General features: G+C 49.0%; 3 protein-coding genes and 1 pseudogene across 4 annotated transcripts in view; all 4 read left to right on the top strand.

Moving 5' to 3' along the window:
• LOC142302587 (uncharacterized) overlaps positions 1-25,878 on the top strand; it is a 40,207-nt gene extending 14,329 nt beyond the window's left edge. Inside the window, exon 3 of one of the 2 annotated variants that reach the window (XM_075343691.1) lies at positions 24,528-25,878. In XM_075343691.1, coding sequence (XP_075199806.1) covers positions 24,528-24,560 — 33 coding nt within the window. In that variant the 3' untranslated portion in view covers positions 24,561-25,878. The remainder of the gene's footprint in view (positions 1-24,527) is intronic. The other variant, XM_075343690.1, reaches the window with a different exon arrangement.
• A 10,163-nt stretch (positions 25,879-36,041) lies between these two features.
• LOC142302211 (E3 ubiquitin-protein ligase TRIM7-like) lies at positions 36,042-99,447 on the top strand. Its single transcript, XM_075343303.1, is given in 7 exon segments — positions 36,042-36,169; positions 36,508-36,593; positions 90,207-90,359; positions 90,362-90,868; positions 90,871-91,110; positions 91,248-91,963; positions 99,310-99,447. Coding segments are annotated over 7 exon segments (1,968 nt in total).
• Positions 99,448-105,302: 5,855 nt separating this feature from the next.
• Positions 105,303-107,584, top strand: LOC142302581 (E3 ubiquitin/ISG15 ligase TRIM25-like). The gene has a single exon (XM_075343683.1). It carries the CDS (start codon positions 105,310-105,312, stop codon positions 107,203-107,205), a length of 1,896 nt encoding a protein of 631 aa, XP_075199798.1. The 5' UTR covers positions 105,303-105,309; the 3' UTR covers positions 107,206-107,584.
• A 4,313-nt stretch (positions 107,585-111,897) lies between these two features.
• The window catches only part of LOC142302210 (E3 ubiquitin/ISG15 ligase TRIM25-like), a 26,812-nt pseudogene continuing 13,709 nt past the window's right edge, over positions 111,898-125,000 (top strand).

The following is a 125,000-nucleotide window of genomic DNA, read 5'->3' as shown; positions in this document are numbered from 1 at the left end:
GGACGAACTAGTTATGGGCATGGAAGACTCAGTAGATGAGGGAGAGCTTGATCACATTTCTGTTGTGCGAGGTTGGGGAGAGAGGGCAGAGGAAGGAGGCATGATTCTCACCTCTCCGCCACCAACACAGCAAGGACTTGGTCCTCCTTGATGCGTGTGAGGTAAATCCGGAGATATGACGATAAATCATGATATTCAAGTTATGTCAGGAAGCCCTCTCCTGGTGTCACCCCCCCTTTCCTTCACACAACTTGTTTAGCAACACATCCCATGGCCATCTCCTGTGATATGGAAATTAGGTGATGTGGGAACAAAGGACACAGGATGACTCCCTGCCGTGACCCTGTGGTAGGGGCTGCTAGCTAATTAGCAAGGCTATGGAACTAGCCAGACAGAACGACTCCAGTAAAAAAATGGTTCATATCTCGCAAGCCATATTTCCGATAAATATGGCAACCATAAAAATGGTGTCTCCGCATGCGGACGATGCTGGCACACCTTTTTTATGGGAGCGGGAGCTTGGGAAATACCCCAGGCGTGATATCAGCCAATGGGGAACTAGTAGACAAGTCATGAGTCCTCTCGTTCTGTAGCTAAATTCATAACTGTCACAATGAGAGCGTTGGCGTCCGTCTACGACGCTCCCAGGCAAAGTTATGGCCAAAATCCCCTTTCTGGGATATTACTCTGACTCCATGCAGGGGGTGGAGCAGTGCTCCCTGTGAGGTCACTAAGGTAGGAGGGGACCTGGATTTGCCCAGGTTGATAACCCTACTTCGGCCATTTTCCAGGGTTCTTTCGCTGGGGGTCACGTGTAGGAAACATCTGTGGGAAGGATCCTAGAAACCTGGTCTACAGCGCCCCCCTGTGGCCAGACGCACAAGGTAACTGCTGGAACTGTGTATGCCTGTTTGTAACCCATGCTTTGATTGTAACTGTACTCTGACATATGTATATTCTGTAGATTCCCTATTGTATATATTGTAGTTTCTAGTGTGCTTTAGGCTGATTAAATTATATAATTAATCTTGGGCTGTTCTGTTATCTCGATCTTGAATCCCACGTCTGTGTGTTCGGCTAATAGTTACCGTAAATCGGTTGGTGGCAGCGAGTTGTGCCAAGGATTATTGTGGGGAGGCCAGTGAGATTCGGGAAGATATTATATATTCCGCCCGCGGAGGTCGGGGGAATATATACCCTACTCTCACCGGGGACCCTTCAATAATCGGCATAAGTAGTATAGCGGCCTCCTTGCTTATTGTCGGGCAATTCCATAATTGGCCTGACTATAAGAGGGGCGCTAGAGAGCGCGTCACGTGCTCTGTCTGTCGGTCGGGAGGTATAAAGGAGGGGTGACCCCCACTTGTTACCCCCCGATTGTGACGTACTGGTAGCCAGCGCGGGGGATTTCTGAGTGACCCCCCCGGTGGTTCGTGACATATTGGTGGCAAGCGGTGGGATCGAGATAATAGTGTGTGTGAGTGTGAGACCCATACTCCCAGACACTAAAGACTGCCTGCAGCAGCTGTGGCTGCTGGGGTCTTCAGACCAGCTCAACACTAGAGTGTCAGAGTGAAGATACTGTAAGGTGTGTGGAGGCATCAGGTGTCAGTTCTGTGTCAGTGACCAAAAGTCTGCAAGAATGGCTGATGGCACCAGGAGCAGAGCTATGCAACTGGCCAATGCTAAGGCAGGAGCCGAAGAGAGGGAGGACGGTGCTGTGGACAGTAATGAGGAGGTTGCCCACGAGTCCTCCAGGAGCTCGACGCCAGAGAACAGCTCTGCAGAGGACATTGCACAACCTGGCACTGCTGGACAAGATGAGGAGGAGCTCGCCCAAGGGTCCTCAACGAGCCAGATGCCAGTCCTCCGCTCTGAAATGGACAGTGAATCACCAGGCTCCGCAGCGGGCCGCAGATCACCACGTGCCATTCCACCGAGCCTGGGAGGCTCGGATAGCCTTCTTCAAATGGCTATGGCCCTTCTCCAGGCTGGAGACCAGAAGGGCTACAAGGAACTCCTGGCAGAGCGCAGGGCAGAGCGGCAGGCAGCGCGTGATGCTGAGGCTGCGGAGCGGCAAGCAGCGCGTGAAGAGCGCCAGGCAGAGCGTGAGGCTGCGGAGCGACAGGCAGACCGTGACTACCAGCTGCATCTAGCCAAGCTCCAGCCCTCATCAGCCACACGTGACCTTCAAGACACCAAACTTCCAAAGGTCCGTGTTGAGGACTTCCCAGTGCTGGAGAAGGATGGAGACTTGGACTCTTTCTTGACTGCTTTTGAACGGACTTGCTTGCAGCACCATCTGGACAAGGACCAGTGGGCCAAATACCTGACCCCCCGTTTAAGGGGTAAGGCCCTGGAAATCCTTGGGGACTTGCCTGCTGAGGCAGATCAGGGCTACGACACCATCAAGCGGGCCCTGATCCAACAGTACAACCTCACTCCGGAGTCCTACCGCAAGAAGTTCCGGACCCTGCAAAAGGGACCAAAGGACTCCTGGGCTGACCACCGGCGGGCACTTGCCCGAGCTGCCGACCACTGGACCCAAGGCCTGCAGCTTTCCACCGGGCCAGAGATCCTGGACTTGGTCGTCACGGAGCAACTCTTGTGGAACTGCCCTGAGGATCTCCGCCAGTTCATCCGAGACCAGAAGCCAAAGGGGTCCACGGCTACAGCTGCCCTGGCCGATGACTACACCAACAATCGGGCTCCTGAAGCCAGGAGAGCAGCCACCAGCAGCACCTGGAGAGGGGGTAAGATGAACTCTGCGACTGCCCCACCTGCCCCTAGACTGCAGGGGGTGTCCCCCTCAACTCCCCTCTCCAGGCCCGTGGCAGAACCAAGACGGTGCCACCAGTGCAACCTACCTGGACACTTCAAGGCCATGTGCCCTCAGCGTCCCAAGGCCCCGGCTCCGTCCCCGTCCCAAGGGCCGCCCAAGGTGTATTGTGTGGGTGGGGGTGGTGGTAGGTCCCTGGACAGCTTCCAACCTGTCACCGTCGGCCGGTCTGTGACCATAGGACTGCGAGACAGCGCCTCGGAGGTGACTCTGGTGCGGCCTGAGATGGTGTCCCCCCAAGACTTGATCCCTGGAAAAACCCTCGCTGTCTCCGGGATTGGAGGCACTGACCCGGCGCTGCCTGTTGCTGACATTTATGTGGACTGGGGCGCAGGGCGAGGGGTGAGGGAGGTGGGGGTAACTGATCGGATTCCCGCAAACGTGCTACTTGGGACAGATTTGGGGCAGATAACCTCCCAGTTTGGGCCCCCCCCAAGGGCTGAACCTTCAGCCAGTACTGACGTGCCTCCGGACAATGTTAATGTGTTATCTATGAATGATGTAAGGGAGGAGGGAGTGAACTCTGATATTTCTGCTTGCACAGACACCATAGACACACACACAGCTGCAGCTGTGACAGGGGAGGGGGTCAGAGAACGGTGTGACAATGCCTCTACAAGTAATCAGCCTGTGAGCTGGGATCTGTTGCCCTCTGCAGGGATAAGCAGAGAGCAGGGTGCTGCAGGGGGAGGACCAGTGTGTGGGGTGGGGGCTACCACAGCAAATGTGGGGTCCCCAGAGATTTCACAGCGGGGTTCTGTTGCTGCAGGAGGGGAACAGGCAGGTGAGATTGGGGCCGGTCCAGGAGCGGAAGTGCTCCCAGGTAAGATCTCGGTGCAGGGTTCCCCCACAACCGGGGTGTCAGGAAGCCAGGTAGGTCTGCCTGAACCGGCGACTTGGTCAGGGACGGAGGAGGAGCAGGCACGACCCACGGTCGCAGCGGCTGTGGCCGCTGTCACCCGCAGTGGGAGTGCTGGAAGCCAAGGGGCCTCCCGGAGGTCCGATAGCTCTTCCCCTTCTGACCAAGTGGCAGCCGAGTCAGGTGGAGGCCAGGACACAGGTCCCGGCGTACTGACCGAAGATGTGACAGTCTCGTCGATTCTGGCCACATCTAGTCAGGGGTTTCAGGCAGCGTTAGAAGCTGACGACAGCCTGAAAGCTCTTAAGGAGCAGGCGGCACAGCCTCCCTCGGACTCGGACCCGGAGCGAGTGGTCTGGGACCAAGGACGGCTGTACCGGGCCACGGTCCAGCAGGGTTCACCGGAGGCGTGGCCCAGGGACCGACAGTTGGTGGTACCCTATCCGTTCCGGACGGAGTTGTTGCGGATCGCACATGAGATTCCGATGGCCGGACACCTAGGGATCGCTAAGACCAAGGCCAGGTTAAACCAGCATTTCTACTGGCCAAAAATGGGGGCCGATGTGGCTGCCTACTGCCGTTCGTGTGAAACCTGTCAGAGAGTGGGGAAGGCGGGGCCACACCCCAAAGCCCCACTGGTATCTCTGCCAATCATCGATGAGCCTTTCAGGAGGGTGGCTGTGGATCTGGTCGGCCCGCTGGCCATCCCCAGCAGCTCCGGGAAACGCTTCATACTGACGGTAGTGGACTATGCCACCCGGTACCCAGAAGCAGTGGCCTTGTCGTCCATTCGGGCTGACAAGGTGGCCACCGCATTGCTGGAGATTTTCTCCCGAGTTGGTTTTCCCCAGGAAATGCTCACTGACCGGGGGACCCAATTCATGTCCCAGCTGATGGAGGCCCTCTGTAAGCAAGTCCAGGTGCGACATCTGGTGGCCAGCCCGTACCATCCACAGACTAATGGCCTGTGCGAGCGGTTTAATGGCACCTTAAAGCAGATGCTTAAGATGTTGGTCGACTCCCATGGGCGTGACTGGGAGCGGTATCTCCCACACCTGTTATTTGCTTACCGGGAGGTTCCACAGGCCTCAACAGGATTCTCACCGTTTGAGCTCCTGTACGGGCGACGTGTGCGGGGCCCCCTGGCTCTGGTGAAAGAGGCTTGGGAAGGGGATTTGGCCACCCCTGGAGTGTCGGTTATCGAGTATGTCATGCGCTTCCGGGACAAAATGCAGGCCTTGACGCAACTGGTACACGACAATATGGCTCAAGCCCAGGCCGATCAGAAGCGTTGGTACGACCAGAACGCTTGTGAGAGGACCTACCAAGTGGGTCAAAAGGTGTGGGTACTGGTCCCCGTACCACAGGACAAGCTTCAGGCAGCCTGGGAAGGCCCATACCTCGTGTACCAGCAGCTCAACCCTGTAACGTACCTGGTCACCCTGGACCCTGCCCGTGGAAGGCGGAAGCCCTTCCATGTGAACATGATGAAGGCACATCATGAGCGGGAGGCATGTGCACTCCCTGTGTGCAACCTGCCCGAGGAGGGAGAAGCGGAAACCCTCTTGGATATGCTAGCCCAGGTCAGGGCAGGCGGATCCATTGAGGATGTGGAGGTTGGCCACCAGCTCTTGGAGGACCAACGGTCCCAGCTGTGGGCCACCCTACACCCCTTCCGGGGGTTGTTTACCAACCAGCCCGGAAGGACTGACTTGGCTGTCCATCACGTGGACACTGGGGATCATCCCCCGATCCGGCGTTCAGCATATCGGGTCTCCCTGGAGGTGCAGCAACACATGCGCCAGGAGATTGACGAGATGCTGAAGCTGGGGGTGATCCAGGCATCCAACAGCGCTTGGGCCTCGCCTGTAGTCCTCGTCCCTAAGAAGGACCGAACCACTCGGTTCTGCGTGGACTACAGGGGGCTCAATGCGGTCACGGTCGCCGATGCGTACCCAATGCCACGCATCGATGACCTGCTCGATCAGTTGGCCGGGGCTCAGTACCTGACCATCATGGACCTGAGCCGGGGATATTGGCAGATCCCCCTGACTCGCAAGGCCAGGGAACGCTCTGCCTTTATTACCCCATTTGGACTGTACGAGTCCACGGTGATGCCATTCGGGATGAGGAATGCCCCTGCCACTTTCCAGCGGATGGTCAACACCCTGCTCAAGGGACTTGAAGGGTACGCGGCCGCGTACCTGGATGACATTGCCGTCTTCAGTCCCACCTGGGAGGACCACCTAGAGCATCTAGCACAGGTGCTCAGGCGGATCCACCGGGCAGGTTTGACCATCAAGCCGGGCAAGTGTCAGCTGGCCATGAGCGAGGTCCAGTACCTCGGTCACCGGGTAGGCGGGGGAACACTGAAGCCCGAGCCTGAGAAAGTGGAGGCCATCGCATCCTGGCCCACCCCCAGGACCAAGAAGCAGGTGATGCCCTTCTTGGGGACCGCTGGGTACTATAGGAGGTTTGTTCCATGCTATAGTAGCCTGGCAAAGCCCTTGACGGACCTCACCAAGAAGAAGCTGCCCTCTGCAGTCGATTGGACAATGGACTGCGAGACAGCCTTCCGGGCCCTAAAGGACGCCCTGTCCAGCCCGCCCATGCTACAGGCAGCCGACTTCACGCGGCCGTTTGTAGTACAGACCGACGCCAGTGACTTCGGCCTCGGTGCGGTGCTCAGCCAGGTGGACTCTGCGAGCCAAGAGCACCCAGTCTTGTACCTGAGCAGGAAGCTGTTACCGAGGGAAGTGGCCTATTCCACAATGGAGAAGGAGTGCCTGGCCATAGTGTGGGCCCTGCAGCGTCTGCAACCCTATCTATACGGGCGCCACTTCATCGTGGAGACGGACCACAATCCCCTCAGCTGGTTGCACACCGTCTCTGGGACGAATGGGCGATTGTTGCGATGGAGCCTTGCGCTCCAGCAATACAACTTCACCATTCGCCACAAAAGGGGCCGTGACCACGGTAACGCAGACGGGCTGTCCCGACAAGGAGAGGTCGCGGACGGGCGCACGGGGGAACACCGGAGTGTGCTGCCCCCTAGCGCCCTCAAAAGGGGGGAGGTGTGAGGTAAATCCGGAGATATGACGATAAATCATGATATTCAAGTTATGTCAGGAAGCCCTCTCCTGGTGTCACCCCCCCTTTCCTTCACACAACTTGTTTAGCAACACATCCCATGGCCATCTCCTGTGATATGGAAATTAGGTGATGTGGGAACAAAGGACACAGGATGACTCCCTGCCGTGACCCTGTGGTAGGGGCTGCTAGCTAATTAGCAAGGCTATGGAACTAGCCAGACAGAACGACTCCAGTAAAAAAATGGTTCATATCTCGCAAGCCATATTTCCGATAAATATGGCAACCATAAAAATGGTGTCTCCGCATGCGGACGATGCTGGCACACCTTTTTTATGGGAGCGGGAGCTTGGGAAATACCCCAGGCGTGATATCAGCCAATGGGGAACTAGTAGACAAGTCATGAGTCCTCTCGTTCTGTAGCTAAATTCATAACTGTCACAATGAGAGCGTTGGCGTCCGTCTACGACGCTCCCAGGCAAAGTTATGGCCAAAATCCCCTTTCTGGGATATTACTCTGACTCCATGCAGGGGGTGGAGCAGTGCTCCCTGTGAGGTCACTAAGGTAGGAGGGGACCTGGATTTGCCCAGGTTGATAACCCTACTTCGGCCATTTTCCAGGGTTCTTTCGCTGGGGGTCACGTGTAGGAAACATCTGTGGGAAGGATCCTAGAAACCTGGTCTACAGCGCCCCCCTGTGGCCAGACGCACAAGGTAACTGCTGGAACTGTGTATGCCTGTTTGTAACCCATGCTTTGATTGTAACTGTACTCTGACATATGTATATTCTGTAGATTCCCTATTGTATATATTGTAGTTTCTAGTGTGCTTTAGGCTGATTAAATTATATAATTAATCTTGGGCTGTTCTGTTATCTCGATCTTGAATCCCACGTCTGTGTGTTCGGCTAATAGTTACCGTAAATCGGTTGGTGGCAGCGAGTTGTGCCAAGGATTATTGTGGGGAGGCCAGTGAGATTCGGGAAGATATTATATATTCCGCCCGCGGAGGTCGGGGGAATATATACCCTACTCTCACCGGGGACCCTTCAATAATCGGCATAAGTAGTATAGCGGCCTCCTTGCTTATTGTCGGGCAATTCCATAATTGGCCTGACTATAAGAGGGGCGCTAGAGAGCGCGTCACGTGCTCTGTCTGTCGGTCGGGAGGTATAAAGGAGGGGTGACCCCCACTTGTTACCCCCCGATTGTGACGTACTGGTAGCCAGCGCGGGGGATTTCTGAGTGACCCCCCCGGTGGTTCGTGACATATTGGTGGCAAGCGGTGGGATCGAGATAATAGTGTGTGTGAGTGTGAGACCCATACTCCCAGACACTAAAGACTGCCTGCAGCAGCTGTGGCTGCTGGGGTCTTCAGACCAGCTCAACACTAGAGTGTCAGAGTGAAGATACTGTAAGGTGTGTGGAGGCATCAGGTGTCAGTTCTGTGTCAGTGACCAAAAGTCTGCAAGAATGGCTGATGGCACCAGGAGCAGAGCTATGCAACTGGCCAATGCTAAGGCAGGAGCCGAAGAGAGGGAGGACGGTGCTGTGGACAGTAATGAGGAGGTTGCCCACGAGTCCTCCAGGAGCTCGACGCCAGAGAACAGCTCTGCAGAGGACATTGCACAACCTGGCACTGCTGGACAAGATGAGGAGGAGCTCGCCCAAGGGTCCTCAACGAGCCAGATGCCAGTCCTCCGCTCTGAAATGGACAGTGAATCACCAGGCTCCGCAGCGGGCCGCAGATCACCACGTGCCATTCCACCGAGCCTGGGAGGCTCGGATAGCCTTCTTCAAATGGCTATGGCCCTTCTCCAGGCTGGAGACCAGAAGGGCTACAAGGAACTCCTGGCAGAGCGCAGGGCAGAGCGGCAGGCAGCGCGTGATGCTGAGGCTGCGGAGCGGCAAGCAGCGCGTGAAGAGCGCCAGGCAGAGCGTGAGGCTGCGGAGCGACAGGCAGACCGTGACTACCAGCTGCATCTAGCCAAGCTCCAGCCCTCATCAGCCACACGTGACCTTCAAGACACCAAACTTCCAAAGGTCCGTGTTGAGGACTTCCCAGTGCTGGAGAAGGATGGAGACTTGGACTCTTTCTTGACTGCTTTTGAACGGACTTGCTTGCAGCACCATCTGGACAAGGACCAGTGGGCCAAATACCTGACCCCCCGTTTAAGGGGTAAGGCCCTGGAAATCCTTGGGGACTTGCCTGCTGAGGCAGATCAGGGCTACGACACCATCAAGCGGGCCCTGATCCAACAGTACAACCTCACTCCGGAGTCCTACCGCAAGAAGTTCCGGACCCTGCAAAAGGGACCAAAGGACTCCTGGGCTGACCACCGGCGGGCACTTGCCCGAGCTGCCGACCACTGGACCCAAGGCCTGCAGCTTTCCACCGGGCCAGAGATCCTGGACTTGGTCGTCACGGAGCAACTCTTGTGGAACTGCCCTGAGGATCTCCGCCAGTTCATCCGAGACCAGAAGCCAAAGGGGTCCACGGCTACAGCTGCCCTGGCCGATGACTACACCAACAATCGGGCTCCTGAAGCCAGGAGAGCAGCCACCAGCAGCACCTGGAGAGGGGGTAAGATGAACTCTGCGACTGCCCCACCTGCCCCTAGACTGCAGGGGGTGTCCCCCTCAACTCCCCTCTCCAGGCCCGTGGCAGAACCAAGACGGTGCCACCAGTGCAACCTACCTGGACACTTCAAGGCCATGTGCCCTCAGCGTCCCAAGGCCCCGGCTCCGTCCCCGTCCCAAGGGCCGCCCAAGGTGTATTGTGTGGGTGGGGGTGGTGGTAGGTCCCTGGACAGCTTCCAACCTGTCACCGTCGGCCGGTCTGTGACCATAGGACTGCGAGACAGCGCCTCGGAGGTGACTCTGGTGCGGCCTGAGATGGTGTCCCCCCAAGACTTGATCCCTGGAAAAACCCTCGCTGTCTCCGGGATTGGAGGCACTGACCCGGCGCTGCCTGTTGCTGACATTTATGTGGACTGGGGCGCAGGGCGAGGGGTGAGGGAGGTGGGGGTAACTGATCGGATTCCCGCAAACGTGCTACTTGGGACAGATTTGGGGCAGATAACCTCCCAGTTTGGGCCCCCCCCAAGGGCTGAACCTTCAGCCAGTACTGACGTGCCTCCGGACAATGTTAATGTGTTATCTATGAATGATGTAAGGGAGGAGGGAGTGAACTCTGATATTTCTGCTTGCACAGACACCATAGACACACACACAGCTGCAGCTGTGACAGGGGAGGGGGTCAGAGAACGGTGTGACAATGCCTCTACAAGTAATCAGCCTGTGAGCTGGGATCTGTTGCCCTCTGCAGGGATAAGCAGAGAGCAGGGTGCTGCAGGGGGAGGACCAGTGTGTGGGGTGGGGGCTACCACAGCAAATGTGGGGTCCCCAGAGATTTCACAGCGGGGTTCTGTTGCTGCAGGAGGGGAACAGGCAGGTGAGATTGGGGCCGGTCCAGGAGCGGAAGTGCTCCCAGGTAAGATCTCGGTGCAGGGTTCCCCCACAACCGGGGTGTCAGGAAGCCAGGTAGGTCTGCCTGAACCGGCGACTTGGTCAGGGACGGAGGAGGAGCAGGCACGACCCACGGTCGCAGCGGCTGTGGCCGCTGTCACCCGCAGTGGGAGTGCTGGAAGCCAAGGGGCCTCCCGGAGGTCCGATAGCTCTTCCCCTTCTGACCAAGTGGCAGCCGAGTCAGGTGGAGGCCAGGACACAGGTCCCGGCGTACTGACCGAAGATGTGACAGTCTCGTCGATTCTGGCCACATCTAGTCAGGGGTTTCAGGCAGCGTTAGAAGCTGACGACAGCCTGAAAGCTCTTAAGGAGCAGGCGGCACAGCCTCCCTCGGACTCGGACCCGGAGCGAGTGGTCTGGGACCAAGGACGGCTGTACCGGGCCACGGTCCAGCAGGGTTCACCGGAGGCGTGGCCCAGGGACCGACAGTTGGTGGTACCCTATCCGTTCCGGACGGAGTTGTTGCGGATCGCACATGAGATTCCGATGGCCGGACACCTAGGGATCGCTAAGACCAAGGCCAGGTTAAACCAGCATTTCTACTGGCCAAAAATGGGGGCCGATGTGGCTGCCTACTGCCGTTCGTGTGAAACCTGTCAGAGAGTGGGGAAGGCGGGGCCACACCCCAAAGCCCCACTGGTATCTCTGCCAATCATCGATGAGCCTTTCAGGAGGGTGGCTGTGGATCTGGTCGGCCCGCTGGCCATCCCCAGCAGCTCCGGGAAACGCTTCATACTGACGGTAGTGGACTATGCCACCCGGTACCCAGAAGCAGTGGCCTTGTCGTCCATTCGGGCTGACAAGGTGGCCACCGCATTGCTGGAGATTTTCTCCCGAGTTGGTTTTCCCCAGGAAATGCTCACTGACCGGGGGACCCAATTCATGTCCCAGCTGATGGAGGCCCTCTGTAAGCAAGTCCAGGTGCGACATCTGGTGGCCAGCCCGTACCATCCACAGACTAATGGCCTGTGCGAGCGGTTTAATGGCACCTTAAAGCAGATGCTTAAGATGTTGGTCGACTCCCATGGGCGTGACTGGGAGCGGTATCTCCCACACCTGTTATTTGCTTACCGGGAGGTTCCACAGGCCTCAACAGGATTCTCACCGTTTGAGCTCCTGTACGGGCGACGTGTGCGGGGCCCCCTGGCTCTGGTGAAAGAGGCTTGGGAAGGGGATTTGGCCACCCCTGGAGTGTCGGTTATCGAGTATGTCATGCGCTTCCGGGACAAAATGCAGGCCTTGACGCAACTGGTACACGACAATATGGCTCAAGCCCAGGCCGATCAGAAGCGTTGGTACGACCAGAACGCTTGTGAGAGGACCTACCAAGTGGGTCAAAAGGTGTGGGTACTGGTCCCCGTACCACAGGACAAGCTTCAGGCAGCCTGGGAAGGCCCATACCTCGTGTACCAGCAGCTCAACCCTGTAACGTACCTGGTCACCCTGGACCCTGCCCGTGGAAGGCGGAAGCCCTTCCATGTGAACATGATGAAGGCACATCATGAGCGGGAGGCATGTGCACTCCCTGTGTGCAACCTGCCCGAGGAGGGAGAAGCGGAAACCCTCTTGGATATGCTAGCCCAGGTCAGGGCAGGCGGATCCATTGAGGATGTGGAGGTTGGCCACCAGCTCTTGGAGGACCAACGGTCCCAGCTGTGGGCCACCCTACACCCCTTCCGGGGGTTGTTTACCAACCAGCCCGGAAGGACTGACTTGGCTGTCCATCACGTGGACACTGGGGATCATCCCCCGATCCGGCGTTCAGCATATCGGGTCTCCCTGGAGGTGCAGCAACACATGCGCCAGGAGATTGACGAGATGCTGAAGCTGGGGGTGATCCAGGCATCCAACAGCGCTTGGGCCTCGCCTGTAGTCCTCGTCCCTAAGAAGGACCGAACCACTCGGTTCTGCGTGGACTACAGGGGGCTCAATGCGGTCACGGTCGCCGATGCGTACCCAATGCCACGCATCGATGACCTGCTCGATCAGTTGGCCGGGGCTCAGTACCTGACCATCATGGACCTGAGCCGGGGATATTGGCAGATCCCCCTGACTCGCAAGGCCAGGGAACGCTCTGCCTTTATTACCCCATTTGGACTGTACGAGTCCACGGTGATGCCATTCGGGATGAGGAATGCCCCTGCCACTTTCCAGCGGATGGTCAACACCCTGCTCAAGGGACTTGAAGGGTACGCGGCCGCGTACCTGGATGACATTGCCGTCTTCAGTCCCACCTGGGAGGACCACCTAGAGCATCTAGCACAGGTGCTCAGGCGGATCCACCGGGCAGGTTTGACCATCAAGCCGGGCAAGTGTCAGCTGGCCATGAGCGAGGTCCAGTACCTCGGTCACCGGGTAGGCGGGGGAACACTGAAGCCCGAGCCTGAGAAAGTGGAGGCCATCGCATCCTGGCCCACCCCCAGGACCAAGAAGCAGGTGATGCCCTTCTTGGGGACCGCTGGGTACTATAGGAGGTTTGTTCCATGCTATAGTAGCCTGGCAAAGCCCTTGACGGACCTCACCAAGAAGAAGCTGCCCTCTGCAGTCGATTGGACAATGGACTGCGAGACAGCCTTCCGGGCCCTAAAGGACGCCCTGTCCAGCCCGCCCATGCTACAGGCAGCCGACTTCACGCGGCCGTTTGTAGTACAGACCGACGCCAGTGACTTCGGCCTCGGTGCGGTGCTCAGCCAGGTGGACTCTGCGAGCCAAGAGCACCCAGTCTTGTACCTGAGCAGGAAGCTGTTACCGAGGGAAGTGGCCTATTCCACAATGGAGAAGGAGTGCCTGGCCATAGTGTGGGCCCTGCAGCGTCTGCAACCCTATCTATACGGGCGCCACTTCATCGTGGAGACGGACCACAATCCCCTCAGCTGGTTGCACACCGTCTCTGGGACGAATGGGCGATTGTTGCGATGGAGCCTTGCGCTCCAGCAATACAACTTCACCATTCGCCACAAAAGGGGCCGTGACCACGGTAACGCAGACGGGCTGTCCCGACAAGGAGAGGTCGCGGACGGGCGCACGGGGGAACACCGGAGTGTGCTGCCCCCTAGCGCCCTCAAAAGGGGGGAGGTGTGAGGTAAATCCGGAGATATGACGATAAATCATGATATTCAAGTTATGTCAGGAAGCCCTCTCCTGGTGTCACCCCCCCTTTCCTTCACACAACTTGTTTAGCAACACATCCCATGGCCATCTCCTGTGATATGGAAATTAGGTGATGTGGGAACAAAGGACACAGGATGACTCCCTGCCGTGACCCTGTGGTAGGGGCTGCTAGCTAATTAGCAAGGCTATGGAACTAGCCAGACAGAACGACTCCAGTAAAAAAATGGTTCATATCTCGCAAGCCATATTTCCGATAAATATGGCAACCATAAAAATGGTGTCTCCGCATGCGGACGATGCTGGCACACCTTTTTTATGGGAGCGGGAGCTTGGGAAATACCCCAGGCGTGATATCAGCCAATGGGGAACTAGTAGACAAGTCATGAGTCCTCTCGTTCTGTAGCTAAATTCATAACTGTCACAATGAGAGCGTTGGCGTCCGTCTACGACGCTCCCAGGCAAAGTTATGGCCAAAATCCCCTTTCTGGGATATTACTCTGACTCCATGCAGGGGGTGGAGCAGTGCTCCCTGTGAGGTCACTAAGGTAGGAGGGGACCTGGATTTGCCCAGGTTGATAACCCTACTTCGGCCATTTTCCAGGGTTCTTTCGCTGGGGGTCACGTGTAGGAAACATCTGTGGGAAGGATCCTAGAAACCTGGTCTACAGCGCCCCCCTGTGGCCAGACGCACAAGGTAACTGCTGGAACTGTGTATGCCTGTTTGTAACCCATGCTTTGATTGTAACTGTACTCTGACATATGTATATTCTGTAGATTCCCTATTGTATATATTGTAGTTTCTAGTGTGCTTTAGGCTGATTAAATTATATAATTAATCTTGGGCTGTTCTGTTATCTCGATCTTGAATCCCACGTCTGTGTGTTCGGCTAATAGTTACCGTAAATCGGTTGGTGGCAGCGAGTTGTGCCAAGGATTATTGTGGGGAGGCCAGTGAGATTCGGGAAGATATTATATATTCCGCCCGCGGAGGTCGGGGGAATATATACCCTACTCTCACCGGGGACCCTTCAATAATCGGCATAAGTAGTATAGCGGCCTCCTTGCTTATTGTCGGGCAATTCCATAATTGGCCTGACTATAAGAGGGGCGCTAGAGAGCGCGTCACGTGCTCTGTCTGTCGGTCGGGAGGTATAAAGGAGGGGTGACCCCCACTTGTTACCCCCCGATTGTGACGTACTGGTAGCCAGCGCGGGGGATTTCTGAGTGACCCCCCCGGTGGTTCGTGACAATGCGCAAGACACATGAGCGCCTTCTTGCTGCACTATCTACAACACGACCCTCTGATTGTCCAAATTCGAAGTAATGCTGACTACTGGGTTGCCACACTGTTAGATCCCCGGTACAAGACAAAATTTGGTGAAATAAGTCCTGCCATAGAAAGGGACGGACGTATGCAGGTGTATCAGCAGAAGCTGGTACGCAATCTTAGATCAGCTTTTCCACTAAACACCTGTGCTGCACAGAGTGAATCTCAACGCTTTGTCATGGCTAGGAGGAAATGGTCTTTTACTTGTCCACATCTGAGGGACCGAGGGCTGGCTGCTGTGCTGAGACGGCGTTGAGTAGGGTGTCCCTGCAGAGTTGCAAATTTGGTCATATACAAAATGAGTAGAAAAGGGCCATATGCTGGTGGAAAGGGGAACAGGTGTGTTAGAAAGGGGAAAAAAGTTTTTGTCCGTGGGTTTGGTGGTTAAGCAACAGTAACATCTGCTGAAGAAACACTATCTGTTACGGTGGGGACTGGCAGATTAGGATAAGGTGGTATATATCCCAATCACCAGTCAGTGTCCACCGTGCTCCTAGATGGAAAAGGAGATGCTGGCAACAGGAAGGTTAGGCGGAGGATGCAGAGCTGGGTGGCTCTGAAACTAATATTAGCCTGAACCGAGTTAGCCGACAATCGGATCTGGAGACTGGGAACCCTGTTATTGTCACAGGGTCCACACACCCACCCAGCCCAGGAACTTCCTGTTAATAACACAGGGGCCATTGGGTACGCTGTCCATGTGCGTAGGGGGCATACCTGTGGACAGCAGGTGCAGCAGCAGCCCAGTTAATGCCACTGTGCTGCACTAGCTGGACTGGTAGGACAGGAGCTGGTCGTAACTTCTGCGTCACCAAGTGTGGTGGCATCCTGCACCGACGCCCTATCCCTGCCTACCTTTGCACTAAAGCCACAATGGGTTCAACACATGTAGGTGTGCTCTGTCTGAGCATAATAGAAGACTGCGCACCTCCTTGTTGTCTCCAACCCCTTTTCTAACCTGGGTCCGCCCCAACCCCGGGTGGACCACAATGCCCCTCCATGAGCCAAAAGCAGAGTGCCACGTCATCAGTGACATAACCAGCGGCCTATCCGTAACCGCCACTTCAATGATGACCTCATGGCAGCCACGCCCCAAACACCTCACCAATCATCGTCTGACGAACAATGATGAGGTGCCAAATCATAGGGGCGGGCCTCTGCGAGCCAGTCCGGAGTGGCCACATCATCAGGACACCTGATGCCCTCTGGACTATCATGGACTGCCACCTCAAGGACATGGACAGTGAGTTCCTTAATGGACCTAGCCTCTGATGCACTAAGTACCTGAGCATACTCATTTGCCTGAAAACAATCTCCGAAAACAGGCTTCTGCATGCTCTGTAGGCCCAACACAGGACTAAGGGGCACTTTGCACACTACAACATCGCAGGTGCTATGTCGGTGCGGTCATGTCGAAAGTGACGCACTTCCGGCGTTGCTCTCGACATCGTAGTGTGTAAATCCTAGATGATACGATTAACGAGCGCAAAAGCGTCGTAATCGTATCATCGGTGTAGTGTCGGGGAATTCCATAATTACGCTGCTGCGACGGTACGATGTTGTTCCTCGCTCCTGCGGCAGCACACATCGCTGTGTGTGAAGCCGTAGGAGCGAGGAACATCACCTTACCTGCTTCCCGCAGCTCACGCCGACTAAGCGGAAGGAAGGAGGTGGGCGGGATGTTTACGTCCCGCTCAGCTCCGCCCCTCCGTTGCTATTGGCCGCTTGCTGTGTGATGTCGCAGTGACGCCACACGACCCGCCCCCTTAGGAAGGAGGCGGGCCACCGGCCATAGCGACGTCGCAGGGCAGGTGAGTGCATGTGAAGCTGCCGTATCGATAATGTTCGCTACGGCAGCTATCACTAGATATCGCGCCTGCGACGGGGGCGGGGACTATCGCACTCGGCACCGCAAGCATCGGCTTGCGATGTCCTAGTGTGCAAAGTGCCCCTTAGACATGGCCCGGAGTCCAAGTACCTGTGCAAAGAGGCTTTTCTCACTAAGTGTGGGAGCATGCTCAGTAGCACAAACTAAGGACTTAGCCTCAGGAATGACACAGTCATGCTGAGCATGCTCACTAGGCAAAACACTGTACTGAGGCTGTGTCTAGGGTAAATCGGCACACGCATGCGCACTAGCCGTCTCTCCACACTTAGACATGGATGAGGAAGCAGCCAGCTGGACAACCCGTGGTACGGCCAAAATTGGCAGCTGAAGCATGGGCGCAACTGGAACCGCAGCAGGCTGCTTGCGTCTACGGCGGCACCGATTCGTAACACCAACTACCAGCCAAAATAAGAGGTGTACTTCTTCCCGTGGATAATCTGATATGATCCCTTTTTTCAGGGACACGACCATCGCTACCAAATGTAGATAAGGCACCAAAAGAGCAGGTGCTTCAATGGATCTCAAGTGCTCCATCAAGTGGCCTCTCCTCCACCTCAACTTCAATATCCCAAATACCTTTCCTCTGTGATGTCAACCCAATCGCACTTGCTTCCTAACAGCTCTCAAGTTTCCACTAGCCCTGCTGAGTATGGGGTAACGGAGATGGTTGAGTTTGCAGAGCTGTTCAGTCACGCTATAGCCTGGGAATCAAGGCCCCGTCACACACAGAGATAAATCTTTGGCAGATCTGTGGTTGCAGTGAAATCCTGGACATATTGTTCCATTTGTACACAGCCACAAACCTGGCACTGATTCTCCACAATTTCACTGCAACCATAGATCTACCACAGATTTATCTCTGTGTGTGACAGGGCCTTCAGAGATCTGCTCTAAAGCTGCAGTGAGTCCAGACAAGGTAATGATCTGCACTGATGCCCAGAAGCTTTGTGAGTCAGATCCAGGCCCCGATGAAGAAGGTGCTGAGCATAATGTACACCCTCATTCCCAAACTGTAAATCCTCCTGGTGGAGACAATGGGGAAATGCTGATGAGACTCAGATACCTGATTGGAACGACAACTTTACTATTCGGTCAGGGCAGGAAGAGGTTGGCTCGGAGGAGTCAGGACGAGGGGAGTGAAAACACACAGGGTGATGATGAGGTTGGAGACCCCACTTACTGTCAAACCAAAGTGATATAGAAGGGTTAAATAGTTTCTCTATTTCTTTATTAAAGATATTTTATTTCATTAGTAAGTAGTTCATAGTCATAGAGCCTTCGGAATAAGAGACAAGCTCAAGGATTATTATTGTCTCTAAATGTTCTTCTTATCTTCTTCTTATCTCATATGCATGACTCTACATTTTTGTTTTGCTAAAACTTAAAGGTCATATGAGCAACTTGTAAAATCCAGCTAGAAGCCTTATTTGCAAAATCACATTGATCTGTAAATGGTATAAATAAACTGTACCTTAGCTAAATAAGCAGGAAAATTGATCATGCTCACATGGATGCAGGTCTTTTTCTCCGAGCGCTCGATCTTGATTAGGTCTGAAGAGGCCTAATTCAGAGGACCTCACTGGTGATCCCATAAGCTGACTTGTGACAAAACAGAACAGCTACAACAGTTTTTGGCGCCCAACGTGGGGCCGTGGCCAACCAGCCTATTCGGAAGAAGTTTTGGGGACTCTTGAGACTGTGAAATTTCAGCTGCAGCAAGGTGAGAAGCTTTATTCTTACACTTTGTTTCACTCTCTCTGATTTCCCGAATATTCTGGGTAAGGCTGTACACACGGTTCAAGAACTCTGGCATCACCAGTGAGTATTGTTTTTTTTCTCATGCATGTCTGAATGAGAGTTGAAATATAGAGTAATAAGATAATCTGTTGTCCGTCCATTAACTGATTGCACAGATTGCATAGCATGGAATTTGGGACAGTCTCTGTATAATTGCATTTGCTGTGTTGCTGTGTTTTATGTTTTGCTTTGGCCATCTTTGCATCTTTGATGGGCAATACACTGGTCTAGGGATATGTGTTCATAAGTGGTTTCATACTAATGCCTAGATAAAGTAGGCAGGCAATAGGTTGTTGTATATTGATGAGAAGCCTCTGAATAACAAAGTGACAAGTAATTGAGATAAGAGACTTGGTGAAATAATATGTATGTATAAGTCTAATGGTTATAGGTCATACTGTGGACTGTGAAAAGATATTCTGGTTGTGAAATGTCACAGGGCACAGCCATATAGAGTATTTTAGTGGATACCTGACATATGTATTTTTTCCCATCAGTGTCAAGAGCGGTTTAGATTTATTTACATGTGAGGTTAACTGATCCTTGGAAGGTGTATTGTTACATATGTTTCTAGAATCAAGTGCTGTGAAGGTATATAAGTAGTCTCAATTTCTGCTGGGATTGTGTATTATACCAGTGGGTATTAGGGATGTTTTGGAAAAGCTGAATCTGGACGAAGAATTCTTTTTGAGATAACACTCTTGCTAAACACACTGTGCGCTGCCATTCTGTTGGGAGGGGTCAAGTGAACAGCTGCGCGATTTTCTGCCCTCTGTGAGAAGTCAGCACTGAGGATTGTTTTGGTTTAACTCTAGTTTACGTTCGTTGCTGGAATACTTTGTAAAGGACCAGCATGGACTACCCAACTGCACATCAGGTTTGAAGTGGGTTAGAGAGCATTGTGGCCTTCCCACTTACATGGAGGTGGTCTAGCAGGTGAGAGGACTATCACACCTGGTCCTTCCTGCTTTAGTCATCTGGTCTATTGGGTGAGAGGTGTTTTTTAACCCTTCCCAATACGCCCTACAAGTGTAGCAGGTGAGAGTGAATGCTGATTTAGCCTTCCAGCTACCACTTGAGAGCCCATTCTGACTTGCCAGGAGACGTGTGACCTGTTAACAAGGTTCAGGGACACTGAGAGGGCATTTGCAGAAAGGTGGGCTGTATGGGAATAAGTTGAAGCCATGGGCAACTTGTTCAGTGTGCAGTGTGGGGCTCCAGCGGGATCCAAAACAGCCAAACAGATAGTGCAAGAAAGGAAAGTCAAGGAAGCAGTGAAAAATATCAGACCAATACTCAGAAAGGCAGACATGCCAGAGTGTGGGTGTTTGGATGTTGAGAAATGGCACAGATTCAAGGAAGAGGTGCAGCATTGTGGATGTAAAGAAATAACAGTGGGATGTATTATTATATTATTGTTATGTAAAGTGTATTATAAATGTTTTAATGCACCAAGAGCAAAAACTGTGACTGCTACCGCCCCACCTTCACATGATCAGTAACCCAGACCAGATCAAATCAATCAAATCTTTATTTTTTATATAGCGCTAACATATTCCGCAGCGCTTTACATACATCAGGAACGCTGTCCCCATTGGGGCTCACAATCTAGAGTCCCTATCTGTATGTCTTTTGGAGTGTGGGAGGAAACCGGAGAACCCGGAGGAAACCCACGCAAACACGGGGAGAACATACAAACTCCTTGCAGATGTTGTCCTTGGTGGGATTTGAACCCAGGACCCCAGCGCTGCAAGACTGCAGTGCTAACCACTAAGCCACCGTGCCGCCCTGAATGGACTTGTAAACATTGTAGTCAGAAAAACCCAGACTGGAGAAGTACTTGTGCTACGTGTAATGTTACTCGCCCTAAGCAGATTGCACTAAATCCTGTTCGAACCAGATCACATGTGATGACAGAGGACGCTGACACTGAGACAGAGGTAGTGAAGGAACTGAGTTTTGGGGAGGAAGCTGGACATTACTCTGATGGTGAGGAAAGAAAACAGTTATCTGACCCTGAAGACCAACCTTTCCCTCTTTCCCTGACTGACGTAATACAGCAGGAAGGGGAGAGTATAGAGACGTACTTTTGGAGGTTACAGCTGAAGTGGGCAGACGTGGGGTACAAAGTCAGAACCTCCCTTAATGACAAAATACTGATGAGTATATTCGTTAATGGTATGAATAAGGTTTTACGAGAAGCAGTACAGACAGCCAGACCTGAGTGGAGAAACATGGACCCAACAGACCTTCTGCAAGTAGCTAAGGGGGTTGAACTGACAAAATGCAAGCGACCAGTTATGTATGCTAGAGCACAAGGAAAACAGTGGAAGCAGAGAGGGAGGGCACCAGGTGACCTAGCGACCGTACAGTGCTGGAATTGTGGACAGCATTTACATTACGCCAGACAGTGCAAAAACCCCAAATAGGAGAGGGAGCAGACTGACTCTCCTCCTTCCTTCCCTCCTCCTTTGCCTCTGGCCTAGGAAACTGGTGACCATGAAGGGACTGGAGGGATTGGTGTTTGAAATTCCCTTGATAAAACAGTATCCCTTACGCCCAGCCAAATCAATGGCCCTGACCAGAGAATATGTGCAAGCAGGGGCTCTAGTACAAAGGTCCTCCCCCTGTAACACTCCCTTGTATCCAATCAAGAGAAAAAGGGCCCAAAGGTTCCCCTGATACATACAGAATGGTGCATGATTTGAGAGCTGTCAATGCTGTCACTGAGAGTGGAACATCTATTGTTCCAAACCCACATACCTTACTGTCACAAATCCCAGGGACCTCCAAATGTTTTACAGTAATTGACTGGGCAAATGCATTTTTCTCTGTGCCTCTACACCCTGACTGTCAGCATCTTTTTGCCTTCACACATGAGGGGAAACAGTACATGTGGACAGTCCTCCCGCAAGGAGGAATTAATTCACCTACCATTTATTCTACAGCGATGGCAGGAATTCTGGAGCGGTGGCAACCGCCTCATCCACAGGTTACGCTATTGCAGTACGTGGATGACCTTTTGCTCTGCTGTCCAGACCAGACGTCCTGCAAGGAAGCCACAATTTCTTTGCTGTGTTTTCTGGCAGAGAATGGTTGCAAAGTTTCACGTGAAAAATTACAGTACTGTAAGCAAAAGGTAACCTTTTTGGGTCACTGTATCTCTGAAGGTACAATACACCTGACTGAGGAGAGAAAACAAGCAGTCCAAAATCTCTCCCTACCCAGGTCCCACCGGCAACTGCGCACCTTTTTGGGCTTATTGTCATACTGCAGGCCTTGGATAAAGTCTGCCTCGCAAATGATGCAACCCCTCTATGATTGTCTGTCATCTGACCCCTTTGACCTCACTCAGGAAGCTATTGATCCCTTTCATTCCTTTAGGGTACCTTCACACTTTAGCGATGCAGCAGCGATCCGACCAGCGATCTGACCTGGTCAGGATCGCTGCTGCATCGTTACATGGTCGCTGGTGAGCTGTCAAACAGGCAGATCTCACCAGCGACCAGTGACCAGCCCCCAGCCAGCAGCGACGTGCAAGCGACGCTGCGCTTGCACGGAGCCGGCGTCTGGAAGCTGCGGACACTGGTAACTAAGGTAAACATCGGGTATGGTTACCCGATGTTTACATTAGTTACCAGCGCACACCGCTTAGCTTAGCGCTGGCTCCTTGCTCTCCTAGCTACAGTACACATCGGGTTAATTAACCCGATGTGTACAGCAGCTACATGTGCAGAGAGCCGGAGCCGGCAGCACAGGCAGCGTGAGAGCTGCGGAGGCTGGTAACTAAGGTAAATATCGGGTAACCACCTTGGTTACCCGATGTTTATCTTGGTTACAGCTTACCGCAGCTGCCAGACGCCGGCTCCTGCTCCCCTGCTCGCTTCATTTGTCGCTCTCTCGCTGTCACACACAGCGATCTGTGTGTCACAGTGGGAGAGCGCCTTTGAAGAAAACGAACCAGGGCTGTGTGTAACGAGCAGCGATATCGCAGCAGGGGCCAGATCGCTGCTCAGTGTCACACACAGCGAGATCGCTAATGAGGTCACTGCTGCGTCACAAAAAGCGTGACTCAGCAGCGATCTCAGCAGCGAGCTCGCTGTGTGTGAAGCACCCCTTAAACTACTCATTGTATCTGCCCCAGCCCTGGGTATTCCAAATTACGATCAACCATTTTTCTTGTTTTGCACAGAACAGGGAGGGCATGCGACAGCCGTCCTCACACAGCAACATGGTGACAAACAAAGACCAATAGCTTACTACTCAGCGCGATTGGACCCAGTTGTCAGAGGGTCACCCACGTGTGTCCGTGCTGGAGCGGCTGCTGCAGTACTGCTAGGGAAAGCTTGCGAGATCACATTGACATTTCCCTTAACAATTTACTCCCCGCATGACATTCATGCTATACTTGTGCAAGTCCAACTGAAACACCTGTCTATGGCCAGACAGCTCAGACTTGAATGTGCCCTTCTGATTCCTGAGTATGTCACCCTCAAGAGGTGTAATGTTCTGAATCCAGCCACCCTTTTGCCAGTAGATTCAGAAAAGGGGGAATTGGTGACAATGGTAGCAAGTGAGGATGAATACTTTGACATGACGCACGAGCATGGCTGCATAGAGCTGATGAGTCAGGAGACAGCAGGTTTTCCACATGTCTATGATACACCTATTACTAATGCAGATTTTGAGTTTTTTGTAGATGGCTCCAGATACCACCTGGATGGGAGATTCTACACTGGATATGCAGTAGTATCCTCACATGAGGTAATCCGAGCTGAACCACTCCCGCCGCACATGTCCGCGCAGGAGGCGGAGCTAACAGCGCTCATTGAGGCGTGTAGAGCGGGATCAGGTAGGAAAATTAATGTTTATTCAGACTCAAATTATGGATTTGGGATCTGTCATGATTTTGGCCCTATCTGGAGAAGTAGAGCTTTTCTTACGTCAGCTGGTAAGCCTATTAAAAAAAATGCAGAATTGGTAAAACGGTTAATGGAGGCACTAATGTTACCAGTCCAGGTTGGCATCATTAAGGTGAAAGCACACACAAAAGGTGACTCACTGGAGGTAGCGGGCAATAGAAGGGCGGATGCAGCTGCGAAAGCAGCGGCAAAGAGGCCTAGGGATCAAAGGATAGTGGCAGGGAGCCAGCAAGTCCCAGCCACAGTAAGTCTGGATGTCCTGAAATCCCTCCAGCATCAGGCTGCCCAAACAGAGAAGGAACACTGGGGAAAAAGGGAGCTGGGCTGAACTCGAATGGAGTATGGGAAAGTAATGATAGGTTGTGTTTACCAAGGTCCCTGTTCCCTATGATGGCACAAGCAACACATGGCCCCACTCACGCCTCAAAAAGTCACATGTGTAACCAGGTGAATGCCTTCTGGATCGCTCCTGGCTTCAGTTACGTAGCCTCCAAACACGTACAATCCTGCATTATCTGCGCACAACACAACCCAGGTAAAACAGTAAAAGTCCCTAAGAAAGCAACACCCAGACCGCTCTACCCGTTTCAACGACTGCAAATAGACTACATACAACTACCCAAGGTAGGAGTGTATGAATACGTCCTGGTATGTGTAGATCTCTTCTCAGGATGGGTTGAGGCCTATCCAGTAAAATGTGCAAATGCTAAAACAACTGCAGAAAAACTGATGAAGGAACTAGTCTGTCGGTATGGCATCCCAGAAGCCATAGAAAGTGACAGGGGTACACACTTCACTGGAGAAATAATGAGGGACATTATGCAGGCCCTGGGAAAAGAGCAGGCGTCCATACCCCTTATCATCCGCAGAGCAGTGGAAAAGTAGAGAGATTAAACGGGACACTTAAACTAAAAATTCAAAAGGCCATGGCAGAGACAGGAAAGAATTGGGTAGAGTGCTTATCCCTGGCACTCTTTTCAGTCAGACACACTCCAAATAGAAAGACAGGCTTGTCTCCTTTTGAAGTCCTTTTTGGTAGTGCCCCAAAAACAGGTCTCTACTTTCCACAAGTGTTACAGATGCAACACGGCACTATGACAGCCTACGTCCAGGCCTTACAGGAAAGACTTAATGTGGTGCATAAACATGTCTTTTCATCCATTCCAGATCCCAATGCAAGTGCAGATGTGCATCAGCTGAATCCAGGTGATTGGGTGGTCGTGCGCAGACACGTGAGAAGGGCCTAGATCCACGCTCTGATGGCCCATTCCAAGTCCAGCTGACCACATCCACCTCAGTGAAACTTGAGGGAAAGCCCACCTGGATCCACGCCAGTCACTGTAAAAAGGTCACTCCACCGGCAGAATGACAGTTTTGCTAATTATCCTGCTAGGTGTAGCAGGGTTGCTGCGCCAAACAAAGACACTGAGCGAACTTTTAAATACGGACTGGGATAATAAACTCATTCGCCACCATATTTCTCTTACTGAGGACATGGAAGGAGAAAAGCCAAAAGACTGGTGGATCTGCACACACAGTTTTATTTTCTTCAAAGACTATGCCTTATTTAGCCTTACCTCTGGAACCACAGGAGGTGTTGATATCAGACTGTATGTACAATGAAACCTGGACTCTATCGATATTCTGGTGAAAAGATGTATTTGCCACCTTGACTATAGCTGGAAAGGTCACTAATCCCTGGTTCCAGCTAAATATCACACAGCCTAGGGGACAGTCGTGGTGGATGGAATACAATCCGGACATTGAGGGTGTAGTTACCAAAGTAAAGACTAAGATCCCTCATTCAGACCCCATTACCTACGATGGATTATGGTTCAGTCTTCAATATAATGATGTTGCTATCTGTGGAAAGGACAATGATTGTTTCCGTGTGTTTGTGTCTATGTGTGTATCTACATACATAGTCACCAGTTTTTGTCTGTTCTCCTATTATATGTATATATATGGATGATTCCAGCAAAGACTCCTGGTGGGGAAATACATTTTCTTTTATGAATCCAGCTAATTGGTTTAAGGGCCTAGCAGGTTGGGTTTCTGGCATTATACAATCCTGTATGCAAATATTGTTATTCTGTCTATTGCTTTATATAGCTGTAAAAGCATTGATATATGCGTTAGCTAAACTACTGAATAATGTATGTTCTAAGAGTTTCAGTATTGAACCCTCTGTAGTTTACTACGGACCCCAAATGGCCTCTACTGACGGGAAGTAGGTGTCCACACTGAGGGTGGATGGGTGAAGTGGTAGGAAGACCCCTCATGGGTACTAGGCCCATGAGCCAGTAGCTCCTGTTTGGACGCCTACTGACCCTGTAGTGAAGGTTATACCATTTACAAAAGGGGGAAATTGATATAGAAGGGTTAAATAGTTTCTCTATTTCTTTATTCAATAGTTTAGCTAACGCATATATCAATGCTTTTACAGCCAGGGGCGTAACGACCGCGGTCGCAGAGGTCGCCACTGTGACCGGGCCCGCAGGGTTATAGGGGCCCGGCAACCGCTCTGCAGAGCCGACTCCTCTCTGTAAGACAGGAGATCCGCTCTTCAGTGGCCGACCACGCGACCGCCGGGGGCCGGCCTGTGAGTGGGGGTGGGGGGGCAGTGTCAGCAGGGGGCAGAGGGGCCCCTGACCTGGAGAGACCCACCAGGCGTTTCCAAGCCGCGGCAGAGCAAAAGCACTCCTGCGACCTGCACAGCAGATGGAATCCATCCTGTCAGGACCTGCGATGACGTCATGGCCATGTGACTGTGTGAGAGGAGACACAGGATTGCCGGCAGAAAGCAAAGATAGTTATTCCTGACGGAGATTGAGACACATGATTGGTAATGAGAAACGAGAGGACATGAGGAGGGGGTGTGCAGGGTGAGCGGCATATGAGGGCTGCAGACTGTGACAGAAGGATGTGAAGGGGTGCAGAGTGTTTGAGAGGGGTAAGTTGGGGTACAGGCAGGGTAAGATATGTGGGGCAGGGTGTGTGATATGTAGTGTGTGTGTGTGTGTGTGATATGGGGGGTGCAGGCTGTGTGAGGAGCAGGGTGTGTGACATATGGGGCTGCAGTGTGTGTGATATGGGGGGTGCAGGCTGTGTGGGGAACAGAGTGTGTGACATATGAGGGTGTAGTGTGTGATATAGGGGGTGCAGGCTGTGTGGGGAGCAGGGTGTGTGACATATGTTGGTGTAGTGTGTGTGATGTGGGGGGTCCCTGGGGGGCTGGCTGCATGACACAAGGAGGCCCTGAGGGGGCTGGTTGCATGACACATAGAGGCCCTAGGGGGGGGGGCTAGCTGCATGACACCTGGGGAGGGGGGGCTAGCTGCATGACACCTGGGGGGGCTGGCTGCATGACACATGGAGGCCCTGGGGGGGCTGGCTGCATGACACATGGAGACCCTGGGGGGGCTGGCTGCATGATACATGGATGCCCTGAGGGGGGGGGGGGCTGGCTGCATGATACATGGATGCCCTGGGGGGGGGGTTGGCTGCATGATCCATGGAGGCCCTGGGGGGGGCTGGCTGCATGATACATGGAGGCCCTGAGGGGGCTGGTTGCATGACACATAGAGGCCCTAGGGGGGGCTAGCTGCATGACACCTGGGGGGGTGGCTGCATGACACATGGAGGCCCTGGGGGGGGGGCTGGCTGCATGACACATGGAGGCCCTGGGGGGGGAGCTGGCTACATGACACATGGAGGCCCTGGGGGGGGCTGGCTGCATGACACATGGAGGCCCTGGGGGGGAGCTGGCTACATGACACATGGAGGCCCTGGGGGGGGGCTGGCTGCATCATACATGGAGTCTCTGGGGTGGCTGTCTGCATGACACATGGAGGCCCTGGGGGGGGCTGGCTGCGTGATACATGGAGGCCCTGGGGGGGTGGTGGCTGGCTGCATGATACATGGAGGTCCTGAGGGGGCTGGCTGCATGATACATGGAGGTCTATGGGGCTGCATAATAAACATGAAGGACACTTTATACATGGACTAGGGGTGCATTATACATGGAGGAGTATGGGGCTGCATAATACAATATGAAGGTTTATGGGACTGCATTATAATACATACAGGACTATAGGGGCTACATTATAATATATGGAGGACTATGGAGGCTACCTTATACATGGACTATGGGGGTGCATTATAAAACATGGAGAACTATGGGGTGAATTATAATATATGGAGAACTATGGGAAATGCATTATAATACATGGAGGACTATGGAGGTGCATTCTAATATATGAAGGGTTATGTGGGACCCTTTATACTATATGGAAGGCTATGTGGGGGCCATTGTAGTATTTGGAGAACTATAGACTAGGGGGGACAAAGATACAAGCAAGGTATGGGAATGTTTTGTGCTGAGGGAAAAAGGCTTTTTCCCTCAGCACCCAGCTTTCCCATGATCTGCTGTACATCTTCTCTCAGCACCCAGCTTTCCCATGCTCTGATATGGAAAAGCTGGGTGCTGAGGGAAAGATGTATAGCAGAGCATGGGAAAGCTGAGTCCTGTGGGTAAAAGCCATGTGTCAGTGTCATGATCCTGTACCCCGAGTGTCGGTGTCATTATCCCGTACCCTAAGTGTCGGTGTACGTGGAGGGGGGCCCCGGTCCAAATTTTGCACCAGGGCCCATCAAACTCTAGTTACGCCACTGTTTACAGCTATATAAAGCAATAGACAGAATAACAATATTTGCATACAGGATTGTATAATGCCAGAAACCCAACCTGCTAGGCCCTTAAACCAATTAGCTGGATTCATAAAAGAAAATGTATTTCCCCACTAAGTCGATGAGGTCAGCAGAGGAGGTGGAGGAGGATGCTACTGACGACGAGGTTACGTTGTGTCTTCCTGGACAGAGACAAAGTACTGGAAGCACGTCAACAACTGAATCATCAGCCACAACTATGCATCTGAGCAGAAGTTGTGGTGGCTCTGCAGGTCGCATGGGCTGTAAGCCTTGCCTAGACTGGGGCTTTTTTTTACATCGCAAAAGATCACCCAAGTCATGTCATCTGTAAGAGTTGTCACCAATCTCTAAGTAGAAACCAAAAACTCACTACTTTGAGTACTTCGTCCATGAACTCTTACATGGATATGAAGTGATAGCGTGAGGGTGTATTGATGAGCTTTATCCACTGTGAATGCAACATGCTTATTTGCCGTTCATTGAATGCATTGTTGCAGACTACCCACAAGGGGCTGCTGTTTTTTTGCATCTGCCTTTGACTGTTTGGTCACTATAGCAATAGCAAAACGGTCTTCGGCTGTGGACTTGGAGAGCGGAAGAGGTGCTGTCTGTGAAGTGAAGGAAAAGCTAAAAGGTGTGTGTTACAGCAAGGAGCTACCGTGGAAACAATTTGGTGAATTGTGAGGGGACTCGTGTTGGAGTTTAGTTAGGAGGACCATAACGCCTGTGAGCAGCATCCTGTGCCGGAGACCGACATTCTTCCGCTGCTGTCTATACTGTTTACCGGTAGAGGATCGTAAACTCTGTATTGATGGCAACTGGACACCACAGTACCCGGGTACGGTAGGCTGGGACCAGACAGTAATGCATGAACGCAATACTTTGTTTTCTTAGCAAAACACATATCTGTTCTGCTTAGGCCGACTATATAGACAATAAGACTTGCTGCCTCTGCTCTGTCAATTTGTCAGTTATAGTTAAAATCATAGAGGGACAGCGACATATGTTTGCATTGACTGTTGCTTTACAAGATTTCCATGACTGTGTTGCTGAGCTGTGTGGTTTACCTTCACACTGTTATCATCTGCCTTATCTGTGAGGCTTCAGCTAACAAGGGTATTCAGGGGGGGTAATGGGTTTTGTCTATGTTTAGGTAGATAAGTTGTAAGCTCTTGTGATGCGACACTGGTAAGTCGTGTTCGCACACACACACACACAATTACTCCTACTACGCAGAGGGATTACCAGGTATTAGGCAACTGTTTAGACAGTCCCTTGGTTAGGCAAACGTTGGTGAGCAGGAGGTAAAAATCGCCATTACGAGTGTCGCAGCATAGGGGTGTAGGCTTTTCGAATTGTGAATAGATTCTTCTATTCTTTCAGTTTTATGCATGATTCTTATTGTTTGTTTTTGGAAAGTTAAACAATTATTTATCAACCCAACTGCCTAGAGTCCTTTTCCTGTTGCGTGGTTTTGCTGTATACTGGGGAGCCCACCCTGTACAAAACTGCAAATGAAGCATAAGTCGCAATGGGAAGTTCACTGTGCTACAATGCAGCCTAGCGGGGCTGTGCAACCACCGTCTGCCCCATCAATGGCATCTGCGTGCTCTTCATGCTCTGTGACTGTGGGGACAGCAGTCACACATGCTTTTTGATGCAGACCTTCCACCCCTTTACCCGCAACAGCCAGTGTGATTGTCATGTCATCAGTTGTTTTTGAAGTGGAAACAGCTGCTGGTGTTGAGCTCTCTCAGACATTGAAGGCACCACCTTCAGATAAAGGCAACATTATATCCACTCCTACCAATTAGCTGGATTCATAAAAGAAAATGTATTTCCCCACTAAGTCGATGAGGTCAGCAGAGGAGGTGGAGGAGGATGCTACTGACGACGAGGTTACGTTGTGTCTTCCTGGACAGAGACAAAGTACTGGAAGCACGTCAACAACTGAATCATCAGCCACAACTATGCATCTGAGCAGAAGTTGTGGTGGCTCTGCAGGTCGCATGGGCTGTAAGCCTTGCCTAGACTGGGGCTTTTTTTTACATCGCAAAAGATCACCCAAGTCATGTCATCTGTAAGAGTTGTCACCAATCTCTAAGTAGAAACCAAAAACTCACTACTTTGAGTACTTCGTCCATGAACTCTTACATGGATATGAAGGAAGTGATAGCGTGAGGGTGTATTGATGAGCTTTATCCACTGTGAATGCAACATGCTTATTTGCCGTTCATTGAATGCATTGTTGCAGACTACCCACAAGGGGCTGCTGTTTTTTTGCATCTGCCTTTGACTGTTTGGTCACTATAGCAATAGCAAAACGGTCTTCGGCTGTGGACTTGGAGAGCGGAAGAGGTGCTGTCTGTGAAGTGAAGGAAAAGCTAAAAGGTGTGTGTTACAGCAAGGAGCTACCGTGGAAACAATTTGGTGAATTGTGAGGGGACTCGTGTTGGAGTTTAGTTAGGAGGACCATAACGCCTGTGAGCAGCATCCTGTGCCGGAGACCGACATTCTTCCGCTGCTGTCTATACTGTTTACCGGTAGAGGATCGTATACTCTGTATTGATGGCAACTGGACACCACAGTACCCGGGTACGGTAGGCTGGGACCAGACAGTAATGCATGAACGCAATACTTTGTTTTCTTAGCAAAACACATATCTGTTCTGCTTAGGCCGACTATATAGACAATAAGACTTGCTGCCTCTGCTCTGTCAATTTGTCAGTTATAGTTAAAATCATAGAGGGACAGCGACATATGTTTGCATTGACTGTTGCTTTACAAGATTTCCATGACTGTGTTGCTGAGCTGTGTGGTTTACCTTCACACTGTTATCATCTGCCTTATCTGTGAGGCTTCAGCTAACAAGGGTATTCAGGGGGGGTAATGGGTTTTGTCTATGTTTAGGTAGATAAGTTGTAAGCTCTTGTGATGCGACACTGGTAAGTCGTGTTCGCACACACACACACACAATTACTCCTACTACGCAGAGGGATTACCAGGTATTAGGCAACTGTTTAGACAGTCCCTTGGTTAGGCAAACGTTGGTGAGCAGGAGGTAAAAATCGCCATTACGAGTGTCGCAGCATAGGGGTGTAGGCTTTTCGAATTGTGAATAAATTCTTCTATTCTGTCAGTTTTATGCATGATTCTTATTGTTTGTTTTTGGAAAGTTAAACAATTATTTATCAACCCAACTGCCTAGAGTCCTTTTCCTGTTGCGTGGTTTTGCTGTATACTGGGGAGCCCACCCTGTACAAAACTGCAAATGAAGCATAAGTCGCAATGGGAAGTTCACTGTGCTACAATGCAGCCTAGCCGGGCTGTGCAACCACCGTCTGCCCCATCAATGGCATCTGCGTGCTCTTCATGCTCTGTGACTGTGGGGACAGCAGTCACACATGCTTTTTGATGCAGACCTTCCACCCCTTTACCCGCAACAGCCAGTGTGATTGTCATGTCATCAGTTGTTTTTGAAGTGGAAACAGCTGCTGGTGTTGAGCTCTCTCAGACATTGAAGGCACCACCTTCAGATGAAGGCAACATTATATCCACTCCTGCACCGTCGTCACAGATTGGCTGGACTACCTGCAGTTAAAAATTGCATAGCAGAAATGGAGAGAAGTGTAGAATGCACATGTGGTGTACCTTGCGTGACAGGAGAGGAACTCTAAGGGGCACTTTGCACGCTGCGACATCGGTAACAATGTGTTACTGACGCTGCAGCGATAGTCCCCGCCCTTGTCGCAGGTGCGATATATTGTGATAGCTGCCGTAGCGAATGTTATCGCTACAGCAGCTTCACATGCACTCACCTCCCCTGCGACGTCGCTCTGGCCGGTGAACCGCCTCCTTATTAAGGGGGCGGGTCGTGCGGCATCACAGCGATGTCACACGGCAGGCGGCCAATAGCAGTGGAGGGGCGGAGGTGAGCGGGACGTAAACATCCCGCCCACCTCCTTCCTTCCGCATAGCCGGCATGGGTTGCTGAAGGCAGGTAAGGTGATGTTCCTCGCTCCTGCGGCTTTACACACAGCGATGTGTGCTGCCACAGGAGCAAGGAACAACGTCGTACCATTGCAGCCGCGTAATTATGGTTTCCCCCGACCCTGCACCAATGATACGATTACGACGCTTTTGCGCTCATTAATCGTATCATCTAGGATTTACACGCTGCGATGTCGGGAGCGACGCACGGAAGTACGTCACTTTCGACATGACCCCATCGACATCGCACCTGCGATGTTGCAGCGTGCAAAGTATCCCTAAGGTCGTAGCCCAGACAATTTTACTATGACCCTAAAAGTGTCCACACTTTTGGAAATTAAAATTGCGTAGCAGAAATGGAGAGGAGTGTAGAATGCACATGTGGTGTACCTTGCTTGACAGCAAAGAAACCCTAAGGTAGTATCCCAGACAATTTTAGTATGCCCCTGAAAGTGTCAACACTGTTTGCAAAATTGCGTAGCAGAAATGGACATGTGTGTAGAATGCACAGGTGCTGTAGCTAGCTGGTCAGCAAAGGAAGCCTCACTTTCTATCCCTGCCAATGAAACAATGCCCCAAGTAATTGCCTGAGCTGATGTAGCCAGACGCTGTTATATAAACCCCTGCACAGCGTTGGCACAGACCTGCCTAGCAACAATGGCTATGATTGGCTGTAATGCAGCCCTGAAAAGGGCTGAAATTACAAGTAGTCCCTAATCCCTAAAGCGACCTGTAGATTGCACTGTATGTCTATAGCGCACACAGCAGCAGCAGCGAGAGCGGGAGCGGTGACTGTCACCCACCCGCAGCAGACAGATAATGGCGGCGACGGGGAAAATGGCTGGGTCTTATAAGGCAAGGACATGTGACATGCACAGCCTATGACACATGCCCTTGCTTGTCTGGCAAAAATCCACTTTGCTGTGTGTGTGTCTGTGATTGGCTGACAGCCTGGCCCGCCCCACTGTACGCGCGCTTAGGAAAAAAGAAAATGGCGATCGCCATTCTTTCAGCACTCAGCAGCACTGATCTAAACCCCGTCCCCCCCGCACACTATACACTGAAATTTGATAATAGCATGATTCACAGTGACTACAGTGAAAAACCAGCTAGTAACTAGCTAGGCTTTTTGGTGATCGAACCGTTCTCGAACGTAACTTGAACTGCCGAACTTTAAGCACATCGTTCGAGTTCGTTGAACGACTCGAACACCCCCCAAAATCACTCGAACATGAAATTGGCGAACCGTTCGACTCGAACATTGCTCAACTCTAGACAGGACAGATGCAAATTCCAGAGTACTAAATTCCCCGTGTGTTGCTCAAACCTCAGTGCAACCTACACTCAGGAGTAGGCTGCTTAGCCAGTGAGCTAGGAAGAGTATGGAAGTGTGTCACGCTAAACCAGCATGCACACAGTACAGAATAGGACTGTGTTTCCGTCCAGACTACCTGCCTAACTGATCGGTATAAGTAAGGAAGATCACTATAGAAATTGTTCTCAGTGTGATACTAGGGCTCTTTAGCGGCAGCAACCAGAGACCCTCATACACTGACACAAAAAGACAACTGTGCACCCATATGCGCCGACGGGAGGTTTAAGTAACCTTCGCACCACCCCAAACAATTCATGCCCAGTTGGCATGGGCATCGTCCGCGGACCAATCCGAGTGAGCCACGTCATCAGGTCTGCTGACATCAGACCACCAATGAGACGATGCCACATCACGCACATGCGCTTTGGAGCACTTCTCAGATTTAGTTGCAGGATACCAAGTAATCAACATAGCATCACAGGAATGACTAAGGCGCTGAGATCAGCATCTAGGCTAAGCAACAGCCACATTGGTTAAGTCTGAATGGGAGACCGAGGCACTTGAGCTCCAACACGTGATGAAGGGGAAGAGCGGCGCATAACAGTACCACCCCCGCTAACATCCCACCCAATCTGATCCTCAAATGCAGCAATGAGCTCAGGGGCATGGATGTTCTCTAGTGGCTCCCAGGTCCGATGCTCTGGACCATGCCCGGTCCATTCCACCAAGTAAAATCTTTTACCCTGAACCAACTTGGACCCCACTATAGCATTGACCTCAAAATCATCTGCAGATGAATCGGAGGCCATAGAGAAAGACCCCGAGAACCTGTTTAACCAAACAGGCGTCAGCAAGGAAACATGAAAGGTGTTAGCTATAGTCCAATGGGAAGGCAGAGAGAGTCGGTACAGCATAGGGTTAATTTGATAGAGGACCTTGAAGGGGCCCAAATAGCAGTGATCAAACTTAGGCTATGTGCGCACTAGGCATTTTTTTGATGCTGCGTTTTTATGCGTTTTTGGCAGCTAAAAATACAAAAATGCAACAACAAAAAAAATGCACATGCGGCAAAAACGCACAAAAAATGCACTGGTAAAAACGCAGTCCCTCGGGACTTGGGCAGATCAACTATAAAATCCATACCGATCATCTCCTAGGGTCTATCAGGCACTGGCAGAGGATAGAGAAGACCCCCAGTATTCTGCCTAAAAGGTCAGTTCCTGGCACAGAAAACACATGTCTGCATGTACTCCTTTACATCCTGTGCTAAATGTGGCCACCAGAATGTTCTCTCAAGGAACTCTGTAGTCCTCTTGACCCGGAAATGTCCACCCACCTTGGACGCATGTGCCCAAGAGAGAACTTCATTTTGTAGCTGGAGTGACACAAAGGTCTTACCCGGAGGAACCTGTTCCAAAGAAGCAGGGGACACCGTCTGGAGACTATCAGGAGGGACAATTAAACGAGCCTCCTCCTCCTCATCGGACGGATCAACAGACCGGGACAATGCGTCTGATCACACATTTTTTTTTGTAGGGTGAAGTGGAAGCAAGAGAAAGAGAGTGACCACCTAGCCGGTCTGGGGTTAAGGCGCTGAGGCATGTGGACATCGAGGAGGTTTTAATGATCAGATAGACCACAAAAGCATGTTTCGCTCCCTCCAATACGTCTCCAGTCAGAGAACGCGAACTTCATTGCCAATAAGTCTGTCGCCTATGTAATAAATTCTCTCGGCCGGTGTAAAAGTCTTAGAGAAAAAGAAGCTAGGGTACTTTTGTCCCTGGGCATTCTTTTGGTACAACACGGCCCCAGCTCCGACAGATGAGGCATCCACCTGCAAAAGAAAAGGCTTATTCTCATCTGGCTCGTGTAGAACAGGAGCTCTAGAGAAATGTGACTTTAGAAAAATAAATGCCTTAGAAACCTCCTCAGACCATAGCTTTGAGTTGGCTCCTTTCATAGGAAGAGCTACTAATGTGGAGAAATGGGGTATAAACTGGCGATAATAATTCACAAAGCCCAGAAAGCGCTGCACCGCCTTCTGAGTATGGGGCTCTGGCCAGTTCATCACAGCCTCCAGCTTGGTAGGATCCATAGCAAAACCTGAGCTTGAGACTATATCCCGTAAGAAAGGTAGAGACTCCTGTTCAAAGACACATTTCTCTACTTTAGCATATAAGGAGTTGGCACTCAGATGCTCAAATACCTGTACCACACCCTGACGAGTAGTGATGTCAGGGCAAAATATTAGTGTGTCGTCCAAATAGACGCCTTCGGAGGTCAGAAATAGATCCCGAAACACATTGTTCACAAAGTCTTGGAATACTGCGGGGCATTGCACAAACCGAAAGACATGACGAGATACTCGTAGTGCCCAGCCCGAGTGTTAAAGGCCGTCTTCCACTTGTCACCCTCTCAGATGCAAATGAGATTATAAGCCCCTCGCAGATCCAACTTTGTGAACACTGTAACCCTGGGAAGCCTATCAAAAAGCTCCAAAATCAAGGGTAGAGGGTACTTGTTTTTGACCGTTATAGCATTAAGACCCTTATAGTCTATACATGGCCGCAAGGTACCCTCCTTCTTTTGGACAAAAAAAGAAGCCAACACGGATTTCCTTATGAAGCCCCTCTCCAGGTTATCCTTAATGTAGGCGGACATAGCCTATGTCTCAGGAACGGACGAAGGATACACTTGTAGAAAAAGCAGAAATGATCCAGCTCCATGTGCTCAGTAAAATTTCCAAGGCTTTATTACAAAGATCAATAAAATCCAAAAAGGCAGACTTACAAAGGTAATATACAAAAACTCAAGGCGGACAACTGATCATAATAACCAGCAATGCATTTCAGACAGTTCTTGTCCTTTCTCGCAGCTGTATGACTTCTAGTCTGGCGTCCTTTATATATGATCCCTTGATGATAACAGGTGGAGATGGAATCCAATTCCAAAATTTAAGATCTAATTTGGCAAAATTGAGCACTATATTGCAAGGAAACAACGGGTTTAAGATCTTATCGTTATTTCTTCTGCGCATATCAAACATGTCACTGCGTCTTTTCTTTGCCTCAATTCCTGCCACCCTAGATAACATCCAATCTGAATAACCTCTATTCAAAAATGTATTTCTAGGCTTATTGATTTCAGCATCAACATAAGATGGAGTACTACAATTATGCTTGATGCGATAAAACTCACCCACCGGTATCGCTTGTATGGTATGCTTCGGTTGGCTGCTATTAGCATGTACTGTAGAATAGAGTTTCCTGATCGGGGTTTCACATGTGTGCAAGATCTAATATATTGCCCTTTTACACCATGTAATGATAGATCCAAAAAAGAAACTTGAGAAGAATCGCAATTATAAGTAAGTGGTCCTGAAGAAGGAGACTTGAGCCCTGAAACGTGTTGACCTATGGAATAAACATTTTTTATTATCAAATCAACAATTGTTTTCCTCCTTCTTGGCGACAGCGCGGCATTAACCCCTACTTCTCCTCTTCGGCTCTGAAGATTCCTCCACGTGGGGCTGTGGCATCCGCCATTGTCTTTATGCTTTCTTGGTGGTTATGACCCTCACAACCTTATAAGGTGAGTGTATACTGTTACACACCGCTTTTTTGAAATCTGGTAATACTTTTTTGCACTCTTTGTCCTCAGCTTTTAATACTGCAAAGGTCTTGAGACAGCTCAATGATTTTACCCATCATGAGATGTTTCTTGTGTGGCATCTTGGTAATGAGACACCTTTTCATAGGTAATTAGCTGAACTAGCTGATATTATTTGTCACTAAGTGGCAGGATTGCTTCCTAATTACTGATAAATGTCATTTGGTGTCATGACTTTCCAATGCTTTTTGCATCTCTCTTTTCTTCATGTGTTCTTTACTTTTTCCCTGTGTAATTTCTAATTATTACACATAACACTGGGGAACGCAATTTTTTAGGAGTTAGGTCAGACAACTGTTCTTAATTCATTTTTGTTTGCTGAATCCAGAAATGATCTCAGTTGTTCTCTATCACATCAAGTTTTTGAACTATATGATTTTTGTCTTCTCAAAAATATGTAAACTACTGTACCTAAAAAGTGTTTTTTTTTTTTTTTTAAATAGTACAAATATGAACAAAAAATGAAATATATAAGAAATAGGCATGACAAATGTTTTTTAACACTATCATGATTTTTACAAAGGATATATATATATATACAGTTAGGTCCAGAAATATTTGGACAGTGACACAATTTTGGCGAGTTGGGCTCTGCATGCCACCACATTGGATTTGAAATGAAATCTCGACAACAGAATTCAAGTGCAGATTGTAACGTTTAATTTGAAGGTTTGAACAAAAATATCTGATAGAAATTGTAGGAATTGTACACATTTCTTTACAAACACTCCACATTTTAGGAGATCAAAAGTAATTGGACAAATAAACCAAACCCAAATAAAATATTTTTATTTTCAATATTTTGTTGCGAATCCTTTGGAGGCAATCACTGCCTTAAGTCTGGAACCCATGGACATCACCAAACGCTGGGTTTCCTCCTTCTTAATGCTTTGCCAGGCCTTTACAGCCGCAGCCTTCAGGTCTTGCTTGTTTGTGGGTCTTTCCGTCTTAAGTCTGGATTTGAGCAAGTGAAATGCATGCTCAATTGGGTTAAGATCTGGTGATTGACTTGGCCATTGCAGAAGGTTCCACTTTTTTGCACTCATGAACTCCTGGGTAGCTTTGGCTGTATGCTTGGGGTCATTGTCCATCTGTACTATGAAGCGCCGTCCGATCAACTTTGCGGCATTTGGCTGAATCTGGGCTGAAAGTACATCCCGGTACACTTCAGAATTCATCCGGCTACTCTTGTCTGCTGTTATGTCATCAATAAACACAAGTGACCCAGTGCCATTGAAAGCCATGCATGCCCATGCCATCACGTTTCCTCCACCATGTTTTACAGAGGATGTGGTGTGCCTTGGATCATGTGCCGTTCCCTTTCTTCTCCAAACTTTTTTCTTCCCATCATTCTGGTACAGGTTGATCTTTGTCTCATCTGTCCATAGAATACTTTTCCAGAACTGAGCTGGCTTCATGAGGTGTTTTTCAGTAAATTTAACTCTGGCCTGTCTATTTTTGGAATTGATGAATGGTTTGTATCTAGATGTGAACCCTTTGTATTTACTTTCATGGAGTCTTCTCTTTACTGTTGACTTAGAGACAGATACACCTACTTCACTGAGAGTGTTCTGGACTTCAGTTGATGTTGTGAACGGGTTCTTCTTCACCAAAGAAAGTATGCGGCGATCATCCACCACTGTTGTTATCCGTGGACGCCCAGGCCTTTTTGAGTTCCCAAGCTCACCAGTCAATTCCTTTTTTCTCAGAATGTACCCGACTGTTGATTTTGCTACTCCAAGCATGTCTGCTATCTCTCTGATGGATTTTTTCTTTTTTTTCAGCCTCAGGATGTTCTGCTTCACCTCAATTGAGAGTTCCTTAGACCGCATGTTGTCTGGTCACAGCAACAGCTTCCAAATGCAAAACCACACACCTGTAATCAACCCCAGACCTTTTAACTACTTCATTGATTACAGGTTAACGAGGGAGACGCCTTCAGAGTTAATTGCAGCCCTCAGAGTCCCTTGTCCAATTACTTTTGGTCCCTTGAAAAAGAGGAGGCTATGCATTACAGAGCTATGATTCCTAAACCCTTTCTCCGATTTGGATGTGAAAACTCTCATATTGCAGCTGGGAGTGTGCACTTTCAGCCCATATTATATATATAATTGTATTTCTGAACATGTTTTTGTAAACAGCTAAAATAACAAAACTTGTGTCACTGTCCAAATATTTCTGGACCTAACTGTATATGCATGCAAGTATTTAAGGTAAAAATGTACATTTATAGCTTTTTCTGGAGTGTTTAACTTGAGGACAATCACGTTTGATGCTCCAGCAATAGTCAGCCATCATATGTACATCCCATCTACCCTGGTAACGGTCTTCCATAACCTTCAAATCTTGGTAAAATCGTTCACCTTGCTCATCACTAACAGCACCAAGATTTTCCGGAAAGTTGGCAAGATGGCAATGCAGAAAATGTAGTTTAATACTCATGTTGCAACCAAGCGCTTTGTAGCTCTCCAATAGTTTCTGAACAATTTCTTTGTAATTACTTGCACGTGTATTTCCAAGAAAGTTCTTGACGACGTCTTTGAATGATAACCAAGCATTCTTCTCGAGATCTGACATAGTCCCGGTGAAATGTTCATCTTTGATGAGCTGTCGAATTTGTGGACCATCAAACACACCAGCCTTCATTTTTTCAATGGACAGTCCAGGAAGTGCCAACATGATGTACTTAAAACAGTCGCCGTCAGTTGGCAATGCTTTTACAAATTGCTTCATGAGACCTAGTTTTATGTGCAGAGGTGGGAATAGTATATTCTTCCTGTCAACAAGTGGCTGATGTAGAATGTTAGGATCTCCAGGTTTAAGACCAGATCTTGGGGGCCAATTCGACTCAACCCAATGCTTTTCTCGAGCTCTGCTATCCGACATACAGAGAAAGCAGGGGTACTTTGTGTACCCACGTTGCTGACCAAGAAGGAAGCAAACCATTTTAAGGTCAACACAGATGATCCAATTGTGTGTGTCATATTTCAATAACTCAATAACTCTTTACATCTCCATGTTCTTCACGAAGAGAGACAGAATGCCCAATAGGGACTGCAGCAAATAAATTGCCATTGTGTAGAAGGACACACTTAAGACTCCGCTTTGAGCTATCAATAAACAGTCGCCATTCATTTGGATTGTACATTGAAAGCCCTAATTCTTGTAGTAATCCAGGAATATTATGGCAAAACACAAAAACGCTGTCACACCGAAAGTACTGCAAAAATGTACTTTCTCTAGTACGAAAGTATGATACCCTCGCTCCTTGTTCAAGTAACTGTTTATCATTCAGCCTTGATGCTAGTAATTCTGAAGCTTTTTTTGATAAGCCCAATTCACGTGCTAAATCATTTAACCCGTGTTGATCAAATCCCTTACGAACTGAATCCTTGTGAATTTCAAATTCTGCATCATTGCTGTCAGTGTTCATCAACATCACTCAGAACTTCTAGAGATGGTAGCTGTTCGAAAACTGGCACTGGAATTTCAGCTGAATGAGGCATTGGTCTGATAGCTGACGGTAGATTTGGATATTCTATTTTACTTTTATTTTTCCTGTTAAATCCTGATGTTTTCACTAAACAGAAGTAACAGTCTGTGGAATGACTTTTTTGCTCTCTCCACACCATGGGGATACCAAATGCCAACTTTTCACGTGTTCCTTTGGTCCACATCCGTAAACTCTTGACACACTGCTTGCACACTATGTGAGGGGCCCATGGCTTATCTTGATCACCGAGTTTTACTTTAAAATATGCAAAATATGCTTGTTTGACAAATGCACTGATGTTTGCCCTTTGAACTGGAATGGTGAAAACACCACAAATATAGCAGAAGGGGTCAGGGTTGTTTAGGAATTTACGACGAGAGGAAGAAGGAGCAGACATGATCTGAAACAAAGGAAATATGTACATAAGTAAATAAAACACTGAGATGGAAAGTTACAAGCTTTGAAAACTAACAAAGAAAAAAATCATAAAAGATATATAAATTACAACTAAGCGCCCAATGTAAAGAGAAAAGCTATCACAAATCCTATTTATTCCTACTATGATACATTTTGTGTGTAAAGATATTGATAATTATGACGTATTGGGAGCTGCACACACCTGTCACCACACTGTCTCAGTTGTGACTACTCTTACAAGTTGCCACGTAGCTCTATATGAGTCGAATTGTACTCAGATAACAAGTCTTATTACAGAAATCAGTGCAATTGTGCTTCTATGGCAGGTAAGTTGAGGAGGAAAAGCTTGACGTAATAGAAAAAAAACTGACTACATTGTTGGAATCAGCATGCCAATTTTAGTATAAATCAGCTCAAAAACCTAACTCAACAGAAATTTTTTTTCAAATTGTTCCCCAGTGAATTAATTAATGTACATTTCTTTGCCTGTGTGGATTAGATGGGCTGTTACCGACACTTAGTGAGAATTTCATATCAATAGCACATTTAGAAATATATTTACTTAGAAAATTAGTGACCATATAAACCCCAACCAAGAATGTGATAGTGCAGACGAAAACAGGAAAATAAAAACACCTAGAAAGGATTGAATGAAGAAGGGAGAACAAAGACAATTGGAACTATCAGCAATTGGACAGCTAAAAAGATCCAATAGCAAGCAGACAGAGAAACCCAACATGCAACAACAAAGATTTGTTGGCAGTGTGTTGTGCCCTCCTTTCTGATCATTCAGGAGGTGCAAGAAACCCCTCAAAGGTCTTTTAGGGATTCAAGTCAGAGGTGGTATTTTGAGTTGTGTGGGTAGGGTCTGTGTACTCTGTACAGTGACCAATTGGGTTCGGTGACTCCCTGTAGTAGATCTTCCCCTTTTCCGTTAATCATGTGTGAAGGTGTTTACATTGATAATATTGGCATCAGTTAGGACGTGTTCTGGTTCCTTGCTGTGAACTCTCAAGTGATTATCACACTCTGTTACTTTACATGGAGTTATGTTCCTGATTTTTCTCTGCAGTCAGGACAGGAATAAACTTCAGACTCGTCCTGTGTGTACTGTGGCGCCCCAGAGGCTCAGGTCGCCACAGGGTACTACACTACACTCAGGGTGTAGTGCTGATCATGGATCCAAAGGAGGTCGGTACCGGTTTCATCATCCACAACCACATACACACATGGGTTGCCCTTCCCTACTGGGGACTTGGCAAGGGTCGGGTACAAAAGGGGTTCCCAACAGTGTGGCAATTAAAGGATGTCATCACAACTGGGGCCCCAATTCACTAGCTTAGGACCTGGGTAGGGGGACGAACGGCCACCAGGGGGAGTTAGGAGTCACACATACAGTTTCTCCAGCTGGAGTGACGGTGAGCGGACGTCTTTCCCGGTAGCTCCTGTGCGACATAGGAGTTTAACGGTCGCTGTGGAGGATACCGAGTCAGTTCCCCTGGGACCAGCGCAGTTCAGTGTGCAGCACCCTAGGGTGGTGTAATTCCACGTTGCATCACCAGGTTCTGCCGGACGGAGAGGTTCCATGCTTCTCTGACCACACAAGTTTCCAGAGCCAAGTGGCACCTAGGACTCCCGAGGCCTTGATCACGGTCAGACTTAAGGGTATCCAATCTACTGGCATAGGGAACAGTACTCTACCTAGTACGGAAGGGACTCTAAGTGCTTAAAGTGCAGGAAGGAAGGGCCCACAGAATACCGCACCGGTTCTGACCTCCCACGGATCCTGGATCAACCTGAGCCCATCACGCCAGTGACTAGTGTGACCGGGCTGGCAGCTGATGTTGTGAGTAAACTACACCCTGAACCCACAAAGACTGTGTTGGCTTGTCCTTACCGGCGCTTAGGCGCCAATGGACGTTAAATCCCTCTTCATCCACCTGGGGCCCGCTCTGCCTATGGGGAGCGACACCATCCAGGCTACCATAACACCTGCCCCGGCGAGGAATTCTGCAGCTCCCTGGCCGCATATCGCAGGTGGCGTCACGACAAACTCTCTCCAAATACCTTGCTTCCCCCACCATTTACTGTACGTTTCGGGGCAACGGAACTGGCAAGGCTACCCGTGACAACGCCTGACCCGACCTGAAACGGTCCGGGTACGAGTAGGTTAACCACTTGCCCCATGGCGCGCTACAGTTCAATATATGATCAATACAGACCCGGCAGAAGCTGTGTACACATCTCAGGGTTACAGGATCTGTATACTGGGTCAGACACATTCCAGCTTCTTTCTTAGAGCAGCAGACGCCATCACTGATGGCAGAAGTGAGAAATTAAAGTAAATACTTTAAATAAGGCCCAGTTCACACATTCAGTATTTAGTCAGAATTTTACATCAGTATTTGTAAGCCAAAACCAGAAGTAAGTGAAAAAGTGTTGCCCATGTTTCTACTATAGTTTTCCTCTGCTTATTTCTCCGGTGATTTTGTCTTACAAATTCTGGTGAAAATACTGTATACTGAGAAAGAACATGACCTCACACTGGGTTACAAGGAAAAGTTGAGCCGCACCTTTTCTATTTAATGTGGGTGTGATGGATATAAATTAGAAAGGGTGCGGATGAAATTTCCCTGCTACTTGTATCTACATCTACAGGTTCAAACACATCGAAGATCTCAGAAAACACCTTAGAATTAATTATTTTGTTCTCACCAACTTCTTTTATTTCTGGTGTCATTACTGTAAGGGTATGTGCGCACTAGGCGTTTTTTTCACGCTGTGTTTTTATGTGCGTTTTTGTCTCAAAAAACGCACCCGCGGCTAAAACACGCGGCAAAAACGCGTGCGTTTTTACCGCGATTTGGTGTGTTTTTCGCTGCGTTTTTGCTCACTGCGTTTTTAATCAGTGCACAATGCCATTAAAGATTGTTGATGAAAAAAAAAAGGTCTGATGTCATTTCCTTCAATATGTTCTTCATTGTATGCAGGAGAGCAGACAGCTGCAGAACTAGTGTATGCAGGAGAGCAGACAGCAGCTGCAGAACTACAAGGCTCAGCATCCTCAATCCAGGACTGTATGCAGGAGTTTTTTGCCCAAAAAGAAAAAAAAAATGACATGGGCTTCGCTATATTTTTGTGTGCTAGCCAGGTACAGCAGGCAGCTAACGGGCTGCCCCCAACCCCCAGCTGCCTATTTGTACCCGGCTGGGAATCAAAAATATAGGGAAGCCCTTTTTTTTTTTTATTTCATGAATTTCAAGAAATAATTAAAAAAAAATGACATAGGCTTCGCCCAATTTTTGAGTCCAGCCAGGTACAACTAGGCAGCTGGGGATTGGAATCCGCAATGCAGAGTGCCCAAGCTTTCTGGGCACCCCCGCTGCAAATTGCAGTCCACAGCCACCCCAGAAAATGGCGCATTCATAGAAGCGCCATCTTCTGGCGCTGTATCCAACTCTACCAGCTGCCCTGGTGACGGGTGGCTCGCTGGGTAATAATGGGGTTAGGGCTAGCTGTATATTATCAGCTGGCCCTAAGCCCGAAATTCATGGTGTCACGCCAATATTAGACATGGCCACCATGAATTTCTAGTAATGATAAAAAAAAAAAACACAGAAAAATATTTTTATTAGAAATAAAACACAACACAAATAGTGACTCCATCTTTATTGAAATAAAGAACCCCCCCCTCCCTCTGCAGTAATCCTGGGTCAGGGTTCCGCGACGTCCAATCCGGATCCAATATCATCTGATCAGTTTGCTGGAAGGCTAAGCGATCAGATGATGTGTCAGGTTCCAGGACGTGAATCACATCACACATCAGCTGATTGTATAAAAGCCGATTATACAATCAGATGATGCATCAGCGCAAAAAAAAAAAAAAAAATACTCACGTCTGTGCTGATTACCGGCAGCTCCTGGAGCGATCGGATGAGAGTCTGATCCTGTCCCATCGCTGCAGCAGCTGCCGGTAATCAGCTGATGAAGTCTCCTGACGGCAGGATCAGCTGATAGGTGAAGCCGGCCGGGCGCTAAAAGGCCGGCGACACCGCGAGAATTACGATCAGTTGATGCGTCAGGTGACTGCATCAGGTGATCCAGCGCCAGGTCCTGAAGGCATTTGTATGTGCTCCGGGGAGACTGCACACAGCCAGAGCGGCGATACCGGGAGCGGAGCTGGGAGCGGACATGGCACTGAGAGTCCGCAGACAGGTGAGTATGACATTTTTTTTTCTACTGTTAACTTTTGTTTTCGCCGCTGCCTCCACCTCCCGCCCAGACATGGCGCCGCACGGCAGCTGACATGGCACCGGGCGGGTTGTGGACGCAGCGGTGATGGTACCGGGAGGATTCATGCTTCTGTGTTTACCAACAGAAGGAATCCTCTTCCTGTACACGTCCCTTTACTGCCCACCCCTTGCGTTTATAGCTGCGTTTTTAGTCATAGAAACGCAGCTATATGCGTTTTTCATTGCGTTGTTGAACATCTCATTGAACTCAATGGGTGAAAAACGCAGTGAAAAATGCAGAAATAATTGACATGCTGCATTTTTGTGGTCACCACAAAAACACAGCTACAAAAGAACGCTGTGTGCGCACAGCAGTTATGAAAACCCATAGACATTGCTGGGGAAGCAATGTCACTGCGTTTTCAGCACAAAAACGCGATAAAAAACGCCGCTAAAAACGCAGCAAAAACGCCTAGTGCGCACAAGGCCTAACCAGAGCTGGTGAGACTTCTTCTATTCTCTATTGATGTCTGAGCAACAAATCTGTGCATTGTTCTTTATAGAATTTGTATTTCTGTGTTATTACTGGTTTACTTTTGCAAGTATTTGTGAAGTGTAAATTACCTTATACATGATTTTCTAAACATTTTAAAATACAAATCTGAAATTTGTGATGTGTATTTCTATTCAGTCACCTGTCGTCTGATGACCTTAAATAAAATTCCGAGTGACCAATTAGAAATTACCTAATAAATTGAGTCCACCTTCTTAATTTATTCTCAGTATAACTACAGTTGTTCTGTGAAAGTCTCAGAGTTTTTTGGGGGAAACATTAGAGATCAAACAGCATCATGAAAACGAAGTAACACACCGGACAGGTCAGGGAGAAAGTTGTGGAGAAAAGTAAAGCAGGGTTATGTTATAAAAAATATATCCCAAGCTCTAAACATCTCACAGAGCGCTGTTATCACGGATGTGTCTGGACCTTCAGGTACTGCTACTGGGAGCAGGTGCAGAAGGGTCCGGCGATCGCCCAGACGTTAATGGACGCTGTCCCTTTAAGGGCTTGATTTAGGGTTTTTTTTCCGTTTCCTTGCCAGGTTGGAGGAGCCTTTCCTCCAGCTGGTAATTAAGGACCTTTATAACGTGGGGCCTCTCGCTCCTCCAGTGCAGGTTATACTCTTCACTTGGAGAACTTGCTTGCTCAGGAGTGCATGTGGCTTCAGACTACTGTTGCTGTATATTCTGAAGATTCCCTCTCAAGATAAGTTTTTTCTTTGCCTTTTTCCCCTTTTTCTGGTTATTTTTGTGTTTGCTTTCCCCCCATGGATTGGTGGGTATTGAGAGTTAGTCCTAGGGTCTGGCTAGGAGACAGGTACACATTGGCGGGCCACACCTCCTAACCCTTATAGGTACCTGTGGTTTGAGGGTAAGCGCAGGGCCCCCCAGTGTCAGGGTCAGCGCAGGAGCCCCTGATTTCCCCCCTCTCTTTGTGTTTCAGCCTCCCTTATTCCCACGAGTCCACTTGCTGGGTGTGTCTGCCCACACCCAGTGTGACAGCTGTTCAATCCATCATCCAAAAATGGAAGGCGTATGGCACAACTGTAAACCTGACATGGCATGGCCATCCATCTAAAACCATGGTCACTCTGGAGGAGGTGCAGAAATCCACAGATCAGGTGGGAGAATTGGTCCTCAGGACAACTAGTAGTCGTATACTCCAGTGTCCCATGCAGCTCGGGAGATGATGCAGATATCGAACCGCTACCACCAATTTGTCATGAACAGCACTTCACTGCCTCCTATCGTCAGGACAATACACACTTGATCTACGATTGATGGATGAGGTGACGGCGGCTTTCACCACTAGACCAATTATTGGGGAGCTCAAAGTGAGGGTATAGTAAGAGATGTAGAGAAGAGAGTCTGATTAATTTCTGGTACAATATTACAAAGCATCTGACTCCAAAACTGGCAAAAGCTATGTAGTCAGTGCAAGGCCTATCTAGAATTCCAAGGACGTATTGTAATACACACAACAAGAGACAGGAGGTCCTGTGACTACATTTTCTGTCAATTTTAAGAAGATCGAAACTCCTACCCTGATAAAGCCCAGATACTCAGTGGAAAGCCTAGCAAGAATTCCAGGGAGGGATTGAAATACACATTGCATGAGACAGAGAGGAAGGCCTGTGGCAAAATTATGTGTCAATTTTAAAAAGATTCAGACTCTTACACTGATAAAGCCCATGCATTTAGTAGAAGGATTAGGAAGAATTCCAAGGATGGACTGTAATACATACATCAAGAGATATAGTGGAGGGCTTCTGACTACATTTTATGTCAATTGTAATGTGCAATACAGGGTAATATTGTGGTACCGTGTTAGCCAGAAAAATCAATTGAAATACTATGTCCCAAGAATGACAAAAGTATTTTATGAGTGATACTTTATAGGCTAACCAGACAAATTATATTAGCAGCTTTCAGAGCACAGAGGCTCCTTCTTCAAGCAAATTACACTTTTTCTGGTTAGCCTATAAAGATATCACTCCTAAAATACTTTTGTCATTCTTGGGACATAGGATGTCAATTGTAAGAAGATTCAGACTCCTATCTTGATGAATGTGCCGCCCCCGTGGAAGCAGCCGAGCTGCTCAGATCTGGGTTCGCTGTGGCTCGAGGGTCTCCGGACCCAGGGTCGTGCGGCAACTGAAATGAAGTGGGAGTATTTACAAAGGAATTGATGTAGTTCGTGAAGCCACCCGTGGTGTACGGTAATTTGAGAGTACCGCCGCTGCCGTTGGGAGTACCCGGGGTGATGAAGTGGGGCAGCCAGGTGTCATAGCCCACCACGGGTAGGGAGAAATGCCCTGGGACTCGGTGTAGAGTATGCCGTGGGATGCAGGGGCCACTCTCGTACTCACTCAGTTCATAAGCAGATACTGACAACCGGGTAAACCAAGTCTCTGGGTACTGCAGCCGCTGAGGGGAACTCGTCCGGGTCTCATACCCTGCAGTGCTGCCTGGTGATACGTGACCTGCCTCCTGGCACTAAGTTTAACTTCAACGTGGTGGTCCGGTAGTCTGAAACTTGTCGGGCCCCGCTCCCCACTGTGGCTAAGTGTGGGAGCTTGCTCTCAGGGCTCACACTTGGGATTTTCTGAACCGTTTTGGATTGGAAAGTCCTATCCCCCTCGTTGCGCTAATGCCCCGATTCTGGAGTTGGTGGGAACGGATCGTGAAGGCTCCGTTCTCCTCAGGTGAATTATCGGGTTGCCTGAAGCTACTCCCCGACCTAGGGTCCGTGTATCCCATCGTGCCTTCGATCCCGGACCGGTGACAGTGCTAGGCTGCCGGCTGTCCTCCTCGACAGGTCCAGGCACCTTACCACAATCCCCTGCAACCGGGGGTCCGACTCTTCTAGGTCCAGACCACCGTCTGCAACCTAGACAGCTTCTATTGGGAGTCCCTACTCCCAACCTCCTCTGAGCTCCTCACAGCTCGAGAGTCACTTCCTCCTCCACTGACTAATGACTCACTCTGACTGACTACACTCCTCACCTCCCTCCCTGACCCCCCAGGTGGGCGACTCTATTCCACTCAAGCCGTCCACTGGTGTGCCTGGTGGGTGTGGTGCAGGGTGTATCCAGGATTTGATTTGCTGTTGGAGGTAACACTATTAGCTAGGGACCCAGAACCAAGAGAGAGGTGGAATACTGCACGGGAGGATAGGTTGTGCAGTACCCTGTGACGACCTGATAGTCCAGGGAAGTCACAATGAAGCCTTTGCACGAATTGGAAGGCCTAGCAAGAATTCCAAGGAGAGGCTGAAATACTCGCAGCAAGAGACGCACAGGAGGGCCTCTGGCTAAATTTTGTGTCAGTTTTAAGATTAAGATTTGTACCCTGGTACAGCCTATGCACTGAGTGGATAGCCAAGCAAGATTCCAAGGAGGAATTGCAAGAGACGGAGAGGAGAGACTGATTCAATTATGGTACAATATTACAAAGATTTTGACTCCGAAACTGGCAAAGGTTATGCACTCAGTGGAAGTTTTAGCTAGAATTCCAGGGACCAATTGTAAGACCCCTTTCAGACATCCATGTTTAAACAGGTGCAAGCCACACGTTCCGGTATAGTCAGCTGTGTGACATCTGTTTGTCATACGTGTGACGTCCGTGAGACTGGTACCGGTAAAAAATGTATGATACTGAAATTAATGGGTTTTTTTTAATGTTTAAAAGATGGGAAAAGCCTGAAAAATTAGATAGAGATAGAAAGATAGATAGAACAGGTTAAATAGATACATAGATATAAAGAAAGAAAATATAAAATAGAAAGAAAGAACAGATAGAATTGCTCAATAGATATAGAGGTAGCTAGCTTGGCCAGTTGAATTGCAGCATTTTTTTTTTTTAATTAAAAAAAGATGTGGGATCCCCCCCAATTTTCATATCCAGTACAGGAACAGCAGCAGCTGCCGGCTGCCACCCTCAGCTCTCTGCCGTACCTTGGCTGGCTATTAAAAATAGAGGGGATCTCACGCTTATTTTTTAAATTTTTAGATTTTTATTTATTTATTTTTTTTAAATTACGTGTGATCCCCCCATTTTAATAAAACCAGCCAAGGTGCAGCAGACAACTGGGGGCTGATTTTATTAGGGTAGGAAGGCCCATGGTTATTTGGCTCTTTCCAGCCTAAAAACCCCTGACTTCAGCCCTCGTTCAATGTATTAGTTTTTTTTTTTAAATAAAAAAAATACAAAAAGGTCCTCTGTAATCTATGGTGAGGTCCCATGACATTCCCCAAAAGCAAACCTGAAAAGACAAAAAGAGGAAATTATTTAATAAATAAAGACAAGAGACACCCTATTTTCCAAATTCTTTCCCCATGAAAACGCCCTAATACTGGTCCGCCGTATTCCAATTAGGGGAGGTCCCATGCCAATCCCATACTGCTGGTACATTCAATAGAGAACCAAAGGCTCAACATTGATTGTGAGAGCAGCCCCTGCATGTGTGACGCCCTGGGCAAGCCAGGGGTCACAGGTCATTGCACCCACACACGCTACATCCCAGTTAGGCACATCAAAGCTAACCAAAATCCTTGTTGCCTTCCTCCAGAGACTGGGGTTCACACCAGGGGGGTGGGCCAGGTGGTTGGCTCCGCCCACAGAGGAGGACACAGCTCTGGAGGCGGGAAAAACCAGCAGATAAGCTAGGGAAGGAAAGGAGTAAGGAGCTAAGATGAGCTCAAGAAGTGAAAGTAGTGAAGTGAAGTGGAGGTGGTAAAGGAGGAGTAAGAGAAGCTGAAGGAAAGTGAGAACAGTGACAGAAAGGAAGCTTAGAGTGAGTCCAGCTGTGTGCAGGACGGAGTCAGCAAGGTCAGCAACGGTGGTGATTGTCTGAAGGGGTGACCGTTTGGAAGTTCCTGGAAGGACCGCGGACGGGTGGTGGCCCGGCGGTCTGGAGCAGCGTACCAAAGGACAGTCAGCACCAGGGCAGGGGCCTCTCGGACCCCGGCAAGGCTAGGAGTCACCATAATTTGCCAAATCCGTCAGTGACGGGGACACAGATCCCCCAACAACCAAGTCCCGATTGAAGGCAACAGCCCAACCATAATAGCAGAGACACCGCCACCGCCAGGGCACCAGTTTCTGAGGGCCAGCACCTGCGGGCAAGGAGTAGAGCTCCTCCGGTCCAGCTTGAAGCCGGGGAGCGGGTTACCGGTGGGAACCCATCGATACCAACACAGACACAAAAGGTGCAAGGAAAAGGGACATCACCGTCACCTACTGGGAGAGCAAGTGCAGCCGTCCGTGGGACCGACCAACCAGCCGTGTGGTTTACCGTAAAACTGTGTCAACGTCTCAGGCTGAGTGAGTACCACAGTGCCGCAAGGCACAGCACTGCCCCCGCGTCCCTGCGCCCACCAGGCCCTGCACCCTGCACACCATCACCGGGCCACGGGATCACCAACCCCTGCCCACGGAGGGGCAACACAACACCTGGCTGCTCCGCATCACCATCCCCGGGAGCCCCATATCGAGCAGCGGTGGTGAAATCACCACAACCGTGGGTGGCGTCACGGACAATAAACAATCCCCACACCCAACAAACCCCCCTTTCACTCACGGGCAAGGAGTGCCGCTTGAGAACCCCCGGGATCCGGCCCACAGCTCGAGCCACCACTGAGCAGCAGCCACCGGACCCGAGCAGAAGGGGTGAGCGTAGTGTGCTGACACCCTCCTCCCCGCCCGCGACAACTTGGCGTCACGAACAGGATCCTACCGCTCTGCCGTCTGGTAGAGGTGCGCCTTGTGACCGCCGGAGGTATCCGGCTGAAAAATTTCAAAAGCCGCCATCTTTGGCGCGAAAAGTTCCCGCTCGAGCGCCTTCTCGAGTAGCAGAGGCGCGAAGGCCAAGACCCCGCCCCGAGAGAGGAGGGGCCGAAAAGAGCTAAGGGGGACGCGATGGCGGCTGGCTGCATGTAGCTGCAGCTATAAAAGCAGGGACGCCAGGACTCTGCAGACATCCCGTTCCTGGAAGAAGAAGTCACCATGTGGATGCCGTCCCGCGACACCGTAGCCCCCGCGCCTGGAACCGCGGCGTGGGTGGAGATCCGGACCGCGCAGCTTTACCAACGGCTGCAGGTGAAGATGCAGCTCCTCATAGAGGAGTGGAAGGCCGACATGGCGGACGTTGTAGCCACCATGCGGAGACGCGAGGAGGAAGCGGAGAAAGGGAGGGTGAGTGACCCACGTCCCGATGCCCTGGAAGGGCCGGTCATCGCGGCTGCGGGGCCCGGTCCAAGCCCTCTCCCTTCGCTGCCTCCCTCGCCACCCGTCCCGGAGGCTGTGACCCCGCCATTAGGCCTGCTACCACCGCAACCGGTAGCAGTACCCAGCGTCCCCGCCCAGGCGGGCCAACCTGTAGCCGCAGCCCGCAGTAAACCGGAGGTGTTACCGTGGAAGATTCCGAAGGTTGAACCGGAGGCATCCCCGGAAAAGTTCCCCGAGCCGGAGCCACTGACCCGCTCCGAGCCGAAGGCCCAGCAGCGGAAAGCCCCTATGCCCATCCCCCACACCTCGGCTGAGGTAGCGCCGGGTTGTTGCTGCAAGGCAGCGTCCAAGGCCAAGACACCGCGGGACATGCCGCCCAGATTCCTGACAGTGGGCAATGTCCAGGATGTCCCGCGGGGCCCGACCCGTGCGCCGGAGCTTGCAGCAGCGCCGTATTGGGATAGGGAGCCGGTACCGTTGGGCCTGGAGATCGCTGAACGGGAACGGAAGAAGGCCGAGCTGGTGGCCAGGGCCATTAGGGAGAAAGAGAACCTCCGGCAAGCAACATCCCGTGTCCGGGGACCGTTGTACGAGGGGCAGGTGAGGCGGTTTGATGTCCAACGGGGCTACGGGTTTATCTACGAACTGGGCCTGGAGGCCGAAGTGTTTATAGCCCGGCGGGATGTGAATGCCCATCTGCCTGAGGAGCATCCCGGCTGCAATCTGATGCCGGGTGACATCGTACAATACACCCGGTACTTTGGGGAGCGGGGGTGGTTCGCGCTGGACGCTAAACTAAGGGGCAGCCCAGAGGCCCGAGCGAGCGCAGCACTCCCTCCCTTGGCAGCACCAGAGCCTGAATATCCGGAGTAGGGCAGTGGATGCCCGTTGCACCGTCCCCGTTGGGACCACCACTGAGTTTAAGTTTGTTTGGAAATGATGAAAAATGAGAAATAATTACCAAAGTTTCACCTGATTGTCTGTGTGATTTGCAACCGGCCGGAGCCGGCACCGTTGTCCCCGTGGGGACCGTTTAAAAGTTTTTGCACGGGAACTATCTATGGACAAGCCCGTGAACTTGCAGGGCAACCACAGACGTTAGTGGCTTGTAAATAAGTTGTTTGCCGTTACCGTTTCCGCAGTGCCGCCTCCGGAGAGGCAGGTTGGAGGGAGGGCCCGCAGCAGAGCCGGCTGGGGCCCAGCCACCAAAGGGACCGGTGGCTACCCTCTGGAGGGGAAGGACAGATCCCGCTCGGGTACCGTGTGCTGGACTGTGGGTCAAGGGGTGCTGCCTGGGTTTTAGGGGCAGCATCAGGGCCAGGTTACTTGGGTGGGAGAGAGCGTAAACCGTAACCGTAAACCGTTATGAAACGTTTAAGAAATGTGCCTCCCGTTGTGGGATGATGTTATGCATTAAAATGTTACCGTTTATCTTTTATATTTTTACAGAAAATAAAACCGGTGTTGGACGGGCAGCCCGCGGACGGTCTGCATTTTGCTAAGGGGGAATGTGACGCCCTGGGCAAGCCAGGGGTCACAGGTCATTGCACCCACACACCCTACATCCCAGTTAGGCACATCAAAGCTAACCAAAATCCTTGTTGCCTTCCTCCAGAGGCTGGGGTTCACACCAGGGGGGTGGGCCAGGCGGTTGGCTCCGCCCACCGAGGAGGACACAGCTCTGGAGGCGGGAAAAACCAGCAGATAAGCTAGGGAAGGAAAGGAGTAAGGAGCTAAGATGAGCTAAGGAAGTGAAAGTAGTGAAGTGAAGTGGAGGTGGTAAAGGAGGAGTAAGAGAAGCTGAAGGAAAGTGAGAACAGTGACAGAAAGGAAGCTTAGAGTGAGTCCAGCTGTGTGCAGGACGGAGTCAGCAAGGTCAGCAACGGTGGTGATTGTCTGAAGGGGTGACCGTTTGGAAGTTCCTGGAAGGACCCCGGACGGGTGGTGGCCCGGCGGTCTGGAGCAGCGTACCAAAGGACAGTCAGCACCAGGGCAGGGGCCTCTCGGACCCCGGCAAGGCTAGGAGTCACCATAATTTGCCAAATCCGTCAGTGACGGGGACGCAGATCCCCCAACAACCAAGTCTCGATTGAAGGCAACAGCCCAACCATAATAGCAGAGACACCGCCACCGCCAGGGCACCAGTTTCTGAGGGCCAGCGCCTGTGGGCAAGGAGTAGAGCTCCTCCGGTCCAGCTTGAAGCCGGGGAGCGGGTTACCGGTGGGAACCCATCGATACCAACACAGACACAAAAGGTGCAAGGAAAAGGGACATCACCGTCACCTACTGGGAGAGCAAGTGCAGCCGTCCGTGGGAACCGTCTAACCAGCCGTGTGGTTTACCGTAAAACTGTGTCAACGTCTCAGGCTGAGTGAGTACCACAGTGCCGCAACGCACCCCCGCGTCCCTGCGCCCACCAGGCCCTGCACCCTGCACACCATCACCGGGCCCCGGGATCACCAACCCCTGCCCACGGAGGGGCAACACAACACCTGGCTGCTCCGCATCACCATCCCCGGGAGCCCCATATCGAGCAGCGGTGGTGAAATCACCACAACCGTGGGTGGCGTCACGGACAATAAACAATCCCCACACCCAACAAACCCCCCTTTCACTCACGGGTGAGGAGTGCCGCTCGAGAACCCCCGGGATCCGGCCCACAGCTCGAGCCACCACTGAGCAGCAGCCGCCGGACCCGAGCAGAAGGGGTGAGCGTAGTGTGCTGACACCCTCCTCCCTGCCCGCGACACATGCACACACACTGCTGTGTATGCTTCCCTGCGGTGACATGGACCCCATAAGGTCAGCCCAGGTCACCGCAGGGGCACCCTCAGCAGTGTGTGTGCTTTCCTGCGGTGACATGGACCTGATAAGATTAGCCCATGTCACCGCAGGGGCGCTCTCAGAAATGTGTGTGGCCTCGTCAGGAGGTCATCACTGCTGTGTTTGCTTCCCTGTGGTGACATGGACCTCAAAACGTCAGTACAGGTCCCCGCAGGGGCGCCCTTAGCTGTGTGTGTGTGTGTGTGGCTTCGTCAGGAAGTCATCACTGCTGCGTATGCTTCCTTGTGGTGACCTCGACCTCATAAGGTCAACACAGGTCACCACAGGAGCCCCCTCAGCAGTGTGTGTGCAGCAGCGGCAGTGATGTCACGGGTTAATTGGAGTTCTCAATGAACTCTGATAACCCGTGAAGTCACTGTCGCTACACCCGTGGTATTGCGGGTGTCACGGGGGTGTCATCAGAAGGTCACCTGAGTTCCTTGGATACGCCAATGACCTCCTGACGTCACTGCACACACACACTGCTGGATACTCACCTGTCCCGGTGCTGATGTCCCCAGCGATGCTGCTACTTCCAGTTCCTTGGTGCAGTGCATTGCAATGAGCATAATCAGTAGAGGTCGAAAGCAAGTGACAGCTGCTAAGAAGACAGCAGCGCTAGAGACAGTTGAGTATAGAATTTCAATTTATTTCAGACACGTGTTTTCTCCGGTACGTGTCACACTGATGTCACACGGATGATATCAGTGAAAAGGTTTTGGTACCGTGTTAGCCAGTTGAAAAATTATTGAATGTTCTCAGTGAGAGGAACAAAATTATAATCTTGTGATACCTTTTAATGGCTAACTAAAATAAAATAAAGTGATGTTACATTTTATTTTAGTTAGCCATTAAAAGGTATCACAAGATTATAATTTTGTTCCTCTCACTGAGAACATTCAATAATGGATGACATCAGCGTGCGATCCGTGTGACACCCGTGCTGTTGGAGAAAAAACACAGCTCACTTTTACCTGGCCCATAATCTCAACCTGCGTGTGCCATGAGCAGCATGTCTAATTCTCGTCCCTTACCGCACTCCTTGATCATAATAAATTATGTATGCAGCTAACAGCGATATTAATAGGTAATAGAATCCTATACACGTAGGCCGGAAAACAAATTTCGTTTTTGGGTTGCAGTAGCAAGGACTATAAGGAAAGATACCCTGCCTAAATGCCTATTGTGGTAAACTATCCCTTCTTCAGCAGCTAGACCTACAGTAATAAAGCCTACTCATAAGTGCAAAGGCTGACAAAAATTAGAAGGAGGCACTCAGATACACCCTGGAAGAGATGGAGAGGAAGGCCTCTGAATAATTTTAGGACAAGTTTGAAGACATTCTGGCTCCCATATTGGAAAAGGCTATTCGCTCCTTGTGAAGCTTAGCTAAAATGACCAGGAGGCATGGCAATACAGCCAACAACAGACATAGAGGAGAGACTCTGATTCCATTTTGGTACAATTTTGATAACATTCTGAATAGTGATGAGCAAATCTATTCGCACAAATAGTGCGGTATTCATTATATAGCGAATAATGATGTATTCGTCTCATTAAATTTGGATGTCCCGCCTAGCATGTTTGGAGCCTGATTTGCAGCCACTAAACATGTTGGGCTTCTTAACCAATCGCAGTAATTCCACAGCTATCTTGGTTATGACATTGTGGCGCCCCTGACCTAGTCAGGCACCACTGAGTACTGCACCCATGCTGGGGACAGTACAACACAGGTAATCCAGTAGGCTGACCGAGGTGTGACTACACAGGCGCATAGTGATCAGGTCTCACACATGTACCTTTGAGAGGACCCCTGGGGATCCCAGGAGGGGGCAAAGCCGGTGCGAAGCCTCCATCTCCACTCGAGGGGTGTGGTAGAGAGTCTGGTTGCTAGGTGGCGTAGGCAGGCACAAAAGGGAGAAGGAGGAGAGCAGTCTGAAGCAGAGTGGGGAGGAGTGAGGAGCATGGAAGTGGAGCTCAGACAGGAGCAGCAGTGCAGGTCCCACGAGTGAGCCGGTTTAGTGTGCAGCTCAGGAAGAGCAGAAGCAGACCCTGGAGCTGTTGCAGTCTAACAGCGTCCGCGCAGTGACTACCGACGGGGGAGAACGCTCACCTGGCATTGCTGCCCGAAATCCACATACAGCTAAAGAGAGAGCAACGGAGTGGAAAGTAAGGAGACTGTCAGGGAGTTACCAGGCCCAAACGGGTAGCAGGTCCCAGTGCAGGGATAGATTCACCTTTCCTTGCCAAACCTGCATGAGGGGGCACTTTACACCCCCAAGACAACACCACAGAGTCCGCAGCCACGTAGCCACAGTTAGGGCCCATAGTTCACAGGAGGCAAGCAGCTGGAGTGATCTGGTCCAGGCTACAAGCAAACGGGCCGAAACGAGGGGAGCAGCTACTTCCCTGGGTGACCCCCATAGGGACTAAAAGTCGGGGTTACCACAAACCACAGAAGGGCTAAGGAAGGCGAGTCGGTAGCCACCCTCATCAGTCAGCCTGAAGGACACCTGGTTCCAGCCTGGTTCATCCCAGCTACGCCCGGGTTACTCACCCTGCCATCTTCAGTGAGTAAAACCCCTGAAAGACATTCTGCTTGTGTTGAGTTATTCTGCGCCTTGTGGTTCTACACACCTTACACAAGGCCCTGGGGCTTGCCTCACTCTCAGGAGGCTATTACAACTGACTGCACCCACCATCAGCCCCAGGCATCCCTAACCTGCAGTGGCGGTCTCCACTGACCGCAATTCTGAGAGTGGTGTCACGACAATCCTAGAAGAAGGTTCCCTACCTGTGACCAGACTGTTCCATCCACGTGGAGTCCCTGAAGGTAATGCACCGACACAACACCAGTGGGGCTTCACAACATTACTGTGATTGGATAGCTGCCGCCAGTTTGTGCACATTACATTGCAAGCGTCTCTTTCTGAGCACTTCATACTTACTGATCGCGTAACAGCAATCACACTACTCCAGCTGCCCCTCATTCTTCTTCCCTACTCGCTCATAAGCCTCATTACATATTCACTGCACCCGCTCATTAGGCTCATACATATTCACTGCTTCCCCCGCACTTCAGTGGCTGTGATTGGTGGCAGCAAGACCTGCCCCCATGCTGAGTGACAGCTCTCTGACTGCAACGAACCACAGCCACCAGTGGGTGGCTCAATATCGTAGAGTACAATAAATAAATTATTTTAAAAAAGGCGTGTGGTCCCCCCCCTCCCCAATTTTGATTCCTAGCCAAGATAAAGCCGCACAGCTGAGGGCTGGTATTCTCAGGCTGGGGATATCCATATTATTGGGAGCCATCCAGCCTAAAAATATCAGCCAGCAGCTGCTCGGAATTAAAGCATCCATTAGATGTGACCGTCTCGGGACTTTATTCGGCTCATCCCGATTGCCCTGATGTGGTGGCAATCGAGGTAATGAGGGGTTAATAACAGTGCACAGCTGTCATAAAGCCCAGAATTAGTGATGGGAAGGGGTCTTCTATAAGTCCCCCCATCACTAATCCTATAAGTAAAAAGAAATACACATACACCGAAAAAAATCATTTATTTGGAATAAAATCCAAAATCACCCTCTTTCACCACTTTATTAACCCCAAAACATTCAACTCCGACGTAACTCACATGAGGTCCAGTGAGGGTCCTGGCTCCACTACATCTGAGACTGGTGAGACTGAAAACATGTCCAATGTCTCCAGGCTCCAGGAAACACTGACAAGACGGATGCGGCTGGAAACAGTCATGTCACTCAGTTCATCGGCGGTCATACCAGGATTCCCATGGTATGACCTCTGGTGACCTGAAACACTCTGGCTTAAAGTGTGGGACCATGTCCTGCACCCTGCCAGTACTTTAAAAGTGACAGTGCCGCCCTGGAGGTGCGGGCTTCCCCACACTCCCCAGATGTTATTGTCAGTGTTAAAGTGCAGGGCCGTATCCTACTCCCCACCAGCCCTTCAACACTGACAATGCAGTCCGGGGGGGAGCGCGGTGATCACAACCTGCTATCTGCTGTCAGCCTGGTGTTTCTCGGCAGCTCCTCCTGGCAGGCCACACAGCTTCTTAATTAACCAGGAGGAGCTGGCAGTGATCCCATGCCATTTCCCCTTTTCACCCACATCTTCTGCGCTTTTATGATTTTAAGATTTTTTGCGTCCCCAGAATAACACCGGGTTTTTATCTATTCTCTCACCCAATACAAGTATGCACCATATAAGTATGCTGCATTGAATTAAGCCAGAGATATTATTATGATGCACTTGGTAATCTTCCATCACTTCTCTGCCATCATCTAATCACCATGTCTATCCTCCCACAGGTATGTCAATTCATCCATCCAACTTTCCCATCAACTTATCTGCTCCCCCCCTTCTGTCTGCTGTGTGTTTTAATTCATGGTATGTCAATTCATCCATCCAACATTTCCAATATATCTGACCTGTTCCCTCTTTGCTTCAATATCTCCCTGGCATGCTGCAGCATCTCACTGTGATCTCTCCCCCCCTGTTCCCCACCTTACTTTTATGACCTTTGTTTATTTTGCCTATGTGAAGCTGCATCTGGCAATCTGACTGAGTGATCAAGGGGTTTTTGTTGCACCCCACCCCTTCACAGCTGACTGCACTTGTATGTGTATATACTGGGGCAACTTAAAGTCTGCACATAGACTTTGTTTGCACCAAGACAAGTCTGCACCATATTATTATTATTATTATTATTATTTATTATTATAGCGCCATTTATTCCATGGCGCTTTACAAGTGAAAGAGGGTATACGTACAACAATCATTAACAGTACAAGACAGACTGGTATAGGAGGAGAGAGGACCCTGCCCGCGAGGGCTCACAGTCTACAGGGTATATAAGTATGATGCATTGAATTAGGCCAGAATTGAGCCGGAAGTGACCGGAAGGTAACTGCATACATAGTCACTGTAAACAATGTTTGTGTTATTCTTTCCTTTCGCCTCTATAATACTTCACTTTCTACTTTCCCCTCTGATCCCTAAACCCAGTAACAAACTATTCATCTCTCCCTCCATCCTCCCCACCCATCTCACCTTCCCCTCACATATTTTCCTCCACATTTCACCCAGTGTCTCCAGACACACATGGCCACCTCACGGCCTCTCCTGCTCCCACCTACTAACACTCTCACTGCTTCTCCTCACTGCTGGGGATATCGCTCCAAATCCTGGACCTTCTCACCACATCCCTATTGTCACTTCAAAACCTCATCCACAACCCATCACAAATTTCCGCAACCTCTCTAACCTCATACCCATCCACCTAACCCCCGCTCCCCCAGTCCCACTAACAGGAGCTCTATGGCACGTTCGCTCTGTCTGCAATAAACTTTCCTACATCCATGATCTTTTCATCACTATTCCATTCTTGCCATCACAGAAACCTGGCTCACCCCCTCTGACACAGCCTCTCCTGGCTTACCCCCTCTAACACTGCCTCTCCTGGCTTACCCCCTCTAACACTGCCTCTCCTGGCTCACCCCCTCTGACACTGCTTCTCCTGCTGCACTTTCTTATGGTGGTCTCCAACTCTCTCACACCCCCCGCCCCACTAACAAGCATGGTGGAGGAGTTGGTTTGCTCCTGTCCGACCAATGCTGCTTTACCCCAATTCCACTACCACCCTCTGTCACGCTCCCATCTTTTGAGGTGCACTCCATACGCATCTACGCCCCCTCCAACCTTCAACTGGCTGTCATTTACCGCCCTCCAGGGCCAGCCACTGCCTTTTTTGACCATTTCACCACCTGGCTACTACAGTTCCTTTCCACCGACATACCCACCATCATCATGGGTGATTTCAATATCCCCATTGACACTTCCCACTCATCTGTCTCCAAACTTCTAACACTCGCTTCCTCCTCCAGCCTCACCCAATGGTCTTCTGCAGCTACTCACAAAGATGGCCACCAGCTGGACCTCATCTTCACTCGCCTCTGTTCCCTATCTAACCTCTCTAACTCACCTCTCCCCCTGTCTGACCACAACCTACTCACATTCTCTTCACTCTCTTCGCCAAGTACGCAACCCCCCCTCCACAAACTTTCACACCCTCGCAGAAATATCAAACCCCTTGATTTACTTGCACTTTCACAGTCCCTTCTTCCTCTCACAGACATTGCTTTTTTACACGACATAGATGCTGCTGCAACTTTATACAACACTACAATCTCTGCAGCTCTCGAATCAGCTGCCCCCCTCACACATACCAAAACCCGCACAATCAACAGGCAACCCTGGCACACAAGTCAGACTAAACAACTGAGACGGGCTTCCAGAATTGCTGAGCGCAGATGGAAGAAGTCTCATTCCACTGAGCACTTTGTCACATACATACAGGCCCTCACCACCTTCAAGTCCACGCTCACTGCTGCAAAACAAACCTACTTCTCATCCCTCATATCCTCTCTCTCTCACAACCCTAAACAGCTGTTCAACACTTTCAATTCTCTCCTCCGTCCTCCAGCGCCACCTCCCTCTCCTCTCATCTCAGCTGAAGACTTTGCCTCTTTCTTCAAGCAGAAGATTGACAACATCAGAGCAAGCTTTGGCTCACAGTCACCACAGCCCCTCATCATCGCTACTCAGCCCTCGTCCTCCAAATCCAGCTTCTCCACCATACCAGAAAACAATCTTTCCACTCTACTCTCAAGATCACATCTAACCACCTGTGCACTTGACCTGCTCCCATCGCACCTCATCCCCAACATCACCGCAGTCCTCATCCCAGCCCTAACCCATCTCTTCAACCTATCACTAACAAGTGGTGTATTCCCCTCATGCTTTAAACATGCCACCATTACACCCATGCTCAAAAAGCCCTCCCTTGACCCATCCTCTGTGTCAAACTATCGCCTCATATCCCTTCTCCCCTATGCCTCAAAACTACAGGAACAGCATGTCCATCTTGAATTGTCCTCATACCTCTCCTCCTGCTCCCTCTTTGACCGGCTACAATCTGGCTTCCGACCTCAACACTCTACTGAAACTGCCCTAACCAAAGTCACAAATAATCTACTAACTGCCAAAGCCAAGCGACACTACTCTGTCCTCCTCCTCCTGTACCTGTCCTCTGCCTTCGACACAGTAGACCATTCCCTCCTACTACAGATTCTCTCATCTCTGGGCATCACAGACTTGGCCCTATCTTGGATCTCCTCATACCTAACCGACCGAACTTTCAGCGTCTCCCATTCTCACACCACTTCCTCATCTCGCCCCCTATCTGTCGGTGTCCCCCAAGGCTCAGTTCTTGGACCCCTGCTGTTCTCCATCTACACCTTCGGCCTGGGACAGCTCATAGAGTCCCACGGCTTCCAGTATCATCTCTATGCCGATGACACACAGATCTACCTCTCTGGACCTGACATTACCTCTCTACTAACCAAAATCCCACAATGTCTGTCTGCTATTTCATCCGTATTCTCTGCGCGATTCCTAAAGCTTAACATGGACAAAACAAAATTCATTGTCTTTCCTCCTCCTCACTCATCCCCTCCAAGAAGCCTTTCCATCAAACTTGATGGTTGCTCGCTCTCCCCAGTCTCACAAGCTCGTTGCCTTGGAGTAACCCTCGACTCTGCTCTATCCTTCAAGCCACACATCCAAGCCCTCTTCACCTCATCCAGGCTACAACTCAAAAATATCTCCCGGATCCGTGCTTTCCTTAACCAAGATTCAGCAAAAACATTAGTGCATGCCCTCATCATCTCCCGCCTCGACTACTGCAACCTCCTGCTCTCTGGCCTCCCTTCCAACACTCTTGCACCCCTCCAATCTATCCTAAACTCTGCGGCCCGCCTAATCCACCTCTCCCCTCGCTATTCCCCAGCCTCGCCACTCTGCCAATCCCTTCACTGGCTTCCCATCGCCCAACGACTCCAGTTCAAAACATTAACCATGACATACAAAGCCATCCCCAATCTGTCTCCTCCTTACATCTGTGACCTAGTCTCCCGGTACCTACCCGCACGCAACCTCAGATCCTCACAAGATCTTCTCTACTCCTCTCTTATCTCCTCTTCCCACAATTGCGTACAAGATTTCTCCCGTGCCTCCCCCATACTCTGGAACGCTCTACCCCAGCATATCAGACTCTCCCCTACCGTGAAAAGCTTCAAGAGGAAACTCAAAACCCACCTCTTCCAACAAGCCTACAACCTACAATAACCCTCAGTCCAGTACACCACTGCGCAACCAGCTCTGTCCTCACCTATTGTACCCTCACCCATTCCCTGTAGACTGTGAGCCCTCGCGGGCAGGGTCCTCTCTCCTCCTATACCAGTCTGTCTTGTACTGTTAATGATTGTTGTACGTATACCCTCTTTCACTGTAAAGTGCCATGGAATAAATGGCGCTATAAAAATAAATAATAATAATAATAATAATAAACTTACAGGCCAATAGAGTGACGCGCATTTATATCAAGGTTAAATGGATGACATAAAGAGGAATAAAGATGAAAGGAGAATAAACTCACATCACATGAAAAGAGGAAAATCCTTTCACGTATGTATCCGGCGCGATATTGTGAACCTTGTATGACATGTGCGCTACTGTATAGCATTATTTATAGGTGTCCTAACATCCAGTGTCACCCGGAGGTCCCAGTGCGAACGCGCTGGCTCCGGAGCTCGTCCGTGCGTGACTGTCACTGTATTGAAGTCTCATACCTGCGCGGGAGCCATGGCAACGCGTCCTCGCTCCCAAGCATGCGCGATAATGATGTGACGGCCGATGTCTCGCGGGATGTGACCGGCGCGTCAGCGTGAGCGCCGCCCTCGGGACTTCCGGTAGGCCAGGATTACTTACTATTACTATTTAAACCCAGTGCATTGGGGGACGCAATCAGGATTCCTCTCCCCTGATGAAGATTGAACACCCCAAAAGAAACATCGAAACGTACGTTGGGCGTTTTCCTGAGGTTCCCTCCCGTGACTGGTTGTTGACAATTCTTTTTTTACTGTGTTGGCTGCTTGCCTGCAGCTTTAAATTGTATGTATATTGATGCATATTGGATTCTGAAGTTATAGGCCGTTTGGGGCACTGCTCAATATGGTACATATGATATGATTAATGACATCGTTTTGTATTCTGTAAATGACTTATTTACTCTGAATCCCCAATGAACTGCATTTGAAACCTGGTCCGGGTACTTTTTAAGTGCTTTTAATGGATGTTCACCTCATGTCTTAATAAATATTTTTGTATGATTTTGCACTATAAAAACTGTATTCTCATTTTCTGCATTATTATGGTTCTGAGTTTGTGCCTCAAGTGGGGATTCGGTAGAATCCATACCCACAATTACTACTGTATGGTGTTACGGAGCATTTTGTTTACATAGTGTATTAGATGCCTGTAAGCAGGGATTCTAGCATTACAGATCGTGCTGCTGCTGCATTAAAAATCTATTCTTTAATAATACCGCTCTTAGCAGCATTTAGTGTAAGGCAAGCTTCTTGAGTAGAAATAGTGTAGTAGAGGCCTGTAGGCAGGGATTCTAACCTTACAGACCGTGTTACGGCTACCTAAAAAATATTTTCTATTCTGTAATATTACCCCTCTTAGCTGCATTTAGTGAAGAGCAATCTGCTGGAGTAGTATTGTATTAGGGAACTGTAGGCAGAGATTCTAGCTTTACAGACCGTGCTGCTCCTACCTAAAAAAATGTATTCTATTTTCTAAAAATACCGCTCCTAGCTGGATAAAGTGTAGGGCAAGCTGCTGGAAAAGGGGTAGTGAATAAGAGGGCTGTTGGCAGGGATTCTAGCTGTGGCGCCCCTGACCTGGTCAGGCACCACTGTGTACTGCACCCATGCTGGGTGAGTGCAAACAGGTAATCCTAAAGGCTGTGTACGCACAGACACATTGTACCAGGTCTCACACACACATTAGAGGGAACCCCTGGGCAGACACAGGAGGGGGCGTGGCCTCCACATCTCAGCTAGTGGTGGGTGGGGAAGCTGGAGACTAGAGATGCAGTGGTAGTGAGTCGGAGAGAAGCGGTGGAGGAGGACGCACAAGCCGAGTCTGAAGTGGAAAGCGGGTACGCAGACACGCTAGTCAGACCCTGCAAGTGTAGTGGCTATTTGCGGGGGAGTTCGGCTACCACACAGTCAGCCTGAAAGACACCTCAGGAAGAAGCGGGATGAATGAGTACGGGGACTCCTGGTAGGCCAGGCACGAATGGGAAACAGGTTCCTAAAGCCAGACATCCATTTTATGGTCTGCTAAATCCTACAGGTGGTGGGACTAGACGTTACACACCAACCAACACAGAGTCCGCAGCATCAGCAGCAACGAGGGGGCCCATAAGTGAGATAGAGCGAGAAGCCATTGTTACTTGGTCCATTTTGCCAGCAAACGGGCCAGAAAGGGGAGAAAAGGCAGAAGCGACTTCCCTGGATGAATCCCATATACTTTAAGTCGGGGGTTATCCGAAACAAGAAGTGCTAGGAAGGCGAGCTTACAGTCACCCCTATATCAGCCTGAATGATACCTGGTTCCACCTGGTCTGTCTCAGTATCGCCCGGGTTGCCTCACTGCTTCAGCAAAAGTGAGTAAACAACTTGAAAGACACTGCTGCCTGAGACTGAGTTATTCTGCGACCTGTGGTTCCACACACACCTACACCCGAGCCCCTGGGGCCAGACTCACTCTTGGGAGGCCACACCATCTAACTGCAAGTACCATCTACCCCAGACGCTCATTAAACAGCAGTGGCGGTCCCCTATCACCCTGACCGCAAAACCGAGAGTGACGTCACGACAAAGAAGTAAAAGAACTGACATACCTGTTGCCAGCAGTGATCAACGTGAAGCCCCAGTGGCGTCGCAGAAGGTGGAGCGGTGTCCCTAGGACGAACGCTGCGGGTGGGCCTCACATAGCTTTACAGACCGTGCTGCTACTGAGGCGGCCCTGAGGCTTCAGTAGCCACAGGGCATTACATTTCATTTATGGTGCAATACTTTGACTCGGGTGATGAAGGCGTTAATCACTGGTGTTGTTTTCTCACTTACAAAACATCTAGCTGTGAGTCACCACTTACACAAGAAGCCAGGCAATCTGTGGAAATCCAGGTTACCAGGGCAACAGCTACTAAGAGTCAACCCAAGGGTGGGGGCAATGAGTGAGTAAGAGAGACACAAACCTTTTTGACTTGAGTTCAGTCTGGGAGCAAGAGGGAGCAGACAGCCTTAAGAGAGGAAAGAGAGCAAGGCTGGTCCTGGGGACGGGAGACTGGTGGACATTGTCCTAGGGCCAGGGGCCACAATACCGCACTGAATCTGCCGGAATGAGACTGTAATAGGGCAAGAGGCGACCGGTGGAGATGATGAGACAGAGGAGACAAGGTGGCTGAGGTCAAACCTAACAGTTCCCACAGTGCCAGCGCTGACAGGGTGCAAAAGCCCTAGGACAGATTATACCTCTATTTTGTCTGCCAGAATCTGTAGTGGATGAGGATTTCAAGTTCCATCGCCTACCACCCACTTTTCGGGAGTAAAGTGACATATAGGATCCGGGTCGGTTTTACAGCCAGGCCCCATGATGAAGACCCGCGTCACCTGCACACGAGACGGGACACTTAACACAGACAGTGGGGTCCCCAAGTTGCTTCAAGCCACGGGGATCCACAACCAAGCGCAAGGAGGAAAGTCTCACACATTTCCACAGACTCCTCCTTCGATTCACCCGGGACCGGCTGGAGTCCATCCATGACGGTGGAAAGCGGTACCTCCGAGGAGCTTTAAGAACTATGAGTAAAAGGAACTTTGAACCGCAGCCCCAGTGTTGTCCTTGTCATTACTGTCTCAGCCGCCCCGCGCTTCAGCACCATTAGCCGTCCCCATTGTCCTCATCCTCTCTGGGGCTCGTTCCACCTGTGGGGAGCTGGACTATCTGGGCTGCGTTGACATGAACCCTGGAGGAGAGCAACATCTTGCAGCAGCGGCCGATTCCTGGCCGCGCACCACGAGTGGCACTGCAAAGCATCCCTTATTCCCATCCAACACCGCTCCTGGAAGCGGAAAAGTCGCAGGAAAGGTCGGCGGCGGAGGAGGCCAAGACCCCAGTCACCGCTGCAAAGAGTGACACACTTCCCAGGGACCCTTCATCCTCCTTCAATCCCCCTTTACACCTTACACTAGTCTGTTTGTCTTTTACATGTAGCCGACAGGGCCATGGAGCCGGGTCAGGCCAGTCACAGCAACCCCAGAAAACCACTGGTCTGGTGACGAGTAACCCCTTAGGCCCTGTGGGGCGCTACATTGCTACGTAAAAAATATATTCTATTTTCTAATAATACCACTCTTATACGGGCGTCACATGGTACGATCTATCATGCGATTGCACGAGCGATCGTATCCGCCCCCGTCGTTTGTGCGTCACGGGCAATTAGTTGCCCATGGCGCACAAAGTCGTTAACCCCCTGTCACATGTACTTACCTTCCGGACGACCTTGCTGTGGGCGGCGAACATCCACTTCCTGAAGGGGGAGGAACGTCCGGCGTCACAGCGACGTCACACAGCGGCCGCCCAATAGAAGCGGAGGGGCGGAGATGAGCGGGACGTAAACATCCCGCCCACCTCCTTCATTCCGCATTGCCGGCGGGACGCAGGTAAGCTGTGTTCATCATTCCCGGGGTGTCACACGGAGCCATGTGTGCTGCCTCGGGAACGATGAACAACCGGCGCAGAGAAGAAGAAACGACATTTTGAAAATGAGCGACGTGTCAACAAGCAATGATAAGGTGAGTATTTTTGCTCGTTCACCGTTGCTCGTAGCTGTCACACGCTATTATATATCAAACGATGCCGGATGTGCATCACTTACGACGTGACCCCGCCGACATATCGCCCGATATATCGTACCGTGTGAAGCCCACATTAGTCTGCAATCAGTGTTGGGTTAGCTTCTAGAGTAGGGACAGTGTTTTAGAGATATTTAGGCAGGGTTAATTGAATTCCAGTAATGGTTAGTTGTGCCAGTCACTGCGGAGGGACTACACTCTGGCCCCATACCTGGAAAGGTTACGCCACCCCAAAGACAGGCAGACCCTGAGCCTGTACAGACTGAGTGCTCACAGCCTAGAGGTGGAAATAGGGCGGCACCGACAGACATACAAGCCGCGGGAGAACACTGTGCCAGCATTGCCAGCAGGGGGCTCTGGAGGACGAGGCGCATTTCCTACTGCACAATGACAAATAGTCAGCAGTGAGGGCCTCCCACTTCCAGAAACTTACCGCTCATACCCCGGACTTTCCATTCATGGACGAGGAGAGGAAACTCCGCATCCTACTGGGGGAAGAAGAATCAATGGTGGAGATCGCCGTCCAATATCTCTCCACTTGTCATAAGCTGAGAGGAACATAAAGCCCATAAAAGGACTTTCAGAGCCCAAATTGTGCCCCCAACTCCCCATTACTCTGATCCCCTCCCACCACACTTACTATATTTCTCTTGCTTTGGCAATACTAATTGTATTTTGGTCCTGCCAATAAAGCATATTTGAATTTGAATTTGTTAGCCAGATCACCCAAAGTTGCAGTCCGTGTTTGGAGCAAAGGAGATGCTCTCACCAGCATGAGAAATCCAGTGGAAATAAGTGAAAATCCAGCTCCAGATTGAGCTTAAAATCCATAAATTTATTGGATGATTCATAAAACAATATGATGCAGATACATTAAAATAAAATAAACTACTGCTTGTAAGTAGCATTGCTCCATGGCTACGAGTTTTGGATAAAATACGTCCTTTTTTCCAAATTTGGTGCAGAAATCTGGTGCAGACATTTCAGCACCAAATTTGCACCTCATAGCAGAAAACTGCACCAAAATGGCGTCAACACCATTTTTGTGCATTATTTTGCCAAGAGATGCAGATTTGGCGCTGAAATTTATACACCATATTCCTACACCAAATCTGTATCTCCTGGCAAAAATCGCGATGCGGTAGTGATATGATTTTTTTGCCAGGAGGTGCAGATTTGGTGCAGGAATATGGTGTATAAATTTCAGCACCAAATCTGCATCTCTTGGCAAAAAAGGGGGGTTTCTGCCAGGAGATGCAAATCTGTGAACTCAGTGACCTCACCTGTTGTTTTTTCATCCAGCGCCAGGGATGTAGCATCGGAGCTAAATTCTCACCATCCCTGTCCAACATCTATATGACTTGGTGGGAAGAAAACTTGATCTATAATTCTGTTCATCTATATACTAGTGACATACTCTGGCATGGCTACTTCATCGATGATTTACTCATCAGCTAGCGGGAAGATGAGGCAGCCATACTGGAGTTTCTGAAATATGTCAACAGCAATCATCACAATCTTATTTTTCCCTCAAATGTCCATAAAAAATCCACTTCTTTCCTAGATTTATTACTTACTGGTAACACATACAAGGGTGGGGTGCAATGCCGCCTTTTTAAGAAAGGAACAGCTGGCATTTCACTGCTACATGCCTGTAGTTGCCACTCCAGGCACATAGTCAGAAATATTCCGGTAGGGAAATATGTTAGAGCACGTAGATCCGGTACCTCAGAGTCATTGTGCCAAGATGAGTGCCAGCATATTTACCTCAGGCTCCTGATCAGAGCAAAAGGAGTGGCAAATAAGAAAACCAGAGAAGAATATTCATCCCAGTCCAGAAATAGGAGAATTGAGGCATTTGCCAATGGGGATTCTCCAGTAGTGTTTTCTACACAATAAAGTAAGGACTACAATAAGGTCACAAATATTGTCCGTAGATGTTTGCAGTTGAGTAGCACAGGTGATGATGAAGAGGAGGAGGAAGCCAAGGATGTTACCGTGGTGATTCCCGCACAAACACGTAATGATGCTGTGAGGTAAATCCTGGGATATGAAGAGGAATTATGACTAGAAGTCATAATTGCTCTCATCACTCCCTGGCAGTGCCCCCCTCCCTCCTTGTTCCCAAATGTCCAGCATCTGTGAAGGTGTCACATCCCACTTACACCTCCAACAGCCATCTCCTCTGATATGGAGATGAGATGATGTGCGGACAATGGACACAGGATGGCTCCCTGCCGTCACCCTGTAACAAGAGTTGTATCTCATTAGCAAGGCTTGGAAGTAGCCAGACAGAACGACTCCAGTAAAAAATGGTTCATATCTCGCAAGCCATATCTCCGATAAATATGGCAACCATAAAAATGGTGTTTGCGCAGGCGGACGATGCTGGCACACCTTTTTTATGGAAGGGGGAGCTTGGGAAATACCCCAGGCGTGATATCAGCCATATGGGAACTCGTAGACAGGTCATGAGTCCCCTCGTTCTGTAGCTAAATTCATAACTGTCACAATGAGAGCATTGGCGTCCGCCTACGACGCTCCCAGGCAAAGTTATGGCCCATATTCCATGTTGTGAATTTGTCCATAACTCCAGCCAGGGGTGGAGCAGTGCTCCCTGTGAGGTCACTAAGGTAGGAGGGGACCTGGATTTGCCCAGGTTGATAACCCTGCTTCGGCCATTTTCCAAGGTTCTTTCGCTGGGGGTCACGTGCAGGAAACATCTGTGGGAAGAATCCTAGAAACCTGGGTACAGCGCCCCCCTGTGGCCAGACGCACAAGGTAACTGAGTGAATTGCATACCTGTTTGTAAACCATGCTTTATCTGTAACTGTACTCTGACATAACTGTATATTCTGTAGATTCCCTATTGTATATATTATTGTTTCTAGTGTGCTTTAGGCGATTAAATTATATAATTAATCTTGGGCTGTTCTGTTATCTCGATCTTGAATCCCACGTCTGTGTGTTCGGCTAATAGTTACCGTAAATCGGTTGGTGGCAGCGAGTTGTGCCAAGGATTATTGTGGGGAGGCCAGTGAGATTCGGGGAGATTTTATATATTCCGCCCGCGGAGGTCGGGGGAATATATACCTTACTCTCACCGGGGACCCTTCAATAATCGGCATAAGTAGTATAGCGGCCTCCTTGCTTATTGTCGGGCAATTCCATAATTGGCCTGACTATAAGAGGGGCGCTAGAGAGCGCGTCACGTGCTCTGTCTGTCGGTCGGGAGGTATAAAGTAGGGGTGACCCCCACTTGTTACCCCCCGATTGTGACGTACTGGTAGCCAGCGCGGGGGATTTCTGAGTGACCCCCCCGGTGGTTTGTGACATATTGGTGGCATAGCGGTGGGATCGAGATAATAGTGTGTGTGAGTGTGAGACCCATACTCCCAGACACTAAAGACTGCCTGCAGCAGCTGTGGCTGCTGGGGTCTTCAGACTAGCTCAACACTAGAGTGTCAGAGTGCAGATACTGTAAGGTGTGTGGAGGCATCAGGTGTCAGTTCTGTGTCAGTGACCAAAGTCTGCAAGAATGGCTGAGAGCACCAGGAGCAAAGCCAAAGGAATGGCCGATGCTCAGGCCAGAGACGATGAGGAGGTTGTCCACGAGTCCTCCAGGAGCCCGACGCCAGAGAACAGCTCTGCAGAGGACATCGCACAACCTTGCACTGATGGACAAGATGAGGAGCAGCTCACCCAAGGGTCCTCAACGAGCCAGATGCCAGCCCTCCGCTCTGCAATGGACAGTGAATCACCAGGCTCCGCAGCGGGCCGCAGAGCACCACGTGCCATTCCACCGAGCCTGGGAGGCTCGGATAGCCTTCTTCAAATGGCTATGGCCCTACTCCAGGCTGGAGACCGGGAGGGCTACCAGGCACTCCTGGCAGAGCGCAGGGCAGCGTGTGAGGCTGAGGCTGCGGAGCGGCAGGCAGCGCGTGAAGAGCGCCAGGCAGAGCGTGACTACCAGCTGCAGCTAGCTCAGCTCCGGCCCTCATCAGCCGCACGTGACCTTCAAGACACCAAACTTCCAAAGGTCCGTGTTGAGGACTTCCCAGTGCTGGAGAAGGATGGAGACTTGGACTCTTTCTTGACTGCTTTTGAACGGACTTGCTTGCAGCACCATCTGAACAAGGACCAGTGGGCCAAATACCTGACCCCCCGTTTAAGGGGTAAGGCCCTGGATATCCTTGGGGACTTGCCTGCTGAGGCAGATCAGGGCTACGACACCATCAAGCGGGCCCTGATCCAACAGTACAACCTCACTCCGGAGTCCTACCGCAAGAAGTTCCGGACCCTGCAGAAGGGACCAAAGGACTCCTGGGCTGACCACCGGCGGGCACTTGCCCGAGCTGCCGACCACTGGACCCAAGGCCTGCAGCTTTCCACCGGACCGGAGATCCTGGACTTGTTCATCACGGAGCAACTCTTGTGGAACTGCCCTGAGGATCTCCGCCAGTTCATCCGAGACCAGAAGCCAAAGGGGTCCACGGCTACAGCTGCCCTGGCCGATGACTACACCAACAATCGGGCTCCTGAAGCCAGGAGAGCAGCCACCAGCAGCACCTGGAGAGGGGGTAAGATGAACTCTGCGACTGCCCCACCTGCCCCTAGACTGCAGGGGGTGTCCCCCTCAACTCCCCTCTCCAGGCCCGTGGCAGAACCAAGACGGTGCCACCAGTGCAACCTACCTGGACACTTCAAGGCCATGTGCCCTCAGCGTCCCAAGGCCCCGGCTCCGTCCCCGTCCCAAGGGCCGCCCAAGGTGTATTGTGTGGGTGGGGGTGGTGGTAGGTCCCTGGACAGCTTCCAACCTGTCACCGTCGGCCAGTCTGTGACCATAGGACTGCGAGACAGCGCCTCGGAGGTGACTCTGGTGCGGCCTGAGATGGTGTCCCCCCAAGACTTGATCCCTGGAAAAACCCTCGCTGTCTCCGGGATTGGAGGCATTGACCCGGCGCTGCCTGTTGCTGACATTTATGTGGACTGGGGCGCAGGGCGAGGGGTGAGGGAGGTGGGGGTAACTGATCGGATCCCTGCAAACGTGCTACTTGGGACAGATTTGGGGCAAATAACCTCCCAGTTTGGCCCCGCCCCAAAGGCTGAACCTTCAGCCAGTGCTGACGTGCCTCCGGACAATGTTAATGTGTTATCTATGAATGATGTAAGGGAGGAGGGAGTGAACTCTGATATTTCTGCTTGCACAGACACCATAGACACACACACAGCTGCAGCTGTGACAGGGGAGGGGGTCAGAGAAAGGTGTGACAATGCCTCTACAAGTAATCAGCCTGTGAGCTGGGATCTGTTGCCCTCTGCAGGGATAAGCAGAGAGCAGGGTGCTGCAGGGGGAGGACCAGTGTGTGGGGTGGGGGCTACCACAGCAAATGTGGGGTCCCCAGAGATTTCACAGCGGGGTTCTGTTGCTGCAGGGGGGGAACAGGCAGGTGAGATTGGGGCCGGTCCAGGAGCGGAAGTGCTCCCAGGTAAGATCTCGGTGCAGGGTTCCCCCACAACCGGGGTGTCAGGAAGCCAGGTAGGTCTGCCTGAACCGGCGACTTGGTCAGGAACGGAGGAGGAGCAGGCACGACCCACGGTCGCAGCGGCTGTGGCCGCTGTCACCCGCAGTGGGAGTGCTGGAAGCCAAGGGGCCTCCCGGAGGTCCGATAGCTCTTCCCCTTCTGACCAAGTGGCAGCCGAGTCAGGTGGAGGCCAGGACACAGGTCCCGGGGTACTGACTGAAGATGTGACAGTCTCGTCGATTCTGGCCACATCTAGTCAGGAGTTTCAGGCAGCGTTAGAAGCTGACGACAGCCTGAAAGCTCTAAAGGAGCAGGCGGCACAGCCTCCCTCGGACTCGGACCCGGAGCGAGTGGTCTGGGACCAAGGACGGCTGTACCGGGCCACGGTCCAGCAGGGTTCACCGGAGGCGTGGCCCAGGGACCGACAGTTGGTGGTACCCTATCCGTTCCGGACGGAGTTGTTGCGGATCGCACATGAGATTCCGATGGCCGGACACCTAGGGATCGCTAAGACCAAGGCCAGGTTAAACCAGCATTTCTACTGGCCAAAAATGGGGGCCGATGTGGCTGCCTACTGCCGTTCGTGTGAAACCTGTCAGAGAGTGGGGAAGGCGGGGCCACGCCCCAAAGCCCCACTGGTATCTCTGCCCATCATCGATGAGCCTTTCAGGAGGGTGGCTGTGGATCTGGTCGGCCCGCTGGCCATCCCCAGCAGCTCCGGGAAACGCTTCATACTGACGGTAGTGGACTATGCCACCCGGTACCCCGAAGCAGTGGCCTTGTCGTCCATTCGGGCTGACAAGGTGGCCACCGCATTGCTGGAGATTTTCTCCCGAGTGGGTTTTCCCCAGGAAATGCTCACCGACCGGGGGACCCAATTCATGTCCCAGCTGATGGAGGCCCTCTGTAAGCAAGTCCAGGTGCGACATCTGGTGGCCAGCCCGTACCATCCACAGACTAATGGCCTGTGCGAGCGGTTCAATGGCACCTTAAAGCAGATGCTTAAGATGTTGGTCGACTCCCATGGGCGTGACTGGGAGCGGTATCTCCCACACCTGTTATTTGCTTACCGGGAGGTTCCACAGGCCTCAACAGGATTCTCACCGTTTGAGCTCCTGTACGGGCGACGTGTGCGGGGCCCCCTGGCTCTGGTGAAAGAGGCTTGGGAAGGGGATTTGGCCACCCCTGGAGTGTCGGTTATCGAGTATGTCATGCGCTTCCGGGACAAAATGCAGGCCTTGACGCAACTGGTACACGACAATATGGCTCAAGCCCAGGCCGATCAGAAGCGTTGGTACGACCAGAACGCTTGTGAGAGGACCTACCAAGTGGGTCAAGAGGTGTGGGTACTGGTCCCCGTACCACAGGACAAGCTTCAGGCAGCCTGGGAAGGCCCATACCTCGTGTACCAGCAGCTCAACCCTGTGACGTACCTGGTCACCCTGGACCCTGCCCGTGGAAGGCGGAAGCCCTTCCATGTGAACATGATGGAGGCACATCATGAGCGGGAGGCATGTGCGCTCCCCGTGTGCAACCTGCCCGAGGAGGGAGAAGCGGAAACCCTCTTGGATATGCTAGCCCAGGTTAGGGCAGGCGGATCCATTGAGGATGTGGAGGTTGGCCACCAGCTCTTGGAGGACCAACGGTCCCAGCTGTGGGCCACCCTACACCCCTTCCGGGGGTTGTTTACCAACCAGCCCGGAAGGACTGACTTGGCTGTCCATCACGTGGACACTGGGGATCATCCCCCGATCCGGCGTTCAGCATATCGGGTCTCCCTGGAGGTGCAGCAACACATGCGCCAGGAGATTGACGAGATGCTGAAGCTGGGGGTGATCCAGGCATCCAACAGCGCGTGGGCCTCGCCTGTAGTCCTCGTCCCTAAGAAGGACCGAACCACGCGGTTCTGCGTGGACTACAGGGGGCTCAATGCGGTCACGGTCGCCGATGCGTACCCAATGCCACGCATCGATGACCTGCTCGATCAGTTGGCCGGGGCTCAGTACCTGACCATCATGGATCTGAGCCGGGGATATTGGCAGATCCCCCTGACTCGCAAGGCCAGGGAACGCTCTGCCTTTATTACCCCATTTGGACTGTACGAGTCCACGGTGATGCCATTCGGGATGAGGAATGCCCCTGCCACTTTCCAGCGGATGGTCAACACCCTGCTCAAGGGACTTGAAGGGTACGCGGCCGCGTACCTGGATGACATTGCCGTCTTCAGTCCCACCTGGGAGGACCACCTAGAGCATCTAGCACAGGTGCTCAGGCGGATCCACCGGGCAGGTTTGACCATCAAGCCGGGAAAGTGTCAGCTGGCCATGAGCGAGGTCCAGTACCTCGGTCACCGGGTAGGCGGGAGAACACTGAAGCCCGAGCCTGAGAAGGTGGAAGCCATCGCATCCTGGCCCACCCCCAGGACCAAGAAGCAGGTGATGTCCTTCTTGGGGACCGCTGGGTACTATAGGAGGTTTGTTCCATGCTATAGTAGCCTGGCAAAGCCCTTGACGGACCTCACCAAGAAGAAGCTGCCCTCTGCAGTCGATTGGACAGTGGACTGCGAGACAGCCTTCCGGGCCCTAAAGGACGCCCTGTCCAGCCCGCCCGTGCTACAGGCAGCCGACTTCACGCGGCCGTTTGTAGTACAGACCGACGCCAGTGACTTCGGCCTCGGTGCGGTGCTCAGCCAGGTGGACTCTGCGAGCCAAGAGCACCCAGTCTTGTACCTGAGCAGGAAGCTGTTACCAAGGGAAATGGCCTATTCTACAATGGAGAAGGAGTGCCTGGCCATAGTGTGGGCCCTGCAGCGTCTGCAACCCTATCTATACGGGCGCCACTTCATCGTGGAGACGGACCACAATCCCCTCAGCTGGTTGCACACCGTCTCTGGGACGAATGGGCGATTGTTGCGATGGAACCTTGCGCTCCAGCAATACGACTTCACCATTCGCCCCAAAAGGGGCCGTGACCACGGTAACGCAGACGGGCTGTCCCGACAAGGAGAGGTCGCGGACGGGCGCACGGGGGAACACCGGAGTGTGCTGCCCCCTAGCGCCCTCAAAAGGGGGGAGGTGTGAGGTAAATCCTGGGATATGAAGAGGAATTATGACTAGAAGTCATAATTGCTCTCATCACTCCCTGGCAGTGCCCCCCTCCCTCCTTGTTCCCAAATGTCCAGCATCTGTGAAGGTGTCACATCCCACTTACACCTCCAACAGCCATCTCCTCTGATATGGAGATGAGATGATGTGCGGACAATGGACACAGGATGGCTCCCTGCCGTCACCCTGTAACAAGAGTTGTATCTCATTAGCAAGGCTTGGAAGTAGCCAGACAGAACGACTCCAGTAAAAAATGGTTCATATCTCGCAAGCCATATCTCCGATAAATATGGCAACCATAAAAATGGTGTTTGCGCAGGCGGACGATGCTGGCACACCTTTTTTATGGAAGGGGGAGCTTGGGAAATACCCCAGGCGTGATATCAGCCATATGGGAACTCGTAGACAGGTCATGAGTCCCCTCGTTCTGTAGCTAAATTCATAACTGTCACAATGAGAGCATTGGCGTCCGCCTACGACGCTCCCAGGCAAAGTTATGGCCCATATTCCATGTTGTGAATTTGTCCATAACTCCAGCCAGGGGTGGAGCAGTGCTCCCTGTGAGGTCACTAAGGTAGGAGGGGACCTGGATTTGCCCAGGTTGATAACCCTGCTTCGGCCATTTTCCAAGGTTCTTTCGCTGGGGGTCACGTGCAGGAAACATCTGTGGGAAGAATCCTAGAAACCTGGGTACAGCGCCCCCCTGTGGCCAGACGCACAAGGTAACTGAGTGAATTGCATACCTGTTTGTAAACCATGCTTTATCTGTAACTGTACTCTGACATAACTGTATATTCTGTAGATTCCCTATTGTATATATTGTAGTTTCTAGTGTGCTTTAGGCGATTAAATTATATAATTAATCTTGGGCTGTTCTGTTATCTCGATCTTGAATCCCACGTCTGTGTGTTCGGCTAATAGTTACCGTAAATCGGTTGGTGGCAGCGAGTTGTGCCAAGGATTATTGTGGGGAGGCCAGTGAGATTCGGGGAGATTTTATATATTCCGCCCGCGGAGGTCGGGGGAATATATACCTTACTCTCACCGGGGACCCTTCAATAATCGGCATAAGTAGTATAGCGGCCTCCTTGCTTATTGTCGGGCAATTCCATAATTGGCCTGACTATAAGAGGGGCGCTAGAGAGCGCGTCACGTGCTCTGTCTGTCGGTCGGGAGGTATAAAGTAGGGGTGACCCCCACTTGTTACCCCCCGATTGTGACGTACTGGTAGCCAGCGCGGGGGATTTCTGAGTGACCCCCCCGGTGGTTTGTGACAGATGCATTCATGAGAAGCACTGCATCCTCACCCACAACTCAGGCTGTGGCCAGCAGCAGTTGCGGGTCTGCAGTTCATAGGAGGTTTTGCCTAGCCTTATCCTATTTGAGAAGGCAAAAGATGTCTCAACTTCCATTATCTGCTAGCGTTGAACAGGCACATGTGCAGTTGTGTCGCCCCCGTGACAGCAGCCGAGCTGCTCGAATCCGGGTTCTCAGTGGCTCGAGGTTCTCCGGACTCAGGGGTCGTGCGGCCACTAAAATGAAGGGGGTATTTATGTACCGCCCCGCGGGCTCGGCTGCGACCGCCGAGCCGCTCGGATCCGTGCTCGTACTGCGGGTGGTGGCTCGAGCCTCTCACGGACCCGGGGGTCACGTCGCTCTGCAAGGGAGTTGGCGCTACACGAGGGGACTTGAATGAGGAATTCCATGGCCGGAGCCGCGGTGGTTTGATTTGGGATGTAAGTTCGTGACGCCACCCATGGGTTGTGGTGATTGCAGACACCACCACTGCGGTGAAGGTATGGGGGCTCCCAGGAGCGGTGTAATGGCGCAGCTAGGTGTTGACCCCTCCGTGGGTAGGGGGTGTTGGTCCCGGTTGGCGAGGGCCGGGGTGCAGGGTGTAGTGTTGCGGTGTGGTGCGGTGCCTGATGGCACTGGTGTACTCACTATGACACAAGACACCGGAGTCTCTGGTAAACCAAACGGAGTGATGAACGGGGCCCGCAGCCGGCTGCAGCTTCTCCCAGAATAGGTTGGGGGTTCCGCCTTTCTCCTGCACCTCTGTGTGTAAATGTTTGACTCCTATGCCTAGACACCGGTAGTCCGCTCCCCGACTTGTATATGCCGTAGGAGCCCATTTGCCCGCAGACGCTGGCCCTTTGGGTCTCTATGCCTTGGCGGTGGCTTTACCCTGTATGGTTGGGCTGTTGTCTTCTAACGGGGCTTGTGTGGGATAGGTCCTTAAGTCCAGTCCGCAATCAGTTGATTTGACTCGGCCCTGTCGGTTCAGGGCTTTGTGTTGGGTCTGAGTACCCCTCCTGGTGCTCTGGTTTCCAATCGGTTCCCTGGTTCGGTACCGGCGGGCCACCGCCCGACCCCGGTCCCTACGGTTCCACTGGCTGTAATCCCAGCTCCTGCAGGCGGCCACCACCGTCTGCCTCCTTGCCAATTGTGACTGGACTCCGACCCAGCCACCCGGTTGTCTCTTTTCAGGCCTGGACACAGGACTGCCCGTGAACTTGACTGCTCTCCATCTCCTCTAGACTACTCTCCTCTTCAACTAGACTCTGTGTGTTTTCTCGCATCCAGGCCTGTCAACACCTCGGTGGGCGGAGCCAACAGCCGGGCTCCGCCCCCCTGGTGTGGACATCAAGCCCAGAGGGTGGTGACAAGGTTTTTAGTTTGACTGGTGTCACCTAATCGGGAGGGGGTGTGGTGTTGTGTGTGACTACCTGGGACGACCTGACTAGTCCAGGGCGTCACATTTACAAGGGATTATAGCGTTCGTGATGCCACCCGTGATGCATGGTAACTGGGCTGACTACCACCGCTGCCGTTGGGGAGTACCCGAGTGATGACGGGGGGCAGCCAGGTGTTCTGACCCTCCATGGGTAGGGAGGATGCCCCGGGACTCGGTGTGGGGATAAGGCTGTGGGATGCAGGGATCACTCTTGTACTCACCCAGTCCATTAAGCAGACACTGACAACCGGATAAACCAAATCTCTGGACACCGCTGCCGCTGAGGGGAGCTAGTTCGGGTCCCGCCCCCAATGGTGCTGCCTGGTGATCCTTGACTTGCCTCATGGCACTAAGTTTACTTCCCTGGTGGTCCTGGTAGTGTGAAACTTGCCGGGTCCCGCTCCCCACTGTGGCTAAGTGTGGGAGCTTGCTCTCAGGGCTCACGCATGGGATTTTCTGGACCGTTTTGGATGGAAAGTTCTATCCCCTTCGTTGCGCTAGTGCCCCGATTTTGGAGCGGTTGGGAATTAATCTTGAAGGCTCCGTTCTCCACGGGTAAATTATCGGGTTGCATGCAGCTACTCCCCGACCTAGGATCCACGTACCCCGTCGTGTTCCGGTCCCTGCCCGGTGATGGTGCAAGGCAGCCGGCTGTCTTGCTCGACAGATCCAAGCCCCTTGCCACGATCCCCTGCGACCGGGGGTCCAACCCCTCTAGGCCCAGACCACCGTCTGCAACCTAGACAATTTCCTTATGGGAGTCCCCGCTCCCGACCTCCTCAAAGCTCCTCACAGCTCGAGGGCTACTCTCTTGCCACCACTTACTAACTCCTCTCTGACTCACTGATTACACTCCTCACCTCCTCTTCTCTGACCCCCCAGGTGGGCGACTGTATTCAACTCAAGCCGTCCACTGGTGTGTCTGGTGGGTGTGGTGCAGGGTGTATCTAGGATTTGATTAGCTGATGTAGGCAACACCATTTGGTTAGGGACCCATAACCAAGAATGAGGTGGATACTGCATGGAAGGGTAGATTGTGCAATACCCTGTGACGACCTGATAGTCCAGGGGCGTCACACAGTCAACATGCATTACTGTGGGAATCTCACTGCACTAAAATGCAGACTAATGGGCCTACCCAACCACCAGCCACCAAATCAACATAGTCTGCCACTTCTTACTCCTCCAGCGTCATTGGGGAAAGTATTGTAACACAGGTCTCCCGACTGCAGAGCCTCCTCTTGTGTTCCTTGCTACAGTAGGGGTGAGTGAGGGACCATCAGTTGTTACGGAAGTGACCGTGCCTGGTGCTTTATATCCATGTGAGACATCGAGCACACCACATAATTCTCAATCCAGCATTCTATCTACCCCTACACCTCCTGCCCAGTCCACTGATCGGTTGTGCACACCTTCCTCCACCCTCTCTCAGCACAGCAGCCAGCCCTCAGTCACGCAGGTTTGGTCACATAAAAGAGCATTTCTTCCCACACATGAGAAAGCATGAAAGAACTTGACCATATCAAAATTGTTGGCCATGGAAATGCTGCCTTTCTTTCTGGTGTATACAGAGGGTTTCCAAAACCTCATGGCCGTCACAGTCCCACAGTACCAGTTGCCTAGTTGCCTTTATTTCTCTAATAAAGCTGTGCCTGCGCTACACCATCAAGTCGCAGCCAAGATTACATTTTCCTTGAAAAACTCTGTTTCTCCCAGGGTGCATTTCACCACTACAAGCATGGGCAGAGGCATTACATCTTGCTGACTGGGCAATGGGTTACTCTAGTGGCTGCGGGGACAGGCGGGGAAGGGGCTGCTTCCCAAGTGTTGAAATCCCCAAGGTTTGTGGGCTAAAATTCTGGATGTACCGCTTGCTCTTCTGCTTCCTCAACCTCCTCTAGGGCCTCCACCTGCGCCATCACCCTCTCCCTTAATGTAACACGTGTGCAAGAGTTCAGAGAGCATCCCCCACCTCCGTACAGCTTGGAAAGGGCTCAACGCAATCAGGCAGTGCTGAAATGAATCTGCATCAGAGACCACAATCACACATCTGCAGAGTTGTGGACCACTATCCGGGCCGAGTTTGATCAATGACTGTCTCCACTGAACCTGGAGCCAGGGAAGACCATGTGCGACAATGGTGCAAACCTGTTAGCGGCCCTACGCCTGGGCAACATCCCACATGTGCCTTGCGTGGCTCACATCCTGAACCTGGTTGTCCAGAAATTTCTAGCCCACTATCTCGGGCTGGATGCATTGCTGCACAAGGCACGGTTGGTGTGTGCTCACTTCTGCCATTCGCATCCCATGTCTAATCGGCTTCCACCGCTACATAGGACTTTCGGCCTTCCAACCGGTTGATATGTGATGTGCCGACATGCTCAAATTCCACACTGCACATGTTGCAGCGACAGTGGTAGCAGCAAGCACTGGTGCACTATGCCATGATACATAACCTTAGACAACATAGTAAGGATGTGGGTCAAATCACGATTGTGGAGTGGGCACAGATGTAGGACCTCTGCACCCTCCTGCACAATTTCGAAATGGCCACAAAGATGGTTAGTGCTAGTCTGAGCTCGCCAGTCACTACTTGGAAGTTTTGGCCTGCCCATCAGCCAGCATTCTCTTAGAGCGTGTCTTCAGCACTGCAGGCAGTGTGTTGACTGATAAGCACATCCGGCTGTCCCCTCAAAGTGTAGACCGCCTAACGTTTATAAAGATCAACCAGTCGTGGATGTCCAATGATTTTGCCACCCCAGTCCAAGACTGTAAGGCTATGTGCGCACGTTGCGTAAATTCATGCAGTTACGCTGCGCTTTGCAGCGCAGCGTAACTGCATGCGTCCTGCGTCCCCTGCACAGTCTATGGAGATTGTGCAGGGGCCGTGCGCACGTGGCGTTTTAGTGCGCAGCGCTTCGGCTACTGCCGAAGCGCTGCGCAAAAAGAAGTGACATGTCACTTCTTCCGTGCGCTTTTCCGGCAGCTCCTGCTCTGTCTATGGCAGGAGCTGCAGGCAGAGCGCACGTTCTCGCCGGCACCATGCGCTTCAGAACGGAGCTTTTCAGCTGCGCTCTGAAGCGCACCTTTTACGGTGCTGGGCTAGTACGCAACGTGCGCACATACCCTAAAGACTGTGAAGACTGAGGAGGGGGGCAATTGATGGTACTGTATTGCTGTCTGCCTTATAGGATTTAGAATGTCGATACTCCAAAATGGGTCTGAAACTTATGTCTTTTGGGTAGTGCCAGGCTTCTGGGAGGGACAGGCCTACACCGGCCACTGTGTGACCGTACCTTCCTGCTGTTTTAACGCCCTATGGGGAGGGAAGCAATTGATGGTACGTTACTTCTGTCTGCCTGAAAGGATTTTTAAGATTTATATTTTCATGTTTTGTGAACAATACAAACATTAACAAACGGTAATAATATCAAACCATCTTTAAAAATGTTCTGTCGAAGTTTTTACTTTTAATACTAGTGACATAAATGTCCTTCAAAACAAGAATGGTTTCTCCAAACGTAGTCTAAAATCTAAAGACATGTGGTACAAACCCAATGGTATGTTGCTTTTAGAAAGTATAAGGGGTACTTTGCACATTACGACAACGATATCGTCGGGGTCAAATCGAAAGTGACGCACGTCCGGCGCCGGTAGCGACGTCGCCACGTGTAAAGCCTAGATGCACCGATGAACAAGCGTGAAACAGTCAAAAATTGGTGATCTGTGTCACGTCGTTTATTTCCATAATGGCGCACCAATGGGAGATACGATGTTGTTCCTCGTTCCTGCGGCAGCACACATCACTGTGTATGAAGACGCAGGAGCGAGGAACATCTCCTTACCTGCCGCCGGCGGCTATGCGGAAGGAAGAAGGTGGGCGGGATGTTTACGTCCCGCTTATCTCCGCCCCTCCGCTACTATTGGCCGCCTGCCGCGTCGCAGGGCAGGTAAGTGCGTGTGAAGCTGCCGTAGCAATAATGTTTGCTACGGCAGCTATCACAAGATATCGCATGTGCGACGGGGGCAGGGACTATCGCGCTCGGCATCGCTAGCATCGGCTAGCGATGTCGCAACGTGCAAAGTACCCCTAAGGGTTACAGCCAGATGGACCACACATGGTCAATGGATCAAATATGCCAGCAGAATCATTACCAAAAGAAACAGGGGCCTGAAAAGTAGGTGTCATGGAATATTATGGCCAAACAGGGGCGGATGCAGGTTTGGGGTTTGGAGACGGAGACTAAAAATCTTTTTTTTTTGTTCTGCAACAACCTGCTGGTTATAAGGTAAAAAAACCACAGATATTAATGAGCTGTGGCATACTTACTTCTCCCACCACAGTGATCTGTTGCCCCATAAGTGGCAGCCCCTGTTCTTCCATCTCCTTCTCCTCCCTTTCCCCATCTGCTATAGAAGTGAATATGTGGCAGCCCTGAGGCTTCAGTCGCCACAGGGTACTGCACCTTCCTTAAGGTGTAGTACTCATCCTGGATCCAGTGGAGGTCGGTACTGGTTTCGCCACTCACAAATCCTACACACAACTAGGTTGCCCTCCCCATTGGGGACAGGGCTAGGTTTGGGTCTTAAGGCAGCCACCAAACATGAGGGGCTGACACCCACCAGTGAAGGGGACCCGGGAGAGGTGCAGCCACAAGGGGGAATTAGGAGGACAGACAACAGTTAGAGAGTTCTCCAGCAGGAGAGGTCAGGAGTAGACGGGTTTCCCGGTGGCTCTTGTGGGACATAGGAATTAACATGGTCGCCGAAGGGAGAGCTTCTTTGCTCCCACGGGGCCAGGGCAGTTCAGGGTGCAAAGCCCTAGGGTGGAACAGACTTCACGGTGTATCACCAGAATCTATAGGACTGGGGGATTTTATGTCCCTCTGGCCCCAACAGTTCCCAGAGCACAGTGTCACATACGGTCTGAAGCCGTGATCAGAGTCCGGAACCACTGTGGACCCGCAGCACCTGCATTTGGGACAGGAACTAATTTTACAAGAACCAAGGTCCCCAAGTAGCTTCAGGCCATGGGGATCCACACTACAAGCGCAAGAAGGAAGGGCCTACAGACCACCGTACCGGTTTGACCTCCAACGGATCCGGAATCGGCTGAGGCACATCACGGCGGTGACTGGTACACTGAGGGCAGCACTGGAACTGTGAGTAAAAAGATCTGGAACCGCAATAGCTGACTCAGCCTTTTATTGCCGGCACCGCCGCCCCGCGCTCTGGCGCCATCGGCCTTCTACCACTACTCCTCTCATCATCCTCCCCTGGGCCTGCTCCTTTGGGGAGCCGAACCATCCCTGCTGCGACACCATCACCCTGGAGGACATCACCCGCAGCGGCGGCTAATCCCTGGCTGCGTACTACAGGTGGCGTCATGAAAAGACTACTACTACTCCCATCATCTCCCACCATCACCTACCTCCCTACCATTTTCACCACCTACCATCTCCTCCATCCCTTCAACATCCCCAGTGCCTCCTCATCATCACCCACCTTCATCTCATCTCCCTCCTTTGTGACATCCTCGGGGCCACGAAGCCGGGCCAGACCACCCATGAAATGCCTGACCTACGACGGGCCAGTGACGAGTACATCCCCAGCCCCCTGGGGTGCTTGAAATATGTCATCAGGAATATCCAGGTGCTCGTCTCTCTGTACTTTGGTGACTAAGTTTGATAAATGACTGGCTCCACAGAACCTGGAGCTAAGGAAGGTCAAGTGTGATTAGAGTGCAAACCTAAGGTGGCTGTTATGGGGGGACCGGCAGATTAGAACCAAGGGGGTATATATCCTAATAGTCAGTCGGGGCCCACCGTGCTCCAGATGACAAAGGAGCTGCTGGCACCTGAGGGTTAAGCGGAGACTATAGAGCTGGATGGCTCTGAGATAACCCAGGGAATCTGGGAACCGGTCCAGTGTGTAGGGACACGTCAGACCGGACGTCAACCCGGTTAGTGTTTTGGTGCACCTGGCGCTACACCAACCACGTGTGCAGGGAACACGTCAGGTCGGGTGGTGACCAGGTAGCGTTGACCAGAAGACCGCCACGAAAGCGCACTGTCGGCCACGTGTGTAGGACACGTCAGGCCGAGCGGTCCTCCGATTAGCGTTTCTGATCACCTCTCGACTGGCCATGTATGTGAAGGACACGTCAGCCCAGATGATTACACCAGTAGCGTTGACCGGGAAGCCGAGGAGGATTGTTAACTCCACAGGGGTCCTGGGGTACGCTGTCCGTGCGCGTATGAGGCACAACCGGACTGGTGGCGCAGCAGGTGCGTTGTCCGTGTACGTAGGGGGCACAATCGGACAGGAGGCGCAGCAGCCGCAGCCCAGTTAACGCCACTGGGCTGCTACAGCAAGACTGGAACGGCAGGAGGGAAGCATGGCGCCTGACCCTGATGTGCTGAGCCACGAATCTTGGCGTGACAGGCACCGTTCGCCTAACCCTACCTACCGCTTCCCAACATAGGCTTATGCCGCAATGAGGCTCTAACATGGTGGTGTGCTCTGACTGAGCAAATGTGAAGACTGCGCACCTCCATGTTGTCTCCAGCCCCTTTTATAACCTGGGTCCGCCCCAAACCCAGGGTGGACCACAATGGCACCTCGAGGGTCCCACAGCAGAGTGCCATGTCATCAGCGACATCACAAGCGGCCTATCCTCAACCGCCACATCACTGATGACCTCATGGCAGCCACGCCCCAAACACTTCACCAGTCATCGTCTGACGACCAATGGTGAGGTGTCGTGTCATAGGGCCGGGCCTCTGCGAGCCAGTCCGGAGTGGCCACATCATCAGGACACCTGATGCCCTCTGGCCTATCAGGGCCTGCCACCTCACGGACATGCCCAGTGAAGTCCTTCCCGGACTTTGCCTCCAATGCATCAAGTGCCTGAGCATGCTCAGTAGCCTGGACAACAGTCTCAGAAATCAGACTATCAGCCTGAGCATGCTCAGTAGGCACAACACAGGACGTAGACACAGCACGCAGTCCAAGTACCTGTGCAAAGAGGCTTTTCGTACTAAGTGTAGGAGCATGCTCAGTAGCCCGAACCGAGGACTTAGCCTCAGAAATGGCACTATCAGGCTGAGCATGCTCACTAGGCGAAACACTGGACTTAGGCTCCGGCTGGGGTAAATCGGCACACACATGCGCACTAGCCGCCTCTGCACACTTAGACGTGGAGGTGCAAGCAGCCAGCTGGACAACCCGAGGCACGGCCAAAAATGGCAGCTGTCGCCTGGGCGCAACTGGAACCGCAGCAGGCTGCTTGCGGCTATGGCGGTGCCGATTCGTAACAGTGGCAATACGTCTGAGTGACATCACAAATTCACTGCATGGATCAACTTGGTTGTACTGCAATTTCTATGGCAGTATTACGTCCTGGATGCACTGCTGCAGAAGGAAGGTTTGCTGTTTGCTCAGCTTTTCATATTAAAATGCCAACCCACAGGCCTGTGTGTTGCATGGACCATGCTCTTTTAAAGCCCTATGGGGAGAGGGGCAATTGATGCTACTGTACCGCTGTGTCCCTGGAAGGATTTTTAATGTTGATACTCCAAAATGAGTGTAAAACTTATGTGTTGTGGGTAGTGCCAGGATTCTGTGACCAAGAGGGCTACATTAGTCATTGTAACATATCTTCCTTTTTCTAATTCTAATGCCGGCCCACAGACCTATGCTGCACCCATCTTTCCCTGCTCTTTTAACACCCTCTAGGGAGGGGGACAATTGATGTTACTACTGGGTCCCTGGAAGAATTTTAATGTCGAGGCTACTACATACGTCTCCAAGTTGTGTCTTGTCTGTACTGGTAGGGGTATGGGAGCACCAGCCCTACACCTGTCTCTCATCCACTTCCATATTTCTTCTGTCAGTAGCCTAAGAAGCTAATGGCTAGACCAAAACAAAGGTGTTGGACTGTAAAACATATTTTTGCTCTTTTGGAAGATTGTTGGACCTACCTAAAGGTGTTTTCTGTGCCTTACGTTTGGCCTCACATTGAATTCAATGGGGTTCGAAAAAGTTCAAAGTTTGGTTCGATAAAGGTTTGGTGAACATACCCCTCATTTGGTTTGGCGAACTGAACCGTGGGGTGTTACTTATCTCGTATTGTGAAGGCACTAAAAAATTACGACTACCTACAAATGCGGTTCACTGCGTAATTTGGAGCAGATACGATAAAGTGCCAAGAAGACCTTTTTAGCTTGTTCAATAGCAAATTTTCAGCAGGCACCACTAACATGATAACTATACATATATTTCACTGCAGAATTTTGAGAAGGTAATTAAAGTCGCAAAGAAACACTTTTTAGATACTTCCTTTGCACCTTTTTTAGGCCAGACACTAACAAGTAACAAAACCTATAACTGTGTTTGCAGAATTTTGAGCAGGCAGTAATACGTAGCAATACCTATTTACATGCTTCACTGGCAAATCATCAGCAAGAACTACAAGTACCAAACCCTATTTCGATCATGAAATGTGCCGATTTGTGGCACACAGCTTTCCCTACACTGCATGTCCCTAGTATAAACTATCACTCTCCCATCTATCTCAACTACCTTGTATTAAACCCTTAACTAAGCTAACTGTCTTGCAGTCCTGACACAAGCACCTTCTCTAATGCTTAACATTCACAAAATGGCGATGACACAACATGTCTACGATTTATATGCACATGGGTATGTGACTAAGCAACCAATCAGAGATTCCCTTCAGTCTGAACCTTGTGGATGTTTGCTGTGCCGCGATTGGCTGCTGCAACATCCACAAATGAAGTTAAGAAGAAAAAAAAAGTGCCACACGCCAAAAGCCTTCTCCCGGTCCACAGTCCTCGGCCTCCTCCACTGATTTTACACATCCCACATCAGACAGCAGCACAATCCTATACAAAAGCTAAAAATGCTATTAAAAAAGCATTGGAAAAGCCGAGCCAGCATTTGGGGACAGAAAACGAACATTACCGACTTTTGGGCAAAGTGCTCTAGGTTACCAAGCCCAAACGAACAAGCTAAGGCTCGTACCGAATTTGAAATTGGCAAACCTTTATTGAACAGGTTCTCTTATCTCTAGTATTGACCTACTTAGGAGAAATTGCACAACAAATTTTATGTTTCTTTTTCTCCTTTTACCCTTTTGAATATACAAATTTGAAGCTAAAGTTACATTTTTGCAGGAAAAGTAACATTTTAATTTTTTCCTTACCCATTTCTTTAGTTCTTGTGAAGCCTTTGAAGGATTATAAAAATTCTTGGATGTGGTTTTAAGCAGTGTGAGGGGTGCACTTTTTAGAATGGTGTCACTTTTCAGTATTTTCTGTCATCTCAAATGTGATGTGGTCCAAAAAAAATAGGCTTTGTAAATTTTGTTGGAAAAATTAGAAATTGCTGATAAATTTTAAACCCTTCTAAATTCCTAACAAAAAAACTATGTTTCAAAAATTGCGCTGATGTAAAGTAGAGACGTTATTTATTAACTATTATGTGTGACACAATGCTCAGATTTAAGGGCATAAAAATTCAAAGTTCGAATATTGCATAATTTTAAAAAACACGTCGTCAAATTTCTCATTTTTTTCAAATTGTCTCTCCAGGACTGGAGACAAACTCTAGCACAGCGCCACCTATTGGAAGTAGCGATCCTAAAAGTTAAATGTGGATTTTTAACAATCCTTTACATATAATTTAGGATATACATGCCAGATCAGAATCCCAATTTGCAGACATGGTGTTTCGGGGTGCTTGCCCCTCGTCAGTGCAAAGTATGGGGTGTCTGATCTGGCTCATGAGAAGCTTTTGTGGGGACCACGGAGGAACACTATTCTCCTTATGGAGACTTTGCAAGCCAGTCTGGCTGCTTTCAAGTAAGGGGACTTATAGCTGCCATGCCCCTCTGCAAAATATTCAAATGGTCTCTCCAGGACTGGACACAAACTCTAGCGCAGCATATAAATAAATGCAAATGCACACAAATAAATGCAAAATAAAAATCGTTCTAAATTTACCACTAACAGGAAGCACAATATGTTACAAAAAAAAACACACTTTAAGAAACACTGGGATCCATTGAAGCTCCAGAGCATAAAATGGCACTGGTCAGAATTTAAAAAATTGTCCGGGTCAGGAAGATGAAGAGTGGCTCTGGCATAAAAGGGTTAACAGACTGTCAAAGCCGCAGATTATGCAATGTCGTATTTCCTAATATATGCTCTATAACAAACACTTTCATTTTCTTTTCCTGAAAAAAACCCAAGCCATGGCATCTGTGTGACGTCCTGGACTAGCCAGGTAGTCACATACATACCAACATACACACCCCCACCCTAGACAGTTACAACAGTCAACCAAAAACCCTTGTTGCCTCCCTCCAGAGTCTGATGTCCACACCAGGTGGGGCGGAGCCAGGCGGTTTGCCCCACCCACCGAGGAGTTCACAGGCCTGGAGGCGGGAAAAGCAGTGAGTTCAGTCTGGAGGTGAAAGTGAGAGGACAGTAACTGCAAGTGTCTGGGTCGGAGCCCAGGCACTGACAGCAAGGTTGGCAGATGGTGGTGGCCGTCTGCAGGAGGTAGTGGACCTCTGCAGAACCGTATGACCGGGGTCAGGCGGCGGCCCGCCGGTACCGAACCGGAGAGTGGAGTGAAGCTAAGCACACAGGCAGGGCCATCGGACCCCGACCAGGCTTGGAGCCGCCAACAATAGTCAAATCCGAGTGTGACAGGAACCCCAGGGGATTCCCAACAACCAAGACCCGACAGAAGGCAACAGTCCACACCGAGAGGATATACAGCCACCGCCACAGGCTAGAGATCCAAGGGCCAGCTCCTGCGGGCAAAACGAGCTCCTACGGCACTTATACGCCGGGGAGCAGACTACCGGTGGGTAACTACAGGAGTCAGAACATTCTAAAAGGTGCAGGGAAAGACAGCCACCATCAGCCGTCCGGGGAGAGCACAACAACACTGCAGCCGGCTGCGGAACCCGTCCATCCGGCCGTTTGGTTTACCAGAGACTCTGTCATTGATTGTCTGAGTGAGTACACCAGTGACTTCCGGCACCGCGCTGCGCTGTCCCTGCAACCCTGCACCTCAGCCATCCAGCCTCCCCGTTACACCACCGGGCCTACCCACGGAGGGGACAATATCCTCGCTGCTCCCTACCATCTCTCGCGGGAGAGTCTGGACTGAGACAAGATCTGGAATGTTCCATCTGTCTGACCCTGTATACAGATCCTGTAACCCTGAGATGTGGACACAACTTCTGCCGGGAATGTATTGATCGTGTGCTGGATACACAGGACGAGTCTGGAGTTTATTCCTGCCCTGAATGTAGTTCAACAAGCGGCCGACATTGAAGAGGAACATAACATTATGTAACGTAGCAGAACGTTTTCTGTCTACTCAGTCACATCAGGAGGAGATCACTCGGATCCGCTGCACTTACTGTATTGACTCTCCTGCACCTGCTGTTAGATCCTGTCTACACTGTGATGCTTCTCTGTGTGATAATCACCTGACGGTTCACAGCAAAGGACCAGAACACGTCCTGACTGATCCCAGCACTTCTCTGGAGAACCGGAAATGTTCTGCCCATAAAGAACTTTTAAAGTACTGTTGTACTGAGGACGCTGCGTACATCTGTGTGTCCTGCACTTTGGCTGGAAAACACAAAGGACATCGGGTGGAGATACTGGATGAGGCCTCTGAAAAGAAGAAGAAACTGAGAAATGTTTTCCAGAAACCGATTACGAAGAGAGAGAAGACAGAAGAAAAAGTCCGGAGTCTGGAGGAGCGCAAGAGAAAATTTCAAGAAAAAGCATCTACAGAAGCCAAAAGAGTCATGCCGTGATTACAGACATCAGGAGACGGGTAGACAACCTGGAGAAGAAGGTCCTGAGTGAGATCTCCAGTCAGGAAGAGAAGGTGTCACTGCCTGATGTGATCCAGAAGCTGGAACTAAAGAAGGACGAGCAGTCCAGGAAGATGAGACACATTGAGGAGCTGTATAACATGACTGATCTACTGACCATCTTACAGGATCCAGACACCAGTAACTTGTGTGGTTCTGAGGAGGACGGAGGTGATGAGGACACAGGAGGATGAGATGGAGGTGATGAGGACACAGGAGGACGAAATGGAGGTGATGAGGACACAGGAGGACATGATGGAAGTGATGAGGACACAGGAGGACATGATGAGGTGATGGGGGCACAGGAGGACATAACACACATGATATAGATGTGGATATAATTAGAGGGATGTTAGATGCAGGTTTCCGTGATATAATGACATTTCTACAGACCATTTCACTTAAAAGAACAAAAGTAATTACAGCACAGCCCTCCATTGCCCGATCTGTGACCAGTTACACACAAGATTCACATTTTTCAGGTATAAAATATGGAGGCAGTGATGTAATAGTCAGAACTAGGGGTGATCGGGAGAAGTTAATGGAGGGAGGGATCTATGGGGAGGGTCCTGCAGACATATTACTGGATGTAAACACGGCTCCTAATAAGCTCCTTATTTCAGACGACCTGAAAACTGCGACCTGGACACAAATAAGACAGAATCGTCCAGAAACAGCAGAGAGATTCCAGTCTTCTCAGGTGATGAGCAGGAGGGGATTTACCTCAGGACGACATTACTGGGATGTGAAGATCAGTGGGTCAGGGAGGTGGAAAGTGGGAATGTATTATCCCAGTATAGTCAGGAAAGGAGGTCAGTCATACATTGTATATAATAACAAGTCCTGGGGTTTATTTGGCAGGCAGGTGCATAATAATCAGTATTCAGTGACACATCCCAGTAATGAGATTCAGTTACCTCAGCAGATCTCCAGAGGTGGAGTCAGGATCTGTCTGGATTATGAGGCCGGGCAGCTGTCCTTTTATGAGCTGTGTGACCCCATCAGACACTACCAGGATCGGGGGGTAACAAGCGGGAGTCACACCCCTCCTTTATACCTCCCGACCTACAGACAGAGCATGTGACGCGCTCTCCAGCGCCCCTCTTATAGTCAGGCCAATTACGGAATTGCCCGACAATAAGCAAGGAGGACGCTATTCTACTGTGCCGACGCTTGAAGGGCTCCCGGTGAGAGTAGCGTATATATTCCCCCGACCTCCGCGGACGGAATATATAAAAACCTCCCCGAATCTCACTGGCCGCCCCACAATGATCCTTGGCACAAACTCGCTGCCACCAACCGATTTACGGTAACTATTAACCAAACACACCGACGTGGGATTCAAGATCAAGATAATAGAACAGCCCAAGATTAATTATATAATTTAATTGGCCTAAGCCACACTAGAAACTACAAAATATACAATAGGGAATCTACAGAATATACAGTTAGGTCAGAGTACATTTACAGGCAAGGTATGGATTACAAACAGGCATAAAGTTCAAGCAGTTACCTTGTGCGTCTGGCCACAGGGGGGAACGCTGTTAGACCAGGTTTCCGGAACTCCCTCGAAGGTTTTTCCCGACCAGACCCCCGAGCAAAGAACAAGCTAAAATGTTCGAACTGTGTTTACCAATCCTGGCTTAATTCAGATCCCCTCCTACCTTCGTGACCTCGTGACCTCAGAGGGAAACACTGCGCTCCCCCTGCTTTGAGTCAGAATAATATTCCCAAGGGATTAATAATCACAACTTTGCCTGGAAACGTCGTAGGCGGACGCCAATGCTCTCATTTTGACAGTTATGAATTTAGCTGCAAAACGAGAGGACTCATGGCTTGTCTGCTAGTTCCCCACTGGCCGATATCACGCCTGGGGTACTTCCCAAGGTCCCACTCCCATAAAAAAGGTGTGCCAGCATTGTCCGCATGCGGAGACACCATTTTTATGGTTGCCGTTTTCATCGGACGTACGGCTCGCGAGATATTAACCATATTTTACCAGAGTCGTTCTGTCTGGTGGCTTCCATAGCCTTATAATGAGATTAGAACTCCTGTTACAGGGTCAGGGCAGGGGGTCATCCTGTGTCCATTGTTCACAGCTCATCTAATCTCCATATCACAGGAGATGGCCTTTGGATGTGTTGCTGGGATGTGACACCTTCCCAGATGTTGGACATCTGAGAAGAAGAAGGGAGGGGGCACTACCACGGAGTGATGAGAGCGATTATGACTGGAAATCATAATTCCTCTTCATATCCCAGGATTTTCCTCACACGTCCCCCCTTTTGAGAGAGCTAGGGGGCAGCACACTCCGGTGTTCCCCCGTGCGCCCGTCCACGACCTCTCCTTGGCTCGCCGAGTCCACCTGGCTGAGCACCGCATCGGCTGCCTGTAGTACTGGCAGGCTGGACAGGGCACCCTTTAGGGCCCTGAAGGCTGTCTCGCAGTCCACTGTCCAATCGACTGCCGAGGGCAGCTTCTTCTTGGTGAGGTCCGTCAGGGGCTTCGCCAGGCTACTATAGTGTGGAACAAACCTCCTATAGTACCCAGCGGTCCCCAAGAAGGACATCACCTGCTTCTTGGTCCTGGGGGTGGGCGAGGACGTGATGGCCTCCACTTTCTCAAGCTCCGGCTTCAGAGCTCCCCCGCCTACCCGGTGACCCAGGTACTGGACCTCGCTCATGGCCAGCTGACACTTCCCCGGCTTGATGGTCAAACCTGCCTGGTGGATCCGCCTGAGCACCTGTGCTAGATGCTCTAGGTGATCCTCCCAGGTGGAACTGAAGACGGCAATATCATCCAGGTACGCGGCTTTAAGTCCCTTGAGCAGGGTGTTGACCAGCCGCTGGCATCACCGTGGACTCGTACAGTCCAAATGGGGTAATAAAGGTAGAGCGTTCCCTGGCCTTGCGAGTCAGGGGGATCTGCCAATATCCCCGGCTCACATCCATGATGGTCAGGTATTGAGCCCCGGCCAACTGATCGAGCAGGTCATTGATGCGTGGCATTGGGTACGTATCGGCGACCGTGACAGCATTGAGCCCCCTGTAGTCCACACAGAACCGAGTGGTTCGGTCCTTCTTAGGGATGAGGACTACAGGCGAAGCCCAAGCGCTGTTGGATGCCTGGATCACCCTCAGCTTCAGCATCTCGTCAATCTCCTGGCGCATATGTTGCTGCACCTCCAGGGAGACCCGATATGCTGAACGCCGGATCGGGGGATGATCCCCAGTGTCCACGTGATGGACGGCCAACTCAGTCCTTCCGCGCTGGTTGGTAAACAACACCCGGAAGGGGTGTAGGGTGGCCCACAGCTGGGACCGTTGGTCCTCTAAAAGCTGGTGGCCAACCTCCACATCCTCAATGGATCCACCTGCCCTAACCTGGGCTAGCATATCCAAGAGGGTTTCCGCCTCTCTCTCCTCGGGCAGGTTGCACACGGGAAGCGCACATGCCTCCCGCTCATGATGTGCCTTCATCATGTTCACATGGAAGGGCTTCCGCCTTCCACGGGCAGGATCCAGGGTGATCAGGTATGTTACAGGGTTGAGCTGCTGGTACACGAGGTATGGGCCTTCCCAGGCTGCCTGAAACTTGTCCTATGGTACGGGGACCAGTACCCACACCTTCTGACCCACTTGGTAGGTCCTCTCACAAGCATTCTGGGCGTACCACCACTTCTGATCGGCCTGGGCTTGAGCCATATTGTCGTGCACCAGCTGCTTCAAGGCCTGCATTTTGTCCCGGAAGTGCATGACATACTCGACGACCGACACTCCAGGGGGGGCCAACTCCCCTTCCCAAACCTCTTTCACCAGAGCCAGGGGGCCCCGCACACGTCGCCCATACAGGATCTCTAAAGGTGAGAACCCCGTTGAGGCCTGTGGAACCTCCCGGTAAACAAATAACAGGTGTGGGAGATACCGCTCCCAGTCACGCCCATGGGAGTCAACCAACATCTTGAGCATCTGCTTTAAGGTGCCATTGAACCGCTCACACGGGCCATTAATCTGTGGATGGTACGGGCTGGCCACCAGATGTTGCACCTGGACTTGCTTACAGAGGGCCTCCATCAGCTGTGACATGAATTGGGTCCCCCGGTCGGTGAGCATTTCCTGGGGAAAACCCACTCGGGAGAAAATCTCCAGCAATGCGGTGGCCACCTTGTCAGCCCGAATGGACGACAAGGCCACCGCTTCAGGGTGCCAGGTGGCATAGTCTACTACCGTCAGTATGAAGCATTTCCCGGAGCTGCTGGGGATGGCCAGCGGACCATCCAGATCCACAGCCACCCTCCTGAAAGGCTCATTGATGATGGGCAAAGATACCAGTGGGGCTTTGGGGCGTGGCCCCACCTTCCCCACACTCTGACAGATGTCACACGAACGGCAGTAGGCAGCCACATCGGCCCCCATTTCTGGCCAGTAGAAATGCTGGTTTAACCTGGCCTTGGTCTTAGCGATCCCTAGGTGTCCGACCATCGGAATTTCATGTGCGATCCGCAACAACTCCGTCCGGAACGGATAGGGTACCACCAACTGTCGGTCCCTGGGCCACGCCTCCGGTGAACCCTGCTGGACCGTGACCCGGTACAGCCGTCCTTGGTCCCAGACCACTCGCTCCGGGTCCGAGGGAGGCTGTGCCGCCTGCTCCTTAAGAGCTTTCAGGCTATCATCAGCTTCTAACGCTGCCTGAAACCCCTGACTGGATGTGGCCAGAATCGACGAGACTGTCACATCTTCGGTCAGTACCCCGGGACCTGTGTCCTAGCCCCCACCTGACTTGGCTGCCACTTGATCAGAAGGGGAAGAGCTATCGGACCTCCGGGAGGTCCCTTGGCTTCCAGCACTCCCACTGCGGGTAACAGCGGCCACAGCCGCTGCTACCGTGGGTCGTGCCTGCTCCTCCTCTGTTCCTGACCAAGTCGCCGGTTCAGGCAGACCTACCTGGCTTCCTGACACCCCGTTGTGGGGGAACCTTGCACCGAGATCTTACCTGGGAGCACTTCCGCTCCTGGACCAGCCCCAATCTCACCTGCCTGTTTTCCCGCTGCAGCAACCGAACCTCGCTGTGAAATCTCTGGGGACCCCGCATTTGCTGTGGTAGCCCCCACCCCACACCCTGGTTCTCCCCCTGCAGTACCCTGCTCTCTGCTTATCCCTGCAGAGGGCAACAGATCCCAGCTCACTGGCTGAACACTTGTAGAGGCATTGTCGCACCCCTCTCCAACCCCCTCCCCTGTCACAGCTGCGGCTGTGTGTGTGTCTATGGTGTCTGTGTAAGCAGAAAAATCAGAGTTCACTCCCTCCTCCCTTACATCATGCATAGATAACACGTCAACATTGTCGGGGGGGATGTCCGTACTGGCTGAAAGATCAGCCCTTGGGGATTCGGGGCCCTCAAACTGGGAGGTTATCCGCCCCAAATCTGTCCCAAGTAACACTTTGGCGGGAATCCGATCAGTTATCCCCACCTCCCTCACCCCTCGTCCTGCGCCCCAGTCCAAATAAAGGCTGCCGACGGTCAGCGCCGGATCAATGCCTCCAATCCTGGAGACAGCGAGGGTTTTTCCGGGTACCAAGTCTTGGGGGATACCATCTCAGGCCGTACCAGAGTCACCTCAGCGGCGCAGTCTCGCAGTCCCATGGTCATAGATCGGCCAACGGTGACAGGTTGGAAGTTGTCCAGGGACCTACCACCACCCCCACCCACACACAACACCGTGGGCGGTTTTTGGGACGGGGACGGGGCCTTGGGGCGCTGAGGGCACATGGCCTTGAAGTGTCCGGGTTGGTTGCGCTGGTGGTACCGCCTTGGTTCTGCCACGGGCCTGGAGAGGGAGTTGAAGGGGACCCCCCCTGCAGTCTAGGGGCAGGTGGGGCAGTCGCAGAATTCATCTTACCCCCTCTCCAGGTGCTGCTGGCGGCCGCTCTCCTGGCCTCAGGGGCCCGATTGTTGGTGTAGTCATCTGCCAGGGCAGCTGTAGCTGTAGACCCCTTTGGCTTCTGGTCTCGGATGAACTGGCGGAGATCCTCAGGGCAGTTCCACAAAAGTTGCTCCGTGATGAACAAGTCCAGAATCTCCGGTCCGGAGGTAAGCTGCAGGCCTTAGGTCCAGTGGTCGGCAGCTCGGGCAAGAGTCCGCCGGTGGTCAGCCCAGGAGTCCTTTGGTCCCTTCTGTAGGCTCCGGAACTTCTTGCGGTAGGACTCCGGAGTGAGATTGTACTGTTGGATCAGGGCCTGCTTGATGGTGTCATAGCCCTGATCTGTTTCAGCAGGCAAGTCCCCAAGGATATCCAGGGCCTTACCCCTTAAACGGGGGGTCAGGTATTTGGCCCAGTGGTCCTTGTCCAGATGGTGCTGCCGGCAAGTCCGTTCAAAGGCAGTCAGAAAAGAGTCCAAGTCTCCATCCTTCTCCAGCACTGGGAAGTCCTCAACACGGACCTTTGGAAGTTTGGTGTCTCGAAGGTCACGGGTGGCTGATGAGGGCCGGAGCTGAGATAGCTGCAGCTGGTGGTCACGCTCTGCCTGGCGCTCTCGCTCTGCAGCCTCACGCTCTGCCTGGCGCTCTCGCTCTGCAGCCTCACGCTCTGCCTTGCGCTCTGCCATGAGGTCCTTGTAACCCTCCCGGTCTCCAGCTTGGAGTAGGGCCATAGCCATTTGTAGAAGGCTATCCGAGCCTGTCAGGCCCGGTGGATTGGCAAGTGGTGATCTGCAGCATACTGCAGAGCCAGGTGATTCACTGTCCATTTCAGAGCGGAGGACTGGCATCTGGCTCCCTGAGGACATTTGGGGGAGCTGCTCCTCATCTTGTCCATGAGTGTCAGGTTGAGCGATGTCCTCTGCAGAGCTGTTCTCTGGCGTCAGGCTTTTGGAGGGCTCGTGGACAACCTCCTCATTGCTGTCCACAGACCCGTCCTCCATCTCCTCGCCTCTGGCCAGAGCATCGGCCATTTCCTTAGCTTTGCGGCCCCTGGTGCTCTCTGCCATTCTTGCAGACTTTGGTCACTGACACAGAACTGCCACCTGATGCGCCCACACACCTTACAGTATCTGCACTCTGACACGCTAGTGTTGGTCTGGTTTGAAGACCCCAGCCGCCACAGCTGCTGCTGGCAGTCTTTAGTGTCTGGGAGTGTGGGTCTCAGACTCACACACTATTATCTCGATCCCACCGCTGCCACCAATATGTCAGGAGGATTGGGGGGTAACAAGCGGGAGTCACACCCCTCCTTTATACCTCCCGACTGACAGACAGAGCACGTGACGTGCTCTCTAGCGCCCCTCTTATAGTCAGGCCAATTATGGAATTGCCCGACAATAAGCAAGGAGGACGCTATTCTACTGTGCCGACGCTTGAAGGGCTCCCGGTGAGAGTAGGGTATATATTCCCCCGACCTCCGCGGACGGAATATATGAAAACCTCCCCGAATCTCACTGGCTGCCCCACAATGATCCTTGGCACAAACTCGCTGCCACCAAACGATTTACGGTAACTATTAACCAAACACACCGACGTGGGATTCAAGATCAAGATAACAGAACAGCCCAAGATTAATTATATAATTTAATCGGCCTAAGCCACACTAGAAACTACAATATATACAATAGGGAATCTACAGAATATACAGTTAGGTCAGAGTACATTTACAGGCAAGGTATGGATTACAAACAGGCATACAGTTCAAGCAGTTACCTTGTGCGTTGGGCCACAGGGGGCGCTGTTAGACCAGGTTTCCGGAACTCCCTCACAGGTCTTTCCCAACCAGATCCCCGAGCAAAGAACAAGCTAAAATGTCCGAACTGTGTTTATCAATCCTGGCTTAATCCAGGTCCCCTCCTACCTTCGTGACCTCGTGAAGGGAAGCACTGCCACTCCCCCTGCTTTGAGTCAGAATAATATTCACAAGGGATTATTAATCATAACTTTGCCTGGGAACATCGTAGGCGGACGCCAATGCTCTCATTTTGACAGTTATGAATTTAGCTGCAAAACGAGAGGACTCATGGCTTGTCTGCTAGTTCCCCACTGGCCAATATCACGCCTGGGGTACTTCCCAAGGTCCCACTCCCATAAAAAAAGGTGTGCCAGCATCGTCCGCATGCGGAGACACCATTTTTATGGTTGCCGTATTTATCGGACGTACAGCTCGCGAGATAGTAACCATATTTTACTGGAGTCGTTCTGTCTGGTGGCTTCCATAGCCTTATAATGAGATAGGAACTACTGTTACAGGGTCACGGCAGGGGGTCATCCTGTGTCCATTGTTCACAGCTCATCTAATCTCCATATCACAGGAGTTGGCCTTTGGATGTGTTGCTAGGATGTGACACCTTCCCAGATGTTGGACATCTGAGAAGAGGAAGGGAGAGACACTTACACACCTTCACTGTCGCCTTCACTGAGCCACTTCATGCTGCCTTGTGGGTATGTGATGGTTCTATAAAGATATCAGGAAAAGCTGTGAGGAACCAGCATCGAAGGAGAATTCTACCCAGCAACTCTTGACATCACAGGGAGCAGAATGTGCAGCACGTTCAATTTGTTGAACGTATCGCACAAACGAATAACCCCCGTCACACGTACTTACCCGTCCATACGACCTCAATGTGGGCGGCGAACATCCACTTCCTGGAGTGGGAGGGACATTCGGCGTCACGTCGACGTCACGCGGCAGCCGGCCAATAGAAGTGGAGGGGCGGAGATGAGCGGGATATAAACATCCCGCCCACCTCCTTCCTTCCGCATTGCCGGCGGGAGCCGCAGGACGTAGGTAAGATCTGTTCATCGTTCCTGGGGTGTCACACACTGCGATGTCTGCTACCCCGGGTACGATGAACAACCTGACGTTCAATTTTTAGCAACTGAACGACGTGCATGCGATGAACGTTTTACCGTTCAATCGCAATTGCACGTAGCTGTTACATGCTACAATGTAACTTACGATGCCGGATGTGCGTCACTTAAGACGTGACCCCGCCGACACATCGTAAGATATATTGTAGCGTGTAAAGCGCCCTTAAGGCGGGCTTTGCACGTTGCAACATCGGTAACAATGTGTTACCGATGCTGCAGCGATAGTCCCGCCCCCGTCGCACGTGCGATATCTAGTGAAAGCTGCCGTAGCGATTATTATCGCTACGGCAGCTTTACACGCACATACCTGCCGTGCGACGTCCCTCTGGCCGGCGACCCGCCTCCTTCCTTAGGGGGCGGGTCGTGCGACGTCACAGTGACGTCACACGGCAGGCGGCCAATTGAAGTGGAGGGGCGGAAATGAGCAGGATGTAAACATCCCGCCCACCTCCGTCCTTCTCATTGCAGCCGGGAGGCAGGTAAGGTGAAGTTCCTCGCTCCTGCGGCTTCACACACAGCGATGTGTGCGGCCGCAGGAACGAGGAACTACATCGTACCTGTCGCTCCCCCGGCATTATGGAAATGTCGGAGGCTGCAGCGATGATACGATGACGATGATTTTGCGCTTGTTCATCGTATCATCTAGGATTTACACACTACGACATCGCAAGTGACGCCGGATGTGCGTCACTTTCGATTTGACCCCACCGACATCGCACCTGCGATGTCGTAGTGTGCAAAGCCCGCCTAAGGCAAAGACAGATGATTTTCCTGAATCCGTCAACCAGAGGAAACGTCCTTTTTATATATATATATACACACAGCTCTGGCTAAAATTAAGAGACCACCGCAAAATTTTCAGTTTTTCTGACTTTTCTCTTTAGATTTTTGAGTAAAATGTAAATTGTTCTTTTATTCTATAAACTACTGACGATGTCTCCGAATTTCTAAGCAATAACTTTTTGTATTTATATTCTGAAAATGAGAAATGGTCAAAATAACAAAACAATTGCAAATAAAACAAGTTCATAATCATTTAGAAACAACAATACTAATAATGTTTTACCTCAGGAAGATTCAGAAATCAATATTTTGTGGAATAACCATGATTTATAATCCCAGCTTTCATGCATCTTAGCTGCTTTCCACCAGTCTGTTACACGGCTTTTGGGTGACCTCATGCCACTCCTGGTGCAAAAATGTAAGCATTTCTTCTTTGTTTGATGGGTTGTGGCTATCCATCTTCCTCTTGATTACATTCCAGAGGTTTTCAATGGGGTTCAGGTCTGGAGATTGGGCTGGCCATGACAGGGTTTTGATGTGGTGGTCCTTCATCCACACATTGATTGACCTAGTTGTGTGGCATGGCGCATTGTCCTGCTGGAGAAACCAGTCCTCAGAGTTGGGGAACATTGCCTGAGCAGAAGGAAGCAACTGTTTTAACTATACATATATTTCACTGCAGAATTTTGAGCAGGTAATTAAAGTCGCAAAGAAACACTTTTTAGATACTTCCTTTGCACCTTTTTTAGGCCAGGCACTAACAAGTAACAAAACCTATAACTGTGTTTGCAGAATTTTGAACAGGCAGTAATACGTTGCAATACCTATTTACATGCTTCACTGGCAAATCTTTAGCAAGAAGTACAAGTACCAAACCCTATTTCGATCATGAAATGTGCCGATTTGTGGCACACAGCTTTCCCTACACTGCACGTCCCTAGTATAAACTATCGCTCTCCCATCTATCTCAACTACCTTGTATTAAACCCCTAACTAAGCGAACTGTCTTGCAGTCCTGACACAAGCACCGTCCCTAATGCTTAACATTCACAAAATGGCGATGACACAACATGTCTACGATTTGCATGCACATGGGTATGTGACGAAGCAACCAATCTTCAATTCCCTTCAGTCTGAACCTTGTGGATGTTTGCTGTGCCGTGATTGGCTGCTGCATCATCCACAAATGAAGTTAAGAAGAAAAAAAAAGTGCCACGCACCAAAATCCTTCTCCCGGTCAACAGTCCTCGGCCTCCTCCACTGATTTTACACATCCCACATCAGACAGCAGCACAATCCTATAGAAAAGCTAAAAATGCTATTAAAAAAGCATTGGAAAAGCCGAGCCAGCATTTGGGGACAGAAAACGAACATTACCGACTTTTGGGCAAAGTGCTCTAGGTTACCAAGCCCAAACGAACAAGCTAAGGCTCGTACCGAATTTGAAATTGGCAAACCTTTATTGAACAGGTTCTCTTATCTCTAGTATTGACCTACTTAGGAGAAATTGCACAACAAATTTTATGTTTCTTTTTCTCCTTTTACCCTTTTGAATATACAAATTTGAAGCTAAAGTTACATTTTTGCAGGAAAAGTAACATTTTAATTTTTTCCTTACCCATTTCTTTAGTTCTTGTGAAGCCTTTGAAGGGTTAAAAAACTTCTTGGATGTGGTTTTAGGCAGTGTGAGGGGTGCAGTTTTTAGAATGGTGTCACTTTTCAGTATTTTCTGTCATCTCAAATGTGATGTGGTCCAAAAAAAATAGGCTTTGTAAATTTTGTTGGAAAAATTAGAAATTGCTGATAAATTTTAAACCCTTCTAAATTCCTAACAAAAAAAACTATGTTTCAAAAATTGCGTTGATGTAAAGTAGAGACATTATTTATTAACTATTATGTGTGACACAACGCTCAGATTTAAGGGCATAAAAATTAAAAGTTTGAATATTGCATAATTTTAATAACACGTCGTCAAATTTCTCATTTTTTTCACAAATAAATGCAAAAAAAAAAAATCGCTCTAAATTTACCACTAACATGAAGTACAATATGTTACAAAAAAAACACTTTATAAAACACTGGGATCCATTGAAGCTCCAGAGCATAAAATGGCACTTGTCAGAAATTAAAAAATTGGCCGGGTCAGGAAGGTGAAGAGTGGCTCTGGCGTAAAATGGTTAAAGGGGTTGTCCGACATAAACTCAAAAATTTTTGTTAAGCTAATCTGTGCTGTATTGTCATATAAAACACCCCTACATTGTTATATTTTGTTTTCTAACTTTTGTTCCTCTTGAATTCACCCTTTATTCTCTGCAGCTCCGTGTTTACATTCAGCTCCAGCAAACATGACCACTTCCTGTGCAAAACCTCAGTCAGAGCTGGCACCGCCCGGCCTCAGTGTCCAGCCCCCCCCAGTGTCCAGCCGCGCCCCCTGCACACACATTCCATGTCAGTATTCTTCCCCAGCACCTGACCTGTTATCACTACAGTATTGCAAATAACAGCCCCACATCGGGCTCTGCACCCCACACCACATCGGGCTCTGCACCCCACATCACATCGGGCTCTGCACCCCACACGCACACATATGGCTCTGCAGCGCACACACATATGGCTCTGCACCGCACACGCACACATATGGCTCTGCATCGCACACGCACACATATGGCTCTGCACCGCACACACACATATGGCTCTGCACCACACACACACACACACATATGGCTCTGCACCGCACACGCATACATATGGCTCTGCACCGCACATGCACACATATGGCTCTGCACCGCACACACACACATATATGGCTCTGCACCGCACGCACACACACACACACACATATGGCTCTGCACCGCACACGCACACATATGGCTCTGCACCGCACACACACATATGGCTCTGCACCACACACACCTTGCTTCTGCACCGCACACACACACAGACATATGGCTCTGCACCGCACACGCACACATATGGCTCTGCACACACACACATATGGCTCTGCACCGCACACACACACATATATGGCTCTGCACTGCACACATATGGCTCTGCACCGCACGCACACACAGCGCTCAGTACCGACTCCCGTACCCCCATAGGGAATACATATAGGGAGTACATACTCACCCGTCCTCGGTCCCCGCCGCTCCTGCACGTTCGCGCGCTGTCTGTGCTCTGGCCATATCAGCACAGTAGTGACGTCACCGCTGTGCTGAAGAGAGCACAGACAGCGGGGCAGTGAGGAGAAGCAGCGCTGCGCTCCCTCTCATCAGCGCTTTCAAATGTACCGGCATCTGTGATCTGTGATGCCGGTACATTGGAATGTGCGATCCTGAGCAGGGGGCCCAGTAGTGGCGCTGACACCACGGCAGCTGCTGCCAGGCCTTGCCCCCAGGTCACGGACCCCACAGCAGTGCAGGGGGAGGATATGGGAAGAGTACGGGGTGCGGGGAATGTGTGGGAGGGTGCAGGGAAGGGGGCGGGGCTCATCGGACTGTACTCGCCCAGCAGGGAGGCGACATGCTGTTCCAGATTTGCATGTCAACATGGCCCTGCCCATGTTGACATGAAATGACCGGAAGCAGCAAAATCGCGGTAGGAGCGGTCACATGACCACTCTGAGCCGGGGGAGAGGGGCTGACAGCAGGGCAGGTAAGTGGTCTCTATCTACTTACCTGCCCCAATGTAGCCCAATAGGGTAATAAAAAAAAAAAAGTCAAAAGAAGCCAGATAACCCCTTTAAGGCTAAGTTCACACTTCAGTTGTTTTGCATCAGTCACAATCCGTAGCCTTGAGGAATTACGGCATCCTGCAAAATATTTTGCAGGAATCCTGTTTTTCCCCATAGGCTTTTATTAGTGACGGATTGTGACTGATGATGCTGCGTTGCATCCGCTGCGTCGTGGTCAGTCGTTTTTTAACTGACCGCCGGGCGGGAGCAACGCAGCCTGTAACGTTTTCTGAGCAGCGCGATCCGTAGGATTTCACTGCGCATGCGCTCTCTGGCTCCCCGCCCCCGTAACCAGGATAAACATCGGGTAACCAAGCAATGCGCTTTGGTTAGTTACCCGATATTTACAGTGGTTACGGGTGCAGGGAGGCCGCGCTAAGCTGGTATCCAAGATAAATATCGGGTAACCAAGCAAAAAGTGCTTTGCTTACACCCGATGTTTACCCTGGATACAGTGTGCAAGGAGGCCGACACTTCACCACTCTGCTCCGCCCCCTCCCGCACTCCGCATGTGTACTCACACACACACACACACTCACTCACTTGTCCCCAGCCCTGCAGTCCCCGCGGCATTGACGTCCTCAGCTCCACGGCCCCGCTCGGCTCCGCCCCCTCACGCTCCGCCCCCTCCCGCACTCCGCATGTACACACGCATGTAGACACACACACACACATACACACACACTCACATACATACACACACACTCACTCACTCACTCACCTGTCCCCAGCCATGCAGACCGCGGCACTGACGTCCTCAGCTCCGCCCCCGCACACAACGGAGTCCGACAAAGAAATTCTTTTCTTTGTCACCATTGTCATCCGTTGTACAACGCATCAGTCACATGCGTCAAGCAACGCATGTGACTGATGCAAAACAACGGAAGTGTGAACTTAGCCTAACAGGCTCTCAGCCGCAGATTATGCAATGTCATATTTCCTGATATACACCCTATAACAAACACTTTCATTTTCGTTTCCTGAAAATAACCCAAGCCATGGCATCTGCTGATCTGAGAGAAGATCTGGAATGTTCCATCTGTCTGACCCTGTATACAGATCCTGTAACCCTGAGATGTGGACACAACTTCTGCCGGGAATGTATTGATCGTGTGCTGGATACACAGGACGAGTCTGGAGTTTATTCTTGTCCTGACTGCAGAGAGAAGTTCAACAAGCGGCCGACGCTGAAGAGGAACATAACTCTGTGTAATGTAGCAGAACGTTTTCTGTCTACTCAGTCACATCAGGAGGAGATCACCGGGATCCTCTGCACTTACTGTATTGACTCTCCTGCACCTGCTGTTAGATCCTGTCTACACTGTGAGGCTTCTCTGTGTGATAATCACCTGAGGGTTCACAGCAAAGGACCAGAACACGTCCTGACTGATCCCAGCACTTCTCTGGAGAAAAGGAAATGTTCTGTCCATAAAGAACTTTTAAAGTACTATTGTACTGAGGACGCTGCTTGTATCTGTGTGTCCTGCAGTTTGGCTGGAAAACACAGAGGACATCGGGTGGAGATGCTGGATGAGGCCTCTGAAAAGAAGAAGAAGAAACTGAGAAAAGTTTTCCAGAAACTGATTACGAATAGAGAGAAGACAGAAGAAAAAGTCCGGAGTCTGGAGGAGCGCAAGAGAAAATTTCAAGAAAAAGCATCTAGAGAAGCCAAAAGAGTCACTGCCGTGATTACAGACATCAGGAGAAGGGTAGACAACCTGGAGAAGAAGGTCCTGAGTGAGATCTCCAGACGGGAAGAGAAGGTGTCACTATCTGATGTGATCCAGAAGCTGGAACTAAAGAAGGACGAGCTGTCCAGGAAGATGAGGCACATTGAGGAGCTGTATAACATGACTGATCCACTGACCATCTTACAGGATCCAGACACCAGTAACTTGTGTGGTTCTGAGGAGGATGGAGGTGATGAGGACACAGGAGGACGAGATGGAGGTGATGAGGACACAGGAGGACATGATGGAGGTGATGAGGACACAGGAGGACGAGATGGAGGTGATGAGGACACAGGAGGACATGATGGAGGTGATGGGGGCACAAGAGGACATAACACACATGATATAGATGTGGATATAATTAGAGGGATGTTAGATGCAGGTTTCCGTGATATAATGACATTTCTACAGAACATTTCACCTAAAAGAACAAAAGTAATTACAGCACAGCCCTCCATTGCCCGATCTGTGACCAGTTACACACAAGTTTCACATTTTTCAGGTATAAAATATGGAGGCAGTGATGTAATAGCCAGGACTAGGGGTGATCGGGAGAAGGTAATGGAGGGAGGGATCTATGGGGAGGGTCCTGCAGACATATTACTGGATGTAAACACGGCTCATAATAATCTCCTTATATCAGACTACCTGAAAACTGCGACCTGCACAGGAACAAGACAGAATCGTCCAGAAACAGCAAAGAGATTCCAGGATAATCAGGTGATGAGCAATAAAGGATTTACCTCAGGACGACATTACTGGGATGTGGAGATCAGTGGGTCCGGGAGGTGGAAAGTGGGGATGTGTTACCCCAGTATAGCCAGGAAAGGAGGTCAGTCATACATTGGATATAATAACAAGTCCTGGGGTTTATTTGGCAGGCAGGTGCATAATAATCAGTATTCGGTGATACCTGACAGTACTGAGATCCGGTTACCTCAGCAGATCACCAGTGATGGAGTCAGGATCTGTCTGGATTATGGGACCGGGCAGCTGTCCTTTTATGAGCTGTGTGACCCCATCAGACACTTACACACCTTCACTGCCACCTTCACTGAGCCCCTTCATGCTACCTTGTGGGTATGGACTGGTTCTATAAAGATATCAGGAGGAGAAGCTGTGAGGAACCAGCATCGAAGGAGAATTCTACCCAGCAACTCTTGACATCACAGGGAGCAGAATACATCATTGGTGAAACATTCAGCCAGGGAGAAGATCTTCATGAAGGATTTGTTTCCTTAGGGGTGTTTTTATATGAAATGTTTTTGTTGCATCTTTTACCGTTATTCACTTTTTTTTTCCAAATAACAATTACAATAGCCGATAGATTATTCTGCTCGTGCTCCTCAGAACAATTTCCAACCATATAGAAATTCCTTTAAAAGTTGTACAACCTTTTGTAATTAAGCCTGCTTTACACCATACGATCCAGCATACGATATCATATGCGATCGTACCCGCCACCCCATCGTATGTGCGGCACGTTCAATTTGTTGAATGTGTTGCACAAACGAATAACCCCCGTCACACATACTAACCCGTCCATACGACCTCGATGTGGGCGGCGAACATCCACTTCCTGGAGTGGGAGGGACGTTCGGCGTCACATCGACGTCAAGTGGCAGCCGGCCAATAGAAGCGGAGGGGCGGAGATGAGCGGGATGTAAACATCTCGCCCACCTCCTTCCTTCCGCATTGCCGGCGGGAGCCGCAGGACGTAGGTAAAATATCTGTTCATCGTTCCCAGGGTGTCACACACTGCGATGTGTGCAACCCCGGGTACGATGAACAACCTGATGTTCAATTTTTAGCAACTGAACGACGTGCATGCTATGAACATTTTACCGTTCAATCGCAATCGCACGTACCTGTCACAAGCTACAATGTAACTTACGATGCCGGATGTGCGTCACTTAAGACGTGACCCCGCCGACACATCGTAAGATATATTGTAGCGTGTAAAGCGCCCTTAAGGCAAAGACTGAGATGATTTTCCTGAATCCGTCAACCAGAGGAAACGTCCTTTTTATATTTATATATATATATATATATATATATATATATATATATATATATATATATATATATACACAGCTCTGGCTAAAATTAAGAGACCACCGCAAAATTTTCAGTTTTTCTGACTTTTCTCTTTAGAATTTTGAGTAAACTGTAAATTGTTCTTTTATTCTATAAACTACTGACAATGTCTCCGAATTTCTAAGCAATAACTTTTTGTATTTATATTCTGAAAATGAGAAATGGTCAAAATAACAAAACAATTGCAAATAAAACAAGTTCATAATCATTTAGAAACAACAATACTAATAATGTTTTACCTCAGGAAGATTCAGAAATCAATATTTTGTGGAATAACCATGATTTATAATCCCAGCTTTCATGCATCTTGGCTGCTTTCCACCAGTCTGCTACACGGCTTTTGGGTGACCTCATGCCACTCCTGGTGCAAAAATGTAAGCATTTCTTCTTTGTTTGATGGGTTGTGGCTATCCATCTTCCTCTTGATTACATTCCAGAGGTTTTCAATGGGGTTCAGGTCTGGAGATTGGGCTGGCCATGACAGGGTTTTGATGTGGTGGTCCTTCATCCACACATTGATTGACCTAGCTGTGTGGCATGGCGCATTGTCCTGCTGGAGAAACCAGTCCTCAGAGTTGGGGAACATTGCCTGAGCAGAAGGAAGCAACTGTTTTAACTATACATATATTTCACTGCAGAATTTTGAGCAGGTAATTAAAGTCGCAAAGAAACACTTTTTAGATCCTTCCTTTGCACCTTTTTTAGGCCAGACACTAACAAGTAACAAAACCTATAACTGTGTTTGCAGAATTTTGAACAGGCAGTAATACGTTGCAATACCTATTTACATGCTTCACTGGCAAATCTTTAGCAAGAACTACAAGTACCAAACCCTATTTCGATCATGAAATGTGCCGATTTGTGGCACACAGCTTTCCCTACACTGCACGTCCCTAGTATAAACTATCGCTCTCCCATCTATCTCAACTACCTTGCATTAAACCCCTAACTAAGCGAACTGTCTTGCAGTCCTGACACAAGCACCGTCCCTAATGCTTAACATTCACAAAATGGCGATGACACAACATGTCTACGATTTACAGTTAGGTCCAGAAATATTTGGACAGTGACACAATTTTGGCGAGTTGGGCTCTGCATGCCACCACATTGGATTTGAAATGAAACCTCTACAACAGAATTCAAGTGCAGATTGTAACGTTTAATTTGAAGGTTTGAACAAAAATATCTGATAGAAATTGTAGGAATTGTCACATTTCTTTACAAACACTCCACATTTTAGGAGGTCAAAAGTAATTGGACAAATAAACCAAACCCAAAAAAAAAATTTTTATTTTCAATATTTTGTTGCGAATCCTTTGGAGGCAATCACTGCCTTAAGTCTGGAACCCATGGACATCACCAAACGCTGCGTTTCCTCCTTCTTAATGCTTTGCCAGGCCTTTACAGCCGCAGCCTTCAGGTCTTGCTTGTTTGTGGGTCTTTCCGTCTTAAGTCTGGATTTGAGCAAGTGAAATGCATGCTCAATTGGGTTAAGATCTGGTGATTGACTTGGCCATTGCAGAATGTTCCACTTTTTTGCACTCATGAACTCCTGGGTAGCTTTGGCTGTATGCTTGGGGTCATTGTCCATCTGTACTATGAAGCGCCGTCCGATCAACTTTGCGGCATTTTGCTGAATCTGGGCTGAAAGTATATCCCGGTACACTTCAGAATTCATCCGGCTACTCTTGTCTGCTGTTATGTCATCAATAAACACAAGTGACCCAGTGCCATTGAAAGCCATTCATGCCCATGCCATCACGTTGCCTCCACCATGTTTTACAGAGGGTGTGGTGTGCCTTGGATCATGTGCCGTTCCCTTTCTTCTCCAAACTTTTTTCTTCCCATCATTCTGGTACAGGTTGATCTTGGTCTCATCTGTCCATAGAATACTTTTCCAGAACTGAGCTGGCTTCATGAGGTGTTTTTCAGCAAATTTAACTCTGGCCTGTCTATTTTTGGAATTGATGAATGGTTTGCATCTAGATGTGAACCCTTTTAATTTACTTTCATGGAGTCTTCTCTTTACTGTTGACTTAGAGACAGATACACCTACTTCACTGAGAGTGTTCTGGACTTCAGTTGATGTTGTGAACGGGTTCTTCTTCACCAAAGAAAGTATGCGGCGATCATCCACCACTGTTGTCATCCGTGGAGGCCCAGGCCTTTTTGAGTTCCCAAGCTCACCAGTCAATTCCTTTTTCTCAGAATGTACCCGACTGTTGATTTTGCTACTCCAAGCATGTCTGCTATCTCTCTGATGGATTTTTTCTTTTTTTTCAGCCTCAGGATGTTCTGCTTCACCTCAATTGAGAGTTCTTTAGACCGCATTTTGTCTGGTCACTGCAACAGCTTCGAAATGCAAAACCACACACCTGTAATCAACCCCAGACCTTTTAACTACTTCATTGATTACAGGTTAACGAGGGAGACGCCTTCAGAGTTAATTGCAGCCCTTAGAGTCCCTTGTCCAATTACTTTTGGTCCCTTGAAAAAGAGGAGGCTATGCATTACAGATCTATGATTCCTAAACCATTTCTCCGATTTGGATGTGAAAACTCTCATATTGCAGCTGGGAGTGTGCACTTTCAGCCCATATTATATATATAATTGTATTTCTGAACATGTTTTTGTAAACAGCTAAAATAACAAAACTTGTGTCACTGTCCAAATATTTCTGGACCTAACTGTATATGCACATGGGTATGTGACTAAGCAACCAATCAGAGATTCCCTTCAGTCTGAACCTTGTGGATGTTTGCTGTGCCGTGATTGGCTGCTGCATCATCCACAAATGAAGTTAAGAAGAAAAAAAAAGTGCCACACGCCAAAATCCTTCTCCCGGTCCACAGTCCTCGGCCTCCTCCACTGATTTTACACATCCCACATCAGACAGCAGCACAATCCTATACAAAAGCTAAAAATGCTATTAAAAAAGCATTGGAAAAGCCGAGCCAGCGTTTGGGGACAGAAAACGAACATTACCGACTTTTGGGCAAAGTGCTCTAGGTTAACAAGCCCAAACGAACAAGCTAAGGCTCGTACCGAATTTGAAATTGGCAAACCTTTATTGAACAGGTTCTCTTATCTCTAGTATTGACCTACTTAGGAGAAATTGCACAACAAATTTTATGTTTCTTTTTCTCCTTTTACCCTTTTGAATATACAAATTTGAAGCTAAAGTTACATTTTTGCAGGAAAAGTAACATTTTAATTTTTTCCTTACCCATTTCTTTAGTTCTTGTGAAGCCTTTGAAGGGTTAAAAAACTTCTTGGATGTGGTTTTAAGCAGTGTGAGAGGTGCAGTTTTTAGAATGGTGTCACTTTTCAGTATTTTCTGTCATCTCAAATGTGATGTGGTCCAAAAAAAATAGGCTTTGTAAATTTTGTTGGAAAAATTAGAAATTGCTGATAAATTTTAAACCCTTCTAAATTCCTAACAAAAAAACTATGTTTCAAAAATTGCGCTGATGTAAAGTAGAGACATTATTTATTAACTATTATGTGTGACACAACGCTCATATTTAAGGGCATAAAAATTAAAAGTTTGAATATTGCATAATTTTAAAAACACGTAGTCAAATTTCTCATTTTTTCACAAATAAATGCAAAAAAAAAATCGTTCTAAATTTACCACTAACATGAAGTACAATATGTTACAAAAAAAAACACTTTATAAAACACTGGGCTCCATTGAAGCTCCAGAGCATAAAATGGCACTTGTCAGAAATGTTTCTTTTCCTGCAAAAACCCGAAGCCATGGCGTCTGCTGATCTGAGAGAAGATCTGGAATGCTCCATCTGTCTGTCCCTGTATACAGATCCTGTAACCCTGAGATGTGGACACAACTTCTGCCGGGAATGTATTGATCGTGTGCTGGATACACAGGACGGGTCTGGAGTTTATTCCTGTCCTGACTGCAGAGAAAAGTTCAACAAGCGGCCGGCACTGAAGAGGAACATAACATTATGTAACGTAGCAGAACGTTTTCTGTCTCCTCAGCCACCTCAGGAGGAGATCACCAGGATCTGCTGCACTTACTGTTATCACTCTCCTGTACCGGCTGTTAGATCCTGTCTACACTGTGAGGCTTCTCTGTGTGATAATCACCTGAGAGTTCACAGCAAAGGACAAGAACACGTCCTAACTGATCCCAGCACTTCTCTGGAGAACCGGAAATGTTCTGTCCATAAAGAACTTTTAAAGTACTATTGTACTGAGAACGCTGCGTATATCTGTGTGTCCTGCAGTTTGGCTGGAAAACACAGAGGACACCAGGTGGAGAGGCTGGATGAGGCCTCTGAAAAGAAGAAGAAGAAACTGAGAAATGTTTTCCGGAAACTGATTACGAAGAGAGAGAAGAATGAAGAAAGAGTCTATAGTCTGGAGTAGCGCAAGAGAAAATTTCAAGAAAAAGCATCTAAAGAAGCCAAAAGAGTCACTGCCGTGATTACAGACATCAGGAGACGGGTGGATGACCTGGAGAAGAAGGTCCTGAGTGAGATCTCCAGTCAGGAAGAGAAGGTGTCACTATCTGATGTGATCTAGAAGCTGGAACTAAAGAAGGACAAGCTGTCCACGAAGATGAGACACATTGAGGAGCTGTGTAACATGACTGATCCACTGACTGTCTTACAGGATCCAGACTAGAGATGAGCGAACCGGTCGCGGTTCGGCTCGAGGTCGGTTCGCCGAACGGGGGTCCCGTTCGAGTTCGGTTCGTCGAACGTTCGACGAACCGAACTCGAGCCAATAGGCTATAATGGGAGGTAATCACAAACACATAAAAATGCATTATAAATATACACAAACAGTTAATAAACATTGCCATAACACTTACCGGTCCTCGCGATCCCTTCTGCACTCTGTCTCCTGCCGCTATTCCATCCGATGATCGCTGAATCCTCCCGTGACCGGCACTGCCAGCAGAGAAGCAGGACCTATCGTGACGTCAAAATAGCCATGTGACCAGTCACGTGGCTATTATCTCATTGGCTACAGACTGGTCACATGACTATGACGCGTCATGTAGGACCTGCGAGTGCATCTCTCCGGTACACGGTGCACCTATGTGTATCGCCGTGTACCGGCGACATGCTCTAGCACACGGTCGACTCCCCGTTCCGTTAGGGACCGGCTGACACAGCCGGTCATTAACGGAGATCACCGTTGCCATAGCAACGCAGTTAGCAGTGACGTCACCGCTAACCGCAGCTCCGAGAGCACCGTTGCTATGGTAACGCGTCTGTCAGCGTTACCGCTGTTACAGCTGACAGCCAGCACTGATCACTCACGGAGTGAAGGCTGCACGCTGCTTCCCGATTGTAGTGAGGATTGTACTGAGGATGAGGTTCCCCAGCCCCAAGTGATGGGCTGGTGAACCTTATCCTCACTACAATCGTCACTACTACTACACTAGTGAGGATTGTAGTGAGGATGGAGGTTCCCCAGCCCCAAGTGATGAGCTGGGTAAACTCATCCTCACTACAATCGTCACTACTACTACACTAGTGAGGATTGTAGTGAGGATGAGGTTCCCCAGCCCCAAGTGATGGGCTGGTGAACCTCATCCTCACTACAATCGTCACTACTACTACACTAGAAAGAAAGAAGACAGAAGAGCAGAATCGTGGAGGGCTGACAGGGGGTAATAAAGATGGAGTCTCTAATGTGTCTGTGTATTTATTTCTATTAAAGTATTTTTTCTCTGTGTGGTGTCTTTTTTTTAACCCTTTATTGGAGATTCTTAATGGCCGGGTCAAACGTGCCTGACATTAAGAATCTCTGGCTTAATACTGGCTAGTAAAACAAAGCCAGTATTAACTCATGATTACCCAACAAGCCACCCGGCTCCAGGGCTGTTGGAAGAGTTGGATACAGCGCCAGATGATGGCGCTTCTATGAGAGCGCCATTTTCTGGGACGGCTGCGGACTGATATCCGCAGCAGAGGCGCCCAGAAACCTCGGGCTAACCTGTGCTGCGGATTCCAATCCCCAGCTGACTAGTTGTACCCGGCTGGACACAAAAATGGGGCGAAGCCCACGTCATTTGTTTTTTAATTATTTCATGAAATAAGTGAAATAATTAAAAAAAAATGGGCTTCCCTATATTTTTGGTTCCCAGCCGGGTACAAATAGGCAACTGGGGGTTGGAGGCAGCCCGTGGCTGCCTGCTGTACCTGGCTAGCATACAAAAATATGGCGAAGCCCACGTCATTTTTTTGGTGGGCAAAAAACTTCTGCATACAGTCCTGGATGGAGTATGCTGAGCCTTGTAGTTCTGCAGCTGCTGTCTGCTCTTCTCCATACAGACAGACAGCAGCTGCAGAACTACAAGGCTCAGCATACTCCATCCAGGACTGTATGCAGAATTTTTTTGCCCCCTGAAAAAATTATGTGGGCTTCGCCATATTTTTGTATGCTAGCCAGGTACAGCAGGCAGGTACGGCTGCCCCCAACCCCCAGTTGCCTATTTGTACCCAGCTGGGAACCAAAAATAAAGGGAAGCCCTTTTTTTAGTATTTCATGAATTTCATGAAATAATTAGAAAACAAATGACGTAGGCTTCGCCCCATTTTTGTGTCCAGCCAGGTACAACTAGGCAGCTGGGGATTGGAATCCGCAGCACAGGTTGGCCTGAGCTTTCTGGGCCCCACTGCTGCGAATTGCAGTCTTCAGCCGCCTCAGAAAATGGCACTTTCATAGAAGCGCCATCTTCTGGCGCTGTATCCAACTCTTCCAGCACCTGCCTGCTATACCTGGCTAGCATACAAAAATATGGCGAAGCTCACGTCCTTTTTTTGTAGTTTTTTGGCAAAAAAAATAAAAAATGCTTCCCTGGATTTTCCATTGCCAGTGAAGGTAACACCAAGCAGTGGGGGTTAGCAGCCAGTAGCTGCTTGAATTACCCTTAGCTAGCAATACAAAAAATGCAGAGGGAGCCCATATATATTTTTTTTAATTATTTATTTAAATAACTAAAAATAAAATGGGCTTCCCTGTATTTTGATTGCTGGACATCACAGTGCTGTAAAAATAAATCTTTAAAAAAATGACGTAGCGCTCCGCGGTATTTTTGATTCTCAGCAGATAAAGCAGACAGCTATGGGTTGCCACCCCCATCTGCCTGCCGTTACCTTGGTTGGCAATCAAAATACAGGGAAGCCCATTAATTTTTTCTATTTAAAAAATAGTTAAAAAAAAAATGACGTTGGGTCCCCCCATTTTTGATAGCCAGCTAGGGTAAAGCAGACGGCTGTAGCCTGAAAACCACAGCTGGCAGCTTTACCGTGGTTGGGGATCCAATGTGGAGGTCCCCTCAGGCTCTTTTTTATAATTATTTTATAAATATTAATAATTACACAATAAAAGTAGGGTCCCCCCCAAATTGGATCACCAGCCAAGGTAAAGCGGACAGCTGTGGTCTGGTATTCTCAGGGTGGGAAGGTCCATAGTTATTGGGCCTTCACAGCCTAAAAATAGCAGGCCGCAGGCACCCCAGACGTGGCGCATCCACTAGATGCGCCAATCCTGGCGCTTCACCCCAGCTCATCCCGTGCCCTGGTGCAGTGGCAAACGGGGTAATAAATCGGGTTGATACTAGCTGTAAAGTCACCTGAGATCAAGCCCAGCAGTTTGTGATGTCATGGCGTCTATTAGATACCCAACATCATAAACTGTCAGTACTAACAAAAAAAAAAAAAATCGACAAAAGAAATTTATTTGAAAAAACAGTCCCCAAAACATTTCCTCTTTCACAAATTTATTGTAAGAAAAAAAATAAAGGGGTCCCACGACGACTCTGGACCGTCTAGAATATGGGGGGGAGACACTCAGGGAACGTATCCCCCATTTTCTAGGAGTGCGGACCCTTCATGTGAGGAGTGTGGGTGCAATGAATCTGCACTCACTCTCCCCGGGTCCACAGCAGCAGAGTCCATGTCGCAATGGTTGCTACCAAAGCTGCAATGCCCTGCTCATGAGGTAAGGGCATGCCTAATCAGGAGAACTACTGTAGAGGAAGCTCTGCTCACTGGTATATAGGTGCTCAGAGGTAATAATAGATAAAATTAGTGAATAACCTCGGCACTCTAAATCTCCCAGACTAAGTCAGTAAGTCACAACGGATAGTAATGGAAAATCACTCTTTATTGGTCCGTATTAAGAAAAAAAATTTTTCATAAGCATATATGTTTTTGTCCAAAACAAGTTACAAATGACGTTTCGGCCTCAGCCTTCGTCAGATTGGACTTATCTGCTTGCAATCATGAAAAATGACAATAATCAGTATCACATAAGAGTGAGAGAACAATAACATAAACTCGAACAATGTAGAGGTACAATTGGGATGCAGCAAAAAAATTGCAACACAGCAAGAAATGAAACACATGATACAAATGTCATAATACAGTACAAGGACAATATAGTAATGACAAATATGGGGTCAGAGTAGGCTTAGACAGCTCTGGTACGAAAGAGATGTCAATCATAAAGTAACATGTGCAGTAGGTGTAGAGCTACAGTATGCATGGCAGAGCTAATGGGTAGACTGACAATAGAAAAAGAACGGAGAAAAAGTGGAGAAAAAGTGGAGAAAAAGTGGAGAAAAAGTGGAGAAAAAATGGAGAAAAAGTGGAGAAAAAATGGAGAAAAAGTGGAGAAAAAGTGGAGAAAAAGTGGAGAAAAAGTGGAGAAAAAAATGGAGAAAAAGTGGAGAAAAAGTGGAGTAAAAATGGAGAAAAAGTGGAGAAAAAATGGAGAAAAAAATGGAGAAAAAGTGGAGAAAAAGTAGAGAAAAAGTGGAGAAAAAGTGGAGAAAAAGTGGAGAAAAAGTGGAGAAAAAAATGGAGAAAAAGTGGAGAAAAAGTGGAGAAAAAAAATGTAGAAAAAGTGGAGAAAAAGTGGAGTAAAAATGGAGAAAAAGTGGAGAAAAAGTGGAGAAAAAAATGGAGAAAAAGTGGAGAAAAAAATGGAGAAAAAGTGGAGAAAAAGTGGAGAAAAAGTGGAGAAAAAAAATGGAGAAAAAGTGGAGAAAAAGTGGAGAAAAAAATGGAGAAAAAGTGGAGAAAAAGTGGAGAAAAAGTGGAGAAGAAAAAGGGGGAAAAGTGGAGAAAAAGTGGAGAAAAAGTGGGGAAAAAAATGGAGAAAAAGTGGAGAAAAAGTGGAGAAAAAGTAGAGAAAGAGTGGAGAAAAAGTGGAGAAAAAGTGGAGAAAAAGTGGAGAAAAAAATGGAGAAAAAGTGGAGAAAAAGTGGGGAAAAAAATGGAGAAAAAGTGGAGAAAAAGTGGAGTAAAAATGGAGAAAAAGTGGAGAAAAAATGGAGAAAAAAATGGAGAAAAAGTGGAGAAAAAGTAGAGAAAAAGTGGAGAAAAAGTGGAGAAAAAGTGGAGAAAAAGTGGAGAAAAAGTAGAGAAAGAGTGGAGAAAAAGTGGAGAAAAAGTGGAGAAAAAGTGGAGAAAAAAATGGAGAAAAAGTGGAGAAAAAGTGGAGAAAAAAAATGTAGAAAAAGTGGAGAAAAAGTGGAGAAAAAAATGGAGAAAAAGTGGAGAAAAAGTGGAGAAAAAGTGGAGAAGAAAAAGGGGAAAAAGTGGAGAAAAAGTGGAGAAAAAGTGGGGAAAAAAATGGAGAAAAAGTGGAGAAAAAGTGGAGAAAAAAATGTAGAAAAAGTGGAGTAAAAATGGAGAAAAAGTGGAGAAAAAATGGAGAAAAAAAATGGAAAAAAAGTGGAGAAAAAGTGGAGAAAAAATGGAGAAAAAGTGGAGAAAAAGTGGAGAAAAAAATGGAGAAAAAGTGGAGAAAAAGTGGAGAAAAAGTAAAGAAAAAAATGGAGAAAAAGTGGAGAAAAAGTGGAGAAAAAGTGGAGAAAAAAATGGAGAAAAAGTGGAGAAAAAGTGGAGAAAAAGTGGAGAAAAAGTGGAGAAAAAAATGGAGAAAAAGTGGAGAAAAAGTGGAAAAAAAAATGGAGAAAAAGTGGAGAAAAAGTGGAGAAAAAGTGGAGAAAACAATGGAGAAAAAGTGGAGAAAAAGTGGAGAAAAAGTGGAGAAAAAAATGGAGAAAAAGTGGAGAAAAAGTGGAGAAAAAGTGGAGAAAATGTGGAGAAAAAAATGGAGAAAAAGTGGAGAAAAAAATGGAGAAAAAGTGGAAAAAAAGGGGAGAAAAAAATGTAGAAAAAGTGGAGAAAAAGTGGAGAAAAAGTGGAGAAAAAAATGGAGAAAAAGTGGAGAAAAAGTGGAGAAAAAGTGGAGAAAAAAATGGAGAAAAAGTGGAGAAAAAGTGGAGAAAAAGTGGAGAAAAAAATGGAGAAAAAGTGGAGAAAAAGTGGAGAAAAAGTGGAGAAAAAAATGGAGAAAAAGTGGAGAAAAAGTGGACAAAAAAATGTAGAAAAAATGGAGAAAAAGTGGAGAAAAAGTGGAGAAAAAGTGGAGAAAAAAATGGAGAAAAAGTGGAGAAAAAGTGGAGAAAAAAATGGAGAAAAAGTGGAGAAAAAGTGGAGAAAAAATGGAGAAAAAAGTGGAGAAAAAGTGGAGAAAAAGTGGAGAAAAAGTGGAGAAAAAATGGAGAAAAAAATGGAGAAAAAGAGGAGAATAAGTGGAGAAAAAGTGGAGAAAAAGTGGAGAATAAGTGGAGAAAAAGTGGAGAAAAAATGGAGAAAAAGTGGAGAAAAAGTGGAGAAAAAAATGGAGAAAAAGTGGAGAAAAAAATGTAGAAAAAGTGGAGTAAAAATGGAGAAAAAGTGGAGAAAAAAATGGAGAAAAAAAATGTAGAAAAAGTGGAGAAAAAGTGGAGAAAAAAATGGAGAAAAAGAGGAGAAAAAGTGGAGAAAAAAATGGAGAAAATGTGGAGAAAAAGTGGAGAAAAAGTGGAGAAAAAAATGGAGAAAAAGTGGAGAAAAAGTGGAGAAAAAGTGGAGAAAAAAATGGAGAAAAAGTGGAGAAAAAGTAGAGAAAATGTGGAGAAAAAGTGGAGAAAAAAATGGAGAAAAAGTGGAGAAAAAGTGGAGAAAAAGTGGAGAAAAAAATGGAGAAAAAGTGGAGAAAAAGTGGAGAAAAAAATGGAGAAAAAGTGGAGAAAAAGTGGAGAAAAGTGGAGAAAAAAGTGGAGAAAAAATGGAGAAAAAGTGGAGAAAAAGTGGAGAAAAAGTGGAGAAAAAAATGGAGAAAAAGTGGAGAAAAAGTGGAGAAAAATTGGAGAAAAAGTGGAGAAAAAAAATGGAGAAAAAGTGGAGAAAAAATGTAGAAAAAGTGGAGTAAAAATGGAGAAAAAGTGGAGAAAAAAATGGAGAAAAAGTGGAGAAAAAGTGGAGAAAAAGTGGAGAAAAAATGGAGAAAAAAAATGTAGAAAAAGTGGAGAAAAAGTGGAGAAAAAAAAGGAGAAATAGTGGAGAAAAAGTGGAGAAAAAAATGGAGAAAAAGTGGAGAAAAAGTGGAGAAAAAGTGGAGAAAAAGTGGAGAAAAAGTGGAGAAAAAAATGGAGAAAAAGTGGAGAAAAAGTGGAGAAGAAAAAGTGGAGAAAAAGTAGAGAAAATGTGGAGAAAAAGTGGAGAAAAAAATGGAGAAAAAGTGGAGAAAAAGTGGAGAAAAAGTGGAGAAAAAAATGGAGAAAAAGTGGAGAAAAAGTGGAGAAAAAAATGGAGAAAAAGTGGAGAAAAAGTGGAGAAAAAGTGGAGAAAAAGTGGAGAAAAAAATGGAGAAAAAGTGGAGAAAAAGTGGAGAAAAAAATGTAGAAAAAAAGGAGAAAAAGTGGAGAAAAAATGGAGAAAAAGTGGAGAAAAAGTGGAGAAAAAGTGGAGAAAAAGTGGAGAAAAAATGGAGAAAAAAAATGTAGAAAAAGTGGAGAAAAAGTGGAGAAAAAAATGGAGAAAAAGTGGAGAAAAAAATGGAGAAAAAGTGGAGAAAAAGTGGAGAAAAAAATGGAGAAAAAGTGGAGAAAAAGTGTAGAAAAAGTGGAGAAAAAAAATGGAGAAAAAGTGGAGAAAAAGTGGAGAAAAAGTGGAGAAAAAAATGGAGAAAAAGTGGAGAAAAAAATGGAGAAAAAGTGGAGAAAAAGTGGAGAAAAAGTGGAGAAAAAGTGGAGAAAAAAAATGGAGAAAAAGTGGAGAAAAAGTGGGAAAAAAAATGGAGAAAAAGTGGAGAAAAAGTGGAGAAAACAATGGAGAAAAAGTGGAGAAAAAGTGGAGAAAAAGTGGAGAAAAAATGGAGAAAAAGTGGAGAAAAAAATGGAGAAAAAGTGGAGAAAAAAATGGAGAAAAAGTGGAGAAAAAGTGGAGAAAAAAATGGAGAAAAAGTGGAGAAAAAAATGGAGAAAAAGTAGAGAAAAAGTGGAGTAAAAATGGAGAAAAAATGGAGAAAAAAATGGAGAAAAAGTGGAGAAAAAGTAGAGAAAAAGTGGAGAAAAAAAATGGAGAAAAAGTGGAGAAAAAGTGGAGAAAAAGTGGAGAAAAAAATGGAGAAAAAGTGGAGAAAAAGTGGAGAAAAAGTGGAGAAAAAAAGTGGAGAAAAAGTGGAGAAAAAGTGGAGAAAAAATGGAGAAAAAGTGGAGAAAAAGTGGAGAAAAAAATGTAGAAAAAGTGGAGTAAAAATGGAGAAAAAGTGGAGAAAAAAAGGAGAAAAAAAATGTAGAAAAAGTGGAGAAAAAGTGGAGAAAAATGGAGAAAAAGTGGAGAAAAAAATGGAGAAAAAGTGGAGAAAAGTGGAGAAAAAGTGGAGAAAAAAATGGAGAAAAAGTGGAGAAAAAGTGGCGAAAAAGTGGAGAAAAAAATGGAGAAAAAGTGGAGAAAAAGTGGAGAAAAAGTGGAGAAAAAAGTGGAGAAAAAGTGGAGAAAAAATGGAGAAAAAGTGGAGAAAAAGTGGAGAAAACAATGGAGAAAAAGTGGAGAAAAGTGGAGAAAAAGTGGAGAAAAAGTGGAGAAAAAATGGAGAAAAAGTGGAGAAAAAGTGGAGAAAAAAATGGCGAAAAAGTGGAGAAAAAGTGGAGAAAAAGTGGAGAAAAAAATGGAGAAAAAGTGGAGAAAAAGTGGAGAAAAAAATGTAGAAAAAGTGGAGAAAAAGTGGAGTAAAAATGGAGAAAAAGTGGAGAAAAAAATGGAGAAAAAGTGGAGAAAAAGTGGAGAAAAAAATGTAGAAAAAGTGGAGAAAAAGTGGAGTAAAAATGGAGAAAAAGTGGAGAAAAAATGGAGAAAAAAAATGTAGAAAAAGTGGAGAAAAAGTGGAGAAAAAAATGGAGAAAAATTGGAGAAAAAGTGGAGAAAAAGTGGAGAAAAAGTGGAGAAAAAATGGAGAAAAAGAGGAGAATAAGTGGAGAAAAAGTGGAGAAAAAGTGGAGAAAAAGTGGAGAAAAAAAATGTAGAAAAAGTGGAGAAAAAGTGGAGAAAAAAATGGAGAAAAAGGGGAGAAAAAGTGGAGAAAAAAATGGAGAAAAAGTGGAGAAAAAGTGGAGAAAAAGTGGAGAAAAAGTGGAGAAAAAGTGGAGAAAAAAATGGAGAAAAAGTGGAGAAAAAGTGGAGAAAAAGTGGAGAAAAAAATGGAGAAAAAGTGGAGAAAAAGTAGAGAAAATGTGGAGAAAAAGTGGAGTAAAAATGTAGAAAAAGTGGAGAAAAAATGGAGAAAAAAAATGTAGAAAAAGTGGAGAAAAAGTGGAGAAAAAATGGAGAAAAAGTGGAGAAAAAGTGGAGAAAAAAAATGGAGAAAAAGTGGAGAAAAAGTGGAGAAAAAGTGGAGAAAAAGTGGAGAAAAAAATGGAGAAAAAGTGGAGAAAAAGTGGAGAAAAAAATGGAGAAAAAGTGGAGAAAAAGTGGAGAAAAAGTGGAGAAAAAAATGAGAAAAAGTGGAGAAAAAGTGGAAAAAAAATGGAGAAAAAGTGGAGAAAAAGTGGAGAAAAAGTGGAGAAAACAATGGAGAAAAAGTGGAGAAAAAGTGGAGAAAAAGTGGAGAAAAAAATGGAGAAAAAGTGGAGAAAAAATGGAGAAAAAGTGGAGAAAAAGTGGAGAAAAAAATGGAGAAAAAGTGGAGAAAAAAATGGAGAAAAAGTGGAGAAAAAGTGGAGAAAAAGTGGAGAAAAAAATGGAGAAAAAGTGGAGAAAAAGTGGAGAAAAAGTGGAGAAAAAAATGGAGAAAAAGTGGAGAAAAAGTAGAGAAAATGTGGAGAAAAAGTGGAGAAAAAAATGGAGAAAAAGTGGAGAAAAAGTGGAGAAAAAAATGGAGAAAAAGAGGAGAAAAAGTGGAGAAAAAAATGGAGAAAATGTGGAGAAAAAGTGGAGAAAAAGTGGAGAAAAAAATGGAGAAAAAGTGGAGAAAAAGTGGAGAAAAAGTGGAGAAAAAAATGGAGAAAAAGTGGAGAAAAAGTAGAGAAAATGTGGAGAAAAAGTGGAGAAAAAAATGGAGAAAAAGTGGAGAAAAAGTGGAGAAAAAGTGGAGAAAAAAATGGAGAAAAAGTGGAGAAAAAGTGGAGAAAAAAATGGAGAAAAAGTGGAGAAAAAGTGGAGAAAAGTGGAGAAAAAGTGGAGAAAAAATGGAGAAAAGTGGAGAAAAAAGTGGAGAAAAAGTGGAGAAAAAAATGGAGAAAAAGTGGAGAAAAAGTGGAGAAAAATTGGAGAAAAAGTGGAGAAAAAAATGGAGAAAAAGTGGAGAAAAAAATGTAGAAAAAGTGGAGTAAAAATGGAGAAAAAGTGGAGAAAAAAATGGAGAAAAAGTGGAGAAAAAGTGGAGAAAAAGTGGAGAAAAAATGGAGAAAAAAAATTGTAGAAAAAGTGGAGAAAAAGTGGAGAAAAAAAAGGAGAAATAGTGGAGAAAAAGTGGAGAAAAAATGGAGAAAAAGTGGAGAAAAAGTGGAGAAAAAGTGGAGAAAAAGTGGAGAAAAAGTGGAGAAAAAAATGGAGAAAAAGTGGAGAAAAAGTGGAGAAGAAAAAGTGGAGAAAAAGTAGAGAAAATGTGGAGAAAAAGTGGAGAAAAAAATGGAGAAAAAGTGGAGAAAAAGTGGAGAAAAAGTGGAGAAAAAAATGGAGAAAAAGTGGAGAAAAAGTGGAGAAAAAAATGGAGAAAAAGTGGAGAAAAAGTGGAGAAAAAGTGGAGAAAAAGTGGAGAAAAAATGGAGAAAAAGTGGAGAAAAAGTGGAGAAAAAAATGTAGAAAAAAAGGAGAAAAAGTGGAGAAAAAAAATGGAGAAAAAGTGGAGAAAAAGTGGAGAAAAAGTGGAGAAAAAGTGGAGAAAAAATGGAGAAAAAAATGTAGAAAAAGTGGAGAAAAAGTGGAGAAAAAAATGGAGAAAAAGTGGAGAAAAAAATGGAGAAAAAGTGGAGAAAAAGTGGAGAAAAAAATGGAGAAAAAGTGGAGAAAAAGTGTAGAAAAAGTGGAGAAAAAAATGGAGAAAAAGTGGAGAAAAAGTGGAGAAAAAGTGGAGAAAAAAATGGAGAAAAAGTGGAGAAAAAAATGGAGAAAAAGTGGAGAAAAAGTGGAGAAAAGTGGAGAAAAAGTGGAGAAAAAAAATGGAGAAAAAGTGGAGAAAAAGTGGGAAAAAAATGGAGAAAAAGTGGAGAAAAAGTGGAGAAAACAATGGAGAAAAAGTGGAGAAAAAGTGGAGAAAAAGTGGAGAAAAAATGGAGAAAAAGTGGAGAAAAAATGGAGAAAAAGTGGAGAAAAAAATGGAGAAAAAGTGGAGAAAAAGTGGAGAAAAAAATGGAGAAAAAGTGGAGAAAAAAATGGAGAAAAAGTAGAGAAAAAGTGAGTAAAAATGGAGAAAAAATGGAGAAAAAAATGGAGAAAAAGTGGAGAAAAAGTAGAGAAAAAGTGGAGAAAAAAAATGGAGAAAAAGTGGAGAAAAGTGGAGAAAAAGTGGAGAAAAAAATGGAGAAAAAGTGGAGAAAAAGTGGAGAAAAAGTGGAGAAAAAAAGTGGAGAAAAAGTGGAGAAAAAGTGGAGAAAAAAATGGAGAAAAAGTGGAGAAAAAGTGGAGAAAAAAATGTAGAAAAAGTGGAGTAAAAATGGAGAAAAAGTGGAGAAAAAAAGGAGAAAAAAAATGTAGAAAAAGTGGAGAAAAAGTGGAGAAAAAATGGAGAAAAAGTGGAGAAAAAAATGGAGAAAAAGTGGAGAAAAAGTGGAGAAAAAGTGGAGAAAAAATGGAGAAAAAGTGGAGAAAAAGTGGCGAAAAGTGGAGAAAAAAATGGAGAAAAAGTGGAGAAAAAGTGGAGAAAAAGTGGAGAAAAAGTGGAGAAAAAGTGGAGAAAAAAATGGAGAAAAGTGGAGAAAAAGTGGAGAAAACAATGGAGAAAAAGTGGAGAAAAAGTGGAGAAAAAGTGGAGAAAAAGTGGAGAAAAAAATGGAGAAAAAGTGGAGAAAAAGTGGAGAAAAAAATGGCGAAAAAGTGGAGAAAAAGTGGAGAAAAAGTGGAGAAAAAAATGGAGAAAAAGTGGAGAAAAAGTGGAGAAAAAAATGTAGAAAAAGTGGAGAAAAAGTGGAGTAAAAATGGAGAAAAAGTGAGAAAAAAATGGAGAAAAAGTGGAGAAAAAGTGGAGAAAAAAATGTAGAAAAAGTGGAGAAAAAGTGGAGTAAAAATGGAGAAAAAGTGGAGAAAAAATGGAGAAAAAAAATGTAGAAAAAGTGGAGAAAAAGTGGAGAAAAAAATGGAGAAAAATTGGAGAAAAAGTGGAGAAAAAGTGGAGAAAAAGTGGAGAAAAAATTGGAGAAAAAGAGGAGAATAAGTGGAGAAAAAGTGGAGAAAAAGTGGAGAAAAAGTGGAGAAAAAAAATGTAGAAAAAGTGGAGAAAAAGTGGAGAAAAAAATGAGAAAAAGTGGAGAAAAAGTGGAGAAAAAAATGGAGAAAAAGTGGAGAAAAAGTGGAGAAAAAGTGGAGAAAAAGTGGAGAAAAAGTGGA

This window comes from Anomaloglossus baeobatrachus, chromosome 4 (assembly GCF_048569485.1).
Source record: "Anomaloglossus baeobatrachus isolate aAnoBae1 chromosome 4, aAnoBae1.hap1, whole genome shotgun sequence".
Classification (NCBI taxonomy): Eukaryota; Metazoa; Chordata; class Amphibia; order Anura; family Aromobatidae; genus Anomaloglossus; species Anomaloglossus baeobatrachus.
Note: the sequence above shows the minus strand (reverse complement) of the source record. Positions and strands in the feature narration are given on the sequence as shown.

Bases quoted from the DNA above. Each gene is read 5' to 3' on its own strand.
- LOC142302581 (XM_075343683.1), top strand. From the start codon at position 105,310: ATGGCATCTGCTGATCTGAGAGAAGATCTGGAATGTTCCATCTGTCTG.